General features: G+C 42.8%; 1 protein-coding gene, 1 long non-coding RNA gene and 1 pseudogene across 8 annotated transcripts; 2 read left to right on the top strand and 1 right to left on the bottom strand.

Annotated features, from left to right (window-relative positions):
* The first annotated feature begins 51,201 nt into the window (after positions 1–51,201).
* Positions 51,202–52,671, top strand: LOC146661494 (uncharacterized). The gene is made up of 3 exons (XR_014913175.1): positions 51,202–51,534; positions 52,216–52,297; positions 52,470–52,671. It is a non-coding gene; the product is annotated as an uncharacterized LOC146661494 (long non-coding RNA).
* A 23,994-nt stretch (positions 52,672–76,665) lies between these two features.
* Positions 76,666–110,770, bottom strand: LOC146661493 (polypyrimidine tract-binding protein 2-like). Of its 7 annotated transcripts, XM_085417960.1 has the most exons (15): positions 110,652–110,752; positions 109,600–109,627; positions 108,624–108,697; positions 106,930–106,990; positions 105,726–105,898; positions 105,331–105,471; positions 104,945–105,091; positions 104,760–104,870; positions 103,563–103,773; positions 95,582–95,697; positions 93,712–93,745; positions 93,001–93,093; positions 78,385–78,601; positions 78,065–78,142; positions 76,666–77,933 (listed from the first exon to the last, which is right to left on the bottom strand). In XM_085417960.1, the coding sequence occupies exons 4-15, from the start codon at positions 106,967–106,969 to the stop codon at positions 77,804–77,806; spliced, it is 1,491 nt and encodes a 496-aa protein (XP_085274086.1). In that variant the 5' UTR covers positions 106,970–106,990; positions 108,624–108,697; positions 109,600–109,627; positions 110,652–110,752; the 3' UTR covers positions 76,666–77,803. The 7 variants fall into 7 exon arrangements, 6 of the variants coding, with proteins under 6 accessions (XP_085274086.1, XP_085274083.1, XP_085274084.1 ...); XM_085417957.1 differs by lacking the exon at positions 108,624–108,697 and having other exon boundaries at positions 110,652–110,769; XM_085417958.1 differs by lacking the exon at positions 108,624–108,697 and having other exon boundaries at positions 103,575–103,773; positions 110,652–110,769.
* Positions 110,771–124,835: 14,065 nt separating this feature from the next.
* LOC146661492 (uncharacterized) lies at positions 124,836–126,473 on the top strand (annotated as a pseudogene).
* The last annotated feature ends 17,706 nt before the right edge of the window (positions 126,474–144,179 follow it).

Below are 144,179 nucleotides of genomic sequence, written 5' to 3'. Positions count from 1 at the left end.
AGGATGCCCAGCATTGTTCATAATGTCCAGCAGCTTTTTTAGTGTCCTTTTCTCTGCCACTGTCACCAGAGTGTCCAGCTTCATGCCGACCACAGAGCTAGCCCTCCTGATCAGTTTCTCCAGCCTGGATGAGTCCTTCTTTGCTGTGCTGCTCCCCCAGCACACCACAGCATAGAAAAGTACTCCAGCAACCACCGACTGGTAAAACATCCTCAGGAGCTTCCTGCAGATGTTAAAAGACCTCAGCCTCCTGAGGAAGTACAGTCGGCTTTGGGCTTTTTTATACAGGTGCTCTGTGTTGCATGACCAGTCCAGTTTATTGTCCACCCACAGCCCGAGGTACTTTTACTTGTTGACCACCTCCACCTCCTCCCCCTCTATCTGAACCGGCAGTGGACCTTCTCTGGACCTCCCGAAGTCCACAACCAGTTCCTTAGTCTTTGAGGTGTTGAGTTGCAGGTGGTTTGTGTGACTCCATGCGACAAAGTTCCTCACCAGACTTCTGTACTCCTCTTCCTGATCATCCCAGATACACCCCATGATGGCCGTGTCATCTGCAAACTTCTGAATATGGCATAATTCAGAGTTGTAGCAGAAGTCAGAGGTGTACAGGGTGAAGAGAAGAGGGGACAGCACAGTTCCCTGTGGTGCTCCTGTGCTGCTGACCACAGTGTCAGACGTGATGTCCTTCAGCCTGACGTACTGTGGTCTGTCGGTGAGGTAGTCGGAGATCCAAGCCACCAGGCAGGGGTCCACCTCCATCCTGTTCAGTATGATTTAAAATTGATTAAAACAAGCAAACAAACAAACGAACTAAACACACACATTTCACACCTGTTCGCGCGATCTGAACCCTTATTGTAAGGGGAGCTACCAGTCCTTCTGTGGACGAGCTACTTTCTATTTTAAATTCCCTGAATTTAAAATACTCTCTAGACCCAGTCTAGACCCAGCTGGGGAGCTACCCAGAGCTCTAAACCCACTTAACAAACAAACAAACAAACAAAACAGTATATAAAATCAAAAAAGATAAAAGCAGAACAGTAGATAAAATCAGTAGTTAGTGTAAGTTTTGAAATTTAAGCTTAAAAGTGTGGATTTGGTGCTTTATTCAAATGCAGCTGAGAACAGGTGAGTCTTCAACCTGGATTTAAATAAACTGAGTGTTTCAGCTGATCTGAGGCTTTCTGGGAGTTTGTTCCAGATATAAGGAGCATAAAAGCTGAATGCAGCTTCTCCGTGTCTGGTTCTGACTCTGGGAACTGATAAAAGACCGGATCCAGGTGACCTGAGGGATCTGGAAGGTTCATACTGGGTCAGGAGGTCACTGATGTATTTTGGTCCTAAACCATTCAGAGCGTTATAGACCAGCATCAGAACTTTAAAGTCTATCCTCTGACGGACAGGCAGCCAGTGTAAAGACCTCAGAGCTGGACTGATGTGGTCCACTTTTTTGGTCTTAGTGAGGACTCGAGCAGCAGAGTTCTGAATGAGCTGTAGTTGTCTGACTGGTTTTTTAGGTAGACCTGTAAAGATGCTGTTACAGTAATCAAGCCTACTAAAGATGAATGCATGGACTAGTTTTTCCAGGTCCTGTTGAGACATCAGATCTTTTATCCTTGAAATATTCTTGAGGTGATAGTAAGCTGACTTTGTTATTGTCTTAATGTGTTTTTCTAAGTTTAGGTCTGCATCCATCACTACACCCAAATTTCTTGCCTGGTTTGTGGTTTTTAGGTGTATAGATTGAAGTTCTCTGGTGACCTGTAATCGTTTTTCTTTGGCGCCAAAGACTATTACCTCAGTTTTGTTTTTGTTTAGCTGGAGAAAATTGTGGCACAACCAGTCATTGATTTCCTCAATGCATTTACCAAGAGCCTGTACAGGGCCTCGGTCTCCTGGTGACATTGTGATATATATTTGTGTGTCATCTGCATAGCTGTGATAGTTTATTTTGTTGTTGTTTATAATCTGTGCCAGTGGGAACATGTAAATGTTAAACAGAAGGGGTCCCACGATGGAACCTTGGGGAACTCCACATGTGATACTTGTCTGCTCGGATGTGAAGTTACCTATTGATACAAAGTATTTCCTGTTTTCTAAGTATGTTTTGAACCAGTTTAGTACAGTTCCTGAAAGACCTGCCCAGTTCTCCAGTCGTTTGAGTAATATGTTGTGGTCAACTGTATCAAATGCTGCACTGAGATCCAGTAAAACTAAGACTGACATTTTTCCACTGTCTGTATTCAGACATATGTCATTGAACACTTTGGTCAGAGCGGTTTCAGTGCTGTGGTTCTGTCTAAAACCTGACTGGAAGGCATCGTAGCAGTTATTCTGTTTTAAGAAGTAACTGAGCTGTTGAGAAACTGCTTTTTCAATGATCTTACTTAAAAATGGGAGGTTTGAGATCGGCCTGTAGTTGTTCATTTGTGTCTTGTCAAGATTGTCCTTTTTCAGTATAGGTTTGATTACAGCAGTTTTTAGTGATTCTGGAAACACACCTGACATTAAAGAAAAGTTGACGATCTGTAACAGGTCTGACTCCAAAGTCTTTGAGACCTTTTTGAAAAAACTTGTTGGCAGGACATCTAAACAGCAGGAGGAGGAGTTCAGTTGACCTAAGATGTCCTCCAGGTCTTTGCTGTTAATCGGGTGAAACTGTTTGATGGTGTTTAAACAGTTTTTCGGTGGACACAGTACATATCCTGGATCTGCTGTTGATGTACCAATTGCTGGTCTAATCTTTTGGATTTTTTCTGTGAAGAATTTGGCAAAGTCATTGCAGGCCATGGTTGAATGAAGTTCAGCTGCCACTGACACAGGAGGGTTTGTTAGCCTGTCAACTGTAGAAAATAAGACCCGAGCATTATGGCTGTTTTTAGTGATGATGTCAGAGAAGTAGGACCTTCTTGCACTCCTCAGTTGTAAATTATAATTGTGAAGTTTCTCTTTATAGATGTCATAATGAACCTGGAGGTTTGTTTTTCTCCATCTGCGCTCAGCTTTCCTACACTCTCTTTTTTCTTTTTTCACCAGTGTGGAGTTTCTCCATGGAGACTTTTTCCTTCCAGAGATAACCTTCACCTTAATGGGAGCAATAGTATCCATTACATTTAACATTTTTGCATTAAAGCTATTGACGAGCTCATTGACTGACCCTCTGGACAGGTCAGGTGTTAATGGGAAGACCTGGTTAAAGATCTCACTACTGTGTTCAGTTATACACCGTTTTGTGATCACTGTTGTTGATATATTTGTGTGGGCTGAGATTTTACTTTCAAAGAAAACACAGTAATGATCAGACACGCCCACATCAGACACAGTAACCTTTGAAATGCTCAGGCCTTTGGAGATCAGAAGGTCAAGAGTGTGTCCTCTATTATGTGTGGCCTCTGTTACATGCTGAGTCAGCCCAAAGTTGCCCAGAGTGTTACTCAGGTCTTTAGTCCCTTTGTCCTGAGGGTTGTCCACATGAATGTTAAAATCCCCAGCAATAATTACACAGTCAAAATCAACACAGATCACAGACAGCAGTTCACTGAGGTCATTAAAAAAGTCTGTGCAGTATTTGGGAGGCCTGTAAACATTAAGAAACAACTTTGGATGGGGCCTTCAGCTGAAAAGCCACATATTCAAAAGACTGAAAACTTCCAGGAGATAGCTGCTTACATTGAAATGATTCATTAAATAAGACAGCGACCCCTCCTCCTCTCCTGCTCACCCTGGCCTCACTGATAAAACTGTAGTTAGGAGGGGTCGTCTCGATGAGAACAGCTCCACTGTTACTTTGGTCCAACCAAGTTTCAGTTAAAAACATAAAATCAAGGCTGTGCTCAGTGATTAAATCATTAATTAAAAATGTTTTCCCAGCTAAAGATCTAACGTTTAATAAAGCCAACTTAAGTGTTTTAGAGGTATTACTTGTCCCCTCGTGTTTGGGAGCAGTCTGTGGCACACAAGGTATGTTTACTATGTTTAAAGATCTTTTAGTGTGCAGCTCTCTGTGTTTTGACCAGGCCACATGTCTCCTTCTGTCACCTAAAAGTACAGAGATTTTAAAACCTTCTAGTAAACAGGGTCCCAGCTTCTCCTGGGAAAAGTCACCACTGCCATAATCCTCACAGCCCGGACCCTCCACACATCACACATCAGACTGCGGAGACAAAGCATGAAGGTGGTAAGGAGGAACTAAGGGGGGCGAGGCTGGGCAATGTGACTTCGATTGCTCTGTTGAGGGTGGGGCTCGGTGGCGAACCTTTGGCTGCTTTGTTGGGGGGTTTATGGGGGACAAAAAGGGATTGGGACGGGGGGTAGATCTGAGCCCAGCATTGACCCGCTCCATCATCTCCTCAGTGAATTTCAGGTGTGGGGAGGAGGGAGAAAGGGAGGGGGAGGAGGGTGATGGCCTGTCAGGGGTTTGGGGGACTGGGGAAGATCGTGGTCCTGGTCGTTGGTGTTGTTGAGAGAGTTGGAGGCAAATAGGGACAGTGCAACTGGCCTATAACACTGAAGGGTCAAGCAGCAGCATGTATGAATACCACTGAGGCAACATGAGCTTTGGATTACAAGCTGGGAACTTGACAAGTGACATGACTGTTTGAAGGCACTGGACGTGATATTAGCCATGCTGGGAGTTAACCTACATGAAAGAAACAGAGAAGAAGAAACAGCTGAGTTGGGCCTGTGTTTGTTGGAGATTTGAAGGGCACACAGGAAACTGTGAGAAGAGGGACAGGGACCAGTGAGAGGTCAAGCCCGGATGAGTTCGAGTGAGAGCGTATGGGGAATTGGATTGAAAATTGAGGCTGAACTGGTGGAGGTTTAGATGTGTCCAAAGCATCATAACAGAAAGGTACATTTAAAAAAGAGAGAGAGAGAGAAAGAAATACATAAACTAACAATTACATGAATGAATAGAAACCACACATACACAAATTGTTACATGTGAAATTATTTTTGGAGAGAAGCAGAAGTGAGACAGTTTGAATCCACAGCTCAGTGCAAAGAGGCATGAATTACACCTGATTATAAAAACACATCAAGGCAATGAAGACCAGCTTACATTCATGAATGAAAATACATGACATAAATTGGTGTTTCTGCCCGGAGAGAGAGAAGTGTGTTGTTTAAGCAGTGATGATAATAATGAAAATGTCTTAGTTTTGTCACTTTTAGGTGAAAAGCAGACCTGGATCAATTTTCCACATGCAGCAGTTGGAAGAAAGTTATAGGTTAACATCACTGGAAACGTTCAGGCCAAGTTTCTGGCTGAACTGTTTACAGCGCCATGTGTCTCTCAACCTCACCAGCAAGCTCTCACTCGTCCCTGAAGACAAGGAATGCAGTTCCAAAGAGCAATAACATGGCAGTTAAAGAGAGACAGTGGAGAATGCAGGACAAAGCGGAATGAGAACTGCCTGCTATTGGACTGTTGAAGTGGGAGAGGACAACAAAGTGAGTAGGGGAGAACACAGAGGAGTGCTGTTATTCAATGTGGGAAATCAAAATTTGGGTTAGCAAACCTGGGAAAAACAAAACTGACTGCTTAAGTGGGAAAATTGTGAAGGAGTCTGAAACACTGCAAAAAGAAACATACAAAATCACACACACAAACAGAAAATGTATTAACCCTACTAACACAAACACAAGAGAGCTCATGAAGATTAGACAACATCTTCAGCATGTGAGTCTGTTTATCATCTTGTCCAAGTCGCTTAGTGTGATGAAGAAGTGATACAAAGACCATTGGACTCATAGCAAAGTAGTTAAAAAATGATCAAACTATAGCAGAGAAATGTGTAGGAAAGGCAGCTTTGAGAACATGCCCTGGTGGATCTGTAGCTCCACTGCACAGACATCGATTAAACCTGACTAATAACACACACACATGCAATGAAAATCAGCTTGTTATCTTTCATCAGTGTTAAAATAGTGTGAATTTAACACACTTAAAGCCTGAAGTTGAGGAATAACTCAGGGAAGTTCCATGACAATAGAGTGATTCTTGTGAAAAGGAAAAAGTGATAAAAGCTTAAAGTACTTTTTAGATTAGTGAATTAGAAATGCTCCTGTACAGATTGATCAAAACAAGTGATTACTCTAGGAAGAAAATAAAAATAATTGAATAATGTGGTAATGTTTTAAATATGCATTTCCCTTGTCAAGGCAACTTCTTGAAATATGACTCAGTATGCAAATTAGGTGAATGACTGGGGACAGGAAAAGAAAAAACAAGAACTTAAGTTTCCTGTCTGACTGTATGAGTGAGGCTTGCACTGAAAGAAACACTGTGACTGTGTGAGAAGAATGGCTTGGTAAAATACAGGACAATTAAATAAAGTGGTCAGGTCTGTGACTAAGTGCAGTAGTCCAGATTTGGAAAATAAATTTAGAATTTAGTGAGGACAGATTGTTATAACGTGTTTGGAAAGGGCTTAATGAGAATATCAATGTGGTGCAAAACTGTGTGGCTTTTAACAAGATTTTCTGTGTATTTAGCAGGTGAAATTATGTCAGTTGACCTAGGAGTGTCAGCAGAGGTGGGTAGTAATGAGTTACATTTACTCCGTTACATTTACTTGACTAAGTTTTTGAAAAAAAATGTACTTTTAAAGTACCTTTTTTGCACTTTTTACTTTTACTTGAGTACATTTGTGAAGAAGAAAAGGTACTTTTACTCCGCTACATTTACAAAATTCGACTCGTTACTTTTTAAAAATTAATTAGTTTAACACATTAGATAACATGCCGCCAGTGGAGTTTCCGGTAACTTTTTTACCAATGAGATGTGGCCATGCAGTCACATGACCAGTTTGAAACTGTGGCGGGCAGAGCGGCCCAAGCGTTTCAAAGTAGTGGACACAGAGAAAGAAGAAACATTAAAAACATGGCAGAGCCAGTCGTCTACGCTAGAGCTGAAGAGGATGAACACCCTTGGCCTTACATACAAAGGATGTTTTGCTTAAAAGCAGCACAAAAGAACAGCTATGTCTTCAGTGTCGGTGTCTTCAGTGAGAGCCAAAACAACAACTTTTCAGTGTGAAAAAACTCAGCTCGCGTAACCTGAGGAAACGGTAAGTTTTCTCTAAATATCTTTTAGCTGTGGTTAGCTGGATGTCAGTCTTATGTTACAGACGCTGTGTCGAGCTCGAGCTGCGAGTCATATTTTCGGCGCTATTGTTACGAGTTCAAAATTGGGGATGGAGACGAGGAAAAACCACAATAACAACACTGGTCCGGCCGGGTTAAGTCAAACGATGATTTTAATAGTCACACACGTGGGAGATGGACACTGATGCAGACAGCCTCAAATCTCAAAATGGTGGAGCATTGATCAAACTCTTATAGCCTCTGGTTCTTCCACCTTATCATAAAAGCCTAAACATTCGCATGCTTTCTCTCACACGGCGCCTAAGCTACGACCTTGGCTCCCCGTTTATCTGCTCCTGCTGAATTGGGGCAGAAAACTCCAGCATGCTCTGTTCTCTTCTAATCAGACAAATAAGGCGATGACTTTCTGCAAACAGTATTTCTTATAACATCATAAAACAATATCATTCATCCACAATAAATCAGCAGTCTACTTTAATGCAAATCAGTTTAACTAATGCAATAGTTATCAGCTTCTTCTAATTCAGGAGAATAATGCAAACTAAAACTACATAATAATTCACAATCTTTAGTTAGGGGTATAACATGGCATAAAATAATATTATAATCTAACAATTCCCCCTGATGAGCTCATTAGAATGAGCTCACCAACACCCTGTAATCCAGTGTGACCGGGTTCATCTCTTCTCACTCCTGAGGACCTTTGTCCCCCTGATGGGCGAACAATATGTGAGATGACCTCTATGTTTGCGCAGTTCAGATATAAGAAAAACTATTATTCCAACAATAGCAGGTACAGATGACACTCCCCAGTTCTCCCACAGCTTTATTTGGTGCTACCTTATACCCTTCAGACATACTCAGACTAGAACCTCTGTCCAAGGAGCTTTTAGCCTTTATTTTATTGCTGCAGCTACCAGTGCCGTCCAGTTGGGTGATCCTCTGCTCTCCTTTCTTCAACCTCAGGGGTTAGACAACCCTTCAGTCGTTGCACAGATCAGGGGATTATTCTGCCCCGATTTCAAACAACGATCTGTGTATCCTCGGGTCAAGTGTGTCCTCCAGAAAAAGATCAGGAAGGCTTCCCCCTTTTGCCCAAGAGCCTCTCGAACCTCGTTGGTCTGGTGTTCCTGGATTTCCGCCAACCCCTTCATGGTTATTGCTGTGTTTATGGGATCCATCCTCTGAGGTCACTAGCTGGAGCCCAAACGCCATGACACTTGGACCCAGTTGGTGTCTCGGCAGTCACTGTGTCTATCTCTGCTGCGAAGGATCCTCGCATATCTGTGACCTCGTCTGGTGTCTGTTCCTTTCTCTGTAAGAGACAGAAAACCAAAACACCTCTCTTCCTACCCCTAATAACCTAATGTTGTTATCTACTGACCTTCTAGTGATTCAGAATTTTTAAGAATATTCAGAATGTCCCAGGGACTTATTCTAATCATATCCTATGTGTGTGTAAGCGTGTTTGCATTATGCCCTCTGCACTCAAGGCATTTCCTACACTTTATCAGTCCGGACCATCACGCCGAACGAAGCTTATGACCTTCAAAAGGCCGAGTGCCAACTCATTATAACACATTTGCAAGGTGTGTCTGAAAATTACTAAAACCACTCACATTAAGACAAGACATCAAAAATAAATTAGCCATTTTTAATCCTAACATTTGCCCCCCAAAAATCATGTGTTTGGTTCCGCCTACTGTCCCTTATGGAGACACAATATTGCAGCTACAAGGTCTCCCAGGTTGTTAAGTTGATCTGCGTGTAATTCTCTGACTCAGGTATTTAATATTAAATGAATCTCGTGTAATTAACTGCCACTACTTAAAACTTAACTTAAAGATATAATTGAATAAAAGATCACAGAGAATAACATGATATCAGTGGTATGTAAGCGCGTGCGGCCTTCTATGCTCGAAGTCACTCCACACCATAGATCAGCCAAACATCGCGTTGACTGTAGCTTTTAACCCTCATTAACTTGAGCACAACTCTATAATGAGCAACAAACTGCAATATGTATAAAAATGATCATGGTTACACCTGCAATAGAAGATCGTATGATTATCCTGACACCTGTGAATATACGATTAAGAATAGAAGATTAACCTGAGGTTATAACAATCACTGGAACACAAATGTTAGTACAATGTCAAAAACTTCAATAAATGTTTAATGCAATGCTTGTTATATGATTCTGATGCAATAATAATGCTGATGCTAAAATGACAGTAAAACACCCCCTTTTATCCCGTTTATAAACTTGACTCATAAACTTTTATAAATGCCTCTTTTAAATTTTATTTCCCCCCGTCTCCCCTTTACTGACCACAGCAGGGGAAACTGAATCAGCCATGAATCCAGCTCACCTGATTCATCAGTGAGCCCCACCGTCACTGGCGTCTGACAGGGTGACGCTGCATACTCTTCCTTTAATGTCACTATTTTCAACCTGTTAATTAGAATGCTTAAACCTGAAGTCGACTACGTCCACAACAAGTTAATACAGCTGTAAATGTGGCCAATTATCAATCTATTAACAATCAATAACAAAAAATAGCTTTTATTTTATGCATGCTTTCAGTCAACCACTCACCCAGAGGATCTCCAATCCCAGAAAATTCCTTTTCCTCATTCAATGAGTCTGTCCTCCTTCCATGGCCTGGTAACTGGTCCATCCAGAGCCATATGATCTCAAATATACATACAACAAGCCAAACCACACCTTGGTCACACCAACCCTTTTCCGCCCTGAATATGTTCAACGCCATCTTAGTCTGGACTGTCAAAGGTGACTTTAACGCTGACTGTTCCGACAATCCATTTTATAACATTTCCTGGTCAGATTTGCCAATCTCTGCACCAGGGTTTTAAACATTTTGCCATTTTCATTTGTTTTTTATTTTTATTTAGTTTCGACTCCAGATTTTCAACAGTCATCAGTCCTGATGTTTATACCAGTTGTAATTAGTTTTTACCAATTCTTTGCTAGTTTAGTCTAGTTTTTATTTTCTGAAAATCCTTATTTTCAGCTTAGTTTTGATTAGCGCCAGTTATAGTTTTAGTTGTGTTTTGCAAAAATTAAGTGTCACCAAATCCCAGTTCCATCATATCAATCATGCTCTTCTGCTTATCCTTGGGTATTGAGACTATTAACTCTTGCAGCACCGGGTGCTCCTAATTTTGGTTCAAGTGAATTGATAAACTTTTTGAAGGCGATTGACTCACACAATTATTTAGATGTCCCAGTCCTGTTGTCTCGGGATGCATCACGCTGCCTTATCTGGGGTTAGCTGTTTTCTGGGGATGCGGGTTGAGTGGGGGAGCTCTTCAAGGAGGGGGAGAGTGCTCCCCCTGATGAGCTCTTCAAGGTAAGCTAGGTTAACCTTCTTGTGTGAGCTTTTCAAGTGCCCTTCAAGGTTTGTGGGATTTTTCATGTTATAAATGTCCCTCATAACCCCCTGATGACCCAGTATTTCATTTTTGTGCACTGTAGTACACATTTAATTTTTGCTTGTAGCTCTCATACTCTACTTGCCACTCATCCAAGTCCTGATGTTTCTTAGAGAGGACAACAGTACCTTTAAAATGATATCACATGTGTGGGGGTGTGGCCTTGCCAATTGTTTTTTCCCACCTTTTCAAAATGGCTGGCGTGCCCACAAGCACATTTTATGGAAGAAAGAAAGGTAAGCTTGATATTTACATTTAAAATGTTTTGTTAACCTCAGATTTTTATTAATTTTCAAAAATAAACGTCTAGTAAATAATTTGAGGGGTCTTTAAGAATTAGGCTTATTGAGTTTCACAGAGAACATGACTAATTTATTAATGTGTACTCTAGTGCACGTCGGGACTTTGTACTTATATTTATTTCACTTTTTCCTAGTAGACAACTCTTTAACGAAGGCAGAGAGAATTCTTAACAGAATAATTGAGCGAGATTCAAACATAGATTCTTCAGAAGATGAGCCATGTGAGCCAGATAGGAGAGGGTGAGAACCCAGGAGGAGCCACACGAAGATTATCAAGATGCAGTGGCAGATGTAATAGAGAAAAACACAGGGCCACCTGAAATCTGTCGTCCTATCTGGTCCAAAACCGATATGTAGGAGAATCTGGAATTTTGATTTTGAGTTAAAAATAAAATATGGGTAAAATACAGAAATGTTTTCCAGTAAAGGAAAAAAAATAAGAGTCGCATTTATAAATGAATCCATGACACCTAATTGTTTCTACAAGATCACATCGTTGCTAAAAGTTATCAGTGATCTCAATGTGTGAAAAGAACTCCCAGTGTTAGGTTTGTAGCTTGAACCCATCCGCTGGAACGTTGAAGACAATATAATTACACTGCTAAGCAAGACACAAGTAGGCAAACTTCTTCATGGTACTCGTGCACGGGAGAGAACCGGACAGGCACCGTTCCTTCGCTTGACCCCAGTAGCTCTCGTCCGTTCTCCCATACACTGTCCTTTTATTGAGGTTACATGAATATGCATAGGTTCATTAACATACGACGTCTACATACACAAAGAGTACCTTGCCTGTGTGTGTGTGTGTGTGTGTGTGTGTGTGTGTGTGTGTGTGTGTGTGTGTGTGTGTGTGTTGCTGATCAAAGGGTCAAACATCCTTGGTCAGGAAGAGGGTAGCCTCCCCCTCACCCTAGATGGTTCATCCTAGATAACACGGTGAGGAAGTCCTGCAGTTCATCTAAACAAAGAGCACTTAGACTAGAACAGACGCAACTACGTTAATCCTACCATAAAATAATAAGACACGGTATGACCTCTCATGCTCCCAAAGTGCTGTCTAATACACACAAAGTTTGCAGACTATCAAGGATCAAAACCTCTACCAATCTACAACTAATTACAAAACTCTAAGCATATATAAGTAAATATTTCTAAGCATAAATGACAATCAACAATACAAATCTAACACCCAGTATCTGGAGTTCAAGCTCCTCTTGGCTGAGAAACATGGGACAAACATGTGAACAAGACCTGACTAATACCAGTAATGAAGAGTTCTCTCCAAAAATCAAGAAAAGGAAGCCCCAACCAGATGAGAGTGTAACAAAATATGGTTCACTCCACTTGCCTGAAATGGTTAACAGTCCAAGGCATTTCAGTTGTAGAATGGTTGGGTGCAACAGTAAAACACATGTGAGATGTGGGAAGTGCCAAATGTTCCTTTGTGTCTCCCAATAACAAATCACAGTACTTCCTCAGATATCATAAATGAATTGACTTTTGTGAAATAGAAAGCCCAGTGCAATCACTTGTTCCTGAACCAATGGCTTACAGCTAGTGAAGTGTCAGTGACTTCTAAGTTGATCCCTGATCTACATTTTTATGATATTGTTATATAAATGAGTTTTAATATCCTGCTTACAAAAATTTCAGTGGAGGATTTAATTTTCTTAAATAGCTCTTGAATGGGCAGCACGGTGGCACGGTGGTTAGCACACAGCCAGAAGGTCCTGAGTTCAATTCCACCATCAGGCCAGGGTCTTTCTGTGTGGAGTTTGCATGTTCTCCCCGTGTCTGCGTGGGTTCCCTCCGGGTACTCCGGCTTCCTCCCACCATCCAAAGACATGCAGTTTGTGGGGATAGGTTAATTGGATAATCCAAATTGCCACTAGGTGTGAATGTGAGTATGAATGGTTGTCTGTCCTTGTGTGTTAGCCTTGCGACAGACTGGCGACCTGTCCAGGGTGTACCCCGCCTCTCGCCCTATGACAGCTGGGATAGGCTCCAGCACCACCCGCGACCCTGAAAAGGATAAGCGGTAGCGAATGGATGGGATGGATAGCTCTTGAATGTTGTTAGTTTCACATTCGTGATCAATGAACTCCCCTTGTGCACTGTAGTGCACATGTTGTAAAATTTAAATAAAGTTAGTTAAAAACAATTTTGTTTTTGTAGTGTGTTTTTTACCGTCCCAACACTTGATTTATCTTAAAAAGAAAAAAGAAAAAGAAAAAATGAAAATACTTTTCCTTTTTTCTTCTTCCTCCCTGGGTCTCAGGAGGACATTGTGTCTCTCTCCACTACAAGACTCTTTCTATATCTAAAAAACAATCATATTCAAAGTAATCCTAAATTGGACTCTGGCGCTTTCTCCCGACTTTTCCTAACGTGGTTCTACGCGTGGACGGAGCAGCGACACAGACGACTCGACTAACGTACTGCCTTGACTTCACTATTACACATTTTGCTATAAATCCAGTTAAGTTTAGTTAGTTTTGTGAACACTCATTACAGTTTTAGTTAGTTTTCCTTTTTTGTTTTGATTTTATTTCCATTAACGCAAATGTTTTTCCACTTCTAGTTTTTGTTATTTCGTTTGTTGTCTGTAATAATAATAATAATCTTGCCCTGCACACTGGAATAAACATAATCAACATAATCAACATTTTACTGCGTGTCAATTCACCATCTTATCGATTCAAATGCTCCATCCTTATGTGGTTTGTGACATCATGTTTATCTAAATCTCCACTTTGTCTCTAAATGTTTGAAGAATTTTTCAAGTTCAGGGTCAAATTTTGAGAATTTGACCATAAGTGAAATTTATGGCGTTATCACCCCCTTTGGGGCTTACCTTTCCCAGTTTTAATGATATTCCTCTCTATTCTTTGCAAGTACCCCTTTTCGGTGGCGAGAAACTGTTGGTGTGGTCAAGCGGGTGCTGTAAAAACAAAAGCTCAGGACAGAACAGTCACCAGTCATGTACTTCATTCAAAATTAGCATATATTGAACTTCATATTGATCCTCTGAGTGTAATGGTACATTTCAATTTGAACTTCTCAAAGCTAAACACAATATTTTACTTTATCTTACTCTTGTTCTTGTGCAGCACCACCCCTGTCGGTTCTATCTTACTTTTAAATTGCTGACTATTTCAAGAAAGCACCCAAAAGACGGGGACCAGTGTTTATCATTACATATCTCTATTTTGAGCGTGACAACTCTATCATTCCCCTGTTATTCACAGACCTCAGTGGAGGGGTTTTTTTTATTTTTGTTTTTTTTTACCTCTATAAAAGTTCATTGACTCTTTACAGTGGCCTGCTATGGTTAATAATAACATGTTCAGTCATGAGTGGAATCAAACCTTTTCTTCACTTTAGCATTTAACATTCCCAACCATATAATATGATACATTAATCGAAACACAGCTACTAAAACACAATTTTCTTAATGTAAACATCAGTAACTCAAAATTAGCAACCAAAGGGTTCAGTCTGCAGCTCACACTCATGTGAAGCTACAGCCTCCCCCTTTAGTCTCTGTCAACCTTCTGTCCTTGCAAAAACAAAACAAAGCAAGACAAAACCTCCACCCTTCTTTTACAGGCTGGGTGAGTTGTTGTGGATATTCACTAATCCTAAAGTCGGCACCGTTTTTGTCTCAGTATCAAGTCAGTTAAAGCTTTTAGTCGTCAGTCCGTCACATGCATACATCCACACACATTCATACCAGGTATTGCTGATAATGGGGTCTCACGCGCAACCTATTCGAGCCTCCATCACCAGCAAGATGACGTCATCATTTTAAAGGAAACGGTTCCTTGTTTGTTTTTTCCTTCTTTGGACTGGATTGACTCGCTGCAATCCTTTTAGGCTCAGGACTTCTCATTCGATCAGTGTCCCATATAAGTGAATTTCTCCCAAGCCCATTATAATCATGGAGAAAAACACTTTGCGACTGTTTCCAGTAAGAATATTTCATAGCGCTTTAAAGTTCAATCTCTCAGGCCTGGATTAAGGAGCCGATTTGTTAAATCAGGAGCTCACAAAATACCAAAATATCACCACCGGTGGATCACACCTCTCAGATGTTCTTATCTCAGTGCACTGTAACGAAAGCAAAAACAAACGTAACCAATAAAATACTAATAAAGTAACAAATACTGGGGCCCGTTGCAAACATGTCCAAGCATAAAACCATCTTTCTCTCTCTTAGAGAAAGAAAATAATCCAAACCTCACTGATAGAATCAACCTAGTGTCAAACAAAACCCAAAAATCAACCGAAACTTCACCAGAAAGTTTTTCTCCCTCCCGGGACAATATTGTGCAGGCATGCAGGTACCGTAACTCCTTTTTGCACTGACAAAAACATGTTGGACTGACTTAACTCAACAGTGGACACTGGTTGCACACAAATGCTTTGCTTTGGCAGAAACTTAAACAACTGAGTCAAATCAACGCAACCTTTTCATATTCTCTCCGAAATAAAACTCACACCGTTCATTCATCATTTTCACTCTGTACCACTGCTCCTTATGAGGCTGTGTGAAGCACAATAAACAATTCAGTGGAGGCCTTAAGCCATAAACAGACATCACGCACAGATATTGTTTTCACTACCCAACTGCTTTAGACCCTGTCCCCTAAATCTACACAAATGCCCTCTGGGTGGCATGAAATGCATTTAACCAATAAACAATCAATGGCTTCTTGTTGTTGTAACCAGAATCAGAATCAGAAAGGGTTTTATTGCCAAATGTTGAGCAGGTTTACAACATTAGGAAATTGCTGCCGACTCCGTATTTGGATGTTTGTGTGCAGCATTTGTTAGTAAAGCATTCTTCATTGCATCAGCGTGTGTGTGTATCACTCTTCATTGCACAAGCTTGGGCACGTGTGTGTGTGTCAGTTCTCACTCAATCAACGAGTGCATATATGCATATGTGCATTTCTCTTCATTCTGAGTCAGTGCATGTAGATGTGTGTGTTTGTTTGGGTGCTTGTGTTCATCACTTTCCTGTTCTGGTGTTCTGGGTAAACCACGGCCTGAAGCGTGCCCTGGGTCCTGCCCTCCTCCTTTTCAGTCCGTTTGCATCCGTTGGTGCTGCTGCTCAAAGTTCTGTCCATACTGGTTCTGGCCCCAATTGAGGCAGTGCTTTTCTCCAGTGTCCTGCATCTTCTCCTTGTACCGCTCCTCCTTAACTTGACCCTTTTGCTTCTGTAGCTCTTTCAGGGTTTGCTCCTGCTGTTGGAGCTTTTTCGTCAGGTTTGGCGACCTCCTGCTCCAGCAAGGTCCGGCCTGATTTCAAGTCCTGTGTCTGGGACTCCAAGCCTGATGGGTTCGATTATCAGCCAGCTCCTCCAGAGCCATGCTCAGTTTCTGCTCTGATGCCTTGAGCTCTTACTGAGGGCAGAAACCTCAGAGTCTTTTCCGTACACGTCAGATTGAAGTTTATTGATGTTTCCCTTGCTTTGCTCCACGGCCTTCTGCAGCTCTGCTGTTCGGCTCTTCTCAGAGGTCAGCTCCTGGCCGAGCCCCGACACCTGTGCCTTCAGCTTATTTTCTCCTGGTGCTTTTGTTCATTCCGAGGTGCCTCCTGACCTCAGTTACTCCTCCTGTCTCTGGCACGCCCTTTTTGCTGCCTGATCATGCGTGTTGGTCCGTCACTGTCCTGCACAGTTTTAATGCAGAGTTGTTAAGGTCAGCATTGTCTTGCTCGGCCTCACTTTTCCTCCGGGCTTAATGGGCGTCTCGTCACAGCTCTGCCAGCTGAAGCTGTCTGGAAATCTCCCCCGTTGTGAAACGGGCCTTGGATTTAACGCTCTCCGTCTCCGCTGCATGAGATCGTTTTCCTGCAGCACTGTTGACATTTTCAGGTTGTTGTTGTGGGTCCAGCTGCTGTAGCATTTGGTCAGGGTCACATCAAAGATGGTGGAGGAGAGAGCAAAGATGGTAGAGGGGAGAGCAGGAGTCCAGGTCAGCCTCGGCTTTCTGGGCCGACAAAGCAGCCTGTAATCAAGCATAAAGAGAAAAAACAAAACAAAAACAAAACAAAAACAGACGAACAGGAAAATGATGTTGTGTTGGCTGTGTTATTCAGAGAGGGGAGAAACAACGGGGCCAGGCCCTGTGTCAGCCTTCTCTCCCCCTTTTTTTTGTTTTTTCTCACCATATAATCAACTCATAACCCACCAAGCTGACAGGACAACACAGGTACATGTTAAAATTCTTAAGATCATGTTTAAAAGCCCAAAAATGGACTTTTCTTTCATTCAGTAATCACTTGTATTAATCAATCAGCAGAAAACATGTCACAGTTTGAATCTTTTTACCACTAAATTTGTCGTATCCTCACTGGTTGGTCAGACCAGTGTCTTTTTTGAAGTTAAGTTGTTGTCCTGCAACCCAGAGTTTATTTGTTAGTAGTGGATAAACTTTATCATTTCTTTAATCTTGCTGGCAAATCTTCACGTGTTCATGAATGTGAGCTGTTTCTTCATTGCGTGTATGTGCGTTTGTAGGTGGGTTATTTTAACTTTTTCTTAAACGAGGCATTTCTCTAACACGTGCCTCTCTCTCACATTTCTCTGCTTGTGTGTGTTTTGTTTCACCTTTTGTTGTGATGTTCCGGACGCCTTCCCAACCTCCACAAGTCTGTTGGCCCCAATTTTATGTGTTAAAACTTCTCTTAATTTCTCCTCTAATTCTCTTCTAGCTGCTGTCTTTTCCACAGCTGCTGATTCTTGCTGAGTGTGGTTTCCATTACTATAATTTTGCTTCGGCCGCTGTGCTTGTGGGGGGCAGTTGGTCCAGGCCCGTAGCCACCTGTATCAACACACTAAGAGATTTATTTAATATCCTTTTCATCACAATCTTACTCTGCCGACTGAAGTGCCGGTCTAAATGATACACGATTTGTCTCTTCTATATCAAAACCCAGCCAAACATCAAACATTCAGCGTAGTCATTCAAAACCTTATTTGTAATATTATAATCAGCAAAATCAGTGTTTTAATTACAGGCATGTATCATTGTTTGTAAATCATAATTATAAAACTCAAAAACACACTAAACAGGAAGCAAAAATCCTCTGTGCGCTCCACAGCAGCCACCTCATTTGCATGTTCACACACCGTCTAAAAATAGCTCGCAGTGCTGCAGCTGCACCTCACCCACAATCTCACACAAAGCTCAGATAAAACTCTATTATTTTATATTACAAAGACGTCTTATATTTACAATCACTGCAAGGCCTGACAGATTTAGCGCCTATACAATTTCGACAAATTTTACCATAACCGAAGAAAGATAACTTTTTTGCAGCCAATCCCAGTATCTGTTTCCTCCAGAACAGTCTCTGGCCTAATTTCTAAAGTCCCTAACTCAATTTAACTGTATCCAAAAAAGCACATAACACTGTTTCTGACGGTGAAGTGGTAAAACCACTTAGTTGTTCTGGAGTGCCCCAGGCTCCACAGTGACCAACTGACTATCCCTCAAAGAGGACAAGCATTGGGCGTCCCCAACCCTGGCAAGCGTTACCTCTGAGCAATGCGCTTCTTAGCAGTTTCCGACTGCCGTCCTATAATAATTTATAACACTTTGAAACAACAGTCAACACCCTAAAACATGAGTCTGACTAAGGCAAGTGCAACCTAGAGGTCAATGGAGCCTTCCCTCACTTATAATCACACAGGTCCACACTTATAACCAATTTGGACTTTAACCAACAACATGACCAATTCCCTACCAAACTACTTGAGACTCTAACTCAATTTCTTGGGACTCTAACCCAGCATTTCTTTCATACTTTTTCAAATTCATTAAACACTCCTAACCGACTTTAACTGCATAACACACACGGGGATCCTCATCAAAATCAAAACAGACCCTCTACCAGTAATTTCAGTGAGTAGACTTTTAATCTAATCATGTCCAATTTGGCACACTTTGGAAATAATTCAACAGGTAGTGCCTTACCTTTGTATAAGCCGGCTTATGCCCACTCACGTCAGACCACTGGCTTGTGCCTGTCCGTTCGACAACCTCAGACCGTCCAAACCTCTAACTTCCACCCCAATACCACAGAACGAGCCCCCAAACTGTTACGAGTTCAAAATTGGGGATGGAGACGAGGAAAAACCACAATAACAACACTGGTCCGGCCGGGTTAAGTCAAACGATGATTTTAATAGTCACACGCGTGGGAGATGGACACTGTATGCAGACAGCCTCAGATCTCAAAATGGTGGAGCATTGCTCAAACTCTTATAGCCTCTGGTGCCCCCACCTTATCATAAAAGCCTAAACATTCACATGGTCAAAGGAGCTTGCAAAGAAAAGCGTCTGGACTTCTTTAAGTTGCTTGAAGACGTTTCACCTCTCATCCGAGAAGCTTCTTCAGTTCTAAGGTCAAATGGTGGAGAGTCTCAGATATAAACCTAGTGGGAGTAACCCCCCACAGAGGGACAAAAGGACCCCCTGATGATCCTCTAATCGCCTGAGCCAAGGTGGGAAACTGGGCGTGGGTCCCAATCAGCCAGAGTTTCGGGTGAGCTCATTGTGAAACCTGGCCCCACCTTATCATGCGAATTCCTGAGGTCAGATGGCCCAGGATGTGAGTGGGCGTTAAGGCGTCTGGGAAGGGATCTCAAAACTGGATTATAGATGGCAGAGAGTTGGTGTCGTAAACCCCCGCCTCTGTTCAAAGATGGTCGCTCACAGTGTACATAGATGCTTCTTTCACTCCTCTTTCAAACCATCTGTCCTCTCTGTCCAAAATGTGAACATTGGCATCCTCGAAAGAGTGACCTTTGACCTTTAGATGCAGATGGACTGCTGAGTCTTGTCCTGTGGAGGTGGCTCTTCTGTGTTGTGCCCTGCGCTTGTGAAGTGGCTGTTTGGTCTCTCCAATGTAGAGGTCTGAGCATTCCTCGCTGCACTGTACAGCATACACCACATTGTTAAGTTTGTGTTTTGGCGTTTTGTCTTTCGGGTGAACCAGTTTCTGTCTGAGCGTGTTGCTGGGTCTGAAATGCACCGGGATGTCATGCTTGGAGAAAACTCTCCTGAGTTTCTCTGATACACCGGCTACATAGGGGATGACAATGTTGTTGCGTCTGTCCTCCCTCGCTGGTGTCTGATCTTCTTTTCTGTGCCTCTTTGCTGACTTTAAGAACGCCCATTTAGGATAGCCGCACGTTTTGAGTGCTTCCTTTACATGTGGCTGATTGGGACCCACGCCCAGTTTCCCACCTTGGCTCAGGCGATTAGAGGATCATCAGGGGGTCCTTTTGTCCCTCTGTGGGGGGTCTCTCCCACTAGGTTTATATCTGGGACTCTCCACCATTTGACCTTAGAACTGAAGAAGCTTCTCGGATGAGAGGTGAAACGTCTTCAAGCAACTTAAAGAAGTCCAGACGCTTTTCTTTGCAAGCTCCTTTGACTACGATGACCTGGATGACTGAGAACCTTCACAGAAACATTCACATGCTTTCTCTCACACGGCGCCTAAGCTACGACCTTGGCTCCCCGTTTATCTGCTCCTGCTGAGTTGGGGCAGAATCAGACAAATAAGGCGATGACTTTCTGCAAACAGTATTTCTTATAACATCATAAAACAATATCATTCATCCACAATAAATCAGCAGTCTAATGTAATGCAAATCAGTTTAACAAATGCAATAGTTATCAGCTTCTTCTAATTCAGGAGAATAATGCAAACTAAAACTACATAATAATTCACAACCTTTAATTAGGGGTCTAACATGGCATAAAATAATATTATAATCTAACACTATGTTGTAGTGAGACAAGTTTGTGGGTGTTTTGTGCAGCTTCAGCTGTCCTGTTAACTGCTGGCTGGTTAGCTAGCATGAGCTATTAACTAACAGCTAGCCTGGTTAATGGCGCTGGAGTTAAACACACATGCAAACAGCTCGTCTCTACTGCTTTAACTGTTAAACAGAAGGCAATACTGCGGCTGACAGGGTTTATTATGTGAAGCAGCAGCTTGTTTAGTTTAAACAGTCTGCATTAACACTTTAGAGCCGGTCGGAGCGGGCACGCTCTGTTTTGCGTAACTATTTTTAAATCCTGGTAGCTTTGCAACCATGTAAGCTAGCGCAATAATTTTTTTTGCATATGAAAACGGAGGAGTTGTACTTACATCTTATGCCATCAGCTTGTCTTAGGTCACAGTTTCCTTCCACATATAGCTTTGCAAAAACTGCATAAAAAGCACTTGCAGCAACAAAAACATAATATTCCAGAAACACGCTTTGCCGATCCGATCAGCTGTTCATAACACTTCCTACGTTGGAATAGACGTCAGCGCGAACTTTTGCATGTCCGCCATTACCTGCCCAAAACCGGAAGTGACGTCATTTTCGCGGAAATGTAGTTTTTTTTTTTTTTACCATCAGGGCCTCAGGGCCTATACTTGTGTTTTTAAAAGTTATGTTTGACTTTATGACTTTCTGTGTCATTTCTGAGATGCTTAGGACTCATATTGCACTGCTGGAAATATTTTATTTTGATGCATATGCTGTTATTTTGCAAATTTGCACTATAATATATTTTTTCGTTTTTCCTGCAGTATATGAAAATTGGTGTATCTCAAAAATAAAACTATGAAGACACTTAAAATAAATTTCCTGTGGTAGGAAACTATTTTGTGCAACTTTTTTGTATTTACAGTTTTGAGGGATAAGCTTCTTAAATTTCTCTAACTAGAAATATATGTTAAAAAAGCAAAAACGATTTTCAATTTTTTTGTAGTTTATTGCACTTTTTTGCAATTTATGTAATTACTATGCACTTAATGAATACATATTATTAAAATCTGGGCTATAGTTGTTGTATTGAGGTATAGCAACTTGAAATGCTCCCAAAAATGGCACCACACCATGTAAAAATATAATATAAGCTCTGGCGGACTTGGTTCTATGGTAGGTCTTAAAGGGTTAAGCTGGGCAAACACTGTGATTTTTTTCAGTCGCGTTATTCAGCTCCTGCTCAAACTGTACAATTTAATCTCAGGGGTTAGAAGTTCATAGGTTACGATGCAGGTCTCACACTATACGGCCTGATGCTCTGATGCGACCTGAGTGCTCAAACTGTGCGTTTATAACATGAAGCTTATCATACAAAATCTGTCCCTCGCTCTCCCTCTCTGTCTTTCACTCACACAGACACACACACCATCAACTTTGCTAAATTACTAATGGAAAACATTGACCAGGCAGTGGTGATTGAGCAGCAATGTCCATCCAACTCTTTTCATGGTTGTTGTAGTCGTGATAATTTTGTGAGGTCACATTGAAAAGCCTTGGATACGGAAGCGTAGAGCTGCCACCCAGGCAAAAGAAAAATAGAAAAGTATATTGTTCTAACACTATACCTTTCACGTTTGAACAATATAATATCAGGTTATTACAATATACAGAATTATCACGTTCGTACAATATAAATATTATATAGGCTACATCGCAGCTCCAGTCGCGCTTCCATCACCGTCTTTCTCGTCTTTTCCCAGAGTAACAGCCAAACAGGAGGATCCATTGGCGAGCACTGCTCAGCCTTGCACGCGTTCTTATTTTAAACTTAATCTGGAATTCATTGCAAACTGTTTGTGCGGGACATGAATGACAAGATTTTGTTTTTCTACAAGAGTTAGTAAAAACCGTCTCCAGTGTGATCAAATCTTCTTGCCAAACACCTGCAGCTTGGCAGCACTATAATGACCAGACCTAATACTTTTAAAAACCTACATCTTTCCACAGGTCTCAACTTCATCAGACATCACCTAGACTCAGAGCTGGATGAGGCCAGCACAAACAGCAGCCTAACCGACGAAGATGATGGATCCATGGGGTCAGGAAAGCCAGAAGCAGGGGAGCTGGAGAGGTACCTTTCATGTCCATTCACTGGAGGTGTGGATCTATTGCATGGCTTTCCTTAGATCAAGATGCTGTTGATCAAAATCAATACAGCTCTTCCTGCATCAGGAGCTTGTGAAGGACTTCTCAGTCATGCAGGACTCCTGTTCACTGCTGAACAGTTACAGCTTCACAGAAAAAACCTTGAGAGCAAACTGCTGCTGAAGCTGAACCATCACCTCACTGAGTGAAGAAATGGCACATGTTTGCTAAATATGCAGAAATAGATGCACACCCATACAACTTATGGTAAACTGAGCTGCCTTGTATGAACATATGTTGAAGATGCCTCGTTCTGTTTTCTCTGAGGCTGCTGTGCCATTTGGAGCAAAAATGAATATAAAGTTTACAGCATATCTTGTCACTGGAAATTGTTTGCACTGTTTGTATGTTTATATTATTTACTGTAGGTATTGGTGAAAAAAGCTTTATGTTGTGAAAAACTGAAATCTGGGAATTTTTTGTTGATGTTTTTACATATATTCATGTTGAAAATACTAAGATTTGTATATTCATTTATTTTTGTTTGTCTGATAGCATTTATTTAAAAAATAAATCGGACATTTCAAACAGTTACTCGCTACTTGAGTAATCTTTTCACCAAGTACTTTTTTACTCTTACTTGAGTAACATTTTTGAAGACTACTTTTCACTTTTACTTGAGTAATAATATTTTAAAGTAATGCTACTCTTACTTGAGAACAATTTTTGGATATTCGACCCACCTCGGAGTGTCAGGACGCTGAAGAACCTGAGGCCAACCACTGAGATATGATGTGGGGAAAATGAACAGAGGGAGTGATTTTAAGTCTGATTTCAGACTATGTAAGTATTAGTTAAGCCAAGAGTAGGGCAAAACCTTTGTGGCCCCGAAGTTCTAATCCCCACAACATATTGATAGATTAGTAAGCAAAATTTTTCTGTGGTTAAGATTTTTGGGGTTGTTGTTTTAGTGATGGGTCGATTCTGATAGTTAGGTTTGGGTTGTTTTCTTATTTCAATAGAGGGAGTTTTATTAATGGACATGTCTATAACGGGGCCCATTATAATTGTAACATTGCACTTAGAAAAAACCTGTCAGGTGATTATGTTTTGTGCTTTGATGAGCTAATAATCAGCTCTCCTTTTTCTCATTTTTTCTTCTAAGCAGGCCTGCAAGATTGAATTAACAGCGCTGTAAAAAAAAACTTTCGGGAGAGCAAATATAAGGTGAGCTTTTCCAGATTACAATGGGCTGAGGAAAAGCCACCTGTTGGAACCTGTGAGTTCCTGTCTAAAAGGATTGTCGTGTATCAATCCAGACCAAAAATGATAAACAATTGTTTTTTCTTTTGAGTGAATGTGTGTGACTGGACTATGACTGGACTGACGATGTGAACTAAAGGTTTGACTGACTGGACACTGAGACAAAGACTAGACCAAGTTTTGTTCCTTATAGCACAGATTGGATCACAGTGAAGGAAGGACAGTGGGGAAAACTGAGTTTGAAATGTGAAGTTCAGGTTAACATACAGGTTTTGTTTCTAGGAAGTTCCAAGGATGCAAAAGATTTGACATGGTGATTAAATTGATTTTATTCCTTAAACACAGGTTTGCAGGCCCGGAGCAAATATACCCGAGAGGAGGATCGCTGAGGTGTTTTGAGAAATAATTTGACTAACCTTTTTCTTTTAATTTTCTAAGAGGTGGTGAAACATTTTCAGTTTGAAAAGGTGTCAAAAGGGGGAATTTTAGGTTTAATTTGGAATTTGATGAACACAGTAGATTATTGAGGTGTAGCAGAGAGAGGCGTTTTGTTTTCTATCCTTTACAGGAGAAGACTCCAGAACCAGAGCAAAACCACGGAGGGGTTGACGAGAATCCAGAAACCAACCGTCAGAAAGGGGAACTCAAAAGAAGCACAGAGAAATGCCCAGTTTCAGAAAATGTGTGGTTTAGATTGAATAGTTTGTAGGATTTCTATGTTATGTAAATTGCCCAAACACAGTGTTCAGGCCGGATATGCGCTACCCGTTAAAGGGGGCGAAGAAACCAGGACTAAGTTTTAAAGAGGAAACGGGTTAACTCTATAGCGGCTATTTCCAAAGAGTGACAAAAGTAATGTAGGACCTTTTACCAGGAAAACTAATTATATCGGTTTTTAGTTAACAGTAGTTATTGAGGGAGTCAGTTAATTAATTTAACTTATAAAATTAGTTAAAAAGGGGGAAACTGGTAAGGAATAAACATATTCTTAGTGCTTATTTTCTGAGTATATTGTTTTATGTATTTTAATATTGAAGGCTTGTAAAGCAAGGCCACTTTTGACTCACAAACTAAGTGCTCAGCCAGACTGAAAAACAGGAAGTTGGTGTAGAGCTGTACAAGCATATAAATAAAACAGGAAACCAGACAGAAAACACAGGAACTAGTAACATATAAGGAGTGTTTGTATCGAGGCTGTGTGTGACGTGTAAAGTACCAAAATAACACCTATATGAGACACATTTTTAGCTTCTAATGTCAGAGATTCTGCAACTGGCTTTGGGCTGTGCAGGGCTCTCTCTTCCAGAAGATGATTGAATAAAGAATTATAAATGTTTTGACCACTCTGAGTTGGGTTTTGTCTGTTCTACCATGGGGATAAAAGAATTGGGTTTAATACAACCTATATTCTCTGATGAACCGAAGGACATGCAGCTTCCAAATAAAAGATTTTCATGCTGACACAACAAATCACGACTTTGAGTTAAGATGATGGAATAAAGAAAATTGTTACCTGTTAAGAACTACAATGTATAAAGTTTTGAATTTACTTCTTGATTTAGTTTTGGTTTATTTCTCCTGAGAAAAAAGGTTGCACTGACGGTCCTCCTTCCTATCAGAGCTATTATGTGGTATGTTTCACCACATAATACACCATAATACAATGACTTGAACAAAATGATTAGGTGAATTTTAGTGTCATCATGTTAACATTGTTTTAAAGGCCTCCCAAAGAATCGAGTTCTTGTGATTGGTTGGTTGGTTGATTTTTTGCTATTGAAATGAAATTCTCCACTATGAATGTTGTTGAATTTGTTTAATGTTGCCGTATGTAGTTTTAAATTTAATTCAATTTAAGCTAAAGTTCATGTGTAAAATACTGATGGTCTGTCTGTACTAATGAAAAGAACCTGTATAAGATGTGCCCTGGTCTCAAGCAGTGCTTTCATAACCCTGTGATGGCCAAGTGTTATTTTTAGAGCTCAGGTGGATGATAATGAGCATGTAAATGTTTGGTTTCCTTCCAGAACAGCAGAGATAGTGAGGCAAACTCGTTTACCCTGTAGAGACTTCACTGGTTAAATCATCCTAATTAGCCAACAAACCCATACGGTGTCTCCTGGGAACATGCTCCCTGCAGGAGGCCCAGATTAAAATGAATGGAGAAGGGGGTTGCAAGTACACTTTTTCTCTTTTCAAAGTCTTTGATTCCAGACTGAAAAGATTTCCAACAGATACATATTTAATGACTGTGTTTTCCACACCTTTGTGACTTTGTACAGGGATATGAATTCTAATCTTTAAATGGAACATTTAGAACATTTTTACACAAAGCACCCAAATGCAGACACTGACGAGGACTTAAGATAAGATAAGATAAGATAACCTTTATTAGTCCCACACGTGGGAAATTTGTTTTGTCACAGCAGGAAGTGAACAGTGCAAAAGTTATGAGGCAAAAATTAGAATACAATAAGAATAAATACAGTACACAACTGTACAGAATAGAATAAAATAAAATACTATATACAGTAGAATAAAATAAAATAAATATACAATAAGATAAAAATAGAATACAAATACAAATACTATATACAACTGAGTAAAAATACAACGATGACAGAAAGGATTATTGCACTTAGTATTATTGCATATGTATGGATGTGTGTGCTTGATCAGTTAAAGTCTTTGTTGTGGAGTCTGACAGCAGTGGGGAGGAAAGACCTGCGAAATCTCTCCGTCCCACACCGTGGGTGCCGCAGTCTCCCACTGAAGGAGCTGCTCAGTGCTGTCACAGTCTGCTGCATGGGGTGGGAGACGTTGTCCAACAGTGATGACAGCTTAGCCGCCGTTCTCCTGTCACTCACCACCTCCACTGGGTCCAGAGGGCATCCTAGAACAGAGCTGGCCCTTCGGATCACCCTGTTCAGTCTCTTCCTGTCCCCAGCAGAGATGCTGCCGCCCCAGCAGACCACACCATAAAAGATAGCAGAAGCCACAACTGAAAACATGCCTTTTATCGAGGCAGCACAAAACCATAATCACAAGCAGAAATGCAAAGACTAAACTAACAAAATCTAGACTGGAAGGAAACTAGAATCAAGTAAAAGCTAAAGACCTGAGATGTGGAACACAACACATGGGAAAAGTCATGGGTGATGAGAAACAGCAGATGGCGTGCAGGAGAGCACAGCTGAGAGAAAGCAAACATAACAAGGAGACAAGACAAAGGGAAACAAAACTAGATGCACCACATGCAGGACAAAGTATCAAAAAAAAAACAGAAAACATGAGACAATTCACAAAGAGGCAGACCAGACACTGAGATGTGGAAACATGACAGACTCAGACACAGAGACAAAAGTAAGTAGACGTGGAACATAAAGACAGAAAACTAAGACTAAGTATAAACACACGGAGAACCTAGAAACCAGGAACAGTGAATATAGTACAAAACACAAAACCTAGCTAGCAATCACACACTACTAAAGTCACGGCTCCCAAGTTGAAATCCCTTTTTTTTACTACTAAGACTACGATAATATCTTATTTTAACTGTTTGAGTTTTAGTAATTTAAGTTTTTGTTTCACCTGACTGTACGAGGATGTTATCATAGGAAGCACTGACTCAGACTGTGGGGTAATATATCACATGCTTTCGTAAAAAATTTCTCTTACGCTTAATTTCTATGAAAATTATGGTCTCAATCTAATGACTTTTATTAGAATTCTTTTTTTATGTCAAGTGCCACATGGAGTTTAGTGATAGTTCAGGCAGGCAGGCGACTTCTGTTACTTCTTTGCTTTTTTATTCACCCCCAATCTAAAGTCTGTCTCTTGGTTCCAGTAGATCCAGTTTTTGAGTTTTGTTCTCAACTTATTTTTAATTTCTTTGAAACTTTAAGATCATGTATATGCTACTTCCTGAGTATGTTATCTTCTAGTCCCTTTGAATGTGACATTTTTAGTTCTTGATTTCTAGTTTGTTTATGTTAGACTGGACATGATTGGAACCAATCTGTGTGTCCTGTCATCAGTGTCACTGTGTTTGTTTGCCTCCAATCTCCTCAGCCATGCCCATGACTTATTGCAAAATCATTGTACACATTGTACATGTTTAAACCATTACCTTTGCACTACAGCTGCTACGGTATTTTTAGTATTGTTAAGGTTCAAAATTGAGGAGGGAGAGTACAAACCACCCATGGTCCAGAAGCTCTTGGTCAAACAATGATTTTAATGAATACACACGTGTGGGAAGAACACTCTGTACGCCGACAGCAAGTGATCTCCGACTTACTAAAGCACAAACAATTATTTTATAACATCAGGGTTTGTTTACTGACGCCCCTTCATGCGTCACAGGTACATTTTATACATAGATCAGATCAACACCACAATGACTTTTAACCCAGAAGATCATCTTCTATTTTCATGGCTGGTACTTTCCGTTCTTGTCTTAAAGTGAATTGTTCCTCTTTCTTGTCGAGACATAACTAATCTCTCCTCTAAATAAATCTAACTAATGTGTGTGTATGTGTTGACCTCACATGCTCTTTCTTAATTCACCTGTTGCACTTCTGACCTTTCACTAGACCAGAAGCTCACTGAGACTATGTGTATGTCTTCTACTAAATAAATGTTTTAACCAAGAACCTCTACTAAAACCTTAATATAAAATGATCTGATATATAAGTGTTTTGTAAGCATGTATTGCAATTCCTTCTATGGCTCCAAGTCACTTGCACAATAGATTGTCCGGACATCGCGCCGAACAAAGCTTCCAACCCCCAATTAATTGACCGAGCTCCAACTCTTTAATAAGCACAGATATGCATTGTGTATAAAATAGTCATAACTGCACCTGAAATACAAGGTCAACATAATAACTGTATGCATAACATCTTAAGGCCATCTTAAAGCTATCTGTTACATGGTTAAAGCAATGATCATACTGCAGATTATATTATGCTGGTCAAATACTTTTTGTTCATCCCCACAATCCCCCTTTCGACCTCTGGCACACCAGAGGTCGATACATAGGTTGTTGTTCACTCCTCAGTCCACTCGACTACCTCCAGATCCATCATCGGCATCATGGACATAGGGGCCACCGCCCCAGGGTCCACTGCCTTTACAATCACCTTCTCTACCAACCTTCGGGCACAAGGAATGAGACAACAACCACAGGTCACCAAAATACCCACCAATACAGATAGAGACAACATAATTGACAGAGCAAGCCCCTTCCACTTTCCCTTTTTTACTCTTTTTATTTAAACCACCCCTTTTCAAACTCTCAATTTGTTACCACTCCTTTCTGTAGGCGCGGCGATCTCCTCCTAGGCTGCTCTTCTTTCTTCGGCCTTCCAGGTGGACTACTGGTCGGCCCGTTGCACAGGTGAAGAGGTTTATTCTGCCTCTGTTCCTTGACACCTGCGTTCTTTGAAGACGAATTTTCCTCCACCAAGCTCTCGTGTGCGGGTGCACACTGCGACCAGTGGTACCAGGTGTCGCCTTTCCCTTTCAGCTGGACTGCTGTAGCCGTCCGGACGGTCACCTCATACGGACCAGTCCAGCGGGGCTCCTTCCACTTTCGCTTAATGACCTTTAGCCATACTGCCTTTGCGTCCGGTACCTCTCCGTTCCCCGTGGGTCTCTCACAAGTGACCTGTTTTGTAAAGCTGGACACAAGAGCTTTCAACTCATTAAAATATTCTGCATGAGACCTGTTGCTTGTCCTGGGCTGCTCCACCGGGACCACTGTCCAGGGTGCTGGAAACTGTCTCCCAGTCAGCAGCTCATAAGGGGTGAAACCTGTGGATTGGTTAACAGAACATTTTATGGTCCTCAAAGCAATGGGCAGGGCTGCGACCCAATTTAGCCCTGTCTGCGCACAGATTTTAGCCAACTTGTTTTTCAAATTTAGGTTCATCCTCTCTACCTTTCCTTGAGATTGAGGATGATAGACCATCCCGAACTTATGTTGCACTCCCAACATCCTCTCTACCTCTTGCAAATCTTTGTTCTTGAAGTGAGTACCATTGTCTGATCTAATTCTCTTGGGAAACCCAAGCCTTGGAATGTAATGATTGATTAAGCACTTAATCACGCTTTTCGCGTCTTCACGTTTGGTCGCCCATGCTTCGGGCCATCCAGTCAGAACATCCACACACACCTAACAAATACCTCACCCCACCTGGGCCTGTATCAATCATGTCGGTATAATCAATCACGACCTCTTCCCCTGGCCTTTCTGGCATGAGAAACTTACCAGCTTCAGGTTTTACTGCTGGCTTTGGGTTGTGTGCCCCACAAATTAGGCACGTTCTGGCCTTTTCTAGTATCATCCTTCTCAAATCAGGATGCCACCATCAGCACAAATTTCTCTCCATCTGTTTCACTCCCACGTGACCAAGCCCGTGAGCCTCATCCACCTTTTGTTCCGCCATTTTGGCCGTTAAAGCGGGACGCCCATCTGGCCCCCTCCACAAACCGCCATCTTGCCAGGCTCCTTTGTTTTCCCACACCCCCTTTTCCTCTGGGGATGTCTCCTCCTGAGCCTGTCTAACTTCTTCCATGCTGTTAGTGCTAACCTCCTCTTCTGGGGTTACCTGCACCATTTGTCTCTGTCCTTTGTAGCCCGCTGCTTCCTTTGCGGCTTCATCAGCTTTCTGATTTCCTTTTGCCACCATACTGTCTGCTTGTGAGTGGCCTTTGCATTTTATAATACTTACCTCGTCTGGGTCCTCCAGGGCCTTTTCCAGTTCCTCCATTTCCTTTTTGTGACAGATGGGTGCATTAGTGGCCGTTCTGAACCCGGCTCTCTTCCACTGAGCCAGTTCCACATGAGCTGCTCCAAACGCATATGCTGAGTCAGTGTAGATGTTCACTCTCATGTTTTTAGCCAACCTCAGGGCTTGAGTTAGGGCTATCACTTCAGCTCTCTGGGCCGACTGTTGTCCCTCAATTTTTCCTGCTTCTTTCACCTGAAACTCAGTTCCTACTCTACAGACTACTGCATAGCCGGCTTTTAATCCTTCTTCATCTCTGTGGCAGCATCCATCTGTGAACCAATCCTCAGCTCCATATATGGGCTCTGCCTTCAGGTCTTCCCTGATTTTTCCTTCAACTTGGGCTTTCTTAATACAGTCATGTGGTTCTCCTGACCCCATTAGGTCTGCCATATTTATTCCTTCATGTGTGAATATCAAATTTGGCGCCTCTAAAATTTTGCTCAACCTTTGTTGCGTCAGTGGAGTCATTGTGAATACCTGTGAGTTCACATAGGCCACTACACTGTGTGTGGTAAGCACTTTCAGTGGGTGTTCCCTCACTATGTGTGCTGTTTTCTGAATTATCTTTGCTACTCCTGCTGCGTGTTGTGTGCATGTGGGATGCCTTGCTTCTGTTGAATTTAATCTTATGCTGACATACATAAGTACATCCCTACCTCCCCCTTTTTTCTGAAACAACACACCATTCACAACTCCCTTTGTTTCTGAAACATCAAGATAAAATGCCTCATCATAGTTAGGTGTGGCCAGATCTGTGGCTCTTGACAAATCCTGTTTTAGCGAAATGAACGCTGTCTCTGTGTCCGGCGTCCAAGGCAATTCAGCCTTCAGATTTCGAACACCAACTTTCTTGATCAGGTCCCTTAAAGGGGCAGTTTTACCCGCATAGTTCGGAATGAACTGCCTGCTGTAACCTGTCAAGCCAAGAAAGGAAAGCAACTCCTTCGCAGTTCTTGGTTTTGGATGTGTCAGAATTTGGTCTCTGTGTGTGTTCATTAACCCCACTGATCTGTGTGCGATCACCCGGCCCAGGAATGTTACCTCTGGCCGGACCAACTGCAGTTTTTCTTTACTCACTTTGAAGCCACACTCCGCCAATCTGTTCCGCCAATCCCGGACGAGCCCCCAAATGTTAAGGTTCAAAATTGAGGAGGGAGAGTACAAACCACCCTTGGTCCAGAAGCTCTTGGTCAAACAATGATTTTAATGAATACACACGTGTGGGAAGAACACTCTGTACGCCGACAGCAAGTGATCTCCGACTTACTAAAGCACAAACAATTATTTTATAACATCAGGGTTTGTTTACTGACGCCCCTTCATGCGTCACAGGTACATTTTATACATAGATCAGATCAACACCACAATGACTTTTAACCCAGAAGATCATCTTCTATTTTCATGGCTGGTACTTTCCGTTCTTGTCTTAAAGTGAATTGTTCCTCTTTCTTGTCGAGACATAACTAATCTCTCCTCTAAATAAATCTAACTAATGTGTGTGTATGTGTTGACCTCACATGCTCTTTCTCAATTCACCTGTTGCACTTCTGACCTTTCACTAGACCAGAAGCTCACTGAGACTATGTGTATGTCTTCTACTAAATAAATGTTTTAACCAAGAACCTCTACTAAAACCTTAATATAAAATGATCTGATATATAAGTGTTTTGTAAGCATGTATTGCAATTCCTTCTATGGCTCCAAGTCACTTGCACAATAGATTGTCCGGACATCGCGCCGAACAAAGCTTCCAACCCCCAATTAATTGACCGAGCTCCAACTCTTTAATAAGCACAGATATGCACTGTGTATAAAATAGTCATAACTGCACCTGAAATACAAGGTCAACATAATAACTGTATGCATAACATCTTAAGGCCATCTTAAAGCTATCTGTTACATGGTTAAAGCAATGATCATACTGCAGATTATATTATGCTGGTCAAATACTTTTTGTTCATCCCCACAATATTTATTTATTTTACTCTATTTTTTAATTCACAATCAGAATACTTTATTAAACCCTAAGGAAATGGTGTGGGTTACAGTTGGTCCAAGACAGTAACAGTAACAGACTAAACTATTTAAACAATACAATATGTTACAGAGATTACAAATTTAATAAATAGCACTAATATATATAAATCGCTCAATTATTAATATCAAGAATATTGATAAAGAATATTACAGAGGCAGAATATATATGATTGACATTTGACTCTGACATGTGAACTTTGTCATTTGCTATTTTACTGTAGTGTGTGCAAAAGGGTGTAACTACTGCAGTTATTGCAGTAGTTACACCTTGTCTCTGTCTGGTCTGTGTTCAGTCTCTGTGAATACATTTGTAGTCCCGTCCCTGTGTTTTTGTCTTTCCTTTCATTATCCATCCCTTGATCTTTCCTCCCATTGGCTCCCCAGGCTGTCTTGTTTTTGTGTTTATTCCTAGTTCCAGTATCAAGTTCACATCTTAGTCTGAGTCTCAGTGTGTGTGTGTCTGTGTGTGCATTACTTCTTGTTTTATTTTAAAGGTCTTCTGTCTCGTGTGTGTGATGTTCAGTTTTGCTTCTGTCTCGTCAGCTATGATTGTTTTCAGCTGTGTACCCATGCATCTCCACTTCACTTAATCACCCTCCTGTGTATGTATTGTCTGCATGTCGCTCTGTTCTTTGTCATGTCCTCCCTCACTGCGTGACCAGCCTCTGGCTGTCAGTCAGTCCATCAGTTCTGCATTTTGTCAGTGGTTCTCAGTCCACTCAGTCACTGCTATGCTTTTGATGTCTTCCTGGTTTGTAAGCATTAACAAAAGCTGTGATTTTAAGTTTAGCTGAATCCTGCATAATGACTGAAAACTATGCAGGTTAGAATGAGAATGAGTTTAAAATCATTTTTTCACATATTTTTCATTTGTTTTTTGGGACTCTGCTATGGCTTTATAAATGGCCGGATCTCTGTGGGTAATAATATTGATGCTAGTAGTTTGGGGTTTTTTTTAATGAAATAATTCTGTTATGTGTGCAAGCAGAAATAATTTATGGTTTCCAAACAAAAAATATTCTCTTTCAAAATGTTATGTTGAAAATCCCTTGATGTGTTTAAAAAAAAAAAAAAGCACTTGGGGAAAATTTTGACAAACACTTTAAATTGCAGGGGGTGTCTAATAATTGGATGTGATGAGCAAGAGGTGAATTTACTAAGAACTCAAAAACACTAGACATTAGATGCTTACATGGTAAATGAACTGGTACTTTTATAGCGCTTTCCTGCTCTAGCTGAGCACATTTACCCATCTACAATAAATTATATTTACTCAAAAATAATGAAAGTCCCTTGTGGCATTTCTAAAGCAACTGTGGATGGTAGTGGCAGTAAATAAAAATTTCACTCACAGGCCTTTTTCCAAAACATGACTGTTCTATTCAATGTCCCAAACCAAGGTCCAGATGGGTCATTTGGTGCACTGGTAGATGTCAGTGAAAAGAGTGAAAATATAAACATGAACAGCTTGAGGTACATAATAAAATGTTTTCCAATGTGCACATGGGTAATGTTAATGTCCACAAAAAATAAATGTATGTATATTATTGTGCATAATATACATACATTTGGTTTTACAGCAGTAAAACCACATGCCTAATATATTGTCCATCACCACTGCCTCTCCAAAACAGCTCTGACCCTGCTGTCCTGGCCCTGTCACCCAGTGTTTGGTGTTTATTTATATTCTTTGAGTTATTCAGTTATTGTTAGTTATTTTACTAGTCTTTGAGTTCTTCTGCGGCGTGCAGCCCGGATCTCAGCTGACCCTTCTCACCCTGGACACAGTCTGTTTGACCTGCTCCCCTCAGGCAGGAGGCTCCGGTCCATTCGCACCAGAACCTCTCGCCACAAGAACAGTTTCTTCCCCTCTGCTGTTGGACACATGAACAATAACCACATGACTGTCCCCGCCACTAACACATGACCCTACGCTGTGTCACTGCATCATTTCATGTCTGGCACTGATCACCACCTGCACTCATGTATATATCTTTCTACGTAGCACTCATAATTCTTATTCTCATGTATATATCTCATGTATATCTCATGCACATATCTTTCTTTCTACATAGCACTTTAATTCTTATTGTTTGCACTGAAGCACCGCAGCAATTTCCTAATGTTGTAAACCTCAACATCTGGCAATAAACCCATTCTGATTCTGATTCTGATTCTGATTCTTACTGTGCCTCACCTGTGTTCTAAGACTGTCTTTGTATTTCCAGGCTTGTATTTGAACAGACTTTATTACCTGTTCAAAGGTTCTTCACGGCTCTGCCTGAGCCATGAAGCCACCTTCCTTCAGAGTGAAGCCCCGTCCCCCCCTCGGACACTCAGACCACTTGTTATGCTAATTCCGGCATACAGACCACTCGTCAGATGCTGTAAACTGGTTCTGAGAAAGGTGAGAAGTTGGCCTGCAGGAGCTCTCTGCTCTTCAGGACTGTTTTGAGCGCACTGACTGGGACATGTTCAGGGAGGCTGTAACAAATGGTGACTGCGCCAACTTGGAGGAGAACACATCATCTGTGACCAGCTACATCAGCAAGTGCATCGATGATGTCACTGACTCCAAGACTATCATAACACGCTCCAACCAGAAACTGTGGAGGACTGCAGAAGTGCGTGAGCTGCTAAAGACTCGAGACTCAACAACAAGGCAGCCCTGGGAACAGCAACCTCCTTTACTTTCTGACTGAACATCAATGGACCCTCTATGGAGGTCGTTAAGAGCACCAAACTCCTCTGTGTTCACCTGACGGAGAACCTGGTCCCTCAACACCAGCTCCATAACTAAGAAGGCACAACAATGTCTCTACTTCCTGCAGAAGCTGAGAAAAGCTCCATCCATCCATTCTCACCATGTTCTACAGAGGGACTATCAAGAGCGTCCTGAGCAGCTGCATCGGTGTCTGATATGGTAACTGCACTGTATCTGATCGAAATACCCTACAACGGATAGTGAGAGCAGCTAAGAAGATCATTGGAGCCTCTCTTCCCTCCATCAAAGACTCTTGCAGCACACCTGTTCCATCCACAAAGCTACCAGCACTGAGTGTCACAGGTGTACTTGAAGGGAAAGCCTTCAAAACGGGAGGAGCAGCAGGGGATGATCATGGAAACAGAAAGACGTGAAAAACACTGCAAAACAGTTTCTTTCCCCAGGCCGTCAGACTCCTGAACACTCAGTGACTGGACTGACACCTTCATACATGTCATTACCAAGCACTTATCTGCAGTATTTCAAACACACACATACACATGCAAACACACACCATCTCCTCCAAACAGTTACCGGCCAATATCAAAATTATCACTTGTGTCAAAGATCTTGGGGAAAAAAGAAACAGTTGCAGAACAACTTAACTTTTTTGGAGAAAAACAATTTTATGGACATTTTCCAGTCTGGTTTCCGCAAACTGCGGTTCACTGAAACTGCGACATTTTGATGGCAACAGTCTCTGGAAAGTACACCGTTCTCGTTATGTTGGATCTCACCTCTGCTTTTGATACTATTGATCACAGCATCATGATAAATAGGCTGAAGGACTTGTCTGGGATTACTGGTGTTGTTTTAAAATGATTTCTGTCGAATCTATCTGGGAAAACTTTTAGTGCCTGTATGGATCAAGTGTTCTGAAACATCAGTTCTGCCTTCTCAAAACAGACCAATCACCAGTTTGAGATTTTGCTGTGACCCTCTTCATGCATGTCTTCCCATCTGGATGGTTTGTGCTCTTAAAGTGTTGAATTGTATGGAATAAAGGATTGTTGACTGAGCATTTATACACAGAGTATTGTCCTTCCTTCAGCCCAAAGGTTGTAAGAATTGGGAGGTTTTAACACCGGCGAGGCACGGGGACCATGACACATGTGCACAAAATTACTTAACTGACTTACTTACTCAGTAATTAAATAAAACTCATAAAGAATTCCAGAAAGCATGTGTCATTTTTAAGAAAAAGAACTTGTGGAAGTTATATGGGAGGAGTGGCTATATTAATTTCTTAGATTTCTCTGTTTCTCTTATATTTAAAATAACCACTCTATGGACAGACAGGCGACTGTTTTTGCGCGTCGGTTCATCATGTGGCTCTGCCATCCGCCTGTTTATTTTCCACATAAACTTTTCAAATAAAGCTCAATATCCCTTGAGAGTTTTGAAAATAAACTGAAATGATGACAATATACATTATTGTCACACATCAAATTTCAGAATATGCATCAAACAAGTTACCTCAAATTGAAAAATTAAGTAACTATAAATGGCGCTTACAATGGGTCTGTTTTGTCTCTTTCTTTTCTCTCTACAGGACTTCTGTATGACGTTCTCCTTTATCACAGATTTTAAGCTCAAGGCAGCAGAGTGAAGCACAGATGTTATCCATCTTCTGTGACAATGAGGGGAACAGAGAAGAGTCCTGCCCATAACATACTTTGTGCAATAGTGGTTGTACACATTGATGATCAATGTAAGTCATAAAAACCACAGTGACATAGAATAGAATAGAATAGAATAGAATAGAATAGAATAGAATAGAATTCAACTTTATTGTCATTGCACAATGTTAAGGTTCAAAATTGAGGAGGGAGAGTACAAACCACTCTTGGTCCAGAAGCTCTTTGGTCAAACAATGATTTTAATGAACACACGTGTGGGAGGACACTCTGTACGCAGACAGCCAGTAGTCCTCGACTTAATCAAAGCATGAACAGATATTTTATAGCATCAGGGTTTGATTTACTGACGCCCCTTCATGCATCACAGATACATTTTATACATAGATTTATACAAGATGATCTTCTGGCTTTTACCCCAGAAGATCATCTTCTATTTTCATGGCTGGCCCTTCCTGTCTACCTTTCAGTTCTTGTCTTGTTCCTCTTTCTTGCCGAGACAACAAGGAACGGTTCCTCTTTTACCGAGACACTTTTGTAGTTACAACCAGACATGAGTAACCTCTTCTCTAACTAATGTGTGTGTGTGTATGTGTGTTGACCTCACATGCTCTCTGTGTCACCTGTTGCACTTCTGACCTTTCACCAGAACGAAGGCTCACTGAGACTATGTGTATGTCTTCTACTAAATAAATGTTTTAACCAAGAACCTCTACTAAAACCTTAATATAAAATGATCTGATATATAAGTGTTTTGTAAGCATGTATTGCAATTCCTTCTATGTTCTAGTTTTCCCTCAGCATGGATCATCTAGACACTCTCACTAGATGAAGCTTAAGACCTTTAAAGAACCTGAACATCAACTCAAATAAGCACAGATATGCAATATGTATAAAATAGTTATAACTGCACCTGGAATACAAAGTTAATTTAATACCTGTATGCATAAAACCTTAAAGCCTTCTTAAAGCTATCTGTTACATTGTTAAAGCCTCGTCTTAGCCTGCTGCTCAAAATAACTTCCTGCTTTCACTTCTGCATACAACTTCCTGTCAGCCTGCAACTCAGTCTTTCTGAAAGAGACACTGTTTAAACATCTGAATGCAATATAAACTCCAGATTATATTATTAATGCAATGGTAATGATGACAATTATTTATCAATAGCAGTAAAATAATTTCCCTGCTCCACAACATGCACAGGTACAGGGCAACGAAATGCAGTTTGCATTTCATAAAAGAAGACATAAAAGAAGAGCTAAATTTCCTAGATCACCGGTGAAGCAAAACACATAAAACCAGGAGGCTGGGGTTTTCATGGCTCCGCACCTCAAGGGTGAAAAATGCTAATAAAATACAGATTATAACAAATGGATCATTGTGGCTGTGGAAGATGGAGAATGAAGATTCCTCTTTTTATTTGTACATCCTGCTGCGACATCTGAGATGAACAAACCATGTCTTTTTAAAATAAATATACATGATCTTTATAGCAGGTGTCATGTGAACTGAAGCACCGAGTGACGTGATGAACTGCAGAGATTCATCTTAGAAAGACAAAATTGGACATGGGAGGTGTAAGAGACGAGTCCAGTGGGACATATAAATAATAATTATGATATTCACAATTCTTCAGTGAAGTGACAGAGGTACGCTCACTAATGTAAAATTAACCCTTTTCACTTGCTTTAGCTCAGCTAACATCAGCACTGTAGTGTGCTGAGACGTGGCTAAAGAAAAGTGCCTTTTACAAGGTTTCATCTCAAAATGTTTCCTTGTTGTAAAACAGAATAGGAAAACTGATGCTTTAGTCCTTATTACATGACTATTATAAGTGTTTTAAGCAAAAATGTTATCTGTGATAACTTTATAATAGAATAAATAGACACTGTCAATGTTTTACACAACCTCTGCATGTGTGACTTCCCACACTGTCGCACACACACTTACTGTTGATGTCGCTTTGAGTTTGTTAGGAATTGAAATATTTTTAGGCTTGTAGATTTTCATACGGCAACAGCACTGTAGCAATCAGTATTATCGTCTAAAGGCCAAGAAATATGCCCAAAAGATTTATTTTCTCAAGTCTCATTACAGCTTTTGCTAAACTGGTCCACTTGATTGTCATAGTTTATTTGATCTTTATTATTTATGTATTTTTTAGTTTTAAGTTATTACAATCAGAATGGACAGGACCAGGGGCGGGAAAGATAAAGATAAAGAAAAGAGAAGATGAGAAGAAGAGGGAAAGAAAAATAAAGAAGAGGGACAGAGAGAAAAGACATTGAAAATCCGCTAGATCACCTGCTGAAAAAAAAAACTAGTAAAAAGAGAACAACACAGTAGGGAAACCACAGCAACAACCAACATAAGCATAAGTAACAGTAAATAATAAACATTGAATGTTACTGAGCAGCAGACTGTATTAATAATGCATGATATGTTTGGAGGCACCAGCTAACACAAGCACACAAGATGTTTGTATTTATGTTTGGCAGCCATAGCCCTGCCCCCCAGGACATGAAACAGGTATGGAGGAGATCCGGACCTGGGTGGGGGACCACCGCAGGAGCAATCGTGCCACCAACCTAGAAAAGAGCTGAGGAGTTCCCTGGATTGGTGATGTTATGGTATCACCATATGTGTAAGCTTAGGTTTTCTCGGTCCCTCTCTGGTGGTCTCGGACCTCCTTGTGGTCGTCGAGATCTTCTGCAAAGGAAACAAAACACCTTTTCCTGCACCTCCCTAACTTATCCTATCTGGGACTCTTTAATCAAAAGCCTGATCCTAATTATGCTCTTAACTTATTGACTTGTATTTATATATATTCTTCAACGTTCCTCATCACTTTAAAATTCTTTAAGCGCTGGTTTCACGTCCGGTTGCTCGCTCTATTTTCCCTTATCTGATCATCAACATCCTGTGCACAAACTGTCCACCTTTTTAACAAAAAATCATTAGAACCAGCCTATTCTACTAAAAGCTCCAAAAGAAAACAACCACTTTAATCAATTAAGTTTAAGCATATAAGCAACTACTCCTGTATACATTTCATCATAGCTAAATGCTGCCTAAAAACAACTCCTATGTGTTAACACTAACTTCATTTTAACCTCACATTTCCTATTTTATAACCCGTTTTTGGTATAGCCTTTTTATTTCATTTGCTCCTTTTAATTTAACAATACCTTCTAATTCTAATTTATCAGACTTAACCAAAATATATGCTTTCCTTCCTCTTTGGTCCTTCTTTAAGTTCAGTCAAAAAGCTAAATGAATTTGAGGCCTTTTGCCTGGAATCAATACTGTCATGTGTGTTTCTGTGTAATATCTGTCTGTGTAAGCCTACATTATAATCACTACTTCTAGAAATCAAAAAAGAAATCAAACCTGTTCTCCTCCTTCAACCCTCACTAATTTTCCCTCTAAGATTTATTCACAGCTTTGAAAAACCGGCATTGTATCTTCTAAACAGGATTCAGTTCTGTCATGGTCCTGGGCCATGTTGGCCCAGTATTCTTGGTTCCTTGTATTTTCGCTCCTTATTTAGGCCAGGTTTTCTGAGGTGTCCTGTTGTGGTGTTCCCTAAGTGTTTTTCCCTTTGTGACTCTTACCCCCTTGTGCCCCTCTGTGTATTTATGAGCTCTCGTCTCTCTTTGTGTTTATTCCATGTTTCCCCCAGCCTGTTATGTCTGTGTTCTCCCCGTGCTCTCTCTCCTCCTGTCTGAACCTCTGTGTACTTCCTGTTTTACTTTGACAGTCTCTCGTCAGTATGCGTAATGTTGTGTTCACTCCTGCCCTGTCTCGTTATGTTTATCAGTGTCACCTGTGTTCCCCACCTGTGTGTAATCTCCCTGTGTTCTCTGGGTGTATTTAAGTTGTGTCTTCTGTTATGGTAGTTGCTGGTTCGTCTGTGTTGTTTCCCCTCGGTCTCCCTGCGTCTCTTGTGTATTTCCCCGGACCTCCCTGCATCCTCGTTTCTGGTTTGTGTTATTAGCTTACCCAGTTTAGGTTTCCGGTTTCCTGTTTTTCCACCAGTGCTGTTTTGTGCCCACCGTTGTAAATAAATATTCACCTGCACCAGAGCTGCCGCCTTTTGGGTCCTTTTCTACAACTCCACACGGCTTGCCCCGCAAACCGTGACAAGTTCACTTTAATCCTTTAACCTTAACTTAAAAATAACAGTTTCAGTTTTACCATATCCAAATGATCAAAAACCCAAAAGGTCCTAAAATGATCCTAAATTATTAAACAATTAAATTATTAAACCCTAAACCCCCCTTTATCTTGATACATTTCATGTGTCAAGATACTATACAAAACTTAAAAATGCTCAGTTTCCCCACTCATGATCCAATCTATGTCATAAAAATAAACTTAAAACAGAACAGTTATCAGTCATGTGTTTCTTCAATTAATGATAACTGAGTTACATCAAAAAATATTTCCCCTTTAGCATTTGGCATTCTCCCAACAATATACTATAATCCCATAATCTAACCCCACTTAATAAAACAAAACAGAAATTTTCTCTGGTAAAAACAAATTGTTTGTCCACATTTATTCATCCTCACATTCACTCCATATTTTTGCTAATAGTGGAGCTTCCCGCGTCAGATTCTCCACCCTCAGCAAAATGAGCTCAGTCATTTTTTATTTTCCACAGGAAAATATTTCTTTATGCTTTTGGACTGGATTGACTCGCATAAAATCCTTTTTACAGGTAGCTTTCTCCTCAGCCAATTGTAATCTGGAAAGCCCCCTTATATTTGCTCTTCCCGAGAATTTTCAGCGCCGTTATTCACTGTTGCAGGCCTCCTTAAAACAGAAATGAAAAAATAGAGCTGATTATTAGCTCATGAGAACACAAAACAAAATTACCTGACAGGTTTTCTTTAAGTGCACTGTTACAAAATAATGGGCCCCTCCCAGACATGTCCATGTTTCCAAAAACTCCCTCTATTAAAAACAAAAACAACAACAACAACCTAACTGACAGAACCAACCCCTCACCACAACAACCTCAACAACCTTAAACACACAAGTTCTGCCACCACATAATTTCACCTCCTCAATACACCAAAAGTCTCATTAAAACCACACAATTTGCACACAAAAATCACCCCCTTATGCTCTTTAATATACTTAAATTCAGCATAAAACCCCCTTACGACAACATATAATCACTAAACTATAAACTATTTCCTACCCAAATCTGTACTTCTCTTCTCTGCTATGCTTCCTCTTCTGAAAGTCACTTCCTCAGTCACACACACACACACACAGGAAGTTCCTTCGTCACCACTCACTCCAGCTAATTTGCATACTGAGTCATCTCTCAATGAGTTGCTGTAACAACAGAAACATATGTTTAAACATTACCAACTCATTAAATCATTTTATTTCTTTCTACAGTGATCACTACTTGATCACTCAGTACGAGAGAGCACTCCTAGGTCACTCTTTTAAAACTACTTTAATCACTTTTATTTTCATAACTCCCTTTGTCATATAGCTTCTTTGAGTTATTCCTCAGCTTCAAACTCAAGTGTATTTCATTAACCATTCACACCATTGTACCACTCATACAAGTAGCAAGCTGATCTTCATTGCGTATCTTTGTGTTCTAAGCCAGGTTTAATCAGTATCTATACAAATAATCATCATGAGCTTGTCTTGTCTTTATAAGGTTAATGCATTTTCTGTTTGTGTGTGTGAATTTGCATATGTTGCTTTTGCAGTGTGTCAGACTCCTTCATAATTTTGCCTTTAAACAGTCAATTTACTCCTTCCCAAATTTACTAACCCAAATTCTGATTTCCTACCTTAAATAGCAGCATTCCTTGTCCTCAGCCAGAAGGTAGGGCTCCACTTGCCACTTACCCCCTTCGCCTTAGCCCAGCGGCTTTACCCTTGAGGTCCCGTCTTCTTCACTTCATCTCACCAGTGAGTCTGAGCTCACAGGGACTGAGTGAGGCTGAGTAATCGTGACTGTGCCTGCCTTAGGTTGTCCCAGGGTTTCGAGGTGGGATCTTACCCGTCATGGGCTATCCAGCCTTCCATACTCGCCTGATACGGGGCCCAAGTGGGCAGGGGAGGGAACACACTGGCTCTGGAAATTAAAGGAGTGTAAGCTGCTTCCTTCATTGCATCTTAAATTAAACTATCTCACTTCTGATTCCTTCCTAGAATAATTTCACATATGGCACTTTGTGTATGTGTGTTTTCTGTTCATTAATGTAATTGTCAGTTATTTTCTCTCTTCATTTTACCTTCTTTATCTGTTTGTAACGTTCTACTTTAGTTCTACTAAACCTTGATGTAAAAACAATACTCCCTTATTTCACGCACACACTCTGCATTTTGCCTACGCACACACTTCTCTCTCAGACTTCCTTTTATGGGCATGTAACTTCCTGTCACACACACACAGCACGCAGCTTCTCAGAGCGGCTCAAGCTGCTTTTCTGTTTCTCCAGGCTAATCAAACTCATTTTGTATTCACAATCTACAAACCCTCTGTAATTCTGCAAACTTTTGATCTAAAATGTAGCATCATTCACACAATGATTTCATAATCCTCTCACACACACACACCTGTCAGCATTCACATCACAATCTTCAACGTGCTCACTCTCACTCAGTACCAGACGCGGAGATGGATATCTCCTTTACCTAACATAAACTAAATTACCATATCAACATACAATTACTGAAATTCAAACTCAAATACACCGTCTGTTTTAATAAAGTCAAAGAGTAAACAGGTGTACCAAGTGTATGTACTTGTGTGTTTTTAAACTGAAAGAAAAAGAAACTCAAACTCTTATAACATCACTCATGCATCTCTTAAATTGAAAACACTTTCAAACTTTAAACATCCTACTTTACATCACCAAAGAAATACCTCTCACACCTTTATTCATCATTCAAAACCTTCTAGTCACCGCATTCACACACTTAAACTGTGACCAGAGTTGACGAATATAACTCAAAACACACTTTCCTAAGAGTATTTTAGACATGCTTGTCATAATCAGAAAGAGCAAGTCAAAAACAAACAAACGAAAAATTGAAACCTCCATTAATTCTCACCGCACACACAAGAAATTGAAAAATAAAACACACCAGCAACTAATGTTGGAGAAAAGTTACTACTGCAAGTAATGTGTTAGTCTTAAGTATATACAGTGCACTCAATATATTTATATATCTACATCCAAACTCAGTCAATTACTATACATCCACTACGGCAACTCAAAACTTTATTTATAGTCCTCTAATAAACATAAATGGCATCTTAAACACACACTCAACAATGTTTTCAGCAGTATTTGTAAAACCAGCTGTGGTTTAAACAGTTCACTGCTTACTCATTTGCATTTTTACTCACACACACTCCGTCTAAAAATAGCTCCAGCATTGCCTCAGACTCCTTTCACACAGAGATCTCTTATTTTATATTACAAAGACATCTTATATTTACAACCACTGTCAGATCTGTCAGCTTTAGCGCCTACACAATTTCGACAAATTTAAAATAACCGCCCAGCGGATAAACTCCCTGAGTTTTTTGCGACCAATTCACCAGTATCAGACTTTAACTGTTTCTGGCCTCATCTCTAAAATCCCTAACTCAATTTAAAAGCGTCAACCAACCCAAACTTTGCCTGAAGCTCTATTTTTGGCATTACACAGCCAAGGCTTACCCCGAAGTTTTAAGTTAAAGTTACACGCCCGAAGTCCAACTTCTTCTGACCAAAAAAGCGCAGACTACCGTTCCAAACGGTAAGGAGACTCTAACTCCTAGTTATTCTGGAGTGCCCCAAGCTCCACAGTGACCAACTGACTATCCCTCTTCGAGGACAATGCCTAAGCATCCTTGGCATTGGCAAGCGTTACCTCTGAGCACTGCGCTTCCTAGCAGACTCGAACTGCCGTTCTAGAATAATTTATAATACTTTGAAACAACAATCAACACCCAACACAAGTGTATGACTGAGGCAGATCTACCCTGATGGACAATGGGGACTCTAACCCACAAATTGACCAACAAAGGTCTGACCTAATGACCAACCGGGACTTTAACCCACAAAATGACCAAATATCCTACCAAACTACTTGAGACTCTAACTCAATTTCTTTGGGACTTAAACCCAGTATTTAAACTTTTCCTGGCAGACTCTAACTGCTTTAGCAGACTTTACTGCTTTCATTTCTTCTTCCTTCTCAGCAGAACTCTAACTGCTTCAACTCATGAGATTTTTCATCAAAATCAAAACAGACATCCACCAGTAACTTCAGTGAGTAGACTTAAATTTTATCATATCCAATTTGGCACACTTTGGAAATAATTCAACAGGTAGTGCCTTACCTTTTGGATAAGCCGGCTTATGCCCACTCACTTCGACCACTGGAATTCATGTCTGCCCGTCAGACCACCTAAGACCAAATTTCTCCATCTACACCTCCAATTCTCTCCCTCCTCAACCACCGGACGAGGCCCCCAAATGTTAAGGTTCAAAATTGAGGAGGGAGAGTACAAACCACCCATGGTCCAGAGGATCTTGGTCAAACAATGATTTTTAATGAATACACACGTGTGGGAAGACAACTCTGTACGCAGACAGCAATTGAGCTTCAACTTAATCAAAGCATGAACAGATATTTTATAGCATCAGGGTTTGATTTACTGACGCCCCTTCATGCGTCACAGATACATTTTATACATAGATCAGATCAACACCACAATGACTTTTAACCCAGAAGATCATCTTCTATTTTCATGGCTGGTAGTTTCCGTTCTTGTCTTAAAGTGAATTGTTCCTCTTTCTTGCCGAGACATGACTAATCTCTCCTCTAAATAAATCTAACTCATGTGTGTGTGTGTGTTGACCTCACATGCTCTTTCTCAATTCACCTGTTGCACTTCTGACCTTTCACCAGACCAGAGGCTCACTGAGACTATGTGTATGTCTTCTACTAAATAAATGTTTTAACCAAGAACCTCTACTAAAACCTTAATATGAAATGACCTGATATAAGTGTTTTGTAAGCATGTATTGCAATTCCTTCTATGGCTCCAAGTCACTTGCACAATAGATTGTCCGGACATCGCGCCGAACAAAGCTTCCAACCCCCAATTAATTGACCGAGCTCCAACTCTTTAATAAGCACAGATATGCACTGTGTATAAAATAGTCATAACTGCACCTGAAATACAAGGTCAACATAATAACTGTATGCATAACATCTTAAGGCCTTCTTAAAGCTATCTGTTACATTGTTAAAGCCTCGTCTTAGCCTGCTGCTCAAAATAACTTCCTGCTTCTGCAAACTCTCTGCAAGCCTGTTTCCTGTCAGCCTGTGACTTTTAGCCTTTCTGAAAGACACACACTGTTCAACCCCTGAATGCAATATAAACTCCAGATTATATTATTAATGCAATGGTAATAATGATGATTATTTAACAATAGCAGTAAAATAATTTCCCTGCTCCACACCAGACAACAAGGGAAGGTGCACTGTTGTTCTAAACACAGTGGATTATCACACAAATATGACTACACTCCTCAGTGACAACAACACCTAGCCTTAAGCTTTAAGACAAGAATCCACAAGCGACTACAAAAAGAAAGTTATCAGTTACCTACAAGAACTTGAAAAGGACCGCCCTACATATCATTGTCTATAGGCAAGGGAGGCCATACCCTCACAAAGAAGGGGTCCCACTCAGACCCATTATTAGCAGCATAAACTCAGCCACCTACAACATTTCCAAACACCTTGCCACCATCCTAGCGCCCCTTTTTGGAACACCCCCCATTACATTAAAAACTCTACCGATGGTCCAGAAACTTACACTTAATCCAGATGAACCATGGTGTCCTTTGATGCTGTCTCTCTCTTCACTTGTATTCCTAGAACTGAGACAGTGGAGGCTGTCAGAAAACCCTTATCTTCCCTGCTTAACCTCTATGTCCTTGTCTTGTCTTGTGTGCATTACTTTCCCTGGAATAGCCTCCCACTGTCGTTCTCTAAAACCTAAACGAGAATTATGGATTTGATCAACTGGTCTCTGAATGCTACTGACACCCTTTTCTCAACGAGAAGTCTGGGCTCGGAAGAGCCTGAGTGCCCTGGAGGGACGTTCCCTGCCGGATACACGATGGACGGGTGGCAGAACTGCAGGATCATGTGCCTGGCGGGACTGTCGATCGAGGACGCTGAAGATATCTATCTATTCGGAACCATGATAACAGGGTTCATGCTGATCGGAGTTGGCTTAGCCCTGGTTTATCGGAGAAATAAGAGAGTGGAACCGGCTGTTCAAACCCCCCCAAGGCTGCCCGCTGGAATCGCAATGGAACGAGGCACAACCTCTCACAACAAACGTAATATGGTCAACACCTTGGAGACGCTTGCAGCTGCTGTGAAGGCTCAAAACAACACCATTGAGCGTATGGGGGGATACATCAGAGAGAGGCCTGCTCAAAATGAGACCCTTGAGCGACAGTTGGAATACTTCGCGGAACGGATCACTGCAGTTGTGAGGTCTCAGAATCAAAAGAATGATAACACCATTGTAACCACGGTAACTTCTGACCCCACTTCCGCCAGTCCCTTTATTGTGGCGGGAATGAATCCTGTATAAGTTCCGGGTCAATCAGCTGCATGTCCCTGCTCCTCTGGCTGCTGTTGTCCCTGTGGTTGGCGTACTTGTCAGATCAAATTTTGCACTACAGGCCAGTTGACAGCGTGCAATAACCCGGCCAATTCATTCATCTTTACACTACCTCACACTCGACTCAACGGTGAGTTATTTGTTTGTTTTGTTTTGTCACAATTAATGTACATGCGGAGCCGCGATCGCGCATCCTACAATGCCGGTAAGCTAATGCTAGGCTAGCGACAGTAAGTGCAATTACTAGTGTCATCTATTGAATCTTGTTGTTTTTGTTTATTCCATTATGGCCGAATGTTGACTTAACGTATCTAGAGTTGAACGAGTGATTTGATTTTTGTAGTTTTGTCCGTTTTGGATGTTTTTTGTTACTTTTCTGATGAAATGCCGAAACGGCCTATGAGATTTTGCATTGAGTTAAATTCCATTTACATTATTGAATCTGTTGCGCAACACCTGTGATTAAATGAGTTTTGTAAATATATTTGATTAACTTTGGATAATATTTATTAGCTTTAACGCTGATATACTTTGATGGGACCCATGAGAATGTCTTTCTATAATAGTATTTAGAATGACATTCATTATAAGAGATGATGGTTTATTGATTGTTGTATGAAACGTGGCATTGATTACTTGACTTTGTTATTTATGGATTTATGTATTTATTTTGTCACAGCAGTAGAATGCTGTTTCATTTTCTTCTGTGAATGATAATTTCTGTTTTTTGACCTTGTTTAGGTCAGGTTTTTTTGTTCTCCCGCGATCAGCCCTGATCAGCGCGAGATGGCGAGCCACCCGACCACCGCTACGTTGCGGTAGGAATTGTGAACCTATGGACTGAATCACAAATTGTTGACACATGACCTATCACAGGTCCATGGAACTAAACTAAATCACATACTGGACTACACCTCATCCCACCTCCTTTTGGAACCTACTAAGCTGTTTTGTATTGTCAACATTATTTTTGTTTGTGATATATATGCATATGTTTTTATTTTCTTTTGTACATCCGTCTATACACTTCTCATAACAAACATAATATATATATATTTGAGCTCTACTTTTGTTTCCTGTGTTTTATTCACACCCTCAGGCTCCATAGTCGAATCTTAATCTGATAGCTCATTGTCTATGAGGCTGCAGTCAGGCGCCCTGGTCCTTTAACCGCGTTACACCATGGAACAGAAGTTTGATACCATCATGGGGAGGCTTGCGACTCTCCAACGGGAGATTGAGAGACCAGTGTCGGAGTGTTAAAGAGCAGCCTGAAAATTCTCCTGGGCTGCTCGCATGGAAATGAACAAAATCAACATGAACATTGCGGATCCCCATCACGGCGCCAGCTGCAGGCCCAAGGCTGGAGCCGAACAATCACTCCCTGATAACGACTGTGTTACGGCTATTCTTCCCATCCCATGCAAGGACACCTGGATTGGCTGGAGGACTGTTTACTTAGCCTGATAGGCCGAAGGACACTGTGTCAGCTGAACTATGGACACGCACACACACACACTTACACTGATAGACACTCACTCGTCCCCCCTCCCTTTCCAACGCCTTCGATGCTTGTTTCCTGCGAGGGAACACGGCGGGCTGTGTGCCGCGCTGGAATGGTAGCGCTGTGCAGGGCGGCTGCTGTGTTCGCTTCGGATTACTCCTCACCCCCCACCCACCCCTGTGGCTTGTCATGTCTTCACAATGTTGTGCTGTGGACATTTATGTGCTTTTGTGTGCAGAGGAGTTTTTTTTGTTTCCTGTTCTCATGCTGTCCTACCATGGAAGCACAGCATGAGTAGGGGTCTCTTTTTTTCCTCTTGTACTTTCCCCATTGTAGTGTACATTTCAATGTTTTTTTTCTCTGATTCTACCAATCTCCGACCTGTATCCCCATGTAATGTTTGTGCTATATGTGTAAGGTCGGGGGGGGGGGGGGGTCCCATTTCACTGCAGGGCAACCTGCATGTGACGAATAAAGCTTTGATTGATAGATTGATTGACTATAAGAAGACAGCGCCTTGGAAAATGGAACCGGCTTCACCCGAATCAGATTTGCACACTGTTAGACCTCTGCCTTACCACCACATATTTTAAATACAATGAGGGTTTTTACAGACACAAACATGGATGTGCCATGGGCTCCCCAGTGTCACCTACTGTAGCCAACCTTTACATGGAGGAAGTGGAAAGAAAGGCTCTTTTAAATGGACAGTACCAATGGACAGTGTCACAATTTGGACAGAGAAGACAGATGGTTTGAAAGAGGAGTAACAGAAGCCATCTATGTCCACTGTGAGCGACCATCTTTGAACAGAGGCGGTGGTTTACCACACCAACTCTCTGCCATTTATAATCCAGTTTTGAGACCCTTCCCAGACCCATTAACGCTCACTCACATCCTGGGCCATCTGTCCTCAGGAAATCACATGATAGGGTGGGCCTAGGTATCACAGTGGGTTCACCCAATACCTGGGTTGATTGTGACCTACACCTGTTTTCAAATCTTGGCTCGTGTCATTAGATAGAGGATCAATAGGAGGTCCAAAACCCTCTTGGGGGGACACTCCCATAGGGCTTAAAATCTGGGACTCTCCACCAGTTGCTCTTAAAATTGAAGAGGCTATGTCTTAAAGAAACTCGAAGCGCTTGGCGACTGTGGGAAGGAAAACCTCCCATCTGCTGTGAACTCATAATAAAAGTAGAAAGTGGTTGGTTACTGAAGTAAATCTGTCTTCCTGGTCCATTAACTGGACCTGAGCCTCCAAAGAATACTCCATCCATTCGCTTCTCTTTTTCAGAGTCGCTGGAGCCTATCCCAGCTGTCATAGGGCGAGAGGCAGGGTACACCCTGGACAGGTTGCCAGTGTGTCGCAGGGCTAACACACAGGGACAGACAACCATTCGCACTCACATTCACACCTATGGGCAATTTGGATTAACCAATTAACCTATCCTCACTAACTGCATGTCTTTGGACTGTGGGAGGAAGCCGAAGTACCCGGAGGGAACCCACGCAAAAATGGGGAGAACATACAAACTCCACACACTGCTGGTGGAATTGAACTCAGGACCTTCTTGCTGAGGCAACAGTGCTAACCACCATAAAGTCAATGGAAAGGCGCGATGACCCGCGATTGCGGCTCCCGCGAAAATTCGGAAGCAGATTTGCGTCGCGAAAACGCCAAAACGCCTGAAACGTGCGTGAGTGTAGCGCGTTTCAGGCGTTTGACTCGCGAAAAAAACCACGCGCGTGAGTTTATGTGTTGCATTTTGTGCATACACGCGTTTCGCGTCCCCCGCTCGAGTTGGAAAAATCTGAACTCCAGCGTCAAATCGCGCTGCGACAACCAATCAGGAGCCTGGTGACGTGGCTGTTACCTAGTTCAAAGGGGCAGATCCAGCCAAAGCCCTTTATTCTTCAATAGAAGGAAGGCTAATCAATGCCGTAGCAAACAACCTGGAGCCGTACGACACCAGCTGCTTTCTGGACCGAGACAGGAATATAAAGGACTGAGCTTGGAGGAAGATATGTAAAGAGATCGGGCAACCTGGTAAGTTCATTCATTTTTCTTAAGTTTTCTCTAAAGTTTTCACTGACCCGGGGAAGCCGCACAAAAGCTAGCAAGCCACCGCTATTTTCCCACTGACGTACAAATACCGTTCTGCTTTTAGGCATGTTGTCATTTAAGAATATATTTTATTGTTTATTAATAAACAGCACACAGTGGTCCCGCTGTTCATCCGTCACTGCCTCTTTTTTTTTGATTTTCTTTTTCTTTTTATTGCACCGTACAGCATTGCATTCTGCAGCCTGATTGACAAATCTGCTCCGTGTCGTGTCTCCTGCGCTTGCCAAATTTATCATGTTTAGTTTTGATAACCATCACGTCCAATAGAAAAAAAAAACGCACAAAAACACCCATAACTATGAGCCTCATTCGGAAATAGACACCTGCACCGCGAGGGAAAAAGGCGCACGAAAGTGGCAGGCAGATGAAGACAAACCGCGGCATAATAATACTTTTACGTTTTGCAATCTACAAAGGTTTGCACTTTGAGAATCAATTGTGAGAACTGTGACCAATGTTCATGTGTGTGTGTGGAAAAAAGTGTATAAAGTGCGTGGCCAGGGGCTAGTTATTCTGAGAACCCCTGCTGCAATAAATGAGGGACCACTGTCTACTCTACGATTATTATATTCAACCTGTTAACATTTAATACTGTATTGATAGAACCAACTGATTCTGAAGCAGAGCATCCGCAGTTGCTTCTCCTGGCTCCCCAGTCCCTGAGCTCCTGCTGCTGCACCCACAGGTATGTACAGCAAGCACTGATACCTTTTTAGTCGGTGGGTTCCCTTGTGATCACCTTTACTAAATATCTACAACCAATCTGATTATATCCTGTTTTTGGTTTTTTTCTCAATGTTGAAATTAAAATCTAGTAGCAGCCTTCTTATTTCTTTGTGTTTTGTGCTGTTTTACAGGCCCACAGGGGAGGACGGCTCCGAGGCAGATGAGGGACGGGTCCCAGGACGGTCCATCGGCGGTGGAGCTGGAGCCACACCAGTCTCCAATGGAGCATTTCCTCCTCAGCCTTGTTCCTGCTCTGGAGAGCAGCTGGTCCTTTTTATTCCTGTCTCTCTGTAAATACTTATATTTTATATATTTATGTTTAATGTATTTCTGTGTGAGAATTTTAATATTATTTCAAATACATTTTTATAATGACTAATGTCTCAGTTCTACTACACAGCAAATGTTGGCACACGACTTGACACATGTAGAATTTATTTCATATTATACTAATGACAAAATATACTAATACAGTGGGATGCAAAAGTTTGGGCAACCTTGTTAATAGACATCATTTTCCTGTATAAATCATTGGTTGTTACAATAAAAAATGTCAGTTAAATATCATACAGGAGACACACAGTGATATTTGAGAAGTGAAAAGAAGTTTACTGGATTTACAAAAAGTGTGCAATAATTATTTAAACAAAATCAAGCAGGTGCATAAATTTGGGCACCACAAAAAAAGAAATGAAATAAATATTTAGTGTATATCAATGTGTGTGTCTCCTATATGATATATGGGGTGCCTTTGTCTGGACGTGCTTCCCATCCAGAGCTGCACAGCACAGAGGGAAGTTCCAGCGCTCCTGGAAATCCCTCTGTGATGGACCGCCAGTCTCCAGGTGAAGGCACAGCCATGAAGTCGTCCACTAGACAGTCCCAGATGGCCGTCGCTGCCTGGGGGGTGATCTGACACACCGACTCTGTAACTGAACGCTTGGTGCTGAAGGAGTCCGCGGTGACAAGGAACCTGGACAAAATTGTTCAAAATCAGTATTATGTGTACTGCAGTTACAAAATACATTATTCAAATTCCAAAATACTTTTGTGATGTCAGATTTAATCACAAAACTTAAATCTTACATAAAACATTTTGTAATTATAAGGATAATTACAAAATGTATATTAGATCATATCTAAAACAGTTGTGTTTTATTTTAACTTTAACATATCATAATTTGATTGGTAGCAACTTTCACAACTACAGTGAGCCAATCACTCATAATTCCTAAACATGTCAATCAGGTAGGAATGAAGTAAAACATTAATAGAAATAAAGAGTTGTATGTTGACATGTAGCCCTTTCCTTGCTTAAATCATTAATATTTTTGAAAAATTAATCTGTGATAAGACAGCTTATCAAGATAGAACCATGTAACTAAAGATGAACCAAACTGTTCAGTTTTATCTAACTCTGTTTTAATAAAGGCTGTGACCCCTGCTATAGAGTCTGACAGCTGCAGGGATTATATACAAATATTCAACTATCCCAGAATTAAACCAGTTCTAAATAAAAAGGAGTGAGTATCACTACAAAGGTTAACTCAGTGGTCCTAATGCTACAGTTTGATATCAGCAAACACCGAGCGCATACATTGATGTGACACCACAGCCATGCTATCATGCAAACACTGATAACAGCATAAATCGAATTAAATCGGGGCTTGATGAGAGCTTCTGAGTATCACTAGAAATATTATAAATAGTCGTCTCTGTACTGGTTTGCTTTCAGTAAACACCGACAGCATTCATTGTTAGCATAGCACATCCATGTTAGCAGTGTATAACTGGATGGTTTAGCATATATTAGCACAGGTATCAATAAAGGACTACCGTATTAAACACTTTTACTAACCTCAGGCAGACGGACAGGCGCTCTGCAGGTGGGATTGAGCGCCTGTAATTGGTGTCTAGGCGGGCGATTCTGGGACCGACGCGGGACAGCAGGTCCTCAAACTGGCCGAGTGAATGACGGTGATAGCGCTGGAATCGGCCGTCATCCAGGCGCAGCTCCTGGAGCAAGTGGTGAAACTCACCAAACTGCTCACACCTCTGGAGGACCTGATGGACCCAGGTACGGCAAGGATGTCCTTTACGCCGCTACTCTGCTCTCCACAGTAAATAGAGAAGGGAGACTCTCTCTTCAAGCGCTAGCTCGACACCTGCCATCTTGCAAAGATACCGGTCTGGCAAAACTTCCTCCCACATTCCTCCCACATTTCCGGTTCACGCGCGTTAAAATATGATATTTTGGGGCGCGATGGATTTTTCTTGGACACGCGTAGAGGTGCGAATGTGCACGCGTCAAGTTAGGGGCGTTTGGGGCTTTTTTCTTGCGCCCATCGCGTTCGGTGTGAACACACCGTAAGACTAAGGTCAAAATAAACAGACGACCCAACAATGGCATGCAGAAAACATACATACATGAGGTGATCAGGGGAAGTGGAGACACATGGGGGAACAGCTGACTGACATAAACCTAATGACAGGACCAGGAGAGGAAAGCTAAATACAATGAACAAAGAACACATGACACTGTCAGAATAAAACAGGACATACTAAAACTAAACATGACAACACAACTTAACAGACCTAATACATGATGAATAAATACAAAACCCCAAAACATAGAAAACCAGAGGAACAATAAACAATAACTGCCCAAACTAAAGACAGATAGGAAATGACACAAAACTAATCACATAACAAAATGAGACAAATACAAACATGAACTCAGAGCGCTGGGTCAGAGACCCAGCCTGTGACAGTCCCAGATGATTTTAAGCCTCTGGGAGTGCCCCCAAGAGGGTAGTGGACCCCCTATTGATGATCTACCTAATCACACGAGCCAAGGTGTGAGAACAGGATTTAATGAATCAGTAAAAAAAAAATGATTTGAATCGGGAAATCAAGTTTTTAAACCCACCCCTATTTATAACACCAACCCCATCCATAGCTTTGCCAGTTACAGATGGGACTTTATCAAACATCAGTGGTTCTCCAATATCACTGATTTCCAGCTAAGTCACAGTGCTTTTTATAATAACAATATCAATATCAATATACAATAACAATAACAACTGACATTTACCTGAAGAATGTCAACTTTATTATGTAAAGATGCATGTGCATTGTGCAAACTGGATATTGACACTGAATTTTGAAGAGCAGAAATCTGAAATTGGAAACAATATAAGAAAAAACAGGATTAAATAGCACACAGTTTAGATAATCCCTATAAATCACAGCTATTCCACCACAGCCAGAGCACCTCAGGGAATTCAAGAATTTATCATTTTCCAGGCAAAGTTCTAAGAGTAGACAACAATCTTCTCATTAAAGGCTAGTATGTCAGCATGCTGAGAATGGTTATATCTTTTTTTTTTTTTTTGGCCTGTCCCGTTTGGCTCTTTTGCCATTAGAATTGTTGTCTAAAGGCAAAGAAAGATGCCCAACGGATTTACTTTACCAAACTGACCATCCCAGCCTTGCCGTAATGGTCCATTTGATTCACCTTTTATTGTTTATTTTATTTTTCACTTACTGAATACGGGACAGACTTGACTGGGGGAAAGAAGGGGAGAAAGAAAGAGGGAAAGAGAAACAGCTGAGAAGAGGGACGGGGGAGAAGGGCAAAAGACAAAAACCAACAGAACGGGCAGAGAAAAAAAATGCATATATCAATCACCTGGATCACCTGCTGAGAAAGAAAAAAGAAAGCAAGCAGAAGAGAACAAGAGTAATAGAATAAACAACATCACAATGATATATGGGAATATGACAGTAAATACTAAATGTTAAACATTATTGTGCAGCACATAAGATCAACAGAACACAGTGTGCTTTGAGGTAGGAGCCAAAAAGGGTGTAGTTTGTGGGTGTGATCACCCGTGTGTACACCTGTGAGCATGGACGCGCTTGTTTTTTGTTTTTTAAAAGGTTCCTTCATGTAATAATCTGCTAGAGGGTGTGGGGGGGCCACAGCCCCGTCCTCCAGGGCATGAAGCAGGTGTGGAGGAGATCAAAACTCCAGACATCCAGAGGCCCCCAGAACACAAGAGACCAAGGAAGACCAACAGAGGGGCAGCTGCGCCACTGTCCCGGAAAAAAGAGCTGAGGAGAGTCCCAGATGAGGGCTCACTCAGCAGCCGCGGAGCAGAGGCCAGGGGGAGTTGCAGTGACGCGCCCGTGAGCTCCGCCGGCAGCCAGCTGCGCCTGAGTGACCGAGCCCCAGGCCGAGAGGCCGAGGGCACCCCACCTCCGAAGTGGCCCGAGCGAGCCCCAGGCTCCAGGCCCCGATAGGCGGCAGCCAAGGAGTGAGCCGGTGTGTACCCGGACGCCCATCCCCGGACACAAAGAACCACCAACGCACCGATGTCTGAGGGGGTCCGCAACTGGCAGGGGAAGTGGTGGTAGGGGGAGATAGGCCTCCAAACCTTGGAGGGCCTGAGATGTCCCCAGAGAGGTGGCGCCTGACACCCAACCTGACATATAGACACAGACATACAGGCACACACATATACAAACATCCATTCCCACCCTCATGCTCTCATATACACTTACTCCACACTCAACCAACGTGGAGACAGATATAAAGAGACATTGTACACACGATCACACTCCCCAAGCGTACTCTACAAACCGGGTCTAGGTGCCCCCGCCCCTGGAGGGGGGAACTGCACCCAGACCCAGGTGGTGTTTCCCTTTTCCCTGCGGTGGGGGGAGGCAGACCGCCCCGACTCCGCAGCAGCAGGAAGGCTCCACACTCCAGACCGCAGTCGGACGGCCAACTCCTCCTCCTAGTCCTAGCCCCCCTGCTCCAGCAGGTCGCAGAGAATGGGGGTGAGAGAAGACTCCAAACCTCCCTCCATCCGCTCATTGTAGTGTTGATGCATGTGTGTTCTAAGGTGCATTTAAAACCCAGGAGGGCTTGGAGCTACCTGCCAGAGAGCAGCAGGTAAGCGCATGGTCCCTCCTGCTAGCCCTCAATGTCTACGTGTATTTAAAATTGAGAGGTGGGCAACGATGCCAGGGGTGGGGTGTACACCCTGATGGTACTTTGGACTCCGTGCATCGTGCCCACCCCCAAGATCCTATATGTATGTGTAATGAGAGTGTGAGTAATGTGAATGTCTAAGTTGTGGGATAAAATTGAGGCAGAGGCAGCCAGAAGGGGACAGGGGGGGGGGGGGGGGGGTAGCCTCCTCTGCACCCTGGTGACATACCCCTACTCCAAGGCCCTGCATGTGTGGGTGGTTGTGGTGGAGCGGGAAGAGGGAGGCAGCTGGAGATGGGGAGGGAAGGAAGGGAGGGGCAAGTGACCCCTCCCTGGGGCCAGCTCCCCCGCTGACCCCAGTAGGCACCCCCATATTCCGCGACCCGCCAGGGAAAGGGGGCCCAGGCCCATCCAGACCGGGGCCCAGTGCAGCAGCGCCGCCCGGCCCCACAGAGCCCGGGACAGTCCACCCAACCCCACCACAGAGAAAACTGCACCCACCCCACCATCCACTCATCTTCCAGACTACATAAGACACTAAACACCCAGGCTGAGATCTTCCTCCACCTCTCCTGTATCTCCCCCTACTGCAGAGGGAGCTCCTGAGGAGAGGAAAGCTCCTGCAAGATGTGACAATCTCCCCCACCAGTTGAAGAGCCCCCCAGGTGGCTCGACGCACCGGCGGCACCCTGCTCCAGGGCTGGGCCCCCATGCACCCACCCGCCCACAACCCCAGCAACACACCAACCAGGACCCAAGCCCCCGAGGCCCGGTCCGGGTCCCAGCCCAGAGACGGAGCGCCCCCAGAACCGGACCCACCCAGGGGCAGCCAGGCTACCAGGTCAGTAACCCACGTCCGTCAGCACAGACCCTCCCCTAGCCCCGCTGCACGCAGCCGCGAGGAAACAGTCACCTGAGAGCCAACAGAGCCCCTAACCGGACATGACCGCTACCCCGGGTTGAGCCCCCCAAGGAAGATGCCTCCGGGGAACCCCCCGACGCCCTAAGCCTGTCCCTACCCCCACACCAATCACAACAGTGAAGGCGGGACCAAACTATCACCCCCCACCCCCACTAGGTGATGGAGCTGATCAAAGGAGCCCAGAGCAATTGATCTGATGTGGTGGCAGAGGCTGTATCAAGACTAATGTAATCTAATAGATAATTTCTATATTGGTTAGAATTAAGATTATTTTTATTTTTCCAGTTCATGAGGACTGTTTTCTTGGCTATGCATAAGGCAGTGAAAACCATATGGGCTATATTCTTTTCTGAAGTGACATTATCTAAGCTGCCCAACTAACACACTAAGGGGGAAGTTGGAATGTTACATTTCAGACACTTCGATAAGTCTTCACATATCTCGCGCCAAAACTTCTGAACTGGTGGACAGAACCAAAGAGCGTGGATATAATTGTCCGGTGAATTGGTTTGGCAGTGTGAGCAGTTGTTGGTAGACGTAAAGCCCATCTTGAACATCCGATGACCTGTATAGTGCACTCTATGTAATATTTTGTATTGAATTAATTGAAGACTGGGATTTCTAATTAGATGAAAGGTTTTTAAGCAAATCTGAGACCAGAAGTTTAGGTCTAAGTTAACTGATAAATCCGCTTCCCATTTTGCAATAGGAAGTGATATTGATTCATCTGTTTTAGAAAGCATTCTGTATATTTTGGATAGTAATTTGGGGGGTTTAAGAGTAAGAAATTGAACCACACTTGGTGGTGTTTGTAGTTCAACTTGACCCGGTTTAAATTTCTTTTTTACTATGGATTTAATTTGTTGATATTCTAAAAATCTTTTCTTGTTGATCCCATATTGTGTAACTAGTCCGTCAAATGAAATAAATTCTGTTCCTTCTAGTATATGTTCTAAATATTTGATTCCTTTATCACTCCAATCTGAAAAGTTTATCATATTATTGTTTTGTAATATGTCAGGGTTGTTCCAGATAGGTGTACGTTTGCATGGGATTAATGAAGACGCCGTCAATTTTAGAAACTCCCACCATGCTGTCAGAGAAGAGCTGATGTTGATGCTTTTAAAGCATTCATGTCGTTGGATGTTTGAGCTGATAAATGGTAGGTCTGAGATCTCTAGATTATTGCAGAGTGCTTGTTCTACATCTAGCCAAGGTTCATCTAAGAGGGTGTGTTTTAGCCATCCTGAGATAAACTGAAGCCTGTTGGCTAAGAAGTAGTGCTGAAAGTTAGGCAGTTCTAGTCCTCCTTTATCCTTGGTCTTTTGTAGTGTTTTTAAGCTTATACGTGCGGGTTTATTTTTCCAAAAGAATTTGGACATACATGAATCTAGAGATCTGAACCAATCTTGTGGCGGTTTAGTTGGGATCATTGAGAATAAATAATTTATTTTTGGTAAGACCATCATTTTTATAGCGGCAACCCTTCCCATGAGTGATATGGGTAGACATTTCCATCTAGCCAGATCATCTTCTACCTTCTTTAAAAGTGGGATATGGTTTAATTTAGTTAGATCTGCAAGCTTGGGAGAAACATTAATACCTAAATATTTTATATTTCCCGATTGCAGTGGTGTAGAAGAGGAATTATGGAAGGAGCAATTAATCGGTAGGACTGTAGATTTTGACCAGTTAATTGAGTAATCTGATATTCTTGCAAAAGAGTTTATCAATTCAATCACCCCAGAGATATTGGTTTGTGAATTTTGGAGAAAGAGTAACACATCATCCGCATAAAGGCTGATTTTATGTTCCACGTTCTTGCATTTTATGCCCTTAATTACTGAATTCTGTCTAATTGCTGCTGCTAGTGGTTCAATAAAAATTGCAAATAGTGAAGGGGAGAGTGGGCATCCCTGCCTGGTGCCCCTCAAGAGACAGAAGCTGGAGGATGTCTGGTCATTTGTTCTGACACAAGCTGTTGGGGAATTATATAATATTTTTAACCAGTTTATGAAAGAGGATCCAAAACCAAATTTGTGTAAAGTTGCAAATAGAAATTTCCAGTTAACTCTGTCAAATGCTTTTTCTGCGTCTAAAGAGAATATTGTAGTTTCTAGGTTTTTACTGTATGAGTAGTCTATCAAATTAAGTAATCTACGTGTATTTGTTGATGAGTGCCTACCTTTTATGAAACCAGTTTGGTCAGGATGAATTAAGAGGGGGGTTATTTTCTCCAGTCTCTTTGAGAGAGCTTTGCAGATTATTTTAAGGTCTAAATTTATAAGGGATATTGGACGATAGCTTGAGGGATATACAGGGTCTTTGCCTGGTTTTAGCAGGAGATTAATGTTTGCAGAATTCATATTTGATGGAAGTCTGCCCTTTTCTTTAATTTCCAACAACATTCTGTAGAAAACTGGTGCTAGAATCGACCAGAATTCTTTGTAGAATTCTGCAGGAAAGCCATCTGGACCTGGAGCCTTATTATTGTGCATACTTATCAGGGCTTCCTGGAGTTCACCTGGTGTCAGTGGTGAATCCAGTGCCATTGCTTGAGTGTCCAATAATTTTGGAAGAGTTATGTTGTCCAAAAACTGATCAATTTCTTTTTTAGATGGGTTTATTTGTGGTGAATACAACGTTTTATAGAAATCCCTGAAAATGTTGTTTATTTGTATCGGTTCATATAATGTGTTCCCAGATGAATCTTGAAAAGCACATATAGTTGTTTTTCTTTATTTATTTTTAGCTGGTTTGCTAGAAATTGACCGGATTTATTACCATGTTCATAATTTTGTAGGCGTAGTCTTTGTACTAAGAATTTTGTTTTTTTATCAATTATCTCATTTAATTCTAGTTTTGTTTTGCGTATTTTGTTCAATGTTTCCTGATCTTGGTGGGACGCGTAGGCTTCTTCTAGTGATTTGATGTTTTTTTTCTAATTCCTGAATATTTTTGTTTTCTTTTTTCTTTTTATGTGATGAGAAAGAAATTATTTTACCTCTCATCACAGCTTTCCCTGCTTCCCATAGAACAGAAGCTGATGTTTCGGGAGTGTCATTATAGTTCAAATATGAAGTCCACTCTTTTTTAAAATATTTAATAAAGTCTTCATCTTTAAGTAGTGATATATTAAATCTCCAGTTTTTTCTTGGCGTAGTATTATTCTTGTGCATTAGTGTTAAAGATACAGGACCATGATCGCTGACAGCTATAGGGTGAATCTCAGTGTCTGAAATGTCGTTCAGCAATGAGCTGCTGACCAAAAAATAATCCAGACGAGAGTAGGAGTGATGGACATGTGAGAAAAAAGTATATTCCTTACTGGTGGGGTGAAGGGAGCGCCATGCATCGCAAAGACCAAAGTCGCTCATATACTGTTTGATTATATTTGTGGACTGCCAATTACGCTGAGTTCCCGCTGTATTGAGCCTATCCATGTCTTCATTTAGTCCAAGGTTGAGGTCACCTCCAAGAACAAGTGTGCCATCTAAGTGTTCAGAGAGTGCACTGAAAAAACCGTGAAAGAATGAGGGATCATCAACATTTGGACCATATACACTTGCAATACATAGCTTTTTATCACGTATAGATAGTTTAATGATTAAGAATCTACCCTCTGGATCTATAACTGTATCGAGTACTGTGAAATTAATATTTTTATGTATTAAAATTGCTGCTCCCCTTTGTCTAGAATTATAACAAGCTGAGAACACATTGGGAAACTCAGGTGTTTTAAGTTCATTCGAACCTCTAAGAGGTCTGTGGGTCTCTTGTAAAAGGACAACATCCGCCTGTAGTTTTTTGAGTTGGTTAAATATTTTTAACCTCTTTTCTCTGGAGCCAGCTCCATTTATATTCCATGTAATGAACCTCAGTGTACCCATAGATGTTTGTGTATAACTAGGGATGTATGCTGTGTGCGTCGCTTAGACAGGTGGAGAGAATACGTCACTTGTTCATAAATAAAGAGAAGGAGAGAGAGAAAAAATGTGTGGCGAGATGCTCCCTGAGTCTGACTTTGTGTATGCATAGTTACTAATATGAGTAGGCTTGGCTTAAGTGTGTGTGTATCTTATATGACTGTGTGCGCTGTCTGACTGATGTAAATGTGCTGCCGTTGAGCGCATGGTGCGTATGTGTCGAAATAAAGGATGTTTGTGGATGAGTGTCGAAGCAGGTGATCGAGGCAGTGAAAGGAATAAAGAAAGAAACCAAGGACAGGGGTGAGCAGCATAAAACCAAGAGGGGGAAAAGAGAGAGAGAAAAAAAACGAGAAGAAAAAAAACAGAAACAAAACGTAAACATTCCAATTAAATCACTGACGGAGAGTGACGGTGTTAATTCTGCTATGAAATCACACTTTAAGATGCGATTTGATACTGGTAAGTTAAACAGATGTTAATGCAAGTTAGTGTGAGTGGATAGGGAAATGGTGTAGCTGATTCTTATCTGGTGTGAGGTTAATACAGCCACGGAGTGATGTTGGGGTCGCGGTGGAGCTGTCCGTCCACGTACAGCCGGTCCACAGCGATGACAGCGCGGGAGCCCTTCTGGATGAAGCCGCGTCGGATTGGGAAGAGGACCCTGCGTCGTTCCAAGATCTCTTTGGGGAACTGGTCGTTCACGCTGAAGTCCGTTCCTTTTAAAAGAGACAAATGAACAAAGCAAACAAAAGGAAAACGAGCAACCACAACTCCAAATAACGTCCATGTTCAAAAAGGAGCAGGAAGAAGCATAAGCTCAATAAAGGACTACCGTATTAAACACTTTTACTAACCTCAGGCAGACGGACAGGCGCTCTGCAGGTGGGATTGAGCGCCTGTAATTGGTGTCTAGGCGGGCGATTCTGGGACCGACGCGGGACAGCAGGTCCTCAAACTGGCCGAGTGAATGACGGTGATAGCGCTGGAATCGGCCGTCATCCAGGCGCAGCTCCTGGAGCAAGTGGTGAAACTCACCAAACTGCTCACACCTCTGGAGGACCTGATGGACCCAGGTACGGCAAGGATGTCCTTTACGCCGCTACTCTGCTCTCCACAGTAAATAGAGAAGGGAGACTCTCTCTTCAAGCGCTAGCTCGACACCTGCCATCTTGCAAAGATACCGGTCTGGCAAAACTTCCTCCCACATCCCTCCCACATTTCCGGTTCACGCGCGTTAAAATATGATATTTTGGGGCGCGATGGATTTTTCTTGGACACGCGTAGAGGTGCGAATGTGCACGCGTCAAGTTAGGGGCATTTGGGGCTTTTTTCTCGCGCCCATCGCGTTCGGTGTGAACACACCGTAAGACTAAGGTCAAAATAAACAGACGACCCAACAATGGCATGCAGAAAACATACATACATGAGGTGATCAGGGGAAGTGGAGACACATGGGGGAACAGCTGACTGACATAAACCTAATGACAGGACCAGGAGAGGAAAGCTAAATACAATGAACAAAGAACACATGACACTGTCAGAATAAAACAGGACATACTAAAACTAAACATGACAACACAACTTAACAGACCTAATACATGATGAATAAATACAAAACCCCAAAACATAGCAAACCAGAGGAACAATAAACAATAACTGCCCAAACTAAAGACAGATAGGAAATGACACAAAACTAATCACATAACAAAATGAGACAAATACAAACATGAACTCAGAGCGCTGGGTCAGAGACCCAGCCTGTGACAGTCCCAGATGATTTTAAGCCTCTGGGAGTGCCCCCAAGAGGGTATCAGAATCAGAATCAGAATCAGAATACTTTATTGATCCCTGGGGGAAATTATTTTTTGTTACAGTGCTCCATTTTAAACCAACATTAAGACAAGACAGACAATACGCTAACTAAGAATAGTACAATATATACATATATATACATACATACATACATAAGTCACTTATAAATAAATATTTGGAAAAGAAACATGTGTAGTTGTAGCAGCAAACAGTGTGTTAAGTGGATGCGTTGTACAGGGAGATGGCCACAGGCAGGAATGATTTCCTGTGTCGTTCAGTGGTGCTTTTCGGTAATCTCAGTCTCTCACTGAACGAGCTCCTGTGACTGACCAACATGTCATGGAGTGGGTGGGAGGTGTTATCCAACATTGTCTTTATCTTGGACAGCATCCGCCTCTCCGACACCACCTTGAGGGAGTCCAGCTCCATCCCCACAACATTGCTGGCCTTACGGATCAGTTTATTAAGTCTGTTGGCATCTGCGACCCTCAGCCTGCTCCCCCAGCATGCAACAGCATAGAGGATCGCACTGGCCACCACAGACTCATAGAAAATCCTCAGCATTTTCTGGCAGATGTTGAAGGACCTCAGTCGCCTCAAAAAATAGAGACGACTCTGGCCCTTCCTGTAAAGTGCTGTGGTGTTTTTAGCCCAGTCCAGTTTATTGTCAATGTGTACTCCAAGGTATTTATAGTCCTCCACAATGTCAACACTGACCCCCTGGATTGAAACAGGGGTCAAGTGTTTCCTGGTCTTCCTGAAGTCCACGATCAGTTCCTTGGTCTTTGCCACGTTGAGCTGCAGATGATTCTGCTCACACCACGTGACAAAGGAGTCGACCACAGCCCGGTACTCCGTCTCATCATCCCTGCTGATGCATCCAACCACCGCAGAGTCATCAGAAAACTTCTGAAGATGGCAGGTCTCTGTGCAGTGGCTGAAGTCTGTGGTGTAGAGGGTGAAGAGGAAGGGGGAGAGGACAGTCCCCTGTGGTGCCCCTGTGTTGCTAATCACCTTGTCAGACACACACTGTGGGAGACGTACATATTGTGGTCTTCCTGTCAGGTAATCAACAATCCAGGACACCAGAGAAGCATCCACCTGCATCGCTGCTAACTTATCACCCAGGAGGGTCGGCCTGATGGTGTTGAAAGCACTGGAAAAGTCAAAAAACATGACCCTCACAGTGGACCCCCTATTGATGATCTACCTAATCACACGAGCCAAGGTGTGAGAACAGGATTTAATGAATCAGTAAAAAAAAAATGATTTGAATCGGGAAATCAAGTTTTTAAACCCACCCCTATTTATAACACCAACCCCATCCATAGCTTTGCCAGTTACAGATGGGACTTTATCAAACATCAGTGGTTCTCCAATATCACTGATTTCCAGCTAAGTCACAGTGCTTTTTATAATAACAATATCAATATCAATATACAATAACAATAACAACTGACATTTACCTGAAGAATGTCAACTTTATTATGTAAAGATGCATGTGCATTGTGCAAACTGGATATTGACACTGAATTTTGAAGAGCAGAAATCTGAAATTGGAAACAATATAAGAAAAAACAGGATTAAATAGCACACAGTTTAGATAATCCCTATAAATCACAGCTATTCCACCACAGCCAGAGCACCTCAGGGAATTCAAGAATTTATCATTTTCCAGGCAAAGTTCTAAGAGTAGACAACAATCTTCTCATTAAAGGCTAGTATGTCAGCATGCTGAGAATGGTTATATCTGTATACAATCAGGAGCCTGTCCATGCTTTATATGTTAGTAACAGAAGTTGATTCTGAATTTCACTGGAACCCATGGAAGGGTTGCAAGAATAGCTGTGACATTTGACTGGCAGCTAATTTTGGTTTGCAGCCTTGCCACTGCATCCTACGTTAATTGGAAATGAACGGGCAGGAGAGCACGGACTTGACCTGGGAGACATGGAAGATATTATGGATACGTATGTTGCGAGGCAGCTTCAGACAGACAGACACCGGGTTAATCAGGGCCTCAATCTCAAACGGGCCGATGAACACCGGGGACAGTTTCTTTGACTTAGCACGAATGGGAATGAAGCGTGAGGAGAGCCATACCTTTTGCCCAACTGTATAGTCAGGAGCAGGGATCCGGTGGCGGTCGGCGAGCGCCTTGTTGCACTCTGCTGTCCGTAGCAGAGCGGCTTGGGTGGCCCGCCAGGCCCGGCGGCACCTGCGGAAATTATGTTGTACAGGAGGGACAGTATGCTCACCCTCTACGGCTGGGAACAGGGGCGGTTGGTAGCCCAGGGAGGCTTCGAGTGGCGACAGTCCAGTGGCCGATGAGGTCAGGCAGTTGTGGGCGTACTCAATCCAGGGAAGCTGCTTGCTCCAAGTGGTCTGGTTGTGCGAGACAACGCAGCGGAGTGCTGCTTTGAGCTCCTGGTTAGTCCGCTCAGTCTGTCCATTGCTCTGAGGGTGGAAGCCAGAAGAGAGACTAACTTTGGCACCGATCTGCATGCAGAATTCCTTCCCAGCCCAAGAGGTGAATTGGGGTCCTCGATCAGAGACGATGTCTTCCGGAATGCCATGAAGCCTGAAGACATGGGCGGTGAGCAGCTGGGCGGTCTCCAAGGCCGGAGGGAGCTTCGGGAGGGCGATGTAATGAGCTGCTTTAGAAAAGCGATCAACGATAGTTAGAATAGTGGTGTTACCTGACGACGGTGGGAGCCCCGTAATGAAGTCCAGGGCTATGTGGGATAAGGGCTGCCCTGGCGTGGAGAGCGGTTGAAGAAGCCCGGAGGGTGGTTGGTTGGAACGCTTGTTCCGGGCACACGCGGCACACGCCAAAACGTACTCCCTGGCGTCCTTGTCCAAGGAGGGCCACCAGAAAAATCGCCGGAGGAAGGTGATGGTGCGGTGGACGCCTGGATGACAGGTGAATCGGGCAGTGTGGCCCCAGTGGAGCACCTGGGCACGGACGGCAGCAGGGGGGCCCGGGTCGGGGTCAGTATCCTGGGCCTCTCGTACGAGAGCTTCGACCTCCCACGTAACAGCTCCAACAACACAGGCAGCTGGTAGAATTGGTTCAGGATCAGAGTCTCCCTCCGTACTGGTGAACTGATGGGAGAGCGCATCGGGCTTCATGTTGCGGGACCCAGGTTTTTAAGTGATAGAGAAATTGAATCTTGTGAAGAAGAGGGCCCACCTGGCTTGCGGAGAATTAAGGCGTTTGGCGGACCGGCTGTACTCCAGGTTTTTATGATTGGTCCACACAATGAAAGGGTGTTCCGAGCCTTCAAGCCAGTGCCTCCACTCCTCCAGAGCCAGTTTGACCGCTAACAACTCCAGATCGCCGATGCCGTAGTTTTGTTCTGCAGGGGAGAGACGATGAGAAAAGAACGCACAGGGATGGAGTGTACCTTCGAATCGCTGTGACAGAACAGCTCCCACTCCGGTGTCTGAAGCATCCACCTCCACCACGAACGGTTGCCTAAGATTGGGCTGACGGAGGATGGGGGCAGTAGCAAACTTCTCCTTTAGCAGGGAAATGGCCTCCTGAGCAGAGAGATCCCACTGAAATGGAACTTTGGGGGAGGTTAGTCTGGTAAGTGGTGAAGCAATCTTACTGTAGTTCTTTATGAAGCGTCGGTAGAAGTTGGCGAATCCTAGGAACTGTTGGACTTGCTGGCGGTTCGGTGGTTGGGGCCAGTCCACCACGGCCCAGACCTTCTCTGGGTCAGGTTCGAGATCTCCATGAGAGATCACGTAGCCTAGGAAGGCCACCGTGTCAACGTGAAATTCACACTTTTCCCCTTTCACGAATAGCCTGTTCTCCAGGAGGCGCTGCAGGACCTGCCTCATGTGTCTCTCGTGCTCAGCCTGGGACTTAGAGAAAATGAGAATGTCATCAAGGTACACAAAAGCACATCGATTAATAAAATCCCTCAAAACATCGTTAACCAGAGCCTGGAAGACCGCGGGCGCGTTGGTTAATTCAAAGGGCATGACGAGATACTCGAAGTGTCCAATCTGTGTGTTGAACGTGGTCTTCCACTCATCTCCTTCTCGAATTCTCACCAGGTGGTATGCGTTTCGCAGGTCTAGTTTGCTGAACACTGTGGCCCCCTGGAGTAGTTCGAAAGCGGAATTCAGGAGGGGAAGAGGGTACTTGTTCTTTACAGTGATCTTGTTGAGGCCGTAGTAATCTATACACTGCCGGAGTGTTTTGTCTTTTTTGTCAACAAAGAAGAAACCTGCCCCCACCGGGGAAGATGACGGACAAATTATTCCAGCTGCCAGAGAGTCATTGATGTATTTCTCCATGGTTTCCCTTTCGGGCTGGGTGAGGCAGTAGAGGCGGCCAGAGGGCAGAGGCGCCCCAGGGAGATCGATGGCACAGTCATAGGGCCGATGTGGTGGGAGAGAGCTCGCCTCATCCTTACTAAAAACTGCCGCGAGGTCATGATAGACAGGAGGAACTGAAGATAACTCTGGCGCTTTTGAAGGCTTCCCAGGGAGGGGTGAAGGGACAGATGGAGTGGCGGCCCGAAGGTAGTTCATGTGGCAGTCCGTACTCCACCCCATTATTTGCTCTTTCTTCCAGTCAATGTGTGGGTTGTGCTGTGAAAGCCATGGATAACCTAGTACGAGCGGGGTCACTGGAGCCTTAAACACACAGAGACAAATGTTCTCAACGTGGTTACCGGAGAGGGTGAGTGTGACAGGCAAGGTGATGTGCGTTATGTCTGGCAAACGGTGACCGGACAGGGCGAACACGCGGAGGGGATGAGGCAGTGGCCGGGTGCTAATGCTAAACTTGGAGACTAGAGACACATCAATGAAATTCTGTTCTGCACCAGAGTTAATTAACACAGAGAGGGAATGTGACGTCGACCGGAGGGTGAGTTTTGCGGACAGCAAGAGACGGGGAAGAGGGTTTTTGCCAGACAGATCGCAAACCAGTACCCTCTCGATTACTGGCGGGCGCCCCCTTTTGCCAGTGCCAGGCAGGCAGAGATGAAATGCCCTCTGCAGCCGCAATACAAGCACTCACCCATGGAGAACCGGCGTTGACGCTCCGCCGGAGTGAGTCGCGAACGCCCCAGCTGCATGGGTACCTCTTCCTCAGTTCTTTGTAAAATGGCGCCGGTGAGGTCGGCTGCCGTGCTGGATGCTCTGCCCTAACTTCCCATGCCCAGTATCCTGATAGCCAATGTTCAATCCATCGAGAACAAGCTTGATGACCTCAGAGCCAGAATCAAGTTCCAGAGAGACATTCGGGACTGCAACCTCCTCTGCTTCACCGAGACTTGGCTGAACCCAGCGATACCAGACCACGCCGTGCAGCCGACTGGGTTCTTTTCGGTTTACCGCATGGACAGGACAATGGAGTCGGGGAAGAAAAGAGGTGGTGGAGTATGTTTGATGGTGAACAACAGATGGTGCAACAGCACAAACATCTCCCCACTCACACGCTCTTGCTCGCCCAATCTGGAGCTTTTGATCGTTAAGTGTCGCCCTTTCTATCTCCCTCGGGAATTCACTGCGGTCATTGCCTGCACTGTTTACATTCCGCCTCACGCGGACTCGGACACTGCCTTATGTGAGCTACATGAGGCTCTCACACATCAACAAACACTTCACCAAGATGCCGCACTCATTGTTATGGGAGATTTTAACAGAGTGAATCTCAAACGGACATTTCACAACCTTCACCAACACATCAACTGCCCCACCCGGGGCACGAGGACATTAGACCACTGCTACACCCCGTTCAAGAACTGTTACAAGGCTCAGCCCCTGCCGGCATTTGGAAAATCGGACCATTCCGCCATCTTCCTCATGCCTGCCTACAAACAAAGGCTAAAGCAGCGACCACCAATCAGGAGGGAGGTCGCTCGCTGGATGGACCAATCGGTGGCCGCGCTGCAGGACGCACTGGATGACGCAGACTGGGACATGTTTCGGCGCAGCTCTGATGACATCAATATGTTTACGGAAGCGATTGTGGGATTTATCGGGAAACTAGCGGACGACACAGCAGAAAGAACTATCATCCGAACGTTTCCCAACCAGAAGCCGTGGGTGGATAAAAACATCCGCGACGCTCTGAGATCACGCACCGCTGCCTACAATGAAGGGCTTGTCTCCGGTAATATGGACCTATACAAGGCTGCGTCCTACAACGTGTGCAGCGCGGTCCGAAAGGCAAAGCGGAGCTACGGGGAAAAACTAGAGTCACAGCTACGACAGTGCGACTCTAGGAGCCTGTGGAAAGGACTGCGGACTATAACGGACTATAAACGACCAGCTTCTTCAATGATGAATGCAGATGCTTCACTGGCTGATGAGCTGAACACGTTTTATGCTCGCTTCGACGCCGCAGCAATTAAACCAACAAACGGCTGTGCGCGCTCGGAGTGCACCAGTGAAGAAAATGCATTCGTCATCACAGAGCATGCCGTGAGGAACACCTTCAGGAGGGTGAACACCAGGAAGGCAGCAGGACCAGATGCAATCCCTGGCTGGGTCCTGAGAGCCTGCGCTGATCAACTAGCACCGGTGTTCACGGAGATCTTCAACCTCTCCCTGGCCCAAGCTGTGGTTCCCACGTGCTTCAAACAGTCCATTATTGTCCCTGTTCCAAAGAAACAACAGCCCACTTGCCACAATGACTACCGTCCAGTAGCACTGACTTCAATTGTGATGAAGTGTTTTGAAAGACTGATGAGAGATCACATCACTTCTTCACTTCCTGCCACCATCGACTCACTTCAGTTTGCTTACCGGACTAATCGTTCCACAGACGATGCCATATCTCACCTGCTCCACACATCCCTGAGTCACCTGGACACTGGCAGAGGGAATTATGTTAGGATGCTGTTCGTGGACTACAGTTCAGCATTCAACACAATAATTCCCTCTAAGCTTTTCACCAAGTTGACGGATCTAGGACTCAGCTCATCACTGTGTCAGTGGATCCTCAACTTCCTCACAGACAGACCCCAATCAGTGAGGGTGGGAAAACAAGTCTCCCCCTCCATCTCACTCAGCACTGGAGTGCCTCAGGGCTGTGTTTTAAGCCCCCTGCTGTACTCACTGTACACTTATGACTGTGTAGCCACATCAGACACCACCTCCATTGTCAAGTTTGCTGACGACACTGCTGTTGTGGGCCTGATCTCCGACAACATCGAGACGGCCTACCTGGAGGAGATTAGGAACCTGGAGACCTGGTGCCAGGAGAATAACCTCCTCCTAAACATCAGCAAGACTAAGGAGCTGATCGTGGACTTCACTACAAAGCAGGCGAGGAATTACAATCCCCTCATTATCAGTGGCACGCCAGTGGAGAGAGTGGACAGTTTCCGATACCTGGGTGTCCACATCACTCAGGACCTGTCATGGTCCTGTCACATCAACACCCTGGTTAAGAAAGCCCGTCAGCGTCTCTTCTTCCTCAGAAGACTTAGAGACTTCCATCTGCCACTGAAGGTGCTCAAGAACTTCTACTCCTGCACCATCGAGAGCGTCCTGACGGCAAACATCTGCACCTGGTTTGGGAACATCACCAAGCAGGACAGACAAGATCTGCAAAGGGTGGTGCGCTCGGCAGAACGCATCATTCAATCAGAGCTCCCTGACCTGCTGTCCATATACACCAAGCGGTGCAAGTCCAAAGCTAGGAAGATTATGATGGATCTCTCCCATCCCAACAATGGACTCTTCTCACTGTTGAGGTCTGGGAAGCGCTTCCGCTCCCTTAAGGCCAAAACAGAGAGAATGAGGAGGAGCTTCTTCCCCCAGGCTATTCGGGGCCTGAACCAGGTGTAGGACTGGACTCTCCCAAACACGTCACTATAAGACTGGACTCTCACACACGTCACCACATGCACCACCACACATTTCCTATAATCCTATAATTCCTATAATTTATAATCCTTATCTTTATAATCTCTTCTGCTATTTGCACATTCTTTACTGTAAATTCCTAAGTTAATTTGTAAATTTTTGTAGTAAACTGTAAATTGTAAATATTGTAAAACTTTTCTTCTGTCATTTAATGGTCGGGCATTGTACAGCTACAAGCATTTCACCCCCATCTCATACTGTGTATGGTTGTGTGTGTGTGACAAATAAAATTTGAATTTGAAATTTGAATTTGAAAGCTCTAGCCTCCCGTGCGTCGGGCTGGAGGTCCAGAGAAGCCGGAGGCTCTCGAAACGGCTGTCTTCGTGAGCTCCGGCGCGCCCGCGGGCGATCATCCACCTGAATACAAAGGAACATTAAGGCATTTAGAGAGGCTCATCCTTGAGCTCTTCACGGATATTATGTAACAGGGTGGTCTTCAGAGCTTCAGGTCCCCACTTGGTCTGTGCAGCTAGGGTTCAGAAATCAACAGAAAAGTCAGTCATGCTTCGCCTACCCTGCTTCAGATTAATCAACCGATAGCCGGCAGTCTCCGCACTAGAGACTTTGTCAAACACAGTGTTACATCAGTGTTAACTCGATGGATGTGGTACTGGTGGTTCACAGCGGGCAATGTGATTACACACAAGAAACGATATAGAAAACATATAAAATAGACAATGTCTTGATTGCATAGTTGAAAAGATCGCCATCTATGAAGGCTAAGAGCACTATTTGCATGGTCACTCATTCAGGCTGGGGTATATGCTAATATTATTTTTCTCCTACCTGTCAGTACATGAAGTTTTTGCACCATTAAGTACCTAACTAGGAATGAATGAATACTGCAGTATTATGTTGAACATTTATTTATGGGACATGTGCCTGTTGTTGCACTCTGAGTGTCCCTTTCACAGCTCAACATTTTTTAACCAGAGTATTAAAATAAATCACAAAGATGAAAGTACTAAGATTAGCGGCAGACAACTTGAGTAATACCATCCATCAAGAAAGCTGGCGTGACTGTGATCGTTACAGCTATATCTGTTAATTTGTTTGGAATGGGTAAATGGCAAGGATTACCAATAGTTTTTAAGCACAGTGCCAAAGCTTTGGGTCCCTCTAGTGCAGCAGCTTTTCACTGACTTTATTAATCACAGGAAATGTTTAGAACAAAGCACCACATATTTCCAACAGAAGTACCCATGTACATACATATTATTGTGCAATCTGAGTGCTTTATGTCTGGCTATTTGTATTGCATTAAATGCTAGCTTGCAATTAATTATACTATTGCAATTATACTAGTTAGGTCATTTTAAGTGGCTGTATCTGTAGCAGAGCTACAGAGCAATCAGCCTCTCCGATCCTCTAACCAAGGTTTCCTACCTGTCGCTTGCTCTGATTTCAAAACTAGAGGTAATCGTGCTTTGGAGGTTGTTGCACCCAAACTTCGGAACAGCCTTCCTGAGTCAATTAGGTCGGCTGACTCTACTAACTGTTTTAAACGACTACTGTAAACAAATTTTTACAGGTTAGCTTTCCCTTAATCTTTGCGCCTTTATTTTCGGCCATAGTTTGGAACTGGTTGTGTATATGTGAGTCTGTTGAAATGAATGTCTGACTGTGTGGTTGATTGTGTCTGCATGTTTTAACTTGTATACTTCAGTGTGTGGGTTTTATTCAAACTGTGAAGCACTTTGTAACCCTGTGTTGTGCTATACAAACAAAGTTATTATTATTATTTCAGATAGAAAATGAATGAGAATTTCCTACTTTCAAACTCGTAGTTCCAATGTGTTTTTATAGTCAGGAGTGCAGAAACCCATGAGCTAACAGCATCCATGAGACTTTGTCCTGTCATCTATAATCTGGGTGACAGAGAGCAGGATCACAGTGTCCAGCCCTAGTGATGCATTGCAAAGACTAGGTATTGATTAGCTCCTCTGGTTTGCATTGATACATCATGTCATCTTTGTTTTCAGAGCCCAATCCAGGACACAAGCACTTCCACAGAACGCTCACAAAATAAAAACCCATGGCACTAATAGTGAGCTGCAAATGTCTGCATGATGATGGATCAGGCCATCTGCACAGGCCCAGGACTGGACTGTGGAGTGCAATCTTCTTCAAACAATCCTGACAGGGGCGTCCATCATCACAAAGTCATGTGGATGTACCCGGTCCCTGATGGAACGAAGCCTGTTTACATCAACACAGCGACAGCAACTTTATTATTTTCATCCTTTTAAATGTTCCACTGTTCTTTACATACACAAGTTCATTATTGTCAGGTTATACATGCTAGGAGTCATTCTTTGTAATGGAGTCCCCATTTACAGGAACAAACTGCAGTCTATTGATACAATGCAGTATATTTACTACCTACAACATGCTGTAATAGCGGTAAGATAATATTACAGTCAATATTGTGGAGAACTGCACTGGCAGGACAAGCAGGGAGATGAGTCCCCCGTCAGAGGCCATAAGAAGATTATTTGTAACCTTCACTAATTAATTATTATCTAAAGGTTTTTTAATTACATGGGTTACGCAGATAAAACCACTGTCACTTGTAACAGGAACAGGAAGTGATAGTCTACTGCAGAGAGACCCAACACCAGGTGAGGTGTTGTATGGTGTGTACTAGTTAAGTCTGTGACACCAAGACTTTCGCACAGTCTCCCAGTACATCTTTGGTTAGCAGACCATCTGGACTCGTAGAAAGCAGCAGTTTTGTTTAACTAGGCTTTTAAACTACATAATTACTTCACTTTCACTAATATTCCTTTTTTATCTTACCGTTTTGTTCTATAATGCTGTGCAGCTGCTTATTGCCCTTTATAAATAAATTTTTCTTACTTTTCCTTTATTTAGTAAATAATAAAAAATCAGAAATAAATACAAAAAACACAAGTAAAAGACAACACCGTGGGTGTGTGCATGTGGGCTTATTTTACTTTTCACTTTTTCATCAGCAGAGTCTGATGAATATGACAGAAGAAAGTTAGCTTCTAAAGGGAAAAAAGGGAATATTAATATTACAGGTAGCACTGTCACCTTATGAAAATGATTGTGATCAGTAAATGGAAGTAGTGTGTTGACTCTAGCATGAAGGAGGAGACAGGACACAAAAAACACCAGTGGGAGGCCATTTGTGTTTGTTTTCAGGAGCACTGCCTGATTTTGGCTCCTTTTTAAGTTACCTCTAGACCTAAACAGGAGGGACCAGGATCAATGAGCACATGGACACTTACCACATGGAGAACATTAGAGTTTGTGTGAAGCACCCACAACTTTGTTGTACATGTACGGTGACAACAAAGGGCTATTCTATTCTAGTCTAAGATACCACACTGTTCAAACTTAGTGTTCCTCACAATCACGGACTGACAATCACATTTTTCCACTTTTGTTAATCACTAGAACTATGCCACTAGATGCACTGATTTCTTTAAATTAATAAGAAAACTGTGGTGTAGTGTGAGTACTAGCACTTCTCCCAGTGTTTCAGTCATTTCTAGCTCAGGGAGTAAATAGTAAATGGACTACATGAGCAAAGCCAAGTGTTTTGTCTTATCCAGCCAAGCACATTTGTCTATGCTTTTCTAGATTAGTGCTTTCTATCCATCCAGCTGCATCGGAGAGCAACTTGAAGCCATAGGATATTTGGCATGTAGACTAGAGCAGCCGGGGAACGAACCACGAACGAAACCTTCCGGTTAATAGAAAGTAGATTAATAGTGCTTTATTTACAGATTGAAATTCACTTTCTGCACATTTAAATGCTGTGTCCATTACATTTCATGCCATTCTGGGCGAATGGCATGGGCGACCGTGGCTCAGGGGGTTGGGAAGCGTATCTGTAACCGGAAGGTCGCCGGTTCGATCCCTGGGCTCTCTGTCCTGGTCGTTGTGTCCTTGGGCAAGACACTTTACCCTACCGCCTACTGGTGTTGGCCAGAGGGGCCGATGGCGCGAAATGGCAGCCTCGCTTCTGTCAGTCTGCCCCAGGGCAGCTGTGGCTACAACTGTAGCTTGCCTCCACCAGTGTATGAATGCGAGAGTGAATGAATAGTGGCATTGTAAAGCACTTTGGGTGCCTTGAAAAGCGCTATATAAATCCAATCCATTATTATTCTATACAATGTAATGGGATCTGTCAGTGCACAGATAGTTTCCCAGTTTAAACCCCCAGTTTAGCTGCAGGCCTTCTGTGTGGTTTATATGTTCCCTGTCAGCTGAGTTTTATTTCTATTGTAGACCCAAGTGCTGGCTAAATCAAAACCCCTCACATTTCTACAGGCTAAAGCTGTGTGCAAAGACTAAAAAGTGCCTGTTACTGATGCCTGTGGTTGTGTCAAGCTCTCCCAAACAGATGGTCAGGACAGCAGTGGTCCTTAGGCTAATCAGAAAATGGGGAAATACCAGAGGAGAGAAGAGCGAGATATTAAAGGAACAGATTGAGTAAGCTGGCAGAGTGGGAAACACATCGAGAAAGTGTCCTATAATCTAGAAACTTCACAGGGTTCAATCTGGTTTATTAGAGCTTGCTTTCAAGTGTCTCCAACTTGATTTTGGTCTTCTCCCACCTAGGACTGAAGATGGTTTCCGAAGTGAGCAGACATAAAATAGAGGAGTGAGACAGAGGAAGTGAATGCAGAGCTACAGAAGAGTTTTATTAGACATGCTACAGAGGTAATGCGGAACACATAAGAGACACCGTGAGAGGGGAAACTCAAAAAACAGAAAACCAAGTTGAACCTCCGTTGTTAGAAAAAATTTTTATCCTTTAATTGCACCAGCTTGAGTCCAAATCCTTACATTCTGAACTACATTAAAAAAACAAAAACATAGCTTTGACGATAAAAAAAAAAAAAAATGTATATACACCAGGATTAGTTCAGAACAAATGCCTATGAAATCAGGTTTGTGATTTAAAAATAAAAGAATTCAGTGAACACTTTGAATCGTGGACATCTTCCCCATATACACAACAATTAAAATGCTCTTTTTTGTTTATATGATTTAACACTAAAGGCACCGAAACTTTGGTCCAACTGAGTAGCCCTCTCAAGTACAGTGTCACATGACAATGCAATCACAGTGGACTCATCTTTTTACTGCTTCCACAGCATGCAACACTTATGTGAGAGCCTATCATCATGCATGCTTTAAAGAACACTGTCACCAACTATTAAACCTCACTGCTATAGAAAAGAAAAGCAAGGAAGGCTTCAAAATCACATAACAAAATACTTTACTACATTGTCATAGTTTCTTATGCATGGATTGTGCTAGAACAATCTTCCACTGAACATCCCTTTGGAATAAAGGCGTTCCAGTTAAACTGCATGTCATAGGCTACCAAAAACATTTTACCTCAGGAATATTCAGCTCTCCTGCTGCTAAACTAAAAAGGAAAATGTCATCTAAAATTGGAGAAGAAACACGGCTATGCCTAGTCAGAGGCGCAGCTTCTAGACTGTTCTGTCTAGATGAATAGAAAACATCTTGCATTCTCATCAACTCATTAATACTAATGTGCCTCGGTAGGAGTTTGATAAATTAACATATCCAACTGTAGGAAAAGATAGTTGAGTAAGGCACACGAGTACTGTATCTTTTCATTTAAAAATGATTCACCGATTTACATCCAACTAACGTACAGGGGGACAACCAACCATTTCAAGGTTCTGCTTGACAAAAAAATATGGAGAGACACTTCAGAAAGAGCTGGGGAGATCCAATGTTGTTCTTTTTAAAGAAAATAAAAGGATATCAAGGAATGATACAATCAAGATAACTGATTCAATCTATGTGGTCCCCCTGGTGTTCAGACAATCTAGGAGCTTGAAATAGTTCAACCATCACAGTCATAGTGTCCGGAGCCTGTGGGTCACATTCTTAAATGGTGGACTTGGAGAACGAGACTCTCAGGTGCTGGTTGCCTCCCATGTTATAGTTGTGAAGGTCGATCAGTGCCTGGATGGCTTCCTCCACTGTTGACATCTGGATCAGAGCCATCTTGCGATCTCTTGAAAACACGAAGCAGAGACAAATGCCACAGATTAACTAGATGGATGGAAGTGGCAGGATGGAGGTTTATGGGAATCTTTAACAAATGTTAGCCTGGACTTGTCCAGTAGGTAGGACAGCTGTACATACTGGAAAAATTTGAATGCTTTCACAGTGCCTCCAGTGTTGGAGAAGAGCAGCCGCAGGTCATCTTCTGTCACATCTTGTCTGCCAAAGTGAAAGACACAGACTCTAATCATACATGATTTTAGCATCAGCTCTTTTCTCCAAGTCTAATCATTTAGCAGTTTTAATATAAACTGTTAACAATGAGATCTGTTCATTAGCCACCACACCAAGAACACAGTTAATCTCTTGCATTAACAGCTGTGCTAGTTAGTAGGAGTATTTCAGAAATCCTTCGGTGGCATGTCCTCTGTGTGATGCCAACTGACCATACCAGTACTTACGGGATATTGGAAAGGTGAAGAGTGGCAGAGGGTGGAAAGATGTTCTGGAAGTTCTTGGAACCTGGTTTCTTGAAACGATGAAGTGGGGAGTTGGCAAAATCCTTGGTCAGACCTTGATCATCCAGGCCGTCCCGAGGCAATGCCACCGTCTGGTGCTTGGACAGTGTCACCCGGATGATCTTCCCGTACATCTTTTGTCCATTCAGGTGGCTCATAGCTTTAGTGGGGGTAAAAGAAATATCAGTTGGATGAATGCTATGTATCAACAGATCCCAAAGTTTTTACATTCCTATGCCATTTTAACACAGTGAAATCTTTCAACACATCCACTCAGATGTAATGTAAGATGGCGGTGTGCATGGACGCAGCGGCTCGTCTGGGGACAGGTGAGAGTGGAAGTTTTGTTTGTTTTGCAAATCCAACATTCTGGCTGTAAAACTTGCAGCCAAGAGACCTTACTAAAAATCAGGGCAAAGTACGTTGTTTGAACTACAATGCTTGCTTGCAACAAGAGCAGGGTGATCTGGCCAAAAATATTCATCATGATATACATTTGAAAATTTGCGATAACGATATAACTGACGATATAATTGATGCGAGACAAAATACAAAATACAACTCCACAACTTTACTAGCGCAAAAAACCCATCCATTCATTTTCACTTAAACAAGCAGCTGTTTTTTATGTGCATTAAAGCTATATAAAAATGTAACAGTGCAAATGCAAATTCCTTGCTGAATGTTTAACCAAAGGGCATTTCCAGTAGAAATGGGCTGACACATCCTCAGCATAACCATGTATGATATCCACTAAAGTTAAAAAGAGGTGCTTTGCAACATTAAACTGCAGTGTGCCAAATAAAAAAGTCAAATACGTATTTTTCGGACCATAAACTTCACGGGATTATAAGGCACATTAAGCGAAACAAAGCAGTCAGATAAATCAAACTTTATTAAACTCATTCTTCTTGCTTCCTCCACTTCTGTACCATCGATTCATTAATGCTGTATTCTATCACAGCTGCTCTGTTCCCATGTTGTTGCAGTATATTAATGACTAACCTCGTATTGTGGATGGATTATCTCAGTTGTTCTCCTGACTGAAGTTTGGTCCGTTTACAGCATCTTGCCATGTGACTGCATTTGTCTCTAACCATCGGGAACCCTCATGTTAACTTTTATCGAGTGGAAAAGTGTTAGTGTTCGTCCTCCAGCTTCACTGTGTTTATGTTATGCTAACATAGCTGTGTCGCTAGCGATCACATAGCACATGATATACCAGCTAGCCCAACTTCAGTAACCCTACAAACGTCACTGCTGTTTAGTTTTGTCTTCATTTATGTTGGAAGTGATAGCAGAGCTGTACATTTGAATTTTTTCAGAAATCTCTCAGTCAGAACATGCAATATCATGCTTAGGTGGAAACTAGCAAGCTAACTTCCTGCTAACTTCTAAGTCTGTTAAATGTAATAAATTCTGTTTTCATGGATGCCTGGATGTTAAACTTAATTGTTACACATGATAAAACAGCAACACTGATCATTTTATTAAAGATGAAAGAATTTAGACAGTTTTTAACTCTCAGTGTGTCGCAGTGTTCGTTTGACTTGATGGAGTTTAGGACCCAGATTACTCCCAGATTTACGAGCACCTTAGTCCGACAAATACAGTAATAACGACGGCCCGCTTGCATGTTCTACAAAAAAAAAAAAAGTGCTTTGGTGGGTATCTGACGGACAAACACCAAACCAGTTCCACATCACTGAAGTTGCACCATTTTTACAAACTAATTCTGGTTCATCCGTTTCACTCAACGATCCGCTTTCCCCCTTCTCATTCTCCGTTGCCGCCATGTGCATATGAAAACAAATGCACTGCGCATGCGTGTTTTAACCATATTCTATCGCGATGTGTGTCCACATCTCCTCAGCCTTCAGGTCCAGACCAAAAAGGCTATGCAGCGCCTGTACCACCTACGACAACTGAGGAAGTTCAGGGTCTCTCCAAAGATCCTCAGGATTTTCTATACAGGCGCTGTGGAGAGCATCCTCACACAGAACATGACATCGTGGTTTGGGAACAACTGTGTGAAGGACCCCCCTAAACACACACACCTGCCCTCTCACATCATCTATAATTGACTGAGACAGGACTCTCTTCCAGACACTCTAAACCCAGGCACAATGTACATTTCAAATTCCTTTAATTTTAAATATGTTTATATTGTCTGTATATATATATATATATATATATATATATATATATATATATATATATATCCTCTTGCGATCGCAAGTTCGATTCCTGCCTGGGGCGTCTGTATCCAGTAAGGGTCCTAAGGCTAGACCCCCTATGCTAAGCAAGCCTACCGCAGACATGAGCGAGACAGATAAATATGAAGGCATGCCGGCTCGGACGTCGCCCGGATCAACAAGGTCCGCGTCAGGTGTTGAGGAACCAGGGCACCCTGACGAAAAGTGGGCTACTGGAACAAGAAGGCATCGGTGGGCAAGGGACGAAAACAGGGCGTTGTTGGAATGCTACTACGCAAGTAACCCCGGCGGAAGGGGCTACATGAATAGGATGAGGGACCTATGGATTCTTCGATACCCAACATCCACAATGACGGCGAAACAACAGAGCTCGAGAGGATGTGGAGGGTGAAGGTAACGGTGGTCCCCGTGGTAATCGGAGCACTAGGTGCGGTGACTCCCAAGCTAGGCGAGTGGCTCCAGCAGATCCCGGGAATAACATCGGAGATCTCTGTCCAGAAGAGCGCAGTCCTGGGAACAGCTAAGATACTGCGCAGGACCCTCAAGCTCCCAGGCCTCTGGTAGAGGACCCGAGCTTGAAGGATAAACCGCCCGCAGGGGCGTGCTGGGTGTTTATATATATATATATATATATATATATATATATATATGTATTAGGGGTGCAACGATATTCGTATCGATATTGAACCGTTCGATACAGTGCTGGTGGCACGGCAACTCCTCCGGTTTCATATGCAAAACAAATTATTGCGCTAGCTTACGCAGTTCCGGTTCTACAGGCATTTAAAGGGTTAACAATAACAATGTATTGAATAATGACTTTAAAAAATAATATAAAATAGTGTGCAAATACTGATAACAGTGCAAATGTTTGCAATATAAAAAATAAATGAAAAATGTAAACATCTATGTTTAGTGAACTTTGCAGTGTTGCTCTGTGGCGCAGCTATGACACCGTAGCAAAGTTTACACACTGTGTCTACTTGATCCACGTCTGACTCCACGAACCCATAATGTTTCCACACTACTGAAGTTTTTTTTTTACCTCTCTTTTCAACCATAGGCAGTCACTCTCCTCTCCAAATAACTTCTGCTTAACTTTCCGAGCTTCCCTTGGGTCTTCTTAATTGTTGTGACACGTGTTGGAAATGCAGAGAGGTGCGCTTGATTTGCCACACGGAGCAGCGCGAGAGTAAAGCACGAGGGAGGGGCTAATAATCGGCTCAGTCATTTTTAATGATCATTGAAAGCCCAGATCGTAATTGTGATTAAAATTCGATTAATTGAGCAGCCCTAGCTAAACGTAGCCAAAACGAAAGAGATGATCATCAAGATATGTACATTACATATCTCAATCAACAGTCATGGTAGTGTTTTAGTTTAAGGTTTTAATTATCTATCATTCTCACACAGTTGTTATTGTTATTGTTATTATTTTTATCAATATTTTGTAATTCATTTTGTATTTTAGTTTATTCAAGTGACTATTTTATAGCAACATGTCTGGCATGTATGATGTACAAGTGTCTGAATGTGGGGGATGAGCGAGAGAGATAAATATGAAGCCATCATACCAGCTCGGACGTCGCCCGGACAAGGACAGCAGGGTCAGGTGTTGAGGAACCAGGGCACCATGAATGGAAGTGGGCTACTGGAACGGCATCGGTGGGCAAGAGAAAAAAAAATAGGGCACTGTTGGAATGCTACTATGTAAGTAACCCCAGCGGAAGGGGTTATAGGAACAGGATGGCGGAACTATGGAATCGTCGATACCCAGCATCCACATTGATGGCAAATCAACTAGTACCTCAGTGTTCCAATATTTGGAAGAAGGGACTACTCTCATGGCTAGAGGATGGCAAGGGGGAGCCAGGATGACAGGTCAGGGGGAGTCATCATCACCCCCAACTGAGATTGGGTACCAAACCCCAAGTGCAATGGAAGAAGGATCATTGAGTGTAAGAGGAACTGACCTAATAGGATCATGGCCAAGCTTGAAACCTGGATCCAGTTCCTAAGACTAAGTGAAGTACCCTCAGAAGATCTACTAGATGATGTGAATGCAGCACTACAGACAATACCTACCGCCACCATAACCGAGACTAACCAGCTGATCTACACCACGGCAGCAGTGATCAGTGAGATGCTTAGCTACAAGTTGAACAGCCACAAGGAGCAGTACCCTCCATGGAGAAGGAGACTAGAAGTAAAGATCAAGGTAGCACAGCGGGAGGTTAGCCAACTATCGGAGTGGCAGAAAGGTGCAATAAAAAAAGGTGCTTAAGGAGTACAGCAAGCTGTCCATATCTGAGGCCTTGGAAGCTGCCAACAGAACCATCCAAGGTGTACTCCCAGTAACAGGGGAACAATATGAGAACAGTACCACCAAGGCTGGAGACGGAACAATATTGTAAGAGCATATGGGAGAAGGACGCAACCCATAACGCCAATGCTCAGTGGCTAGTGGATCTGAGGGCAGACTACAGCAATCAGAATCAGAATCAGAATACTTTATTGATCACTGGGGGAAATTATTTTTTGTTACAGTGCTCCATTTTAAACCAACATTAAGACAAGACAGACAATACGCTAACTAAGAATAGTACAATATATACATATATATACATACATACATACATAAGTCACTTATAAATAAATATTTGGAAAAGAAACATGTGTAGTTGTAGCAGCAAACAGTGTGTTAAGTGGATGCGTTGTACAGGGAGATGGCCACAGGCAGGAATGATTTCCTGTGTCGTTCAGTGGTGCTTTTCGGTAATCTCAGTCTCTCACTGAACGAGCTCCTGTGACTGACCAACATGTCATGGAGTGGGTGGGAGGTGTTATCCAACATTGTCTTTATCTTGGACAGCATCCGCCTCTCCGACACCACCTTGAGGGAGTCCAGCTCCATCCCCACAACATTGCTGGCCTTACGGATCAGTTTATTAAGTCTGTTGGCATCTGCGACCTCCCTGAACAGCGGCAGACATCCAAGAAATGGCCTCCAGTATGAAGAGTTGGACAGCACCAGGCTCTGACATGGCTCAAGTCTACTGGCGGAAAAGGTGACTGTGCTGCAGCAAGGCTTCTGACAAAAACATCTAAGTACTCCCATGTGACACCGTTGCTTATACAGATGCACTGGCTCCCTGTTGAATTCAGAGTCCATTTTAAGATACTGGTTCTGACATTTATAGCTCTTCAAGGACAAGCACCAGCCTACATCATTGAACTTTTACAGCCCTATGTCCCTAGTAGGTCCCTGAGGTCTTGTGATCAGGGCCTACTTGTTATTTACAGCATACAAGGCTGAAAACCAAGGGTGATGGAGCTTTTGCCACTGTGGCCGGCAGACTGTGGAACTCTCTTCCTCTCAAGATCTGCAGACTCAGTGGTCACTTTTAAAAAAACAACTAAAAACACATCTTTTTAGAAGTGCATTTTGTTAACTTTTGTCTCTTTTTGTTTTATACCTTGTGAAGCACTTTGGGGCGATCGTGGCTCAAGAGTTGGGAGATCGCCTTGTAATCGGAAGGTTGCCGGTTCGAGCCCCGGCTTGGACAGTCTCGGTCGTTGTGTACTTGGGCAAGACACTTCACCCGTTGCCTACTGGTGGTGGTCAGAGGGCCCGGTGGCGCCAGTGTCCGGCAGCCTCGCCTCTGTCAGTGCGCCCCAGGGTGGCTGTGGCTACAATGTAGCTTGCCATCACCAGTGTGTGAATGTGTGTGTGACTGGGTGGATGACTGGATATGTAAAGCGCTTTGGGGTCCTTAGGGACTAGTAAGGCGCTATATAAATACAGGCCATTTACCATTTGTGATCTTTTATCTAGAAATGTGTTATATAAATAAAATTTTACTTACTCCCTGAGTGTGTGGCAGTACAAGTGAACGAGCTGCTAGTTGATTAGAGACACATGGAATGGCTAATCGAAGGCCAGACAGTCCTGATCCCCACGGACCCCCAGAAGGGACCGGTCCCTTCCATCTAACAACCAATAATCTGCCTGAGTACCACATGTAAGCCTGTGTCAGGCATCATAGCGACTAAGATGAACAGGTACATGGGTCAGTATATGGCACAGAAAGGATTTGGAAAGAATACCAGAGGCGCAAAATACCAGCTACTGCCATTAATTAATTCTTCCATCTTAAATATGATCAACCCATCTCTAATCGGCTATGTACCACAGGCTTTTAAGGTGGCTGTAGTTAAACCTTTACTCAAAAAGCCATCTATAGACCCAGCAGGTTTGTATCATATCTATCTAATAGATTCCAATTGGTACATGTAAATGGAGAGCCCTCTTCACACATTAAGGTCAGTCATGGTGTTCCACAGGGTTCAGTGCTAGGACCAATTCTGTTTACACTAGCATACATTTTCACTGCTATGCAGATGACACCCAGCTCTTTCTATCCATGAAGCCAGGTAACACACACCAATTAGTTAAACTGCAGGAATGTCTTAAAGACATAAAGACCTGGATGGCCGCTAACTTTCTGCTTCTTAATTCAGATCAAACTGAAGTTATTGTACTCGGCCCTGAAAATCTTAGAAATATGGTATCTAACCAGATTCTTACTCTGGATGGCATTACCTTGGCCTCCAGTAACGCTGTGAGGAACCTTGGAGTCATTTTTGACCAGGACATGTCCTTCAACGCACATATTAAACAAATATGTAAGACTGCGTTCTTCCATTTGTGCAACATCTCTAAAATTAGAAATATCCTGTCTCAGAGTGACGCTGAAAAACTAGTTCATGCATTTATTACTTCCAGGCTGGACGACTGTAATTCATTATTATCAGGAAGTCCTAAAAACTCCCTGAAAAGCCTTCAGTTAATCCAAAATGCTGCAGCAAGAGTCCTGACAGGGACTAGAAAGAGAGCAGATTTCTCCTGTATTGGCTTCCCTTCATTGGCTTCCTGTTAAATCCAGAATTGAATTCAAAATCCTGCTCCTCGCATACAAGGTCCTAAATAATCAGGCCCCATCTTATCTTAACCTCTTAAGCCCCAAGGGAGTTTCTGAGCTTCCTGCTCGAAAATGTAACGCCCAAATTTAATTTATTATTTCTCTGCAGTTACAAACTCTGTCCTTACAATATTGGTATCAAAATAAAGCTAACACTTGGGAAATTTCATCAGTGGTGTAAATATTGAAGCAGATATTACTGTGTCAAAGTTACTGAGACTGGAACACAGAAAAAGTAAGTAGATTTTATCCTCACCTAATTATTTCTTTTTAATTTTTAGCATATAACCCATTGAAAAATATGCCTCAGATCACATTTGGTTCCAGAAATTCAGTAACCAACATATAAACATCATCTGTGCAAAGATTTATGTTTCTAAAGTGAAACAATGAAAAACTACAGCCCTGTCAATACATGAATATCCAGACGTTGTACAAAAATGTCCAATTTTGGCACACAATTGGACACCATGCCAGTTGATTTTTTTTTTAGCATATAGTTAGGGCTGGACCAAGTGACCCTGAATCCTCCCTTAGGTATGCTGCAATAGACGTAGGCTGCCGGGGGATTCCCATGATGCATTGAGTTTTTCCTTTCCAGTCACCTTTCTCACTCAGTATGTGTTAACAGACCTCTCTGCATTGAATCATATCTGTTATTAACCTCTGTCTCTCTTCCACAGCATGTCTTTATCCTGTCTTCCGTCTCTCACCCCAACCAGTCGCAGCAGATGGCCCCGCCCCTCCCTGAGTCTGGTTCTGCTGGAGCTTTCTTCCTGTTAAAAGGGAGTTTTTCCTTCCCACTGTCGCCAAACTGCTTGCTCATAGGGGGTCATATGATTGTTGGGTTTTTCTCTTTACCTATGAAGCGCCTTGAGGCGACTTTTGTTGTGATTTGGCGCTATATAAATAAAATTGAATTGAAAATGCAAGCTCCATGAACGCACACAGCTGTGGATTCCAGCTGCATTCGTAGTTCTGCAAAGACTCCCATAGAGTCGAGCTTTTCAGTTCAATCAGCTGCATTTCGATGTCCTCTGTGTCCAGGAAATTAAGGCAAGACAAACCCAGCTGCTCATTAAAGCTTTCTGGTTTGATCAGAAAAGAAAACATTGGTCCATACGCCTGTGAATTCTGTCTCGAGTCTACGGATGTATCTGTATATTTCCATGGTGCCGATGCAGCGCTGAGCAGACAGCTCCTGAAGCATTTGAAGTGTTGGAATGTGGAAATTTCAACATCGCTTGAAAAAACTGCCAGCTAGCAACGTCCCTCTCACCAGTTGGCTAAGTTATTTTTAGCCAATTACAAGTTGAATCTGGTAGTTGGGGTTACCGTCATTAAGAAGCAGCACAACTAATGTGTCTATGCGAGCTAATTTGTGATATGCACCGCTGGCCCGGCCTTTTATTTTTTTAATGCACCTGCTCAGATTAACTCACTGCGTGACGTGCCCAGGGCTGTGCTGGGACAAAAAAATCAGCCTGGGCATTTTGACTAGAGACTGGCCCACCAAGTATTATAGGAAAAGCCATAAAGCCTTTGAATGAAAACAAACGCTGTTGTGACAGTGATGTACAGTCTTGTTGGTATATGTATGATTTCTATACATTTTACATCTGATAAAAACTTTGGTTGTAAGATTCAGATAATTATTTAATAAAAGTGAGACATTTTAAGTGAGAATAACAAAGAAAAGTATTTCTTTGTGCCCCCCTCTCCCTGTTAATGCCCTACCTGGCCCCTGGCAAAACTTTGCAAGATCCGCCCCTGCACAGTTACCAGCTGTCAGCTACTTAGAAAAGGATCCTGGTGTTATTTGTCTCTCAGAAACAGTTCATAACTTCCCTTCAACTCACTCATGTCACCTAAAAGGTAAACCTGTTTCTCCATCACCTGTTCAGCTCTGATGATCCAGTAAGGACATCTCCTGCTTTCAGCTTCATGTTTACCTCTCACCAGATAACCAAACCATATCATGACCAGCAGCTTTTTTACAGCTGTGGCTCCAGCAAACATCAGCTGATACTAGAAATTAATATTAAATAAATTCTAACAACAGCTGATCAAGCTTAAACGTGCTGCTGTTGTTTAACGCGACATGCGCTGGTTTCTTCTTTCTGGCGCAAAGTGGGCGATAAATAAACACGAGAGAAAAGCCGATCAGCTGATCATTGATCAGTTTCATGATTGAAGTAGAAACAGGAGAGAGAATGAGAGAAGAAGAGCCAGTTATGCAGCGTAAATACACAGAATAACTCCAGCTTTGTGTCTTTTTCTATTCTAGCTGAAGTACGGGACAAACTGTGTTCCTTTTCAGCTCAATACAAAACGTAATATTTTCTCTGAATACGTGACGATTCCGTTTTTTACGGGACGGTTGGCAACTCTACTAACTAACCTTATGAATAAACAGCACAGAGGCACTAATCATAGCAGCACAGGAACAAGCTCTGAGTACAAGATCCATAGCGGCTGGGGTCTATCACACCAGGCAAGACCCCAGGTGCAGGCTGTGTAAAGATGCCCCTGAGACAATCCAGCACAGAAGTGCAGGGTGTAAGAAGCTAGCAGGCAGGGCATACATTGAACGCCATAACCAAGTGGCCAGCATAGCATACAGGAACATCTGTGCCATGTATGGCCTGGAAGTCCCAAGGTCAAAATGGGAGACGCCCCCAAGAATGGTGGAGAATGACCGAGCTAAGATCCTGTGGGACTTCCAGATACAGACAGACAAAATGGTGGTGGCTAACCAAGCTGGAAAATTACCAAGTGCTCAGAGAAGAGCTCAAGAAGATGTGGAGGGTGAAGGTAGCAGTGGCCCCAGTGGTAATCAGAGCACTTATTGCAGTGACTTCCAAATTAGGCGAGTGGCTCCAGCAGATCCCAGGAACAACATCGGAGATCTCTGTCCAGAAGAGTGCAGTCCTAGGAACAGCTAAGATACTGCGCAGGACCCTCAAGCTCCCAGGCCTCTGGTAGAGGACCAGAGCTTGGAGGATAAAGACCGCCTAAAGGGGCGAGAGGGGAATGCATTCGATCTCGAACAAAGCACTAAAAGGATTTTGTTATGTTAAATAGATGGATACTTTATTGAGCCCATAAGGGAATTTTTTTGTGTCACAACAGCATGATAAAGTAAAAATAGTAGAGTCTACAATACACAACAATAAACAACACAGTTAAAATAAGAGTGTCACAGGTGTCCAATAAGGGCCTTATATTATGAGATATAATTCCTGCAGTATACAACAGTGACAAAAAACAATGAAAAGTAAAAATGGTTTAAATAGTAAAGTAAAAGTTGGTTAAAAAAAAGTAAATGTAAGACTGGCGTTGTGTAAGAGAGAAGTGTAAGTTGCATTTAATAAATAAAATGTAGACTATAAATCTGCCTTAGAAGTGTGGAGTAGAGCAGGTGCGATGGGTTATCCATGGTGGAGCACAGTCCCGTCTCTCAATGACTCAAATGCCTCCAAGTTCTGATTTATGATGCTTCCAGCTTTGCGGATTACTTTATTGATCCTACTGCCATCTCCGGCACTGACGTATCACTGCAGACCCCACCCACCCTGGCAATGGACTGTTTAAAATGCTTCCATCTGGTAAGCAGTATAGAAACATACAAACATGCACCACCAGACTGAGGGAGAGCTTTTCCCCCAGATCTGTGAAATACATCTAAATTCTATTTGTGACTTCCTGCACACATAGATAGTGTCCATTCAACTGTTTTATAGTGCACCTCAAATCAACTCCATGCCTTTTATTTGCTAAACTGACAATGACATAATGAAGGAATTGCCCACACCTGGCCATGGAATCGACTTTGAGTCAATTAGCTAATTACTTTTGGCACGTGTTAAGGAGCAAAAACTCTTAAACCCTTCACCCAATTTCAATGTGGATACCCTCAAATGGAAGCTGAAAGTCTACACATTGTCCATATCGGTTATATAACTGTAATTGGAATAGGTTTCTGTAAACACGTATTTTTTAAAAAACAAACACACAAAAAAAACAACAACTTGTGTCTGATGTGTGCCGAGGTACCAAAACAAAACTTCGTTATGTGTGAACATATAATAACAATAAAAGATGCTTGCTCTTCTTCCAGACTTCTCCACATAGTTCCTCACCACTCCTGCCCAACCTTAAAGACGTGGTCGGCAATCCAGGAGACAGGAGAAGTGGTGATACCCACCCCGAGCAACTTCTCACTTGAATTGTTTTTCCTTGGAAAGACAAGTAATATGATTCTCACAATGCTACCAGTTCCACGCATGTGAAAGCGAGCATGTTGCAACAGGCAGATAACAGCATCATCCACCCCCACAAGAGGCTGGTAAGTGAACCGAAGAGTGTTGATAGCATGTTTCACCTGGAAGCTAAGTCGGGCAAGAACCAGTCTCTCCAGCACCTTGATGACATGTTAACGTCAAGGTAACTGGTCTGAAGTCATTCAGACCTGATGCGACCAGGGTCTATAGCTTTGCTTTGGTGTAGTCCCTACACTTACGCTCTTAGCTGGACACCAATCACTAGGGATGGGTAGCGGTATCTGGTGCCATTATGGCACCGGTTCTGACATAACCGGTAGTAACCAGACCGAAAAGCAGCGCACATTTCAGTGCTTTTTTTTTTTTCTTGAGATGTCATACACTTTGGATTCTAGCCAATCATTTTACCTTTCCAAGGATAGTAGGCGGTACGGTACGTATGTTCTTTTAGAGCAGAGCTACAGATTAAAAATGGTCAAAGCAGTCAAAAGTCTGGCTGTACACAGCAAGAGATGCAAACTCAGCAGCCTGCAACAAGTGCTTTAAGGTGATAGCTGCAGAAAAGGCTAACATTGTTATCCTTTTACAAAAAAAAAAAAACCAAACACAGCTAAACATGAGAGGTTTTAGGACAAAGTTTGTGTTTTCCATTGTTTAAGCACCGGTTCCAACCAAAGGAGGTATGTTGTATCAACAGAAAAGGCTAACTTGGTTATCATTTTGCAGAAAAAAAAGAGACTGCTAAGAGGTTTATGGACAAAGTTTGTGTTCTCCATTCTTTAAGCACCGGCACCGTTTCAAAAGTACCAGTTTGGCACCGGTATCGGATAAAACCTAAACAATACCCATCCCTACTATCACAGTCCGGTATGAGGACTGGCAGCAGGGGACCCAGTACTGACCCTGTTAAGATAGAGAGTCAGTTCATTGTTCGTGCTGTGTGCAGGCTACTGCCAATTTATCTGATTGAGGGCATCAGCTGCATCTCTCCACACCTCTTTGGTGTTATTCAGATGGACTTTGGTCTGTATGCATCTACACCTTATTAGCCCCACATTCAACTCATTCAGCAGGGCCTTCTTGTCAATGTTGATCCAGGACTTATTGTTGGAAAAACAGCATACAGTCCTGGCTGGGATTCAATTCAATTCAATTTTATTTATACAGCGCCAAATCCCAACAACAGTCGCCTCAAGGCGCTTTAGGTATCTTCACAGAAATGTATGTAGTCAGTGATGCAGTTGATGTCAACCCCATGTGGATCACAGAGCATGTCCCTGGCTGTAGTCCTGCAGGGGCTCTGTCTTCCTTACCTTGCCTTCTCACAGATTTGTTGGCAACAGGAAGTCTTAGAAATGGAAGAACTGCGCGTGTCCATCGTTATAGCAACACAGCTGAGCGTCCCATGACGTAATTAGTATGTGACGCGCACGCTACAAAGTGGACATCGAGGCGACGATATGCCTGCTGCTCAGTCTGTGGACCATGGCATTGTTTTTTCTAGCCATTTCCTTTGTTGCCAGGTTTTAAAAACGGCGGTTTTGATTTTCATGAATGAGACACTCTCGTGACGCCACTGACTAGCCAACTGGTGGCATGCAGTCTGTTGACGTCACATTTTGGGATCATTTGGAACCATGGCCAAGTAGGTGCTAAAAAAAGGACCTGTTACCTGGTACTATGACCTAATGGCAAACCCTGAAAACTGTGACGAGCCAACCTGAATAGGTACTAATTGAAAAGGGGCTTAAGTGTCCTGTATGATGACACACAGAAGGACTCTTTATTTTTTTTTTTTTATTTTGTTTTTGCATAAATGGATAACAGTTTGCTGGTAAATTGCAAACTGCATCCAGGACAAATAACCATGTTACAATGCTAACTTCATCTCTTTTAAAGTAAATGGCCTGTAAATGGCCTGTATTTGTATAGCGCTTTTCTAGTCCCTAAGGACCCCAAAGCGCTTTACACAACCTGTCATCCACCCATTCACACACACATTCACACACTGGTGATGGCAAGCTACAATGTAGCCACAGCCACCCTGGTACTGGGGCGCAAGTACCTGCAGAAAACATGCAGACACAGAGCTAGCCAATGAAAAAGCTGAGTGCATGCTGACCCAGAACCATGTGTAACAAAAGGATGAGGAAGTCAGGCTTGAGCACTGTAGCCTCTATTTCTACCTATACGTGTGTTTCTATCGGGCGATCGTGGCTCAAGAGTTGGGAGTTCATCTTTTAATCGGAAGGTTGCCGGTTCGAGCCCCGGCTTGGACAGTCTCGGCCGTTGTGTCCTTGGGCAAGACACTTCACCCGTTGCCTACTGGTGTGTGTGAATGGGTGGATGACTGGATATGTAAAGCGCTTTACTAGTCCTTAGGGACTAGTAACACACTGGTCCTTAGGGACTAGTAAAGCGCTATATATGGTAAATGGCCTGTATTTGTATAGCGCTTTACATATCCAGTCATCCAGTCATCCACACATTCACACACTGGTGATGGCAGCTACATTGTAGCCGCAGCCACCCTGGGGCGCACTGACAGAGGCGAGGCTGCCGGACACTGGCGCCACCGGGCCCTCTGACCACTACCAGTAGGCAACGGGTGAAGTGTCTTGCCCAAGGACACAACGACCGAGACTGTCCAAGCCGGGGCTCGAACCTTCTGATTACAAGGCGAACTCCCAACTCTTGAGCCACGATCGCCTCATTATAAATACAGACATTTACCATTTCTACAGTGACATCACTGGTTGCCATCTTTGCTTTGAGTTCTTATGTAAAAACTAAAAGACAGTGTGTATGTGTCCTCACGATATGCATTTGTGCTGGTGTGTGGGACTGTATTCTAATGTTTATATTGTTAGCTGCCAATTATACAAGCCTGCGTTTCAGCTCATTTTACTGAGTAAAAAAGTAACAGAATTACTTTCTCTGGCAAGTAATGACTGTGCTGCATTATATTTAAGAAAAGTGTAATGATCAACACAGGACCAAAATATTTATTACACAGCATACTATGGGACTTGCACTACAGACCAGTCAGACATCCATATAACAGAGATATCCACTTACCTAGCTGGGCCTGATTGGACTCAGACATCTGTATGAGAGCACTGTCCTTCTTGTTGTAAAGAATTTTCACCCTCTGGACATCACCATACACTCCTGTGACAGACCCAGAAGCCGGCAATAGGAGAAGAGGTTGGGACGAAAAAAAGCAGGCAGTTAGAAAAATCTCAAGGTTTCACAGGAGACAAGGATATTTAAAAACAAGGTACAGCAGAGACGACAGCATAGAAACACAGGTTTATTTTAGACTGTAGAGTGTGAGGTGTATGAAAGTGTGTGAAAAAACAGATAAAGGATAAAGAAGAAGCACCCTCTAAGCAGAAACGTTATCAAGCTATGTGAGATGGCTAAAAATAAAAACAGCATGCAAAAACCAATGGCTTAGACATGCATTAACTTCTTACTAAGTAGTAAATTTTAGGGCAAAGTAATGACATGACATAACCCAAACCAATTAACAGGCGGTCAATGAGGATTCAAAATGACCAAATCTACAATCAGCAAACAAATATAGAGAAGCTTGTAATGCTAACAATGACAATATTAATAATAACTATGATAATAATAATAATAATGATAATAATAATAATAACAACAATAATAATAGTAACAACAACAACAAAAAGTCAGAATGAAAGTAGAATAGAAAGAGTAGATACAAGAAAGAAAAGTAGAGCTAAAGAAAGAAGAGAGAGAGAGCTAACGATAACATACCGAAGAGGGTAAACAGACTTTGGGGCGTAACCATCTTTAGAGGGAGAGAAGAGCAACAAGCAGCGTGAGACAGGTAGAGAGGTAGAAGAGTCGGAGCGGAGCGGAGGTAGAGATGGACAGATCGATCCAGAACGGAGGTAGGTAGGAGGAATGGTGGTTTTTGTTTTTCCCCGGAGAGTGATGGAGGTGGTGGGTCATGGAGGAGGGGAGCAAGCGGTGGATGAGGGGTCATGGAGGGGAAGAAGGGTTGGTTAATATGGGAGGAAGAAAGGGTGATTGAAGGTTATAAATTTATAAAATCCCCACCAGCACACGGAGTGAAGGTGGAGCAGGGTAGAGAGAGAGAGAGAGAGGGGGGGGGGGGGGGGGGGGGAGAGCGAGAGAGAGAGCGAGAGGGAGAGAGAGAGAGCGAGAGAGAGAGAGAAATCAGGGAGGCAAATGCAAATTTGGGTAAGGAAATTTAAAAAATGAGGAATGGGGAGGGACAAAAAAAATAAAATACAGGTCAGTACACTGGAATAATGCAAGTAGTTTGGTCAGAGATAATGGCTTGGATCAATGTTGTCTTTGGAGAAAATAGAGCAAAGTTTAAAAAAAAAAAACTGGCTTTCATCCTAGACAAGCATGGGATAAAGGTACAGTCATCTCAAATCATAATAATATTCAAACTCATTCACAACAATGGGACAAATAGAACATGCAGCAGCTGTGAGAAAACTGAATGTCTTTCAGCAATGGTGTGACACGAGTTCACAAGGAGATTAGATAGCATGCAGTATAAAAGGCAACAAAATCTTGCATGCAAGAGTTGATGTGAAGGCCACTTCAGTATAACATGGCATTCACACAAATCCACAAAGCTAAAAGAAAGCATGAGCACAGTATCTTAGCATCAGGGCTTTAAGTGGTGTAGATACTGTCCAAAGGCAGAATAACACAACCATTCACAGAGATGAGCAGAGCAGACAAGTCAGATGCCAAATCAGTTTAAACACACAAACCAAAAACAGAAGAAAAGGGATAAAAGAGCAAGCAGCAGGTGTTTGTTCCCAGGGCTTAGACACAGTTAGGAGACCACAGAATGATTTCATATGAGCTTTCATATGAGCTGAGGAGAGGTGAGGAGAGCTTAGAGAGAAAAAGAGAAGACAGACAGTTAGCAGAGTTAGATGCAGTTTGACAAGAAAAGGGAAGGTTTGATTATCAGAACAGGAAAGAGGGGAGAGGGTTCGGGTGCCTATGAAATAAACGTCAAATCCTGCAGTCACCAAGTGGACCAAAAAAGGAAAAACAGGGGGGAAGAATAAGTTCTTGCTTTTAAGAACAACACAAAATTACAGTAAAGAAATGTTCATAGGAAAAGTATTTTATAAAACTAGACCTACAACAGGAGCCCAGATGTAGAACATCAACTGCTCCACACAGCTCAGTGATTACAATGAAAATGATGTCTACACACGCTGGTTAGGAGGTAACACATATAGGCAACAGGCTATCTGAATGCGAACAAATATTATACAATCAAAGGAACCTTTGGGAAACTACAGCTTACATAAAGGAAGCCTTGTTTTTCCTGCAGTTCTAAGACTAGAAAGTTCATGAAAAGCAAACTGTGTGTTCAGTCTGTGTGTGTCTCACACAAAAGCAAAGTAAATTATCAAGATTAACAGATTCAAGTGTCAAACATGAGTTTTTTTATACACATCTTTAATGACAAGCACAAGAAAACAAATCTGGAAATAGAAAAACTGACCCACAGCGAGCAACAGAAAAAACAGGAACAGATGAATGGAGGTGGTGTGTAGGAGCGGTGGAGTTTTAATTGTAGACTTTCCATTTTACTGGTGTTACTGGTGTCAGTATTACTAACCTCTTCATTGAGGTTGCTAACCAGCAGGACCCCACTGGAGCCTGTCTGCCCAGCGAGGGCCACCCTGCCCGCTGCAGCAGCAGCAGCTGCCGCCGCACTCAGAGGGTTCAGAGCTCCTGACGGGAAGCAGACAATCACGGAGTGGAAAATCATTAACGATGTTGATGATGGTGACAATACATCATGGGAAGAACACAGTACAACCCTCTCAAACCCTGCATGTCTGACCACACAAAACTGTTTCTTTGTACCATACACAAAGACATTTTCTACTGTCTGATACACTGGATGCACTTTATCATTGTTTTCCAAAAATGATCACAGTAACTGTAACAAATGCAGTAATGCAGCCCAGACACACTGGGTTGTGTTTCTCTTCCTCCTGGGTATCTATCACATGCGAGGTGAATGGTGTTACCCTCTTAAAATAATCTCAAAATAAGAATGTGGACATGTAGTTGTAGGAATAGTAGTTTTTGTTTCACCCAACCAACTCCTACCAGTGGCGTTTAGAAGCTGTGATTTCGCACCAATAACCAGGGACACAGTTCAGCTTTGGAGCCAATCAAACTGAGGGCAGATCACAGACTGTTGTTCTACATAGAGATTGAAAATGTGACGTCACTCAGGGGTAAAACCGCAAAGGATTCTGGGAACTCGTGGCAAGAGGTACTAGCGCACGCAGGCTTTCAATTGAAATCAGTTACACAGCGATAAAAAGAAACACAAAAATGGCAACAAGCTGTTGTATTATTAACTGCAATAGCCAGTCACATGACAGCCACGGGAAGCCGACGGGTAAAGAGATCGGTTGTTATCAGATTACGTCGTTGAAGAGAAATTGTTCGAGCCATGTTTCCGAAGTAACAAAGACGCGACTGGATTGCAGCCATTCAAAGACCAAATATAACGTCCCAGAACCCTCCAGCTCACAGGTTAGTCTGCTCCAAGCATTTACACGAAGGTCAGTCTGCTGTTGTAGTTAATGTGTCATTTTTCTTAACATAATTGGTGATATAGGTTACAAGCAAGTCTGGCGCTGAACAGAAATTGTCGCGCTATGCTCCTTTGTTTATTGTGCATAAGTAGTGAATTGTCCTGACACAATATTGCGTTTCGCTTCTGTTATTATGGTACATTGACAAAAACATATACTTTTATTCACAGGATAAAACAGTTGTTTTGTATCACTAATTGTCCAGTACGATTACAGCATACAATATTATTGTCACTGCTACATTTCTGTGATGCTACCAGAAATTATTTCCACTACTAATTAATTACCATTGAGCTCAAATGTTATATTAATAAACGGTTAACGAATGTGTATTTATGACGACGATTTGTGAGACTGGTAAACTTATGATACGTACGATGGTCTTTACTTTCTACACGGTGCATTTCAAGGTCCTGCACCCATCCGTCGGTAAACTGTACCTGGGCTTGTTGCAGTGACCGGAAGTTACTAAACTTCATGAGTGTATGCACTCACTCCAAGAACCGTATAATTATAAATATGAGCGTGGTGAAAGTTAAGGCAGCACGCTAACGTCTTTTGTCCCTCTGTGTGCTCGTAAGGATCTAACACTTTCACTCCTTTGATTTTTTTCCTCGTATCTTTTCTTTGACTTTTCATCAAGTCTGTCTTTGTACGGACCGGCATTGTACACGTTTTGTACATAACATTTTGGGGGGCAAAGAAAGAGCAAGAATTTATTGGAACCGAAGAATGAACGTTTTGCGGTGCTGCAAATGCTTGCGTTGCAAGACAAGACAATAAGACAAGATGGCGCCGAGTATGGCAGCCTCGTCGCGAGCTCCCCCAAGCAACGGCTTTCTTCTGTGTTTAATTTTACTTTTCCTTTATTTTTTCACGAGCAGCACTTGTCTCCTTGTGTACGACCGACAAACCTTACTGGACATAAAAGACGGTCTTTCTTATAACTTTCCGGAGTTCAAGTTTTGCAACACGGACGCTCCGTTTGCAGACCCCCCATTCATCTCACCTGAGACGCCTTTGTTCTCTGGCCCTGGAGGCCGCAAACGCCGACGCAGAGGGAGAAGATCTGGCGTTCTGGTTCGACTGAGACGGCGCACTTACAGACCACCGTTACCCAGTTTATTACTGGCTAATGTGCAGTCTCTGGAGAACAAGCTGTGCGAGCTTCGGGCACGGATCTCATTCCAGCGAGAGATGCGGGACTGCTGCGTGATCTGCCTCACAGAAACCTGGCTATCGGACAAGGTACCGGACTCCGCAATACAACTACCGGGGTTCTCTGTGCACCGCGCGGACAGGTCACAGGATCTTACTGGGAAAAGCAGAGGCGGTGGTGTGTGTTTCATGATCAACAACAGCTGGTGTGATTATGCGAACGTGCACCCGGTCAAATCCTTCTGCTCACCGGACCTGGAGTACCTGATGATTAAGTGCCGGCCATTCTGGCTACCGAGGGAATTTACAGCAGTGATTATTACGGCTGTTTACATACCCCCACAAGCCGACACTGACCGTGCACTCAGGGAACTGTACAGCGCGATCAGCAGTGAGGAAACCGCACACCCAGAGGCAGCGTTTATCACAGCCGGGGACTTTAATAAGGGAAACCTGAAGAAAGTCTCACCCAAACTCCACCAACACATCCTTTTCAACACACGTGGAAACCGGCTACTCGACCACTGTTACACCTCTTTCCGGGATGCGTACAAAGCCCTCCCCCGCGCCCCATTCGGCCAATCAGATCACTGCTCCATCCTGCTCCTGCCCGCCTACAGGCAGAAGCTGAAACAGGAAGCTCCAACCCGGAGGGCGGTGCACTGTTGGACGGACCAATCGGAGTCTGCGCTGCGGGACTGTTTTGATCACGCGGACTGGGAAATGTTTCACGTGGCTGCTAAAGACATCGACGAGTACACAGACTCAGTCTGTGGATTTATCAGGAAATGTGTGGAAGATGTCGTCCCATCCAGAACAGTTAAATCCTTCCCAAATCAAAAACCCTGGATTAACGGAGATGTTCGCGCGGCACTGACGGCACGGAACACCGCCTTTGCCTCCGCGAACACATCGGACTACAAACACGCACATTACCAACTCCGGAAGACGATCAAAGCAGCCAAACGTGAGTACAGGGACAGGGTGGAGCAACAGTTTGACAACCCTCGGAGTATGTGGCAGGGACTAAACACGATCACAGACTTTAGAGGGAAAACCAGCACACCGCAGACCACGGCCTCTCTGTGTGAGGATCTAAACGTATTCTACGCTAGATTCGACACAGCGAACACCATGAGACCGGACAGTGTGCGCACCGCGGATGACGTCAGTGCGCACACTGTGTCTGAGGAGGATGTGCGGAGGTGCTTCAGGAAGGTGAACGCACGCAAAGCTACTGGTCTGGACGGGATTCCCGGCCGCGTCCTCAAGTCATGCGCGGCTCAGCTGGCTGGAGTGTTCACGCACATCTTCAACCTTTCCCTCTCTCTGTCTGTAGTCCCAGCCTGCTTCAAAATGGCCACCGTCGTCCCTGTACCCAAATCCTCCACCATCTCCTCATTGAACGACTGGCGACCTGTAGCCCTGACCCCCATCGTAAGCAAATGCTTCGAGAAGCTGGTCAGGGACTTCATCTGCTCTGCACTACCCGACTCACTGGACCCTCTACAGTTCGCATACCGCCACAACAGGTCCACTGATGATGCCATAGCCCTGACACTACACACTGCCCTGTCACACCTGGAGAAGAGAGACACGTATGTGAGGATGCTGTTTGTAGATTACAGCTCAGCATTCAATACCATCGTTCCCTCGAAGCTGGACAGGAAACTGCAGGATCTAGGACTGAGCAGCTCCCTCTGCAGCTGGATCCTTAGCTTCCTGTCTGACAGACGCCAAGTGGTCAGACTGGGCAGCATCACCTCATCCCCCGTCACACTGAACACTGGTGCTCCACAGGGGTGTGTACTGAGCCCTCTCCTGTACTCACTCTACACCTACGACTGCACAGCCACTAACAGCTCCAACATCATTGTGAAGTTTGCGGACGACACTACAGTGGTGGGTCTTATCACCAACGGTGATGAGACGGCTTACAGGGAGGAGGTCAGCGCCCTGACCCACTGGTGTCAAGACAACCATCTCACCCTCAACGTCGCAAAGACAAAGGAGTTGATAGTGGACTTCCGGAGGTGCAGAGAAGTACACACCCCCATCACCATCAACGGCGCTGCTGTGGAGAGAGTGAGCAGCTTCCGGTTCCTTGGTGTACACCTGGCTGAGGATCTTACGTGGTCAGTACACACAAACAAAACAGTGAAGAAGGCGCAGCAGCGCCTCTTCTTTCTCAGGAGACTGAAAAGATTCGGCATGAGCCCCCGCATCCTCAGGACCTTCTATCACTGTGCCATTGAGAGCATCCTCACTGGATGCATCACCACCTGGTATGGCAACAGCACCGCCTACAACTGCAAAGCTCTCCAGCGAGTAGTGCGGTGCTCTGAACGGATAATTGGAGGTGAGCTTCCCTCCCTCCAAGACATCTACAGGAAGCGGTGCCTGAGGAAAGCGGGGAGGATCATCAAGGACTCCAGTCACCCCAGCCATAAACTGTTCAGACTGCTTCCATCAGGAAGGAGGTTCTGCAGCATCCGGTCCCGTACCAGCAGACTGAGAGACAGCTTCTTCCACCAGGCCATCAGACTGCTGAACACGTCATAGACACCTCAGCTTCACTACTGGAACTTCAACATTATGCACTCCACACTGTATATAAATGCCACTTGTTTTGCACATATTCAACTCTGTATATTTTATATATTTTATTATTATTATTATTATTATTATTTTATTTTTATTTTTTTTACTATTTAATTTGTAAAAATGTGTATACACACACACACACACACACACACACACACACACACACACACACACACACACACACAGGAAAATATTTAGTATACACATCCAGAAATGCATACACTATTATATATTGTACATATATTTATTAGTTTCAGGTTGGCCATTCTTGTATTTTGCTCGTTTGTGTTGTTGTGTTTGCACATCTCTGTTGCTTGTGGGGCTCGCACACAAGAATTTCACTCGCATGTGCTGTGCCAGTGTGCCTGCACATGTGATGTGACAATAAAAGTGATTTGATTTGCATGCAATGCGCGAAAGTCACGTGGTCTGTCAATCTCTATTAGACCCTGACACAAGACAGAGGTTATATTGAATAGATGGAACAACTTACTTATAGCGTTACAAACATTACCTACGGTAGTTAACGTTCTATTTTGAGTTTCCTTTACGGTAATTCAACACACACTCACAACTTGACCCATGACACCTTAATGACTCCCATGATGACAGGGTGGGTCAACAACTCTCAGGATTACCTCCTAGGTGAAAACTCCACTACGCCATTTATTCTCTTTTGCTTATCCTCATCATGACCGCAGAGGAGGAGGAGTCTATCCCAGTTACCATAGGGCGAAAGGAAGGGTACACCTTACACAGGTCACCAGTCTGTCGCAGAGCTAACACAGAGAACCAAACAACCATTCAGACTGTGGGCAATTTAGAATTGGACTGGTAATCTGGCATAACGGGCCAATGGACCGGCCTGAAGAGCTGTTGCACCAGCTGTACGAACACTGACAGCAGCCCATTCTTTCATTTAGACACTGTACTACCCAATCAAATCTCTTAATGCGATCAGCCCCTCCCCTACCTTCATTGTGACCTCACACAGCTGGTACAAGACGTGAGGAAGAGACAATATGTAGATGGTATGATAAGCTATGTACATTAGACTATACGGCAAGATTTAAGAAAGGGCACTAACTCACGTACACACGAAGAAACTTCATCAATTGGTTTAAGTCTAAATAAGGGAACCGAGTCAGTCAGTGGTACCAAGTCTCATGTTGTGGTGGTGACGGTCCAAGAAATGTGACTGGTGCAAAACCAAGCTTTTACCTACTGCAGAAACTGTCAGAAGCTGACACCGTGTGGATGCAAACCTGAATCTGTGGTCTTACCTGCACAGAAATGTGCATGTGCAATATTTGAGACCACACACATTTCTGCAATTACACAGATTTGGGGGTTTAAATTAACCCTTTAAGACCTACCATAGACCAAGTCCGCCAGAGCTTATATTATATTTTTACATGTTGTGGAGCCATTTTTGGGAGCATTTCAAGTTGCTATACATCAATACAACCATTATAGCCCAAATTCTAATAATATGTCTGCATTAAGTCCATAGTAACTACAGAAATTGCAAAAAAGTGCAATAAACTACAAAGAATTTGAAAATCGTCTTTTGTTTTTTTAAACATATATTTCTAGTTAGAGAAATTTAAGAGGCTCATCCCTCAAAACTGCAAATACAAAAAAGTTGCACAAACTAGTTTCCCACCACAGGAAATTTATTTTAAGTGTCTTCATAGTTTTATTTTTGAAATACACCAATTTTCATATACTGCAGGAAAAACAAAAAAACAATCCTATGATGCAAATTTGCAAAAAAAAGTAGCATATGCATCAAAACTACATACTAAACTATTTCCAGCAGTGCAATATGAGTCCTCAGCATCCCAGAAATGACACAAAGTCATAAAGTCAAACATAACTTTTAAAAAGACCAGCATAGGCTCATGAGGGCCCTGATGGTAAAAAACTACATTCCCGCGAAAATGACGTCACTTCCGGTTTCGGGCAGGTCATGGTGGACATGCAAAAGTTCGCGCTGACGTCTATTCCAACGTAGGAAGTGTTATGAACAGCTGATCGGATCGGCAAAGCGTGTTTCTGGAATATTATGTTTTTGTTGCTGCAAGTGCTTTTTATGCAGTTTTTGCAAAGCTTTATGTGGAAGGAAACTGTGACCGAGGACAAGCTGATGGCATAAGATGTAAGTACAACTCCTCTGGTTTCATATGCAAAAAAGATTATTGCGCTAGCTTAAGTGGTTGCAGAGCTACCGGGATTTTAAAAAAGTTACGCAAAACGGAGCGTGCCCGCTCCGACCGGCTTTAAAGGGTTAAACAGACGAGCTTTTTATTTTGTGTATTAGATACACCCTTGCTCTGCTCAATCTCCACAGAGAAAATGACAAAGTCAGTATGAGAAGAGGGACACCTCAGTGTCAACCATGTTCATTTTATTTTGTGAAACATACTGGGACTAATTCCAAAGTATGACTGGGAAGTGAGTGAGCAATTTAAAAATGTAAGTGGCTAATCGGATTTTTCAAATTAATGGTTCCAGAGAGACAAATATTTCTGGTGCTTGAATCCACTTTTGAAAGGATGTAGAGTTATCCGCAGCAGGAACAACAGGCACTTTAAGATCCTTCCTAATATCTTTTCTTCTTGCCACTGTATTCAAAAAACCTGAATCCTACTGACCAGCAAAGGAAAAACAAACAAAGAAACAGCTTACTTTTAAAGAGGTGATCTTATGATCAATTGCGATCAAGTGCATCCAAGTGTATTACAGTACCTAGCTGCTACTTAACCACTCAATTCCTATGGAAGCAGTAAGGGTGTGCTTAGTTTTTGACAGGCCTGCTTCTATGTATATTTTATGTTAAATAAATGTCATGTACTGTCGTTCATCAGTCTATAAAGCATTTCTAGCAGAAAAGCACTGAATAAGAGCCGGTCCTTATCTAGACTGTATTTAGCTCATTAGCCTGCTGCTAAGGACCAGATTATGTTAATTATGTGCAAAAGAGAAAGTTGTTTTTTTTAGTTGTTAGTTTAATTAGTTCATGTGGTTATCAATCTGAACTTAGTTTATCTGATAATTTACCTTTTTTTTTTGTTTTTAAAAAGGAGGGGAAAAAGTAATATTTACAAATGTAAGTTGAAGATGCTCGTGTGAATTCCCGTCACACCAACCTGATTTAGAATGCAGAGTGAGAACAAACAACGTCAAGTTCAAAAGAGGAAAGATAAAAGTGGGATCTACCTGGGATCTTACCGAGGAGAGAACTGGAGTCTTTGCTGAAAGCAACGGCAACTGTGGGGTCAAAACTGGGCTGGCCATCACCAGCTGGCAGCTCAGGTCGGGTGTAGTCGCGACTCTTATCATTGTTGTACTTCACATTCAGGTTGACCAGCTTGGAGAAGTCAATACGGAGTGTGCAACAGGAATTGTAGATGTTCTGGCCATCCAGTGCCTAGGAGGAGGAAAATGACATCTGTGCTCAAGAACTGAAAAGGTCGTTACACCATTTGTATTATTGATGGTAGCAGCACGACGCCGCTTCGCTGAGTCTGGCACATTGACCATTTAACCATTAGCCATATTTTATGATTAACGTAGCTGCTACTGGACTGTGGTTAGATAAAAGATGAACAGCAGACTGAATACTGAGCCATGACAGAACAGATTACAAATCCATGATCATGCTGGCTGTGGGGGGAACTGTAGATTCAATTCAATTAAATTTTATTTATATAATCACAACAACAGTAGACCCTATGATAATACATACAGAGAAAAACCCAACAATCATATGACCCCCTATGAGCAAGCACTTTGGCAACAGTGGGAAGGAAAAACTCCCTTTTAACAGGAAGAAACCTCCGGCAGAACCAGGCTCAGGGAGGGGCGGGGCCATCTGCTGTGATTGGTTGGGGTGAGAGAAGGAAGACAGGATAAAGACATGCTGTGGAAGAGAGACATTAAGATAAGATGGGGCCTGATTATTAGATGAACTCTGCAGAGTCCAGAGCATGGATAACTAATGCAGGCAGGGCAGCCTGAGCTTTCAGGCCTGAGGACCAGAGGTGACGGCCTGAAAAACTGCAGACTGAGGGAAGCTGAAAGCAGATGTGGACAACACAGTAAAAAGTAACTTTTCTACTTTCACAGTAACTTACAATCTTTTTGACAGTAAGCGCTCAGGTTTTTATATGATAAAATAAAAAAAATCTGAAACTTAAACACTTATTTTGTTAAATATAACTTATAAATGGGAATATTGGATGAAAATTAACAGGCCAAGTTTTTCAAGATAAGACTTCATCACCTTTACTTATATTGTTGCAGGATTGGGGGGGTGTCAAAAATGATATAGAGTATTTTCCTAAGACTCATATAGAGTTTGAAAATCTAGTACTGGGACAATCCTATTAGACATGCAAGAAAACATGACCATACCAGTTTGGCCTGCTGTGCACTGACAGGATCGCTGAACTGCAGAAGAGCCTGGAACTGATTGTTCTTGGTGAACGTGATTATCTTCATGACTGTGCCAAACTTGGAGAAAATCTGTCAAGACAAAGAAACTGGAGGTTTCTTGTTCAGCCACAAGCAGCAAATACTCTTTGTTAACTGCTGCCTACCTGTTGCAGTACGTCCAGCGTTACAGGGTAGAACATGTTATCAATAATGATGCGCAGCACAGGACTGGAAACTGCAGCCAGGACCTCCTGTACCTCGGACCCTGGTGACTGGGCTGCTGACACTGCTTGCAGCACGGCCTGGGTCCGCTACACCCGAACACAAGCACAGCACACAGCTATTAATGTAGATGGCAAATATCAAACAGGCACCTTCTACGGCTGTTGTTTTTTTTGTAATGATTCCAGATATTTCCAAGCATTTAATGCAGCCAAATAACAGCATGCATTTGCAATCAAGCAGTGATGAGGCACACGAGTTGAAAGCACGTTTTAAAAACATGAAGCTGTGCAACAACTAACATATCAGTCTGTTAGTTTCCACTAACCTGATTAGCAGCATCAGTTTTGAGTTCTTTGTGATTGGAGTACTGAATAAACACTTGGATGTTACGGATAAGGGGAGTTACTTTGGAGTAGTAGTTAACCATAGTGACAGCTGCCTCCTCTGTCCCCATCTCCAAAAACGCCTGAACGTTAGAAGAGAAGGCAAAAGAAGAAAGAAAGAAAAAGCTGAATTTGTTGACTCACTCTTACTTGGTTATTTTAATAATGAAATTCAACATGTTGCAGTTCGACTGCGTTTGGAACAATTGTCAGATGCATTTACAGGCTGGTGTCTAAGAATGGCTTGTCCTGTGTGAATTTATCTGCGCTTTCAAATTGAGCCTAACAACTGTTTTGGATGAAATTATACAAATGCTAAACAGCCTGATTCACTTACCTGATTCTTTCCCTTCAGTGTGAGAATATTGGTTACTTTGCCAAAGGGGAGGCCGAGGGCAATGACCTCAGTCTCTGAGGCCTCGTTTGGCAGCTTCCTAATGTGGATCACACGAGACGGCAGGGCCTCCTCCACCCTTAGCTTCTTACTATCACTGCCATTGGGAGCCCCATCTAAGATTTCAGGAGAAATGCTGATTAACTGAAAGGTGCACTACAATGACACACTGGGATCTTAAAGGTAAAGCTCGTGATTTTCTGCTACTGTCAACAAATGTCGAGAATTAGAAACAATGAGGCAAACTTAAAAAAAACAAACAGAACATTTCCTGCATCAGCAAGTATGCTAGGATCCACACAGCACTGTGACGATTACAATGCGCTAATTTTTTGTGATGGATTTAATTGTGGAGACAAAACTGCAATGCAGTGAGTGAAAAGGATTATCCAACGAGTTGTTCAAGAACCAAGGAGGAAGTGTGGAGAGCGACAGGAAACAGCAGGTACAACTGTTTCAAAGAAGACCCAACTGAAAAATCTATGGAAGCTAAAGCTCAGAGTTCCTAGAAGGGGCCAACAGATCCTTCAGTTTAAGACTGTCCGTGTGGAAGACTGGGCCAAAATCACTCGTGTAACTAGTTTCTCCATACAGGAGCCATCTTGAGTATTAAATAGCATTAAATACATTTCAGTAAGCCTGTTCAATAACTTTTTCCCAGTTCAAATGTTCCAAGACAGGACTGGAGCTGTTCCAGAGACTGAAAGTGTGGCTGCGTACAGCGAGGAAAAGAACAGTTGAGCTTGTGTCCAGATAGATCCTTGTGAAACAAGGAAACTCCATCAGAGTATCGAAAGCTGGCATACAGGGAAGTTCAACTGCACAAGGAAGCTGGCAGATATGCTTAGGCCGTGTCACAAACTCAACAGGGGCGGTGTGGGAAGTGGAAGAACATCAGAAAAACCTTCATGCATGGAATGATAACATTTAAACAGAGAGGAGGGATATCCTCCATGTCTGTTCCAGCCACTGGCTATGGTGTGTAGGTGCCCTCCTACTAAGGAGCGTGATGTTACCCACCAAACAGCTCTCTCCACCTAAACTCATGCAGCCTACTTCACCTAATCCTTAGGTCTGCTGTATCGACTGGCTGCATGCAAATTCCATCAATCCCCTCAGAGTTCATGGGCGGTTGGAACGAACTCACCACTGTTACTGCTCATGCCAGAGTTGGAATTGTTGTACATACTCAGCTCATCCGATCCTCTCTGTGGAAGGAAAAGAAAACAGCATCAGGCACTGCTGAGAAAAAGACTTTCCTGACAGGCCCTTGAAGACAAAACATCACACTAATGGTTTCGCTCCTCTGCCTGTGTCAGTTTAAATTGCTAAAAGTAAGATGTAGGGATGTGTCATCTCACCCTGAGCTATACAAGGTTTCTGAAGGCCTGCTGGCACTGCCAGGCACCCTCTGCTCTTAAACCCTGACTGATGGGGTGGCAACCAACATAGCTAGGGACCCATCTCACACACAACTTTCTAATAGTTTCATATCCCACCTCCTTGTGGAGGTGTCGCCGAATTTGAACTGTTTGTTCTTCTGTCACTTGCAGGCTCAGCTACAGAAACATGGTACAGATAAATTCAAAGGGGAAAAGTAGCCCGAGTAAGGCCAAAATGGTGAGCACACAAGTGTCACAGCCAACAGGGTAGGAGTAATGGGTCTTCTAACAGCTGGAAGCCCACTGGTCTTTGCCTCAGACACTGAAATACTGATGAGATAAACTCATTTCCCAGGAGCACACTATCAGAACAATCTGGCAGTTCAGCCTTTACACACCTTAATGTACCTGGCACTCAACAAATAAGATTAGCTGCCCGGAGCAGCTAAACGCATTCACGAGCAAACAAGTGTGAAATGTGGAGTAACTTTTCCACATGCATATTTACTGGAGCAATATAAGGAATATAAGGTTTCAGGTTCACCCATTCTTATCCTCAGTCTGAATAAACACACTGACACAATAACTGGGAGGCACATGTCAGATTAAAACACGGATGTTTTCAAGTGGAACTTGTTTAATAGTCAAAGCACATGAATCCATCTGTTAACCGATAGCAAATAAGTCACACACATATTTTTCTTTCTTGCAACACATTAGAGCTTCAGATATGATTATTCAGAATTTAAATAGAAAACAACATTAACACTTATTCATGTTTATGAATGGACTCCATCATTCCCTGAATTAAACATCATCTACAGGTTGTGGATGATTAGTGGTTAGTTCAATACTGCAGGATAAAAGTTCTATTCCTAAGAAAATGTAATATTAAGCTCAAACAGCATGCTCTTAGGAAACAGTATACATACAACAGTCATTACTAATGCAGCTTCTTCCTTGCCATAAGGGGTCACCACAGCAAGTAGCGTCACCTCTTTGATTGGGCAGTTTAACACCAGATGCCCTGCCTGAGTTTGAACCAACAACCTTTCACTTGTCAAGCAAACTTATTAACCACTACACCTTGGAGCTACGCTAATGCAGCACACACACAGACAAAAACAAACAAAAGACCACCTGCTTTATTTTTGGTGGTCTCCAAGTTTTATATACCCCCATCTAGGGATTGGAACCGAGAGCCGGTTCTTGTAGAGAACAGGAGTCTGTTTCTACCTGTTAATTACTCCCAGGAGGATTAAGTAAAGTGCTGCGTTACTTGTTTTCAGTTCAGTTTATTTATACAGCACTAGAGCTGGCCGATATATCAAAAATTTATCGTTACCGAAATTTATGACTCTCATCGACGTCATTTTGCCCATGTCGGTAAATTCGGTATTTAAAAAAAAAAAAGAATGTGCAGGTTGGCGATGTTCATGTCCCTTTAAGACTCTACTACCTGTAACAAGACGAGACACGGGTGAACAAATGGAGGACGATTTAAATGTTGAAGCAGCAGCGACGGAGGTAGAGCTGGTGGAGGAGGAAGAGGAGACGCTTGTTAACAAAAAAATGTTCAAGCCCTGCCTAATTTTAACTATCAGTGTTCTATTGAAGTTTTTTGCAAACAGCACTATTTAATGTTTTTGTTTAAGAGTTTATAGTTTTCACTAGTCACATGGCAGTGCTTAGTATTTATTATAGTTTTTTCTGTGTTCAATTGACATTTGTGTTTGTGACATTATTTGTTTACAAGTTATACAAGTTATAGTACCTCAAGGCCTTAGCAGAGATAGGCCTTTGTCCATGATGGCATTACATTTGCACAATCATTGTTTACTTTGTGAATAGCCAATGTGAAACATATTTATTATTAAACTATTTTGTTTACAAGGGATACACATTTTTTAGAGAGCATGGTTACATATTGTATCCTACACTTTTTATTTTGTTCAGTTAATAAATCTTAACCACTAAAAGTGCTTACTACTATTGTCTTCATTTATTTTCAGTGACATTTTACAGTCCTTTAAAGTGGTAATAATATAATTGCAATGAATAGGTCTAGGGGGAATAATATTATCAAAATAACTGGAGGAACTATGCTGCCTGCCACAGCCCCATCAAATGAAAGAAAAAAAAAAACGTTTGTTTTTTTGGCACTTGGGGTGGTTATCGTCCATTTATCGTTATCGAGGTTAACTGCTCTATTTATCGTGATATTGATTTTAGGCCATATCGCCCAGCCCTATACAGCACCAAATCACAACAGCAGTCGCCTCAAAGTGCTTTATATTGTAAGATAGACCCTACAGTAATGCACACAGAGAGAAACCCAACAATCATATGACCCTCTATGAGCAAGCGCTTTGGTGACAGCGGGAAGGGAAAAGTGTTCTGCATGTTTAAGTATGCACACATGTAAAGAAACTCACCTTTACACCAACTGCAACATCACTGATGCTGAAAGAAATAATTTTGTTTTCACAATTAAGGGATTTAAAACATCAGAACAACATAAAACAGAAACATACAAAACAGCACTAGATATGAGTAGATGTCAGCGTATTCTCATGACACTCCAGTCCATAACACATAGAACCAAAGCTGCTTCTTAACTCCACACTGTGCACGGACTGAATACATGGACCCTTTATGAATGTTATTACAGCCGCTTATACATGCAGTCTATTTCCTTTTCTGTGCTGATAAGTAAATAGCTTTGCCAAACGTGTATTCTACGCCTACATGACCTACTGCCTTTCCATCCACCCGCCTCCCCATGAGCTCACTTATGATTCATAACATCTTTAATTAACGTTCACGTTATTCTCGCTTCGACCCCAATGAACAGATACTATAAATGACACACTGTAGTACACTTGTAATACTAGTAACTCAACTCAACGTGATACGTCAAGTTTAAGTTTGATATCAACAGGAGGCATAGCTTAACTGTTTCTATGCTTTAACCGTAAAACTCCACAAAATAGGATGTTTTTAATCGGAAGTTAGGAATACTGATTTAAAGTAAGGGCACGTTTCACTCTCTTTACCTTTTACATACACTGGTTATTTAAACGCAGTCAGGTGCTACACAAAGGAGCAGTGGTAGTGTAGCATGTAGTTAGCATAACGGTTTGCTAAACTTTATTAGCCGAGCCGGTAGCAAGCTACTGTCAAGTACAACTTAGGAAAAAAAAGAAGCATTTTTCCCTGAAAGCGTCGCTTTATATGAGAGGCTTTTAAATAACAACTAGAACAGTTCATAAGAAAAACAGCGACTCGGTGCTAAGTTAGAAAAGCATGCTAACATTAAGCCGTTCCTAAATAGCAAAGAAAAATGCGGCGCTATGGAAACCCGCTAACACAACATTCCCATTTCCCCCGTAGCTCTCTCATAAAATGACGTTATCACATAGTTACAGCTCTGCTGCCGTAATATGTGTGAAATGCCGTGTAGTTAGCTTCACTGATTTAATATTACCCGTCCATTTCTGTAATAATCTCGGCGCCTCCGTGTTTGCTCCTGTTTTTCTCCCGTTTATTCCGACACTGCACACAAGCTACCATGCAAGTGAAATCAAAATGGAGGCGCTGTGGCCCGAGTCGGTGACGCAAACACCCGAGAAGTGCCGAAACTGTGAACGCGCCGCTTCGCTGCAGAGCTCCGTTCACTCCAATGGACCGTTTGTAGTTAGCAACATACGTTCTAATTAGGGATGGGTATTGATAAGATTTTAACGATTCCGATTCCATTTTCGATTCTGTTTAACGATTCGATTCTTTATCGATTCTTATTTTTAAAAAGGAGAACACTAAGGTCGATTAGCTCAGAACTTTGTTTTATATCTTCTCTTTGAACAAGATAGAAATTTAGGAGTAATTTAGGAGTATGGCCTTAGAAACCCAACAGTGAGATCTTAAGAGATCCAGCCTACAGCTCTTCAATGGGGTGTCACAGGGTCCCCAGGAAAAAAAATTGTAAATGTAAAATAATAAAATAAATATTCTTCTGTAGCAATAACAAAGTATAACATAAATTGTTCTGTAGCAATTACACAAGAATATCCAGTAATGTCCCTGCCTACAATTAGACACATTCACTTACCAAAGTGAAATCGGGGCATCTGCTGTGGCAAACGGGTGCAAGCCTTTGACCACAAACTGAGTCACTGCTCGGTGACATTCGTCTATCCTGGCCTGAAAGGAGACGCTACCGGTAGACTGCAGCGAGAGCTGCCAGCATCTGAGCCAGACTCTGTCTCATCATGGTCACTAAATGCACAGTAATGGCAGGTTTGTAATAAGGCAGATCGCGCTAACATAATATGGAATGTTAGTTGATTATTTACCTGCTGCATTAACGGGAGAGGACGTGCAAACGTTACCGCTGCTGCTGGGTTGAGATTCACGAGTCGAGCGGAATTAAAAACACGACATTCATTTAAGGTCATCGCGTGTTTTGTGAGCAAATGCTTTTGCATATTCGTAGTGTTTCCTCCCTTAAATGAAATATCTACTTTGCAAGTATTCCAAGTTGTCCTGTTGTCATCCGTTCTCGTAAAGTATAACCAAACTTTTGAGCGTTTGAGCCGCCGTGTTTCCTGCCAGGTAAATGACGCTCCACAACGTGGTGACGTCATTTGGGGCGACTGGAGTCGATAAGAGAATCGTTTGCAAAAATGGCAAACGATTCCAAGGAATTGAAACAGTGGGAACCGGTTCTCAACAAGAACCGGGTTTCGATACCCATCCCTAGATCTAATGACATATTATCATTATCATTATTATTATTATTGTTGTTGTTGTTATTGTTATTGTTGTTGTTATTATTATTATTATTATTACGTTGACAAACACAGGGGTTTGGGATTAACCTTTAAAAGGCAGGATATTATTCGCACTTCTAAATTACCTTGTGCATTATATTACTGGATTATCCAGAGATGTTAGATGTGGAAAACACATAATATCAACCACAAATAACTGATGACTTATAAACTGCTTGTTCAAAAGGCCGCAAAGTTGGACATTTTGTTGGGTTGCAGGCCAGTCTGTGTAGTTTCTAAGGGCCACAACCACAGGGGGAGGGGGGAGCAGGAACATGACCACACTGTGGTTTTAGTACTTGAACATATAAATTAAAATCTGTTACATTTAAGCCCTTGTCAGATAAACCTCTTCACATGAGAAGATTTGAAATCCTAAGAATCTGCAGACTTTGCAGTACTTCTGAGGGTTGGAAAACTAACCTCTGGTTAATCTACACAGAGGTTGGGCAAGATTGAAACAGTGCCATCATAACATCTCAATGTTTTGATTACCCTAAAGTTGCATAAATGCCTCTTAAAGAATACTAGGAGTGGTGCTCAAAATGAAAATACAGAAAACTGGACATGGAAAAAGTGTACAGGATAAAAGTGTGTATAGTTTATTGAATCATTCTGAATAAAGTGGACAGTTTCTTACATCAAAGTTGTGTTTGAGCATTGAAGGAAAAAAATGTCCATCCCGGTTTTCCCTCCAAGGCACGAGCGATAAGCAGAGTTCTGTCCTTTCCTTCTAAGATTCCTAATTATTTAAAGTAACACTCAGGTATGCCATTCAGCGTGTTAGTACGAGCTCGGGAGCAGCTTGGGAGAACAAGAAAACAGAGACTGCTTTAGGTTGCCTTCCCAATCGACTCAAAGGTTTATTTAGTACATAACAGCTTATATAGAGGAAAAAAAGGTTCGTGTGTCAGCAAGTTCTCAGTTCAAACCGGTACAGACCAAATAAGGAAACGTCTTCCTGCCTTGTGAGCAAAGAAGTATCCTTTGTGTAGTTTATCAGTTCAGCTACAATTTATGATCATCCCAGCAAAATACACTCCTAGACATAGAATACAGAGTTCTTTCATTAGTGAATTCTGAAACAAACCACCTGGCCTTTAACGAGCCTTTTTCTAAGAGATAAAGAAGGGAGGATGGGAGTAAGGAAGTGGTCTCGTCTCTGTGGTGTTTTCGACCTTGGGGTACCAGCCTGTGATTCTTACACATCAATTCTTGGGTCAGAGAGAAAGAGAAAAACAACTAGTAAATGGGCCTTATTGAGTAACAGTTTCATGTATGATATCACTATAAAACAATATCCTGTAAATGCTATCATGGTATCAAAATATCACAACAAGCATATTTAGAGACTTAGACTTAGAGCTTTTTATTGTCATTGTGCAGTTTCTTGCACAGCGAAATTGGGTAGCTGGACCACAAAGCTGCTAAAGTAAGAAGAAGAGAAACCAATATACAACGAAGGTGGAAATAAATAATAATAATAAATAAATAGAATAAAATAAAAAGCAGTGTATATGTATACATATGTGAGTGGAACTATATACATGGTGTATGTGTAGGAAACATTGAAACAGACTGGGACCAAAATAATTGCACATGAGCCAAAAATATTGCACAGAACATGGAAAGACTGAGATGTTGCACATAGATGATCAACAGCAGTGTCAGGGTGGATGTGTTGGGGAACTTTACACACTCTTAGTTTGCATTAAGAGTTCTGACAGCCCACGGGAAGAAGCTGTTCTTTAGTCTGTTGGTTTTGCACCTGATGGATCTGAGCTTTTTTCCAGAGGGCAGGATGTTGAAGAGGTCGTGGTTAGGATGGAGGTGGTCCTTTATAATTGCCCTGGCTCTGGAGAGACATCTTGAGCTGGCAATTAAGTCCAAGATAAATACCAACAGTTAACTTTAACCTGACCTGCTGGCTTGACATAATAGATGAGAACGTGCTTGTTGTTTGTTAGCTATGGGTTATGTGTTTTTAATTAGAACTAATTGCTATTGCTACTTGCTTGCCAACTTTAGCAGAACTGCAACATCATTTATCATTAATAATAGCTACTTTTTGTTACCTAGAAGCCAGTGTTTTCTCTCAACATTAAAGTGATGTTTTAGCTCACTATTTTAACACAAAACCTATGAAATGTCCAAATTGCCTCTAATTGTTTCAGGTTAACCACTGAATTTCTAGCTATGTTTAAATGCATATTTTTTGTAATTGAAGTCTTTATTTGTTTTTAAGATTTAACAAAACAAAAACGATAGCTTCCAATCCCATGGTTAATTCACATTTGCATAGTTACTAAATATAAATACGAACACACACAAAAAAGGGACAATGAAATCAAATCAAATTCCGTTATTGAGTGCCTAAATAAACATACAACACAACAAACATAACATAACTGCACTGCCAAAATAAAATCAATCAATCTCAGCCAAAAACACACCCCCATGATTTGTCAAAACCCTCCATATCATCATTAATCCTAGCCAAGAATTTTTCATATGACAGCATTTTCAGCATAAATGCATATTTTAGATCATATTTGGTAGTCACGGCCAAATGAAGCTTTCTAAAGCACTGAAACTTGTATCGAAAAAGCATTCATTACTGTTATGATCTACCCTGGCAGATCACAGAGGAGCCAAACGTTGAGAAAACAAAGCGTGGAATGTAACTTGATTTTAACAAAAAGTGAGCAGTTTAATATAGCTGGTGGGAAAAGCACAAAACAAAGGGCAAAGCGAACCTATATGAAACTAAAGACTAACCTAAACTGGGTAAACTACCACAATCAGAATACTTTATTAATCCCTAAGGAATTGGGGCTACAGCTTCTCCAAGACAGTAACAGTGACAGACTAATTAAATAATATTAATGTACGATGTTTACAAAATTTAAGAAATAAGCATTAATATATACAAATCGATTAATTATAAACAGAGGTTGGCGTGGCTTGTACCGCTTGGAGTGTTTTCACCTACCTGTTCTGGTGATCCTCGGATGCTTCTCCAGCCCGGTTACCTGCCTCAACTCCCCCTGACCGCCTCTCCTCAGAGCTCTCTGTATCGGGCCTATTAAGTAAGGACAGTTGCTCTCTTCAGCTATTCCCTCCAGTCAATAATTCCTGCCCTCATGTTAATTATTGTTCCTCCGTCTCCTTGCAGACCCTCCACGGTTCCTCCGTCCCTGTTGGTTCCCCTCTTTATTTCCCGCACCTGTCGACATCTTGCCCCTCACTATTTTCTATCCCAGCCTTCCGCTCTTGTTGTGGCTCCTCGGGTTAAATAAAGTTTTTCTGAGCTGTTCACCAGTGAGTCTGCTTTTGAGTCCTTTCCCTGGGCAAACCGTCAGGTTATGACAATCTTGGACAACATCCGCCTCTCAGACACCACCCTAAGGGAGTCCAGTTCCATCCCCACAACATTCCTGTCCTTGCGGATCAGTTTATTGAGTCTATTGGCATCTGCAACCCTCAACCTGCTGCCCCAGCATGCAACAGCACAAAGGATAGCACTGACCACAGCATACTCATAGAAAATCCTGAGCATAATCATAATGTCTAGAATTAGACATTAAAAAATCTGGACACAAGTAACATGGAAACATGGCGTTAAATACAACAGATGACCTTTTTTGTCTTATTGTGTTCTTGTTTGTATTTTAAACAAGAACATAATTGGTTTCATGCCTTTAAAAGGCAGCAAACTCAAAATGCTGGGTCAAAAGACCCAGTCCATGACAGAAGCTTTTCAACACAGTCCTCTTTGGTGGCATCTGGTGGCCAAAAATATGAAGAGAAGCTTGACTCCCCACTTTAAAGAGTTCACAATTCTTTCTGATATTGGGCTACCATTGTGGTGCTTTGAATATGGTTTTTTTTTGGGCTAAAAAAATGTTGTGTCTATTTGTTTAATTCCTCGCAGCGCTGATAATGATAAGTGGAAGAGACTGGATGGATGGATATCAATAAACTTTCCTTGTTTAAACATGTGTCATGGCATGGTCTCCCTGTCCTTGTGACTTCTTGATGTTGGTAAATTTAACAGATAAAAAAAAATTCATATACATACAACAATGTACAGATAACATATTTATACTGAATCTCAGTATAAATACATACTTCCGGTTGAGTGAACGCTGGCGCAACTTGCTGCCGCTACTCACCGCTAACTCTGTCGCTAACTCTGTCGCTAACTCTGTCGCTAACTCTGTCGCTACCGGATTCCTGTCCTGTTCCTGTCTCTGCGGCCCACCGGTGTCTCTGTTTCTGTCAAGTTGTTCTAGTCCGTGATGTGGCCTCTCAGGATTTATGCACAGTCTGTGTGGGTCTGGATCTTTATGTCATCAATCTACTGACTCGGCACTGGGCTCCATCAGTATACAGCTGATGAGCTCCTCTGGCTCCGCTTCTCCCTGGCTGCTCCACCGCTGGCTGTTCTTCATCTCCACACGGACATTGCCTTCCTCCATTGCTGAAAGTACATACATCGGGGCTCCCGTCGGTATTTCCATCAGCATAATTCCAAGCCAGTAGTCCACCTATGGTCGCTGTCAACGGAACCCCGGCAGGTCTGTTGACCACAATGTTTTGGCTAACCTGCCTAGGTCGGCTAACACTCTCATCCAGTCTGACAGTACTTTCGTCAACTTTGGCCTGCTTAGAATCCGTTGCTTACGAACAAAGGACATCTCATCCAGGATCTCATAACAGACCGTAAGTTGTTCTGGACTTAACCCCTCCAACTGCACAGCTGACGAGCTGCCAATCTCGGATCATCTATTTCTCTCCTTTAATGTTCTCATGACTTTCTCCATAATTAACAATCCTCGTGTTATTTCTTTCCGGAATATCAAGAATATAAATCTTGATAGCCTGTCTCTACTCTCTCTAGCTGCTTGTCTCTAAACAATCTATTCAAGATGATCTAGTATTATATTATAATAATGGATTGGATTTATATAGCGCTCTTCAAGGCACCCAAAGTGCTATACAATGCTACTCTCGCATTCACACACTGGTGGAGGCAGCTATGGTTGTAACCACAGCTGCCCTGGGGCAGATTGACAGAAGCGAGGCTGCCATATCGCACCATCGGCCCCTCTGACTAACACCAGTAGGCGGTAGGGTAAAGTGTCTTGCCCAAGGACACAACAACCAGGACAGAGAGCCCAGGGATCGAACCGGCAACCTTCTGGTTACAGATGCACTTCCCAACCCCCTGAGCTGTGGTCGCCCTAACCGTAGGCATAGTCTCAGTAGTATTTTGAATTCTCTTGCCCCACAAAAAAGAAAACCAGCCTTACTATTCATAAGGAAATATAATAATCATGTTTTGTTTTATCAGGAATGTATCAATCAAACCAAATCTGCCTATTACTCTACCATTATCTGTTCAAGTGAGGACTCCACCAAGACCCTGTTCTCATTATTCAACCCCTTTTACAGGCCACCTGATTTTCTGCCCGCTCATCTCTATTCATCTAACTTCTGCGACTCTTTAATGCTATTCTTCACTTAAAAAATTCATAAAATACACCCAGACTTGCTCCCTAATGCTCAATGTAGTTCCTCCGTCTTAATTCCCCCCTTCTCATTTCCTTTCTGTTTTTCAACTTCCGTCTCTAACTGATATTGCTGATCTCATCAGCAAATCAAAGCCTTCTACCTGCCAGCTTGATCCTATCCCCACTATCCTTGTCAAAGCCTGTCTACCCCTCTCCTTCCCCTCATATCGAACCGGCGACGACCTAAAATCAACTCTGACTTTTTAACTGATTTTTCTAACTTTCTCGCTGAAATCCTACTCTTATCTCCAAATATACTACTGCTGGGCGATTTTAACATCCACATGGACAACACATCAAATTCAGCCACAAGAGATTTTAAATCCTGTCTGGAAAATTTTGGCTTACACCAATATATGGACGTTCCCACACACTCCAAAGGACACATTTTGGATCTTGTTTGCTGTATTGGTTTCACCCCTAAAAATTGTGCTGTATTGGACATGCCTTTTTCAGACCATAAATTAGTTTTATTCAATGCTAGTCTCCCAGTATACAAAAATAAACAAAACCGCTCAATTACTTTTAGAAATATTAGGGGCATTGATCTATCAGCTCTTTCCCATGGCATTAATAACTTACCTTCCATTGATGCCTCAGCTTCCATAGACGACCTGGTATCTCACTATAACAATGAACTTATCAACCTATTAGATACCTTAGCTCCCCAAAAAACTCGAACTGTTTCTTTATCTCGCTCTGTGCCATGGTACTCATCTGAACTTCGCCACCTTAAAGCTACTGGATGCCGCCTGGAACGTCTCTCCAGGAAAACAGGACTTACTTTGGGGCGACCATGGCTCAGTAACCAGAAGGTTGCCGGTTCGATCCCCCAGCTCTCTCTGTCCTTGTCATTGTGTCTTTGGGCAAGACACTGTACCCTACCGCCTACTGGTGTTGCCCAGAGGGGCTGATGGCGCGATATGTTAGCCTCGCTTCTGTCAGTCTGCCCCAGGGCAGCTGTGGCTACAACTGTAGCCTCTACCAGTGTTTGAATATGAGAGTGAATAAATAGTGGAATTGTAAAGCGCTTTGGGTGCCTAGAAAAGTGCTATATAAATGCAATCCATTATTATTATTATTACTATTCACAAGGATATGTATCTCAGTCATATACAACATTATAAAAAAGCTATTCATCATGCTAAATCTGCTTACTACACCTCTGTTATTGAATCCGCTGAAGGAAACACTTGCACTTTGTTTTCTACATTGCATAATATTGTTAAACCCCCAGATACCTTTGCCATACATACACACTCTGCTGCAGTTTGCAACAAATTTATGGACTTTTTTTACACCAAGATTGAGAATCTTTACCAACACTTGCCCTCGTGCTGTGATGTGGTCAATTGTTCTATCTGCATTTTTTGTCCTTCTCAGCTGTCATTCTCTCTATCCAATTTTGAACTTCCCACAATAACTCAGCCATCTTCCATAATTACTAACTTAAAGTCATCATCGTGCAAACTTGATCCACTGCCGACAAATCTTGTTAAACTCTCATTCCCCTCTCTTGCCCCACTGATAGCTAATATCGTACACTCCTCTCTTATATCTGGTTCTGTTCCATCTTCTCTTAGAACTGCAATAATAAACCCAATACTGCAAAAGAATGGTTCAGATCCCTTCAATCGAAATAATTTCAGGCCAATTTCAAATCTCCCTTTTCTAGCAAAAATTCTTGAAAAGATAGTGGCTGCACAGGTTCATCATCATCTTACTGGAAATAACTTGTACGAACAGTTTCAGTCCGGCTTTCGTTCATGTCACAGTACAGAAACAGCTCTAGTAAAAATCACCAAAGATCTTCTGCTTGCAGCTGATTCTGGACTTATATCCAGCTTCCTCCAGGTGGTGCTGTTGTTGCACTTCTGGAGCTAGAGTCTGCGCAGCAGTGACTTGAGATGGAGTGGCTGTGTCATCACCAGAGATGGGCAGTAACGCGTTACTGTAATCCGGTTACTTCTTTCAGTAACAAGTAAAGTAAGGGATTACTATTGTAAAAAAGGTAATTAGATTACCGTTACTTTCCCGTAAGCATGCTGCATTACTGTGTTACTAAAACCGTGATTTTTTTGTGAGTGTCTCATGACAATGACATAAGCGAGTGCGACGTTCATGACAACAGCTGTGTGCAGATCATCAATGGATCATATATCGAGTGCGGATAGAGTATGAGCGTGCAGCGTTTAAAGCGTGGAAGTACTGACCTTACTTTGAGTTTGATTTCGTAAAAAGTGAGAAAAACATTAGTGTCCGCTGTGCGTGGGAAGAAAACTTCTTTTTACAGCGAAAAAAACCCTAAACTTCTGAGCAAGCACCAAATACGCTATCACGTAATGGGAAATTCACAGACAAACTCACGGATTCTTCCACTGACTGCTGCGACACACCTGCACCAGGGCAAACCTCCACCTGCTATACAGGTGAAAATAGAGCAACATGACCGCTGAGTCTTTGATTTATTTATTTTCTGCTGTGTTTCACTTGCATTTATTTGAAAGAGTGAGTGTAAACACAAAAAATGTTTTATTTTATGTGCTAGAATGTGCAGAAAATAGGTTTAAATGTTAAACAAATTTCTTCCAGTCAGAGAATGTTGCATATAATTAAATTTTTGCTTGATGCATAAAGTTAAAAGATTAAAACTGATAAAACGAGTTTTAAAAAGAGACTTTTCCATTTGATTACATTTTATATGATGGATTATGTAGAAAAAGTAGAATTGGGCTGAAAGATCTATCGCTTTATCACCTCTTCAGGTTGTAAATCGTGTTTTTAAAAGTAACTAAGTAACTTATTACTTTTGAAAATAAGTAATCACTAAAGTAAGGGGATTACGTTTTTGGGGAAGTAATCAGTAATTAGTTACTGATTACTTTTTTCAAGTAACTTGACCAACACTGCTTGTTACTTCCAGGATGATTTTAGTAGTCTGGACAGCAGGCTCCAAGGAAAGATTATTTTTAATGTTATTGCTAGGGACACATGTAAGAGCTATTTGCACTAACAAAAAATAATATTCAGACTTCTGCCTTTATTGATTCACAAAAGGTTACACAGTGAATGTCCACAATTTGTACTTCAATTGCAGGAAATTTTATTAAACCAATTTAGCAAGAGCAAAAGCAACATCAAATATTAAAACAATAATCAAATCAATTAAACAATACTTATAATTATAACTAACCCACTCTGAGCAAAAGCTGATTTTGATTTTATCTGTTGTGAGGAAAGGTTGGAGAATGGATGACCACAACTGAATTCAAAGATGCACTTATTCTCTTGCTCTGAGTTAATGATAATCACCCAACAGGAAATCAGTTGGGGATTCAGTGGAAATATGATGCAAACCAAAATCCTTCTTAATTAACTATCTAACATGGCAAAAACAAGCAGATGAAAAGCCAGAAATTCACAGGTTAACAGGTTGGACTGCAGTCCCCCCTCTAGCATCTCTGCTGGAATTTTCAACTGTGATCCAATCTTCAGAACTGCTGATTTGTATAAAGTTTGACCTTAACATCTGCTAATCCAGCTAAATACACTCTGAGATCTACTTCCCAGTGAGCTGTACTAGCTTAACTGTTGAGCTAACATTAGTCTAACAGCCTGCCTGCTTGTCACTCCAGCCAGCTTGGCTCTTTCTCCTCCACATCGTCTAAGATGTGGGTCAATATATTCTTGTGCTGGTCGGCACTAGCGCCACTAGTGCCACTAGCAGTGAGAAGTTGAAGATTCTGCGAGTTGGTTACGCTGCACCATCAAACATAGCGGTCACTGTGAATAAGCAGCAGCAGCTGGAAGAGATGGACAGGTTTGTGTACCTGGGTTGCACTCTCAGCAGTGACGGGGACATGGAGCATGACGTCAAGTGATGAATTGGGAAAGCATGGGCAGCTTTTCAGTTCAATTCAATCAATTTGCCTTTCAACGACTATGACCTATATGGACAACCACCGCACTGCCCTTACCAACCAAGTTGCGGCTCCTGAAGACCATTGTTATACCGACGGCACGGTACACAGCGGAGACTTGGAAATCGACTGCAAAGATCAACCACCATCTCAATGTCTTCCAACAGCCCAATATGCTCAAGATTACATATCAGAATTGCGTTACCAACAAGGAAGTATATCACCGTGTAGAGGAGTAGAGCCGCTCCATGTCCAAGTCACCAAGCGTCGGTTTAGATTTGCCGGTCACATCCTTCGGCTACTGAACCCGAGACCCACCTGCGTCATGTCCTGTGGAACCTGAGAAATGGAAAGAGACGGTGAGAAAGACCCAAAATAATGTGGGGGATTACGTTCCTTGAAGATTTATGCTCAGTCGAACTGTCATGGGATGAAGCAGCAACCGCTGCGATGGACCAAGTTCGATGGCATTCTCTTGTCGCCCGATGCACTGATCGGCGCGGGATGATCTAAGTCTAAGTAAGAAAGTCTGGTCAGCATTATTCTGGATTCTCCTGATGCTCACCACCATCGATCGTCTTCATGGTCCTTTCAAAACAAGAAAATATTGTAATGTTAGCATAACAAAATGTGCTTCAGTGTCTTGCAAGTGATGTGAGTCATGAATGAATGAAGGAGTGATAGTTGATCAGAATACCATGACTGCTAAGGTTCATTGTCAGTCTGCTGCCAGAGGGGACAGCAAGCCTACATGCTTGGCACAGTAGGCCAGCTGATGGTGGCAGACCGAGCACTTATTTGTGCTTGGTCTTATTTGTACACACTAATAATGTGTTCTTATATTTGTTCTAAACCTATCTTTGTATAAATAAAAAAAAATCCCCTCTCAACCCCGCAGCCTGTCTTTTATCCTCAGGTCCTCTACCAGAAGCCTGGGAGTCTGAGGGTCCTGCACAGTATCTTAGCTGTTCCTAAGATTGCACTCTTCTGGACAGAGATCTCAAATGTTGTTCATGGGATTTAGGCCACTCGCCTAGCCTGGGTGTCACTGCACCGAGTGCTCCGATTGACACTGGGGCGACTGTTACCTTCACCCTCCACATCTTCTTGAGTTCTTCTCTCAGCCCTTGGTACTTCTCCAACTTCTTAAGTTCCTTCTGCCTGATGTTGTTATCACTTGGAATTAGGGCTGGGCGATATGGCCTAAAATCAATATCACGATAAATTGAGCAGTTAACCTCGATAACGATAAATGGACGATAACCACCCCAAGTGCCAAAAAAACAAACGTTTTTTTTTTTTTTTCATTTGATGGGGCTGTGGCAGGCAGCATAGTTCCTCCAGTTATTTTGATAATATTATTCCCCCTAGACCTATTCATTGCAATTATATTATTACCACTTTAAAGGACTGTAAAATGTCACTGAAAATAAATGAAGACAATAGTAGTAAGCACTTTTAGTGGTTAAGATTTATTAACTGAACAAAATAAAAAGTGTAGGATACAATATGTAACCATGCTCTCTAAAAAATGTGTATCCCTTGTAAACAAAATAGTTTAATAATAAATATGTTTCACATTGGCTATTCACAAAGTAAACAATGATTGTGCAAATGTAATGCCATCATGGACAAAGGCCTATCTCTGCTAAGGCCTTGAGGTAATATAACTTGTAAACAAATAATGTCACAAACACAAATGTCAATTGAACACAGAAAAAACTATAATAAATACTAAGCACTGCCATGTGACTAGTGAAAACTACAAACTCTTAAACAAAAACATTAAATAGTGCTGTTTGCAAAAAACTTCAATAGAACACTGATAGTTAAAATTAGGCAGGGCTTGAACATTGTTTTGTTAACAAGCGTCTCCTCTTCCTCCTCCACCAGCTCTACCTCCGTCGCTGCTGCTTCAACATTTAAATCGTCCTCCATTTGTTCACCCGTGTCTCGTCTTGTTACAGGTAGTAGAGTCTTAAAGGGACATGAACATCGCCAACCTGCACATTCTTTTTTTTTTTTAAATACCGAATTTACCGACATGGGCAAAATGACGTCGATGAGAGTCATAAATTTCGGTAACGATAAATTTTTGATATATCGGCCAGCTCTACTTGGAATAGCTACATCTATCACTATGGCTGCCTTTCTCTGCTTGTCCACTGCTACTTTGTCCACTTGGTTATCTTTCACCAGTTTGTTTGTCTGTATCTGGAAGTCCCACAGGATCTCGGTTTGGTCATTCTGGACCACCCTAAGGGGCATTTTGACCTATATTGTTGATCTCCAGCAAGACCCACATAAAACCGTATACAGGAAGTTGATTTCAGCTGATCAAAATGTTCTAATCCCTGATCCTATGAGTCTTACCCAGTGCATAATGCAAGGTTCTGCAGCCAATGTGGGTGAGTGTTCTTGCCCAGTACTTACTACCTCGAAATCGTCCAGGTGTCTTGCCTGCTAACCCTGACATTAAAAATCTGAGTCACCTTATAGGTCAAATTCTGTCAGTTCCACCAGTTAACAATAGCTGCCCTAAACGGGGCACATCGGATTACTTTTTTCAAGTAATGAGTAATGTAAGGGATTACTATTGCAAAAACGGTAATTAGATTACCGTTACTTTCCCGTAGGAACGCTGCGTTACTGCGTTACTAAAACCGTGATTTTTTGCGAGAATGTCTCATGACAATGACGTAAGCGAGTGCGACGGCTGTGGTAGCACGTGTGTCAACAATAGAAAACATGGAGCGAGGGATAGAGTACGATCGTGCAGCATTTAATACTTGGAAATACTGACATTACTTTGAATTTGACTCTTTAAAAAGCGACAAAAACATAAGCGTACGTTGTACACTCTGCATCAGAAGAAAACTTCTTTCTACGTCGAAAAATTCCACTTCCAACCTGAGCAAGCACCTAGCACGCTGCCACAAGAATGTTAAATTGACAGAAAACCCCCAGGATCCCCTCACTGACGTGACCGCTGTGGCTACCACATCTACTTCCACCGGGCAAACCTCAGATGGACTCACTCCTGCTAAACAGGTTAAACTAGACGTAAGAGCGACAGGACTTAGTGCCGCTGAACTGAAGAAGCTCGTCGCTGCCTATATCGTCGAGGACATGTTGCCGATTTCCACTGTTGACTCTGAATCATTCCGACGCATCGTAGAAAAAATACCAACTAAAAGTGGTGTCAAGCTGCCCCAGAGAAAGTCATTTGTAGGATACCTTGAGAGAGAATATGACAAAATGAACTCTAACTTGAAGGCTACACTCGAAGAGGCAGTTTGTTTCCACCACTGCTGACATCTGGACGGTAAATAATAAAAGTTTTATGGGTGTAACAGTTCACTGGATTAATTCCACATTACAGCGCAACAAGGCCGCTCTAGCATGCAAGAGAATTAGAGGCAGCCATACCTATGATGTAATCGGAGCAGAGCTCAAAGAAATCCATTCATATTCTGGACTACAAGGCAAAGTTATTGCATCTGTAACGGATAACGCATCCAATTTTGCCAAAGCATTCAGAGTATGTCAGCCCTGTAATTTGGAGTCTGAATCTGAAAATGAAGAAGGTGATGACGAGGAACCGACCTTTACTGATGTCATAGAAGCTCTTTCAGCTGCATCTGGTGATGCACAGTTCAGCCTCCCTCCACACTACAGATGTGCATCGCACACAATTAACTCGATTTCAACAAGCGATGTTGACAAACATCTAAACTCCTGTGCAGACACGAAGGCTGCATATAGGAGTAGCACTGCAAAATATTCTGCTCTTTGGACTAAAGCAAGTCGATCAACATTAGCCTCTGAACAGGTGGAGGAAGTCAGCCGGAGGAAACTAATGGTACCGACATCCACAAGGTGGAATTCCCTGTATGAGGCCATTTCTAGAATCATCACAATTCCCTTGAATGAACTTAATCCCCTGTGTGTAAAACTGGGAATCAAGTGCCTTAATGAAAGGGAGTACCAGTTCTTGAAAGAGTACTGTGCTGTGATGAAGCCCCTGACAGTGGCTCTGGACATCTTACAAGGGGATGAGTGCACCTACGGGGCTTTACTGCCAACACTCACAAGCCTGATGTCAAAGACCCTTGCCCTGAAAGATGACCTCTATGACAGCCAGCCTTCCAGATGTCATTGTAAAGGTAAGATTATTATTAACTGCTTTGGGTGGATTTGTTAAATTTATTATACCATTCACAGTGGGTGGATGTTATACTTTGTTTTAAGCAGCGGGTACAATTATTAAAATGATAGAATAAAAGACCAAGTTTTCACCCCTTGTTAAATATCAGGGACATTGATCATCATTAATCATGAATATTAATCATAATATCAACAAAACCAAAATTAAATCTCATACAGTATTGATAATAGAAAATACAGATGGTTTAGAGCTGTAAAGCCCATAAAATAATGACAATAGGTAATTATATAGTAAAATAATTTTATTCTTAGATGCATCATGTTGTATGTTACAGGCCATCAAGACTCGTTTTGATGCTGTTCTGGACAGCCAAGAAGGACTTCTCGCAGCGGCCACTTGTCCCAAGTTTAAACTTTGTTGGCTGAGAGATGAGCGTAGGAGAGAGTATGTGAAGGAGCTCCTGATAACAGAGTGTTGTAAAGCTGCTCCTGCAACTGACAACACTAATATGTCCCAAATGCCAGCCAGCCCAGCCGAAATGGACTTTTTTGAATTTCAGAATCAGCCCACAGAAAGCTTCTCAGCAGAAAAAGAAGTAACTGACTTTTTAAGGTCAGACTATGAGCTCGAGATTCTGAATCAGTTCCCAAATCTCACAAAGATGTACATGAAATACAACAGTCTAACTCCATCCAGTGCACCAGTGGCTGTTCAGTTTAGGTGGATTGGTGCTTTCCCCCAAAAAGGAACAGAATGTCTGATAGAAGGTTTGAGAAGCTTCTGCTGATGCGATATAACCAGTGTTGGGACTAACGCGTTATTAAGTAACGCGTTACAGTAACTACGTTATTATTGGGTGATCGTGGTTCAAGAGTTGGGAGTTTGCCTTGTAATCGGAAGGTTGCCGGTTCGAGCCCCGGCTTGGACAGTCTCGGTCATTGTGTCCTTGGGCAAGACACTTCACCCGTTGCCTACTGGTGGTGGTCAGAGGGCCCGGTGGCGCCAGTGTCCGGCAGCCTCGCCTCTGTCAGTGCGCCCCAGGGTGGCTGTGGCTACAATGTAGCTGCCATCACCAGTGTGTGAATGTGTGTGTGAATGGGTGGATGACTGGATATGTAAAGCGCTTTGGGGTCCTTAGGGACTAGTAAAGCGCTATATAAATACAGGCCATTTACCATTTACCATTTACCATTGTGGTAACGAGCACGGTAAGTAGTTATTATGCCAAAATCAGGAACGCGTTACTCGTTACTGGGATTTAGATAGGCTCGTTACTCATTACTTCGTGTGGTGGCATCGCGGAGCTTCCACAGATTCAGTAACATTAGCAAGTGGTGGAGGCCAGCAGGTGGATGAAGGAAAGGGGACGCAGAAGGAAAAGAGACCCGAGGCGGCCGCCGGTCCAAGTGTGAACTGAACTTCAGGTAAGAAGTTATAACCTGCAGTCTCTCTGGGTCAGATATAAACCAAGTTTAGGTGGAGTTTATTTTCGTTATTCTGACTTTTTCCGTACTGCGTGCTAGCTAGCATGACGGAGTTTCTATACAGCTGGGTGGTGCTATGAAGTTAATGATGTTGAACTTTATTTTGTTCATAAGTTATTAGAGTTGCCAACCGTCCTGCCTGGTATTCAGAGAAAATATTACGCGTTTCTTATTGAGGTGAAAAGGAACAGTTTGTCCCGTAATTCACCTTCAATGAAAAAGACACAAAGCTGGAGTTATTCTATGTCTTTGCTGCACAGCTGCCTCTTCTTCTCTCATTCTCCCCCCTCCCTCTCCCGTTTTTACTTCAATCATGAAACTGATCAATGATCAGCTGACCGGCTCTCTTGTTTGTTTATCGCTCACTTTGCGCCAGAAAGAGGAAACCAGCGGATGTCGTGCTAAACAACAGCAGCACGTTTAAGCTTGATCAGCTGTTGTTAGAATTTATTTAATATTAATTTCTAGTATCAGCTGATGTTTGCTGGAGCCACAGCTGTAAAGCTGCTGGTCATGATATGGTTTGGTTATCTGGTGAGAGGGAAACATGAGGATGAAACCAGGAGATGTCCTTACTGGATCATCAGAGCTGAACAGGTGATGGAGAAACAGGTTTACCTTTTAGGTGACATGAATGAGTTGAAGGGAAGTTATGAACTGTTTCTGAGAGACAAATAACCCCAGGATCCTTTTTTAGGTAGCTGATAACTGTGCAGGGGCGGGTCTAGCAAAGTGTTGCCGGGGGGGGGGGGGGGGGGGGGGGGGGCACAAAGAAATACTTTTCTTTCTTATTCTCATTTAAAATGTCTAGCTTTTAAAAAATAATTATCTGAGTCTTACAACAAACGATTGATAGATTGATACATATATACCATCAAAAAAGTGTACATCACCGTCACAACAGTGTTTGTTTTCATTCAAAGGCTTTATGATTTTTCCTATAATGGCGGCCGGTCTCTAGTCAAAATGCCCGGGCCGATTTTCTGTCCCAGTCCAGCCCTGTATGCAGCTCATCTGCAGTCTGGTGTTACCCACATCTTCCTATTCAGAAGGCAGAATTTCCGAGTTCTGAGTACAATCGAAAGCACCACGACTGCAGTTTTTGTGTTGGATGTAAAAGGCGCACATGACGCTGTGACGTAGGCTAGAATCATGGCAGCAGTCAACGACGGTCCAGGCGTGGGATTTCTCTCGTGGAAATGTGCACATTATCTTTTCCTTTCTATTGGTAGGTGGCACAGTGCACTTGTGGCAGGTAAGCAAGCTAGAAGACTGCAAAGTTATGGAAGCAACACATTAACAGGAGAATTCTGAGTAAAACCAAAGTTACTTTCCCTAGTAACTAGTTACTTTGAAAGTAACGAGTAACTTGAAGTAACTGAGTTACTTTTGAGAGAAGTAACTAGTAATGTAACTAAGTTACTATTTTAAAGTAACTTACCCAACACTGCTCTTTCCGAATTACATGATGTGCTTAGTGCCTTTCAAAACAGAGATCCGGGCTCAGCCCTCATTATAGTGGGAGACTTTAATAAAGCGAACCTTGGACGTATCCGACGATGGGAGATAGGATACTGGACCATTGCTACACGCCATACAAGTAGGGCTACAAGGTTGTTTCACACCCGGCCTTTGGGAAGTCTGACCACAACGCCACAGGCTGGAGCTCGACCAGGCGAGGCACAGGCTGGAGCTCGACCAGGCGAGGCACAGGCGGAGGCTGGACCAGGCGTGGCAGAGGCGGAGGCTGGACCAGGCGTGGCAGAGGCGGAGGCTGGACCAGACGAGGACGAAGACTCGGATTAAGCTGGACCAGGCGAGGCGGAGGCTGGACCAGACGAGGATGAGGACTCGGATGAAGCTGGACCAGGTGAAGCACAGGCAGAAGCTGGACCAGGCGTGGCAGAGGCGGAGGCTGGACCAGACGAGGATGAAGACTCGGATGAAGCTGGACCAGGCGAGGCGGAGGCTGGACCAGACGAGGATGAAGACTCGGATGAAGCTGGACCAGGCGAGGCAGAGGTGGCGGCTGGACAGGCTCTTCGGGCCCTCCAGCTGACGGGGCGTGAGGCTGAACGGACCCCTCGGACCCTCCAGCGGAGACAGGAGGCTGAACGAGCCCCTTGGGCCCTCCAGCAGAAACAGGCGGCTGAACGGGCCCCTCGGACCCTCCAGCGGAGACGGGCGGCTGAACGGGCCCCTCGGACCCTCCAGCTGACGTGGCAACAGGCCGGCTGCATTCACATGACATCTTATAGGTATCAGTCCAGAAACAAACAGGTGTGAGATGTCTTGAGGCAGAGACCAGCCCAGTCACTGCAAGACCCATGTTAGTTGACATAATAGGTTCAGAAACAGAAAGCCCTGTGTCTACATTCCGCCCTTCAGACTCAATCAATGACATAACGTTATGGCACAGGTAAGCTGGGTCAGCCACAGGGAAAACAAGGATTACTATATTACCCACAAAAACATGACTTAAACCTCCAGGGGGAAGTCCCTGGGTGAACATGAGATATTCAGATATGGATCTGGGTGATGAGAATTGACCAGTCTGATAGCGGTAAGTGGTACATTGACTTGGGACCACGCTAGAGGTGGACTGTAACTCAAGGGTGTTATGTAGAGTGTATGGTGAAATGGGTACGGATAATGCTGTGCTAGCAACCATAGCCGAGACGGGTGACATTTCCGGCTGTGTGCTGGTGTTAACACTAACCTTGGGACTCAAAACCCTGTCCGATAATGTGCTCACAGAAACCTCGGAGAACTGTGTCAAAGTAACTCCGTGAGGGGACGCTACATGGTCATTAATAGTGGAATCGTATACCCTGGTCTCAGACTCAATCCTCTGAGTAGAGGCGGCAGGGATGGAGGTAAACAGTCCAAAAACACCCTGCTCACGACTGTGGGGAAAACAGAATTTAGGTGGGGACATTTCACAGTTCGTGTTACCCTGATTAGAATCCCTGTTGTCACCTTTAAGTCCCAACATGAGGTCATGACCAGCATTCTTATTTTTAAGTTCATTGGACACAGGAGCAGCAGGCAAAACATGATCACACCTCGTCTCACCCTCCGTTCTTATATGCTCTGCGACATGACCCTCCTCTAAAAAATCCTCGTTCGCTGTGAAAGCACAAGTGTCTACTTTAAGCACCTCGTAGGTGAGCAGAGCAGACTCAGGAAGGGAGGCGTTAGCCACAGGCAACTCAGCTTTAGATGGAACCCCAGGCGAAGTAACGGACAACGGAGGAAATTCCTCCCCCCCTCTTGTCACACAATTAGCTTTTAGGTCTGTGGAGGTCTCCCTCCCTCTAAGTATTACACCAGTGGTCCCTGCCAAATCACTGTCTACGGGTGTCTTCAGGGCAAAATCTCTGGGCGGCGGCCCGGTTAGCACTGTATTACTCAGCTTACAGTTAGCACTGGCTGTCTCTGAAATAGTGTCATTGTTTTCGCTGCAAGAAAAACGCGAAACAGGGGATTCCCCGGTCGGCTCAGAGGCTGGACCGTCAAACTCCTGTTCCGGTGGCGGTGACGAGAACACAGGCTGAGGTTCTCCAGTGCTGGGATTTACAGTCTGTGTGGGTCTTACTCCCTGTTCATGGAAGCCAGACGAACAGACCACATCAGTCACAGTACTGGAGTCCGCCGCCTCCACACTATGTGTCTCCTTTAATGGTGACCCTTGAATCTGTAAACTTGAATCTAGTTCCTCTTCTACGGCTTCAACGGAGGCTGGTGATGGGAGAGTGCGTTCACTCACCTCCGGTTGTCGCGCAGCGCGACGGGGACGCGAACGCCGTTTTTTCTTGACTGCAGCTCCCGATGAACCAGACAACGGCGCCTCATGCGCGCCGGGCGGCGTCGCAGAGGCTGGTGAACTGGGTGCTGATGGAGCAGTAGACGAGAGTTCCTGGAAGCTCAGGGGACCCCCGAGAGCCAGGCGGGTTCCCGGGAAGATCTCCTCATAGTCAGGAGCTAGCCATGGCTTCCACCGGAGCTCTTCATCCAGTTGAGCGCATGCTGCACGCTGCCGCTCCTCCAGGTCGAAATCCATGACCTCCCCCGCATCCTCGTGTGGCTCGTTGGAGGGCGAAACATGCCGTAGCGCTGGGCGACGGCGACGCGAACGCCGCTTCCTCTTTGAGGTGGTCGTGGATGAAACTTTGATTTCTGTGGCGACCGGCTCCTCGTCTTCGGACCACATCCGTGCCAGGTAGGAAGCGGAAGATGGGTAGGTCGGTCGAGGCGGTGAGGGTGAACGACTGAGCTGCGATGGCGAAGTGGAAACCGGCAAGTAGAGGGACGGCGCCAGCGTAGAGGAGTGTGGTGCCGTGGCGAACTTCAGCGTGCCGACTCGTATGCTTACAGCAGGCGGAGGGGAGGCTGCGCGGCCACGGGGCTGTGGTGACGCAGTCTGCACACCGGACCGCTGATGCTGCCGAGGGCAGGCTGGGAGGATGGTGCGGAGGAAGTCCGAGATCAGAGGGGGTAGCGCCTCCCATAACCAGGGGAAAACCGTGACGCTTGTCCCCAACGAGTAAAGTAACTCCTCCCTCTCCTCCTCACTAGAGCTTCGGCTCCACTGGTAGCATAACGACTCCACTGCTTGGATTACGTCTCTACCAGGGGTCGCTGGGTCCGACATGGTCAGGTCATACTGTCACAGTCTGGCGAGGGCAGACTGTAGGTGTTGGCAAACGGACCCAAACGCAACTCCATAAACTGAACGTGGCGTAGAGTTAACAGAAAATCAGCCATTTATTGAGGCCAGCAAAAAAGGAGTACAAACAGCAGGACACAGGTGAACACTAAACCATAGCCTAAACTGGGTGAACTAAAGCTAAACATGAAAAACCTTAAACGTGGTGAACTGACATAGAATGCTGAAGTGAGGGTATGGACGAGCAGACGACCTGACAAATGAGATGCAAAAACAGAGGACTTAAATACACACGAGGTGATCAGGGGAAGTGGAGACACATGAGGAAACAGCTGACTAACATGAACCTAATGACAGGAGCAGTGAAGCTAAATACACAGAACCAAGAACACACGACTCCTTCCAAAATAAAACAGGAAACATAATGAAACGCAGACATGACAACCAGAACTTGACAACGTAAGACACAGACATGAAACACATGAAGAGCAGGGGAGACTTAACATGGGTTGGAAACACGAGGGGGGAATTAATAAGAACTAAAATCACCTAGGCATGGTAACAAATGAACTTAGAAAACCTGGAGGGCTTAAACATAAACTATAAACATCAAAATGAACTAAAACTCAAAACACTGGGTCATAAGACCCAGGACCGTGACAGTAACTACGAGAGAGGTGAAACGCTGGTTGGCCCAATCAGAAGCTACGCTACAGGATGCGCTCAACGACGTACACTGGGACATGTTCAGAGCATGGGCAGTCGACATCAATGAGTTTATGGATGTAGCAGTAAGCTTCGTAAACATGCTAGCGGATGAGATCATCCCCACTGCGAGAGTCGTGATGTTCCCGAACCAAAAACCGTGGGTGGACAGAACAATCCGCGCTGCAGTGAACGCCAGGACCTCCACCTACAACGCGGGTCTCGCCACTGGCGATATGAGCGCCTACAAGGTGGTGTCTTACAGCGTGGTGAGGGATACCCAACGCCGGTATCGGGAGCGAGTGGAGCCTCAGTTCAGCCAGGGCGACACACGGAGCATGTGGCACGGACTACACACAATCACAGATTACAAAGCCAGGGACACTGTGCCGACCAGCGACGACTCTGCATTCTCCAACGAGCTGAACCAGTTCTACGCCCGTCATCAGAGAGGGACCGGCGATCAGCATTACAGAGCACGATGTCTGAGCGGCGCTGAGGAGAGTGAGCACAAGGAAAGTGGCGGGGCCAGACGGCATCACCGGCCGTCTGCTGCAGTGCTGTGCTAACCAGCTAGCAGGTGTGTTCACTTTGATTTTCAACGAGTCCCTGGCTAAGTCTGTGGTCCCCACATGCTTCAAGAGATCCGTCATCATCCCTGTCCCCAAGAACAACAAGCCCTCATGTCTGAATGACTACCGGCCAGTTGGACTGACCTTGGTGGTTAACAAGGTGTTCGAGAGGCTGTTGAAGAAAATCATCTCCTCTTCCATCCCAAACACCACAGATCTGCTCCAGTTTGCCTACTGACCCAACAGATCCATGGAGGACGCCATCGCCCACGTCCTACACACCACCCTTAGCCGCATGGACAAGAAACAGGGTAACTATGTGAGATTGCTGTTTGTTGATTACAGCTCAGCGTTCAACACAATAGTGCCCGGTAGACTGTTGACAAAGCTGAGGGATGGATGAAGTGAAGAATCTGGCATCGTGGTGCCGGGACAACCACCTCCAGCTGAACATCAGCAAGACCAAGGAGCTGGTGGTGGACTTCACAAGAGGTCAGCACAGAGACTACAAATGCATTATCATTAATGGAGCACCAGTGGAGAGGGTGCAGTCCTTCAAGTATCTCAGTGTCCACATCTCCTCAGACCTGACATGGTCTGCCCACATTCTGGTCCAGTCCAAAAAGGCTAGGCAGCGCCTGTATCACCTACGACAACTGAGGAAGTTCAGGGTCTCTCCAGTGATCCTCAGGACTTTCTATACAGGCGCTGTGGAGAGCATCCTCACACAGAACATCACATCCTGGTATGGAAACAGCTGTGTCAAGGATAAAAAAGCTATTCTGAGAGTGACCTGTACAGCAGAACGCTGCTGCAGGACTGCTCTCCCTTCCCTACAGGACATTTACGTCAGGAGATTTCTTTCTCTCACCCCAACTGGTCGCAGCAGATGGCCCCGCCCCTCTCTGATTCTGGTTCTGCTGGAGGTTTCTTCCTGTTAAAAGGGAGTTTTTCCTTCCCACTGTCGCCAAAGTGCTTGCTCATAGGGGGTCATATGATTGTTGGGTTTTTCTCTGTATCTATTATTATAGTATATACTGTACAATATGAAGCGCCTTGAGGTGACTGTTGTCGTGATTTGGCGCTATATAAATAAAATTGAATTGAATTGAAAAATAGATGTTGGACTAGAGCAACTGAGATTTTGAAGGACCCATCCCATCCCAGCAATGAACTGTTCCAGCTTCTGAAATCAGGCAGAAGTTTCCGCACCATCCGAACAAAAACACAGAGGCTCAAGAGGAGTTATCCTCAGGCCATCCGTGTGTTGAATTAGCCCCCCTCGCCCATGATCCATAAGTGACTGAGACAGGACTCATTACCACATTCTCATATCATCCTGATCCTTCTGGCCTCACTACAGCACAAGACACTTTAACACCCCACACACAATGTTCACAAGCTGTAAATTTCCAGATTGTTTTATTTTATTTTATTTCTATTTATATAATGTACCTAACTCACGCGCTTGCTGCATATAATGTCCTCTTTGTATATACTCATTCACTGTATATAAAGTTCTGTCTCTCTCTCTCTTTTTCTTTGAACAGGAGCGTATCAGGTCACATTAACTGCATGTTTGTCAGGGTTCCTGGGTCAGTGACCCAGTGTTTTCAGTTTGTTCAGGTTCAGTTTATTTTGTCACTCGTTCTCATTTCCTGTTGTTCTGTTCCTGTTACGTCTGTGTGTCATTGGTTCGATTATGTTCAGCTGTTTACTCACCCGTCTCCAATCAGTCATTATTCAGCCGGTGTATTTAGGCCTTCAGTTTGTCACTCATCAACAAGTCCTGCGTTTGAGTCCTCTTTTCCTTTGCTCCACACCACGACCCCTGACAGTGTTATACAGTGGGGCAAAAAAGTATTTAGTCAGCCACCGATTGTGCAAGTTCCCCCACTTAAAATGATGACAGAGGTCAGTAATTTGCACCAGAGGTACACTTCAACTGTGAGAGACAGAATGTGAAAAAAAAATCCATGAATCCACATGGTAGGATTTGTAAAGAATTTATTCGTAAATCAGGGTGGAAAATAAGTATTTGGTCAATAACAAAAATACAACTCAATACTTTGTAACATAACCTTTGTTGGCAATAACAGAGGTCAAACGTTTACTATAGGTCTTTACCAGGTTTGCACACACAGTAGCTGGTATTTTGGCCCATTCCTCCATGCAGATCTTCTCGAGAGCAGTGATGTTTTGGGGCTGTCGCCGAGCAACACGGACTTCAAATTCAAATTCAAATTTTATTTGTCACGTACACAGTCATACACAGTACGATATGTAGTGAAATGCTTGGACAACTGCTCGTGACCTAAAGAAAACAAAAAAGGAAAGGCTATGAATAAGATAGGAAATAAATATGAAAAATTAAAAAGGGTAAATTTAACTAGGAAGGAACTCCAACTCCCGCCACAGATTTTCTATGGGGTTGAGGTCTGGAGACTGGCTAGGCCACTCCAGGACTTTCAAATGCTTCTTACGGAGCCACTCCTTTGTTGCCTGGGCGGTGTGTTTTGGATCATTGTCATGTTGGAAGACCCAGCCTCGTTTCATCTTCAAAGTTCTCACTGATGGAAGGAGGTTTTGGCTCAAAATCTCACGATACATGGCCCCATTCATTCTGTCCTTAACACGGATCAGTCGTCCTGTCCCCTTGGCAGAAAAACAGCCCCATAGCATGATGTTTCCACCCCCATGCTTCACAGTAGGTATGGTGTTCTTGGGATGCAACTCAGTATTCTTCTTCCTCCAAACACGACGAGTTGAGTTTATACCAAAAAGTTCTACTTTGGTTTCATCTGACCACATGACATTCTCCCAATCCTCTGCTGTATCATCCATGTGCTCTCTGGCAAACTTCAGACGGGCCTGGACATGCACTGGCTTCAGCAGCGGAACACGTCTGGCACTGCGGGATTTGATTCCCTGCCGTTGTAGTGTGTTACTGATGGTGACCTTTGTTACTTTGGTCCCAGCTCTCTGCAGGTCATTCACCAGGTCCCCCCGTGTGGTTCTGGGATCTTTGCTCACCGTTCTCATGATCATTTTGACCCCACGGGATGAGATCTTGCGTGGAGCCCCAGATCGAGGGAGATTATCAGTGGTCTTGTATGTCTTCCATTTTCCGATGATTGCTCCCACAGTTGATTTTTTCACACCAAGCTGCTTGCCTATTGTAGATTCACTCTTCCCAGTCTGGTGCAGGTCTACAATACTTTTCCTGGTGTCCTTCGAAAGCTCTTTGGTCTTGGCCATGGCGGAGTTTGGAGTCTGACTGTTTGAGGCTGTGGACAGGTGTCTTTTATACAGATGATGAGTTCAAACAGGTGCCATTCATACAGGTAACGAGTGGGGGACAGAAAAGCTTCTTACAGAAGACGTTACAGGTCTGTGAGAGCCAGAGATTTTCCTTGTTTGAGGTGACCAAATACTTATTTTCCACCCTAATTTACGAATAAATTCTTTACAAATCCTACCATGTGGATTCATGGAATTTTTTTCACATTCTGTCTCTCACAGTTGAAGTGTACCTCTGGTGCAAATTACTGACCTCTGTCATCATTTTAAGTGGGGGAACTTGCACAATCGGTGGCTGACTAAATACTTTTTTGCCCCACTGAACCTGTATAACCATGCACGTGACAAATAAAGAATCTTGAATCTTGAATCTTTAATCAGAAGAGGGGCCTGAAAACTGAAGGCTCTGCCTCCCACTTTACTTGGAACCACAAGAAAGCGCGCAGTCTGAGAGTCAAGAGCTCTAATGGGATGATACAGTTCTATAAGGTCATTAAGATAAGATGAGGCCCTTTTATTCAAGACCTGGTACGTGATTAGAAGATTTTTAAATGTCATTCTGGATTGAATGAAGAGAATTTTCCTTCTCACCATTCAGTTTCAGTTCTACAATTCAATTTAAGTTCCAAAATTCAGTTTTTTGGGACTACATCTGGTTCCGGTTCCAGAGTAATCGAGCGCAGATTAATAGAACTACGTTTTACCAGCGAACCAAAAGTGTTACTGACGGGAATCTACAGCGTCTTGAGCTGGATTAAGACCTCAGAAGTGACCAGTGGATAAACTCTCAGGTTGGTAATAAATGTATTACATGTATAAGAACAAGTTTCATTCAGATTCAGATCCAGATTCAGAAGACTTTATTTATCCCCAAGGGGCAATTAACAAACAACCGAGCAGCATACGTTGAAGATAAGTACAGTAAGCACAAGCAATAGGAGTGAAATAATAAATACACAGAATATACAGTATATACAGTTTTATTACACAGTTTTAAAAATTAAGGTGACTGAAGGTGAATAAAGTGTCAGTGGTGTAAGAAGAGTGTAGTTTATGTTCATGGGTGTGGGAAATGTTCTTATCGGCTGGAGTTAAAAAGCAGGGTGGCTTTGGGGACAAAGGTGGTTCTCCTCCTCCTCCTCTCAGTCCTGCAGGAAATGCAGCGGAGGCGTCGCCCAGAGGGGAGCCATTGAAATGCGGGGTGAAGAATGTGAGCGGGGTCGTTGATGATTCTGGCTGCCTGTCTAAGGGCCTGTTGGCTGAAAACCTGAGCCAGAGCTCTGACAGGCAGTCCAATGGTTTTAGAGCACACTGATGCAGTGTGCTGCAGTCTGTTCCTGTTCTGAAGGCTGAGGGAGTGGAACCAGCAGGTGATGGAGAAGGTCATGATGCTTTCCAGGAAGGCGTAGTAGTTATGTAGTAAGTTAGTAGTCATGTTAACAAATGATAGCCGTACAGTAACTTTTATGCTTATTGTAGCAAAAAACACTAATTAGCATAGTTAGCCCTGGGTTCAGCTTTGACAAATATGATCGACTGTAGAATTCGGGTTCTCATCTTGTACACTCTCAGAGCCCTGTATGCTTGCAGAGATCACTAAAGTAGGGAAACATGCAAATGAATATCCAAACCATTGTAATTTAGATTTATCTATCTATCTATCTATCTATCTATCTATCTATCTATCTATCTATCTATCTATCTATCTATCTATCTATCTATCTATCTCTTACACAGCATCCCAACTTGAGAGCTACATTTTTAAAGGATAAAATACAGTTTCAAAGGAAATGAATTCATTTTCAAAATATAAAATTCAATTTCAATTTAGTGATGATCATTTTCAAAACTATTTACTGAATTTCAAATTAGGCTAATTCAAATTCAGTTTTAAAAAGCATTTATTCAAGTTACAATTCAGATTCAATCTGAGCAATTCAAATTTGAATTTAACTTATTCAAATTCAGTTTCTGATGGCACAACGTTCTGCCCGTACACATCACCTTGTTAATAAATTCACTGAACAGAGTCCTGCGATTGAGTCCTGCTTGCCAAGCAGCACCCTGACACAGTCTTTGCAGCTGATCCTTGTCAATAAAAATCATACAGCACTGCTCTTTTAGATTTGCTAGGGAGGGTCAACTACGGTGGCCCTGAGAGGCCAGACGGACTGCAACTTCAGAAAACACCAGCAATAAGAAAAACGCTGCAAAAGCACACAAAACACAACGGAAATAGGAAAAAGAACAACAACATTATAGGGGTCGGTAATATTTAACCTTTTTTTTTATATATACAGCTCGATGTCATGCGAATTAAAGAGAAATTAAATTAACTCCGATGGCTTAAAAGTTTCTACATTGCCGCTTACAGTGGCGCTGTTCATGTTGCTGCCAAAATGGTCACCTGACAACTGGTAGTCACGTGGGGTCCGGAGCTTCCTGCAACTGGTCCGTCGGGTTATTGTTTCCCCAGAAACACTTCCGCTGTGTTTTTTCCTATTTGTTGTTCTTTTTCCTATTTCCGTTGTGTTTTGTGCACTTTTGCAGCGTTTTTCATATTGCTGGTGTTTTCTGAAGTTGCAGTCCATCTGGCCTCTTAGGGCCACCGTAGTCAAACTTCTTTTTCATTTAAGACACAATCGTGCACTGTGATGCACAGAATGAACTGGCTTGGATATAGATTCATATAAACATCACAACAACTATGACTAAACAGGTGCAGATAAAATTGTGGACTGTACAATGATCTTACAAGTTGTGAATGTGTGAAAATAACATCCAGCCAGCATCCTAAGTGTTTATAATATTGAACAGTTTCAGTTTTATCACCATGGAACATTTTAATAAAGCCTATGCACAATTCAGTAAGGACGACCCAAGGTCTCACATCTGTCCTGTCCCAGGTGTATTCTCACTTTTTATTCTACAAGCTCTTTCATTTTGCAACATATTTACCTTCATTTACACCCCTCTGTAAATTTGTGATGCATCAAATAAAAGGCCCATATTTAATGTCTGTTGTTGTCAATTGGTAGTTTCAAAATCAAATTGATTTGAATTGAATTTAATGTTGAAAGCACTCTCCCTCCCTGATCATCTCCCTCCCGCCACATCATCGAAGGAGATAATTGGAAAACCACTAACATTCATTGACATCTACATATTCTCCAACACTCTTTGTTGACCCAAATATTTAACTTAATGCATATCTATGATAATCCAATTTCAAATCCAGGTGTGAAAATCTAAATTACAAAATCCATACAATAGGCTCATGGGTGGAGGTTGCTTTTTTCAGTCTCAATTTAGATTTAAGTATATTTGGGCTTACTCAATAAATAAAGAAAAGAAATTGTTAAATTTGCGTCTACCGCTTGATTAGCTCTACTAATCCATTACACCATTAGTTTTAGAAAAACAAATAACTGTCATGAGGGAGCAGGTTGGTCCAGTTTCTCCTTCTCCTGAGCAAGCTTCCTGCAGAATCCTACCTATTGGGCAGAGCTCTCTGTTCCAGATCCTCAGCCTGACACATCTGCTGCTGATCATCATCATTAATGCCAGTATGTGAGGACCAGCTGATCTATCGAGGTTTTGCTAGATAGTCTGCCTCTCTCAAGCGGCAACAGGCCAAATCGTGTTGACCTGTTTAACTCACTGCAGCCCTGCCAAGATAATCCAGCTTCCAGTTTCCCTCCCATTTCACCTGGACCACTCACCTCCACCTACCTGTTCATCCTCCACCGCAGGGAGAACATCCCTGGAAATCAAAGGAAATCTTCAACATTCACTGTGAGGGATCTCACTCTTCTCTTCCTTGTTAAATATCAACACTTCACCAAGTTCTTTTGATTCCTCCGAGGCATCCGATGGAAGACAAAACACTGCTCAGTAGACCATTTCACACTCTATTACTTCTAGGAGGGAGATGCGTCCTGCATGACACGTGGCCGCGGATCTCAAAGTGCTGGTGTTCCCCTGACAGTTTTATTACAGAAGCTCTCTCACTCTAGTCTAAATGACAGTGTCTCAGTAACTTTCCACCAGAGATGGTCCCGTCTTATCTACGTTTTCCCAGGCAAGCGTGAGTGAGAGTCTACAGCTTTCTACTCCCCGAGCACACGTAGTCTAATGCCTCTATTTTCAGGGCCGTGTCCACTTAATACCACACTATATGGTAATATGGCATTTTAGTTCATATAAAGCATAGAATTGAGGCACGTCAAATAATTTAATCCCAACATCATCTAAGTGGATTTTCTGCCTTCAGTGTAACTGGAGGATTGTTTCCCTGACATCCCCAGGAATGACCTTTGCTCCCCTGTGATTAACGTTGCTCAATTTACTTATTGTTTATAAAGTTTCACACAGTCAAGGAGCAGTTCAGGACACACTTCACAGTGTGTTGTACTAGTGTGACATGTGACAAATAAAGAATCTTCAATCTTGAAGTAAGTCAGCACAGAAGCAAGTTAGGTAGTTACTAATGTTCACCAGCTAGCCATGGACAGTTGGCCATGTTGTTATCACACATGCTTTGAATCATTTTTTATGATCTCCTTAGACCTCAGTAATAACAAAAACGACACCTGTGTGATTTAATAAAGAGGAGGTTTGATATTGCCATGGTTATAATGAGAAAGACAACTCAAACCTGGGTTGTGGCTCTTTCAATTTATTCGTAGCATTTTCCTGCTCAGCGGCTGTTCCAAACCTGCGTTAGTGCTCATACATAGCTAAGCCATTAGGTGCTCGCATTCCAATCACACTGCACATTTCTGTATAATGTTTTGTAAAACAATATTATGTATATAGTATATTTAATATTACAATATAATCTCACCACTTTAACAAAATCTTGAACCTCTAGACGTTTTGTTTGTTTATATACTTTGGTTTTTTTATGCTCTTGGGTTTCTGAAAAGGCAATATATAAATTACTGCTAATGCTAAAACTAAAGTTTTTACTATTATTATTAAAAATATAAAGAAGCGGTGCTAGTTTAGTTCAGCAGCAAGTTCAGGCCACATGCACATGGTCGGAAAGCAGCGTTCGAGTACAACCTGCAGCCCGTGTCGTCCCCCTCTCTCTCTCCCAGTCTTCCTGTGTGTTTTTGCTGTCTCTATCCAGTAATGGCAAAAATAATCAAATCAAATAAATAAATTATACATATTTAAACAGATCATAGGGATAATTTAATGTTAATCATTTTTGAGATTTTCCACTGGATATTCAGAGTTCCCTGAAAATATCTGACTGACATCATAAAAATATTTTCAACATGCCACATGAATCACACACAGTATCATCCAGGGACTGTTACTTTGCCCATTCAGACAGCACTTTTTGTTAGCTGGTCAGTTAGGCACTCCTGTATACAAGGGGAAAGGCAAGAAGAAAAAAGAGAGCTGTTTTTGCATAGTAATTAATCTTGACAGACATACGTCATGCTTCTGGGCCCCTGACAACGTTACGCCCTGGGTGAAATTAACGACTAGCTGCTTATCTTAAAAGACCTGGGAATTAATTTAAAATGACATTTCCCCAAAGACTCGGGCTTCTGAGGCTGCCGTGTTGAAATTAACTGATGAGGAGTCCTAGGAGGAAAAATGAAATAAGCAAACTGTCAAACGCTGAGCAAATCACTGCTGTTTATCAGTACGGCTCTGTCCTCAGGAAATAACAGTGGCCTTACATCCTGCATGTGTCCAGAGCACCATGGATAAAAGTCATATTGGTATTAACAAGAGGAGGAGGAAAACAAACAACCCTGTCAAATGTGATATGGAGACAATGTGCTTGAGTTAAGTAGAGGAAGACTTTGCTGAAATGAGCTCTTAATTCAGCACAAAGATGGTCTAGCACTGACTTGAAGGAATATTTCACAACTAGAAGTGTCTGTATTATGAAATAGTGGCTTCTGTCCAGAACTCGCTGTTTGAAAGCCTCACAAAGAGCGGCATTAAACAAAATCTAATTTTAACTAAATGCTCAGGACTCTGCATCCAGGACCCGCGTCCATTTGGTACAGGTTAACACAGTACACACTAACGCAGAGTAGGACCAAAGATCATCAAAAACACCGCGTTGTCTTTCTGATAACTATGTTTGGGAAGTATTTCTCGACTTTCAGTACAGTATATTGCCAAATTATATGTGTTACTGTCTACCTCATTTATGCACACACATCTGATAACTAGCTATTTATTTAGCATGAAAATTAAAAACCTATTGGCCCCTATTAATGCATTGTCTGCATAACAGATGAATCCTAGTGATCTATGATATTAACATCACTCTCACCCTGTGAGATTAGCTTGGATTACACCCCAGGACCCCGGCTACCCTGAATTGTGTATGAAAGAACAAAAGAATGGATGAAACTTCAAAAGCATTCTGAGGGAGGTTGGGGATATTGAGTCTGAATGGACCCCGTTCCATTGCTGAGGCTGTATTGAGTTGGTTGATAGTGGAAACTCCAGAAATAGATGGATGCCAGAGGTGAAGGGAATTTTAAGCTGAAAAAGTTCTAACAAGTTTGTTTGGGTCGTGGGACTCTAGAGGGAGCTGACAGGAGTAGCTGATTCAGAAAATAGCTGAAGCAAAACTGTGACCCCACTGAGCAAAGTTTTCAGGTGGCCTAGAGGTGATTCTGGAAAACTGTCAGGAGGAAGAAGTTCCTTGCTGCTCTCAGTGTGTACAGTTAGGATGGATGCTGCTGACTTTAACTGAGAACACAGACAGGAGAAGGAAGGAAGGTGTGTCAGAAGGTAGGAAGACTAAGACTACGTTCACTCTGCAGGTCTTAATGCTCAATTCCGATTTTGTGATCAAATCCGATTTTTTTGTCTGCTCGTTCACACTACAAATAAAATGCGACAGCAAACGCGCTCTAGTGTGAACGCTCAAAGCGGCCGCATGCGCAAAAGAAGACGTCACACACAACGCGCTCTGTTTAGACCCAGAGCAAATAGTATGTTTGACTGATGGCCTTAATATAAAGACTTGTTTCAGACTTTGCGTTTCCCACTTTTGCTTTAAGTTATAAAATTATTTTGTTATTTACATTTGGCCTAATAATGATCCTGATTGCTGTTTTAGAGGAGCGCTGCTTTAAAGGATAGATTTCTGTCAGAATCTGCAGATTATACAGAACAAATAAAATGTTCACATTTCTCCAACGTTGTCTTCCCAACAGTTTCACCGGATGGCCAGGAAGCGTTCACGATGTCTTCTCTGGCGCTGATAATTGGCATCTGTCTCATGTCAGTGACGTAAAAGACGGATTTAATGCGACATGACCATCAAACAGCAGTCGCTTTCTGAAACATCAGATATGTATCGGATTCAGTACCACATATGAAAGTGCCGTTCACACTGTCATAGCATGATGGGATATGGGTTGCACAGGGTCAATAAAAGGCCGATTTGATGCGCTTTCGCCTGCAGTGTGAACGTAGCCCTAGAGTCTGTAAACAAGAGGGATGACTATCACTTGTGTAAAGTAACTGAGGTAGTTAAACAACTCCTTGGTGGCTGGGCCCATGGGGTTGATAGGATTTGCCCTGAGGTTGTCATGCTCTGGAAATCATGGGGTTATCTTGGTTGACAACCCTGCATGTAGAAGTTGGGGACAGTGCCCTTGGATTGGCAGACTGGGATGACAGTTTCCCCCTTTAAGAAGGGGGGCAAGAGGGTGTGATCCAACTTCAGGGGAGTTCTCCAGAAAGGTTCATACCAGGGTTTGGGAGTGGAGAGTGTTGGTTAGCAGCGTGGTACCCTGGA

The sequence above is a fragment of the Rhamphochromis longiceps genome, linkage group LG9, assembly GCF_057381845.1.
Source record: "Rhamphochromis longiceps isolate RC_006_pf linkage group LG9, R_longiceps_female_GT1.1, whole genome shotgun sequence".
Taxonomy (NCBI): domain Eukaryota; kingdom Metazoa; phylum Chordata; class Actinopteri; order Cichliformes; family Cichlidae; genus Rhamphochromis; species Rhamphochromis longiceps.
The sequence above is the reverse complement of the archived record's forward strand: the minus strand, read 5'-3'. Positions and strand labels throughout refer to the sequence as shown.

Bases quoted from the DNA above. Each gene is read 5' to 3' on its own strand.
- LOC146661493 (XM_085417957.1), bottom strand. From the start codon at position 110,737: ATGGTAGCTTGTGTGCAGTGTCGGAATAAACGGGAGAAAAACAGGAGC. The intron at 104,871-104,944 runs GTAGGCAGCAGT...TTGTCTTGACAG, and splicing joins CGCTGGACGTACTGCAACAG to ATTTTCTCCAAGTTTGGCAC. The intron at 93,746-95,581 runs GTTAGTAATACT...CTCCCTCTAAAG, and splicing joins TTAGCAACCTCAATGAAGAG to ATGGTTACGCCCCAAAGTCT.